Genomic DNA, 144,179 nt, shown 5'->3' on the forward strand with positions numbered 1-144,179 from the left:
GGGACCTGGGTTCTCTGGGTCCTGGGATGTCGTTGAGGTCGGAGGATGGCTAGATGGGTGGTGGTGGTGTCATTGTGTTGGTTGTAGCGTTGATGATGGGTTGGGTTCTCTAGGATGTCGTCTGAGTCAAGGGAGTCGAGGGAGTGACAGATGGTGGAGAGGTGGAAGTGAGAGAGTGAGACTGAAACTGATTCCGGAAACCTAGGTTAGAAATTAATGGTTCAAATTGGATGATAGGTTATCAATCTTGACTGTTGATGTGTTATAAATTAGCACACAAATTAAACCCTCTTGTTGACAATTGTAGTAAAGATGCAAGTAGGGATCGTTCTAGGCCGGGGATTAGGAGGGATTGCTAATCTACTTAAAACTGACTTTAAAACATAAATCTAGGCTTGAAAACACTTAACTAGACTTAAAGAACTCAAAACAAACTAAAAAGACTCAAAACAGCACAAAACAATCAAATAACCTCAAACTAACTCTAGGACTTACTTTGGACGAAAATTGAATTGGTTTTGACTCAAAACACTTAAAAACACAAAATAGGACAGATTCTAACTAATTTGACACAACAAAGTAAAGGGGATTGGGTTTTTGACAAATTTGAAGTAAAAGCAAGTAAATTGCAGAAACAAACTAAGTTTAATACGAAATTAGGTGAATTAAAGGGTGATAAGTTAGCTAGAGGGTCTTTCTCCACACTTGCATACAAATTGATTTCCAGTTGCTTTTTCAATAAACCATGAACCTCAACACCCCAGATTAACCGTGACATCACTAATTAACCCTCAGATTTTCCTTAAGTCATTGAATTGGATGGAAAACGCATCAGCAACCAAATTATTCTTCAATAGTTCCTTACATGAACAACATAATAGAGATACAATCAAAGATCATTAAGTTTTGTGAAAATCATAAGCATTGACAAGGCATTCGTAACTATGACATCATGATACTCATGCCAGGAATTCAACTTAACACGATCGTGACCAGCGACCTTCACTACTTGTGAATATAAGTTTATAACGATTATGTGAAACTCCCTTATATTCTAGCATCAAATTCATGCATGCAAACTAAGTATGCATCCTTAATCAACATACAAGAATAAGTTCTTAATCCAACAGTTAAGTAAATTGCATTCACGATTTATGAAATCACAACTAGAAGTAATCAATTCATATTGCAAATATAATCATACTTTCAAAGTCTCCTCTAGCTAAAACAAGTTTAGCTCTTCATGTTCACAATTAAACAAAGAAAACTTAAATTAAACATTGAAAACAAAGATTGAATACACCTAGGAACGCTCCAACAATCCAATCTTGAATGGCAAGCACGGCTCCAAGGGGTATTCTCTCCTTTTTCCTTGCAAAATTGCGGCACAAGGGTGTTTGGGTATGAAATTGGGTTGTGGTGGATGGATGGTGCGAATTCTGGTGGTAGGGGATGGATAATGGCTGAATGAATGAATGATGAATGGCCTTATTTTGTGCGGTAGATTGTCTAAAATAATGGGAGAAAGGGCAAGGCATTAATTAATTAATTTGGGAAGGTTTTAAGACTCCAAATCCTCCAAGAAAAGGGTAACAAATCACATTCCTAAGAGAGAAAAGGAAGGGAAGTTGTGGCATGGACAGAAAATAGGAAATAGGAAAGGGAAATGTGGTTCCTTGCACGGCAAGGAAGAGAAATGAAAGGGTAGGGTGCGGCATCCCTCTTTGACTGGGATTAGGGCTTCTAGAACTTATATTTAAGTGTCCTAAAGTAATTAGGAACCCCCCTTAACAGCTGGAAATTAAGTAGGAAAAGATTAGGATTGACTAAGTCAAAATAAGGAAGTTTGACTTATGTTTCCTTCTTTGTAGCTGATTCCTTTTCTTCAAAGTCTTGAATTAATTTCTTCCATCTCTTTAGCAGATTCCTAGCCTCCTTTGGTCTTCAATTTCGTCCATTCACCTTGCTTCATTCATGTGCTAACCATTCCAAGCCCAACACTGCTCCAAATTGCTCCAAATTGCTCCAAATTGCACTTTCTTGCTACTTTAGTCAATTGGACCTACAAACACAAGAAAATAGCTTAACATACTAAAATAACTAAGAACTAACTAAGTAAATGCAAGGAATTAAACTAACAAAGTCGCATAAATATGCTCCTATCAACTGTTGATTATAATTAGAAATGGGTCGGTCCAGGGCCTCGTTTTTCTAGGGGCCCGCCCCGTAAATAATAATGGCCCAGCTCGGCCCAACCCGTTTATTCCCAAAAAAAATAGGAACCAACCCGTACCTGCCCCGAACCTACACCACCCACCCTGACCCACGGGTCATGTACCTGTTTACCCACCCTAACTCCAGGTGCTTCTTGCCAAATGATTAATATTTAAAGCAAAAATTAGAAAGCACTTTTAATTCATAACCATCATTCAAATGATCCCTAAATTAGTATGGGTATTGTTTAATAGGATTTGTTGATGTCATTATCCTGTTATATTATATGTAATTCTTAAAGTAATGCTAACATAATTAAATTTTTAAATCAAATTTTATAAATTAAATGAAATAAAAATTAATCACATGGCCAAAGGTCCTCAATCAAACCATTCCCTTGGTCAGAACTGATAGGCCAAATATTTGTCCCAATATTCTTGAACCATATTTCAGACAAAACAAACACATAATGTCATCCTATCTGCCAACACAAATTATTATTATTATTATTATTAGCACCAGATAGACTTGCGTAACGGTGCGCCTACCAAGGCCAAAGCCCCAGGTTGGCGTCACGTGGCCTCACGCCCCTTTGTGGCCTGCCACTGTCCACGTTGGCAAAACTTTGGAAACCGGAGGGAAATAGGATCCTTTCCGGATCCTCATGGTGAGAATTCAATTGATCAATCAATCGTGTTTGTTTATCGTACATCGTATGATTAAAAATTATTTTAAATTAAATATAAATAGTATTCAATAAAAATTAACCGTATAATATACGATAAATAGACACTTGATTGTCACGTCAACACATAATGCAATGAAAAATAAAATCTAGTTGCGGCAATTGCATCGAGACACGTAAAGTTTGCTCCATAAACCTAACGACACGTGGCGTGCTCTGGATCAATGAGGGATGGAAATGGATCGATCCCTTCCATCAAGTTCATCAATCCGGATCTTTGAAATTTAATCTAACATCTAAACTCATTATAACTTTTAAATAAAACTCTTATTTTTAGGGTTGGATCAAATTCTAAGGATTTGGATTAATGAATTTTGTGGACTTGGTGGAGGATCCCTTTTCATGAGGGATTTGTGGTGGTAGGCCGAGCATGTAGAGGAACAGAAGGTGTAGGTACGCGCCCATACAATTCCAACTCAATATCCACCGATTCCCCGCCACGCGGAGAGAATGGAAATGTCACGTGATCATCACGTGCGTTAAGGTGGACCTCAGCGCAGGAGAGAACACCTTAACAACTTCGAAGGAAGTGTTGAAGATATTAAATCCTGTGTTGACGAAAATGCCCCCGGACTACTTTCGTTTTTGATATCAAAGGCTGCGAGTGCGCGATGCGCACATATACTGGTGTGCTGAGACAGGGGGTGCAGGAGGAAAATGAGAGACTGCCAGCTTTGCGGAGTCCGGGCGCGGGTTCAATGCGAGCCGGACCAGGCGAGGTTGTGCTGGGACTGCGACGGGAAGGTTCACGGAGCTAACTTTCTAGTGGCGAAGCACCCGAGGAGCCTCCTTTGCCGCGGATGCCAGTCGCCGACGCCGTGGACAGGGTCGGGTCCCAAGCTCACGCCCACCGTCTCGGTCTGCCAGATTTGCGTTGAACGCCCCGGGAGCAATTTCGAGGGACGCGCGGAGGTTCAAGAAAGCGAAGCAGAGAGTGAGGGCGTTGATGGTGAGGAGGAGGAGGATGACGGTGATGATTGTGACGAGAGTGATGAGGATGAGAACCAGGTGGTTCCGTTGTCGTGTTGTTCGTATTCTGAGGCGGATCCTCCGCGGACGGAAAGTTGTTCGAGCAGTGAAGAAGAGGAGGAGGAGGAATTTTCGGTGTCGAAGCGAATGCGAGAGAAAGCGGATGAGGGTTCTGGCTTGGGATGTGATGAGACGGAGGCGTTCGGTTCGTTAAGAATGTTGAAGCGACGGAGACTGGGCGGGGAGAACCGTTTACAGAGTAAGAGATCAACGGCGATGGGGAGCTCAAAATCCAGAGGCTTGCTAATGGAAACGGAGGCTATCTACGGAGATGATGATCATGATGAGAGCCGTTAGATGTCTAGTACTGTCAGTTTTCTCAGATTATATGTTTGGATGGAGACTTCCAAATTCAAAGAAATTGAGTTGAATTAGTAAGTGATGGAGCTTAAAATGTAAATTAAATGGATTAGTAATGTCTTTCATGGGCATTTTAAAAGTATTTGAACGAGATTTACAGATGACACATTCTGAGTAGCAGTTTACAGATTTTTCTCTCTCGCCAACTTTTGCAATGTTCACAGGGGGCACGCTAATCCTCTCTAATTTATATTTTATTATTTGATTAGTCCCTCGTCCAAACATTATTTAAGTTTTTCTTTACCAAATGGAAAAGGTAACCGTATGTTTCTTGCAATTTTGAATTTAAGAAATCTCACTGATAAATATGTTAGGTTTTACTGTTCAAAATTATGATGATGTAAAAAATTAGGTTGTATGTTACCTATGATTTTGGTGTTCTATTTGGATTTGGATTTTGACTTCTGAGTTGGTTTCTTTGGTGGAGAGATTTTGTTAATTACCTATTTAATTAGGATTTGGATTTACTCCGTATTAGGATCCTTATTGTAACCTTAATCCTATGCACTATAAATAGGACCTTAGGGTTAGTGTATTTCGTGTGGCTCATTCGTGTGGCAATTTGGTGAGAGTCAATTTGTTAGTTAGACAGCAATTTGGGAGAATCTTTTCCGTTTGTTTGAGTTCTCTACTCATTTGCTTTAGGGTTTGTAATTTGTGGGATTTAGGTTGTGAGAGTTTAAACATCTTTTTTAATCTTCGTTTGTTTAGTGAAATTCCTAGCAGTGCTTCGCTCATGGACGTAGGCTTTACGCCGAACCACATAAATCTCGTGTTAGTTTGAGATTTTTTTGTTTTAGCTTTTGCCTACGACTTTGATATTTGGTACTTCGTTATAATTCGCTTCCGTTTGTGCATAAAAGTACAACAAGTGGTATCAGAGCCAGGTTTCGACTTGGGCTTTGCTTGGCAGTCACCATGAAGCCTTCTATGTCATCGGTGAAAGCTGATATTGAAAAGTTCGACGACAATGACTTAGGTATTTGGTAATTGAAGATGCGTGCTTTGTTAGTTCAACAAGGGCTTTTGAAAACGCTAAAGGGTGTGAAGGCTTTGCCGAATTCATGGACTGATGAGGAAAATGAAGACGTTATGGAGCGGGCACTTGGAGCAATTATGCTGACTTTATCTAATGAAGTCTTGCATGAAGTTGGTAACGTCAAATCTGCACCGGAATTGTGGCTCAAATTGGAGAGTTTGTATATGACTAAATCTCTTGCTAAACGGTTGTATTTGAAGAAAAGTTTGCATACTCTTCATATGGATGAAGGTACGTCAATTCATAGGCATGTTGATGAATTCAATAAACTTCTGATGGGTTTGAAAAGTGTGGACGACCAAATTATGGTAGAGAAAGTCTTAGTTTGGAAGATGTTAAAGCCACTTTGAATTCTAAAGAGCTAAATAATAAAGTATCTGACACACAAGATGGAGATTTCGTAGTTCACGGAAGGAATAAGGAAAGGGGCCAACTTGAAAAGAACACGTGTAGCTATTGTTATAAGGAGGGTCATTGGGAAGTAGATTGCCCTAAACTCAAGGGCAAAAAGAAGGCCTTTGATAAGTCTTTTGCTAGTGTTGAGGCAAACATTGGAAAAAATCGTTGTTGTGAACTCCTCTAAAGGTTATGTGAGGAGGTGGAGCTTGGTACTCAAGCTCTTTGGGTGGAGTGCAATTCGCACGTTTTGTTTGTATGTTCAAGCTTTTGCTTGGATTTTGTTTCATATTTATTAGTTTCCGTAATGGAATTTGTTGGAGAAGGCGTTAGAGGAAATTTCAAGTGTGAAGACTTATGGATTTGTTTTTTTTTTTTTTTTTTTTTTTTGAGTTTAGGTGGAGATCGGTTTTGAAAGAATTTGGTGCACGTTTGAGTTTGTATTTTGGTATCCCAAATTTGAAGTTTGTATTTGAAGTTTGCTAATTTCTCGCCGAGGTGGAGATTGTTGGGTTTTACGTCTCAAAATTAGGATGATGCAAAAAATTAGGTTTGTGTTACCTATTTGGTTTTGGTGTCCTATTTGGGTTTGGATTTTGACTTCTGAGTTGGTTTCCTTGGTGGAGAGATTTTGTTAATTACCTATTTAATTTGGATTTGGATTTACTCCCTATTATGATTCTTATTGTAACCTTAGTCATATGCACTATAAATAGGACCTTAGGGTTAGTGTATTTCGTGTGGCTCATTCGTGTGGCAATTTGGTGAGAGTCAATTTCTGAGTTAGAGAGCAATTTGGGAGAATCTTCTCCGTTTGTTTGAGTTCTCTACTCATTTGCTTTAGGGTTTGTAATTTGTGGGATTTGGGTTGTGAGAGTTTAAACACTCTTTTGTAATCTCCGTTTGTTTAGTGAAATTCCTCGTAGTGCTTCACTCTTGGACGTAGGCTTTACGCCGAACCATGTAAATCTCGTGTTAGTTTGAGATTATTTGTTTTAGCTTTTGTCTACAACGTTGATATTTGGTACTTTGTTATAATTCGCTTCCGTTTCTGCATAAAAGTACAACAAAATCATAAATGAAGAAAAATATTGCTAGATTGCAGTGAGTAGTATTGTGCTCAACTCTCATCAATAAGTGAAGAAAAATATCGTTAGATTGTAATTAGTAGTTCTGTGCCCGGATTGTGACAGGGTAAGTTTTGTGACCAAAAAGAAAAACATAAAATCTGAAGATAAAATGGGGAGAGGGGTCCGTCGGGGCTAGGGTTGGAGAGATTTTTTAGTATATGTTTAGAACACGAAACGGTACGTCATAAATATTATACAAGGGAAGAAATTTTTTTTTAAAATTATCTTTCTACTTAATTAATAACACATAGCGTATATACTCGTATTTTGAACGCTTAAAAATCTCTCCTAGGTTGAAGTTACAACGAAAAGAATTAGGCGCGGATTGACAAGTTGAGAGAACAAGTGAGTGGTGGTATGAAAGTATTGTCCTTTTAGTTTGGTGAAGAAATAGAAATGTTACTTTGACTTGATTGGTTTGCTTCCTCATTTGCATCATTTCGTTGAAAATATTATTTTTTATTATTATTTTTGTTGTACGCATAATTTATTGAACAATTATAGAGGTCATATAGAGAGAGGGTGCGGCATAGCTAATCAACTCCTAATAAGAATATAAGATATATTCTCATATCTATAAGAATTTATACAATCACATTCCTATTCTAATAAGACTGCAACAATTTTACATTTTTTAATTGTCAATTTGTCACACCGCCTATCTTGTTATATATTACGCATCATCTGATGAGGCGAGGCAAAGCAAAAGACAACATGGGGACAGAAGAAGAAGATAAGATAAGCTAAGCCAGCATGTTGGACCTTGGTCTACAATTATATTAACATTATTCCAAGGAATTTTTTGTGGTTATAGCAAGCCAAAAATTCTCAAGAAACTGGATAAGATTAATCTTAACATATACGGTTCAGAATAAGTTTAAGAGTAATGTTAGGGAGACTAAATTTGTAGATAAAATTTTGAAAACTAAGGAACATGGAAGTTGATAATTTGTTTATTACTTACACGTTGATAAACGTATTTATTTTTATTGGTAACACATCATTTAGTTTGTAAATTTAATCTTTAAATTAAATCTCCCTAGCATTACCTAAAGTTTAAATATTAATTACTCTTTTACTTTACAATCCAGTTATAATACACGTCATATTTTATATTAGTTGTTACAACGAAAAGATAAGACAACTGCTTATAATTCTAAACACATAGCTAATCACGTAATGAGTGATGTAGAAACATTTTATCGCATCAATCAATACATGCACACTTAGTTAAAAAATACTAAAGAGATTTTCTCAAAAGTTGAACGTTCTCTCATTTTTTTATGCAATTTTCATGCTAACTTACAAAACATTGTTCAAAATAATAAGATAACAAAAAATCAATATAGTCTCACTTTTAACAAAGTCTCGGTAAAATTCCTCAACTTAATAATATCTTGCCGTGCGGTAGGGGTTTTCTTCGTGGTTATTGAGGCCGTCTCATTCTGCCAGCACATGACGCTTCATATGCCTTCCTTGTCAGTCAAACTTAGTAAGTCAATATGTCTACAGTTGATGTAATATTTGTAACTGACACCCCTACCCATTTCCAAAACTTTGGGTCTCGGTTTCGTATTATGCAATACACGATTGACATGGACAGCGTCAAGACTCATGCGACAATCCCTAAATACAAGAAAACAACTTCCATGATATAAGTATACAGCTATCATGATATTCCGGGTTAATGTTACAATATCATAAACAAAAACTTCCCCATGTCTAAGAGATATAGGTATATAGCTATCATGATCTCGTTTTAAGCTTACGTCATGTGCACAAAAATTTGCACAGGTCTCGACATTCCAGTATACTTATTGCCGTGTCGTGTACGTCTTTATCCAAATGCAAACAGATCATTCTGTTTATAAAGTATTTATTATTGAAACACTTGGCTAACCAACAATTTCCTACGATCGATGCTATCCTGCTGATATTGTCATCACAAAGTCGGTTTGAAAAAAGAATGAGTGCGTTACTATGTTGGATTGTTGCACGATGTTTGCATGCCGAGACATTCACTTGTGGGTAAACACTCGCGTCCGGCATATATATCCATCCGGGTTGAAGTAAAAGAACAACATTATGCTAGTCCAGAACAGACTCCACCACACGAAGGAACCCACAGCGAATCAGCACCACATGGACGACTATCCTTAGCATCACTCTTCGGACAAATCCGACACAAGAAAAATGAACGACTTCAAAATGTAATGCAATCACAGGTTGTGGTGAAAAATGAATTGACTTCGAAATGTAATGCAATCGCAGTTTGTGGTAGAAAGTACCTTACCATAGCAAGCAATCAAAATATAAACATCCAAATTTATAAACGGCGTCTAGGATAATTATTAGACACATCTAATAATTAAATTTGTATCATACGAGCAACAAGAAGCACATCCCTCGAAACTAAAAGGAGTATCGAGTCACAAAGCAGTTGAACAAAGTAGGAAAGACGTCGAGAAACCCTAAACCTCATTCACCATACAAATAGCATCTACAATCCTCCCAAAGTTCATACATGAGAAAGAGCTATTGCAGAGGAGAGAAAGCAGACTTGACTCCGGCAGGCTGGACTCAATGTGTCAGCCACTCCCAGTCGACTCAGACATCTACACAAACTGCACAATATAGAACCACGACTTGGTCACATTCCACACAACTAACTCAAAAACGATGCCAGACTATTTCGCATGAAAACTGTGTAAAGATAAAAGAGGCAGGAAATATGCGTTATAAGAAACCCGCTTTATGTCTCTGATGTCTATGCAAATAGAAGCTCTTACTGAAGCAAATTCAAAATTATCCAAAATTGAGATATTCGGCATTAAGTGCAAACCTGTACTTGAGAGGATTCAACTACGACTCAGAATACGGGCTAAGCTTCTGCCACAAGACAAACAACCAATAATAATGTCATGAACATCTAAAGATCTGTATAAAGTTTAGTCCATAAAAATAAAGGACAGAACATCCAAAAAAAATAACAAACACTTCGTAACAAGATTTCTAGCCTGCTGATCTCCACTCTTTTGGAATCCAAGAAAGTAAATGTAAACACACAGAAACTTACTTCTACATGCATACAACGAAAAATCTTAAAATCTACAATGGCATTTCAGCCCTTCCAGAAACTACTTGCAAGACCTTCTTTCAAGCAACCTTACGACATTCTCCTATAACAATCTACCTTGGGGCTAAATACATATAAATATGTGTACATGTTTACATTTATTATTATGTAAACTGTACACTAACATGTCAATAGTGCACCAACTAGTACACAAGAAACATATCCTGGGGCTCATAAACCTAATAGAATAACAACCGAAACTTACAACAAGAGAACAAACTGCTCCTCAGTAACTGAAACCATGTCAAAATTCAAAAAATAAATTCTGCAATTTAAAATGGATGAAAGCATACATGTAAATATGTGTAACAAGATTTAAGTATACTATTTACCGCACGTGTCATTGTCGTAATGCATTGCTTAATCAACTAGTATAGAGTAAACACTTCCATAAATCATTCATAGTTGTCCAATATGGGTACAGGTTATACACATATCCCACGGTAAACAGATTCACCTGAGATTCATGCAGTAGATAATAAAAAGACATCCAAAGTGTTCATCGGGCCAAACATAAGCATTTTGACAAAATGTTCAGTTTGAGGATTTCCTTTTAAAATATATTAGTTGATGACTTGATATGACTGATACAGGGGGTGAGAGAGGAGGTGAGTGATACAGTCAAATCAGTTAAACTTACTGATGAAACAAACTGTCTTGTTATACTTAGAATAAGCGAGCACATGTGTAGAAGCCAATTGATAGTAGCTATCCTCTAAAACAACCAAGGATGAGAAATTTAGATAATTAATTAATCATTTTCTACACACACGAAAAGGTGTGGTTGGGACCTGACAAGTGGTAACTAGACGTGTAGAGAACAGTAAATTTACAAACCAGATTAATGTTTTGTTTTTTTACCATTATTCACGAATCCTGATTAAGTCTTGATCAAACTTGTTTATCTCCTAACTAGCAAGAAGGCAAGATCCGGCAGAAAGAGAATACAAAAGAGGTACCAAACTATGAGCAGCAGATAAGTCAGAACAAGTACTGGCATCTTCTTAGCCTACTGAACGTACTGCTAAACTTGCCATCGATGTTTATAACCTTGCTCTTCATTAAAATTTCAAACAAATTTACTTTTTTTTCCTACAGCATGGGCTTATGCAGCAAAGTGTCTAGGAAACAACCAACTAGAAATAAGAAATATGACCAATGAATTTCCCTAACATGTCATCGATACGAGAAGTTTGTAAAATTTATATCACTTTTGGCATGGAGAACTTATTCCGACATTAGAGAAAGAGGTAGACTTGCTTTTGTTTATATGAAGCATCTGGCACATACTACCAAAGGGAGAACTAACACCACAAGTCATTCTTCCAGAAGAAAGAAAAAAAATATTCTTATAGGTAGGATATTTAATTGAGAAACCTCAACAGGCAAAACCACAAGTGCATGGGGACAGTATATGCTGCCTAGAACCTCTATGCACATACAGAATTTCACAAAGGATTGTTAGAGAAGATTGGAAAGACCAATCAACTCTCACACTAAGAAACATAAATTGGAAGGCTCCATGCTAATCTAATACAACACATCTCGTTTTCGTTCAACAGTTTTTTCACATTCAAAGAACCTCATGATGCTTTCAGAAAACAAGCATGAGTTGCGAACATTGCAAAAAGATCAAACTTTGTTTAATCAACCATGGCTTTGAAAATCCATAACATAACATTCGTAGTTCAAAAATACATCGGAAGCAAATTCAAATTCCGTTTTGCGAAAAGTTAGACGGATACATCAGTAACTGCTAATTAACAAAGTTGCCATTTGGAGCTCTCATTTCAGATATGTGTAATGTGCAACAAATCATACCCAAATATGATATAATCATCAATTAAACAAACTATATTGAAAAGAATCATTAAAAACCGAAACTTGAAGTTCCTACAATTATATCAGAGAAAAAGCCCTAACCTTTCTTATGCACCTCCTTTACCACCGGCACCGGCTTGATCACGGCCTCTTCCTCCTCATTCTCTTTAACCGCAACAACCGCGGCGGAAACAGGAGGACCACCAGCACCGCCGCTATTGTCATCCTCCGGAAACCGGACAACAACAACGGGACAAACGCAATGATGAACACAATAGTCGCTGACGCTCCCAAGCCTACCATCAGTCCCACGCTTGGTGGCGCCGACCCCTCGGCTCCCCATGATCACGGCACTGAGCCCAAGCCTCTCAACCTCCAAGCAGAGCCGCTCCTTCATGTCGTGATCCTTGACGATGTGGATCTTGTACGGAATCTGCGCCTCCTTCAAGGGCTTGGCGAGATCGGCGACCTTGGAGGCGGTGAAGGCGTCGAAGTCGTTCTCGAGTTTCTTCTGCTTGACAGAATCGTTCAGGGCGTGATTGTCGACGAAATCGATGTCGTCGTTGGTGTTGATGGAGAGGTCGACTGAGCCCCAGTCGGCGCCGAAAAGGACGGAGGTGGGACTGACGTGGAGGAGGATGACGGCGTCGCCGGGGCGGATGTAGTGATCGACGGCCCAGCGGACGGCGTGGGCGCTCTCTTCGGAGAGGTCGACGGCAACGCCCAGCTTGCGGCGGGCACCGGCGGTAGGGGTGGGAGTGGCGGCGGAGCCGGCGGAGGAGGAGTGGTGGCGGGGAGAGTTTGGGTGGTGGATTCTGATGTGGGGGAGTTGGGGATCGGACGGGTCTTGGGGCTGAGGAGGCTGCTGAGGGTGATTCATCTGGGTTTTGGAGAGGTTTCGGTTGTGTTGTTTTCTGTTTGGATAGTCGGAAAATTGATGGGAAAGTGAGAGGGATAAAAAGTCTTAAAAGCTTATAGCATTAATGATGATGCTTGCGTATATGCCGAAGTCCAACACAGAATGACATCCGGATGTTCCTCATTTTCTCTCTCCTTTTACATTTTTAACCCTTTTTTTTTTTTTTTTTTTTTATATGAGATTTATTCAATGGGTTTATATTTGGGCCCTTGCTAAATTGTGGCCTAGCCCAATGCTTTGTTTGTGGTCAAATCATTTTACTATTGAACACCAATTTGTAATCCTATATGGTTTTTTTTTTTTTTTTTTTTTTTGTTTTTTTAGGAAACACTCCTACTCATAAGCGTTGTGCTAGAAAGAGATGTGCTATGCTCACCCGGACGCACCTGGGTAATGAGCATGGTTTGTGAATGACCTGGGTAAAAATGTATTGATAACATGTCTCGACAATATTACTAGTATATAGATAGTGTATGTCATTGTAATGTCAACATGATAGAGATACATTGTCAATATGAGTCATGCAAATTATGTGCACAACCTAGATCTGCGGGTGAGCATTTCTAGCGCTCTCTAGAAAACCACATAGAAGTTCTACCTAGAGGCTCTTTTTTTTTTTTTTTTTTTTTTTTTTTTTTTGTTTTTTTGTCAAACGATAAATTTGTTAGATTAAATTTTAGATTAGGGAGCCGACGGAATTCGAACTCATGCCGTAGTAAAAGTGGTGGAGAGGGCCGCTTGCTACGTAGAGGCTCGTTTGATGAAGCGTTTTCGGCCTTCCCATAAGCATTTCTGAACTAATTAACAACAATGGTGCTGATTATTTAGTTAATTAGTGTAAATGGTCTAAAGCCCAATCCCATCTTCCAAGTGTATATCAAGTTGGAATTAAAATAAGACTTAAGATCCCCCCACTTGGGCCGCCACTCATGTAGACAAAACTCTGCAAGGTTTATGTCGAACATGGTTTTTTAACTTTTTACATATACAATTTATTTTGTTTAAACTCCACTACAACAAAATATTTCATCAATATCAGGATTTAGTGATATTTTTCTTCATAAATAACTGGAAATCTCAGCTACCTAGATGACAAGTTTGGTATCTAATTATTATGTATGACTTATTGTGTGCATTAACACAAATTTGCACTTATCAATATGTAATTATTATGATTGATTTATTGTGCGACTTAATACAGATCTCCAAACTATAATAAGAGTCATTGAATCAAATTATCTAACCAAGACGTTATGTAGTATAGTTTGAGAGAGAGAGAGAGAGGCCGCAACTATTAAAATAGGATGCAAACTTTTACACCTAATAAAATTTCCCAAACCTTTATGCTTGACTGCTTTGAGTGCTTGATAATTATGGAACCTTTTTGTCACTGCAAAGCCGATTTTTTTAGGAAACTCGGATAATGACAGTTCCAATCATGATACTAAATTGTGAATGTGAAGTGAATCAAAGAAGTATCACATAAATCTAGCTCATTAATATCTCGGTGCACTTAAAGTCACAGAATATTGTAACCAGGCGTTTATGCATTTTATTGTGTTACATTAGTTATGAATAGTGAGTTCGTGCAATATTCCTTGCATAAATATAATGACACGATAATTTAATAATGACACGATAATTTTCTTGCCACCAATTACTTGGCAACAAAGTAAAACGTAAATAAAAGAAAAGCATTAATTAATTAATGAAAGAACCAAAAATATGAGAGCAGAAAAAGAGGAAGTGGAAGGGAAAAGCTGCACTAGCCCACAATAAATATATATATATATATATATATATATATATATATATGTATGTATGTATGTATGTATATGTATATATATGTAGGCTACTGGCTAGGGTTTAGGTTGATCATGATCAGAGTGCACCCAATGAAAAAGCAGCTGGAAAAAGCTTCCATCCCCATCTGCAGCATGCAGGCATCAGATCCCTACAGACTACCAGTGAGGTCGCCTGGCAGCTGCTGCCTCTTCTTCTTGCATGGTCTGGCCTTGGTCTGCTCCGTATACTCAGCAAATCAGCAGCAGCCACTCAGTAGTATAACATGTCGTTAATTACATACAGCATGCAGCTATATATAGCAGATTACACGTAATCTGATAATTTCCATTTACACTCTTTTCAATTATATTCTGAACTCATAAATTACATGCATATATAGCTTTCTCGATTCGACCTCCATTGGTGATATGTAACATTTTCTCTTATTTCTACGTACCCCACAAGACAAAAGGGTCGGTTATACAAGCTTTATCGATTTAAGCCATTCCTTATACAACTAAGGGAAAGATTAAGCCAGATACAATTTCATTGAATATTGAAGCCGAAATTTGGTAAATAAACAACGGAAAAAAATTAGTTTTTCGAAAGACATGAACAGAACTAATGGGCTCAAACTTATATGAACGTTGTAGCACAAGCTATCATAGAAGCACCATTTCGAACAATATAATGAGAAAAATCGTAATAATTCGTGAATATGATATTTTATTTTCTTATGAGTATATAGAAGAATACTACCTCAGTTTATACTGATACTGATGTCTTAGAAATTGTCCAACATCTAGTTGAAAAACTCGAACAACGTTTGATTGCAGTCACTTATACCTTTTTTTCAACAGATAAACAATGGTCATTACCCTCTTTTGACCAAAAATAAGATATTTATGCACTATATGGGTCACAAGCCTACAACTAAATATCGAATTAATCACAAATATATATATACATCGTTCTTTGCATCTATGTGAATTAGATTTTGAGACCTGCAACCAACCACTCAAACAAAGCTAGTTGGTGTGACTCACTTACATCTACATTAATTTTAGAGCAGTACCAAATTAAATTGCAGCAATTCAAGGGATTAACTAATAACAGATGAAATATAGATCACATGAGAAGTAATGGCAACTTGGATATGGAATTATAAAACAACTATTGAAAATTAACTTTCGAGACAGAGACTTAGATTCTAGCTTTAAACATGCATTAATCCAGCTTCTATCGCATGGAAACTAAATTAATTAATTTAGAGATGATAATATCTATGTCAGTTTAATTAACAACAAAAGGGAAACCAAAAAAGCTGCATCAGCTGGGTTTGTTTCTTTCCCAAATGCATGACAGATCACCAGTAGCATCAAAACCCACCGAAACATACACCTTTTCTTTCTTTTTTTGCTTCTAAAATGAAAGCTTGAGTGACAAATCAACAGGATTATGATGCTGTTGATGATCATGGTAACTGTCAGCTGCCCCAATCCCATAGCCATTGAAAGTTGCAGCAGGACTAATATCAGAAGCTTCTTCTTCTTCTTCCCTTCCTACTGTCTGCAGCTTGGGATATGTGCCTCCTCTTTTAATTTCATCACTTTTTTGATGATCAGCAGCTGGAAAAAACTCATATTCCATGAAAATCCCACCACCAGCTGACCCTCCCTTTCTGTGCACTGCCCTAACCCCTACACCCTACAAATTTACAAAGTCAATAATCCAACCAATCAAGTTGATTAGATGTTCATTGACCAAAAACAATATTATATATTTATCTGTTCATTACAATCTGAAAAAAATATATATATACCCAAAAAACAATAAAACCAAATTAATATATACATATTTGACTTGGACTTTATATGGGTTTTTTTTAATCTCTAGCTGTAAAATTAAATTTTTTCTTGTTCCATACCTGATCATCAACAAGTTTGCTGCGCCCCAGGTACCCGGCGGCTCGACTCACCACTCGGTCACCAAAACTGCCGGTTTCAGGGTTCAATCCGAGAAAATCAGAACCGTTGATTGGTGAAACAGTCGCAGATTTGTCACTCCAGCCGTTCAAAGCCATGTAATCCCCACTAATGAACCTCTTCTTCTGAATCCCCTAAAGAAAGAGACAGAAAAGGGATCAGCAAATCTAAACCTAAAACAAAACGTGGGAAAATAACAAGCTCTTACTAATGTAACAGTACTAATAGTCTTAATAAACAAAGGGAACACAATGGCTTCTAGGATTTCATTTTTTCCACGTTTTCTCGCAAACCAAACAAGTTGGAAGTTGGATATTTCTAAAAATAAAATAGAATATAAAACAAAACAAAACAAAAAAGTAAAGACCTTGAGGCAGTGATCACAGCAATCAGAAGACAAAGATTGTATCTTTGGCATTGAAGAGAGCTCTCTCGAGGTCTCGCACACAGCCCCACTTTGAACCCTCGGATCCGGAGCCCCGACTCCGTACGGACTCGGGTCCAGGTTCGTCACCGGATTATTCCCCCCAGCATAACCAAACCCAGAACCATTCCCAACCCTCTGACCCACCAAACCATAAAAACAAGTTGTACTAGCAGCAGAACCACCACAGCCGTTCATCACCGAGGGTCCATTGAACCTGGATGCACCGTACTGCACCGGAACGCTGTTAAGCGGGTCAGGTAGGATGATGGGGTTTTGGTACTGATGATGATGATGATGAGGAAGAGGAGGAAGATTGAGGACTTGGGGTTGGGGTTGGGGCTGAAGCTGGGGCACTTCGGTCATTTTCTTCCAGTCTTGAAGCCTCAGGCGCTCCAGCTGAGCCACTCCAAGGCCTCGTTGCGGTTGCTTTTTAGTGTTTGAGGAGGCTTTGGTGGAGGATTTCTTGGTGGTTTTGGTGGGTTTGGCGGGCTCGGATTTGGATTCATCGTAGGACCCGAAAAGGGTTTTGGCGGGTTGTTTTGTTGTGTTCCGCTCAGAGGCCATGAGCAGCATTGGCGTCGCCATATTTCTGAAAATGGTGATCAAAGACTGGAACTTTGGAACGGTTAATGGATTTTGGGAGAGAAAAAAGACTTGGTTTTGTGTAAAGATTGGAAATGCAGAGATGCTTAATGTTTTTAGTGAGAGATCTAGAGAGAGAGATAGAGAGAGAAAGATAGAGAGAGAAAGATAGAGGGAGGGAGAGAGAAAATATGAAGTTAAGAGAGAGTGTGTTGTGAGTTTGGCTTTGGATTTTTGGGATTTTAAGGTTGGAGATGGATGTGTTTTTTGATTGAGAGAGAGAATATGAAGTTATGCAGTTTTAGAGAGAGAGAGAGAGAGAGAGAGAGAGAGAGAATAAGTGTGGAACTAATGAGTGTGTGTGGGTGTGAAGTGCCAAAAGGACATGGCTATGTCTTTGTATTGCTCTTTATCTGTGGTTGTGTAATTTGAATCCTAGTGACTTTTACTAGTTCCACCCATCGTTTTTACTAACTCCCACCCCAAAATCTCCTTGCCCTCTCCGAATTCTCTCAAAAAAGGACACTGAAATAGCAAAACCAAGCCTGGACATAACATCTTACCCAACTCCAGATAAAATACAAATCCCAGAAAGGGTCTGTACTTTGCAAAAGCCCACCCAAAGTTCACTCAAGTGCATGTCACGCTCCAATGCGAGATCCAATTGTAATGCACGCTCCCAGAGAACAGGTGGAGGTAGAGCTAAAACAACATAGTACCGGGAGACACGTGGCAAGGGGGGGTTTGAGGATTGGCCAATTTGTAGCTGCAGGCATTGGTCGGAGAGAACCCTAAAGAGCGTCAATTAATTGTCCTGAGGCGGCTTAGCTTCCAAAACAGGCAAGGTTGGTGGCATTGTTGTAAATATGGTCTTCGTTTCCAGACTTGGCAAATATGGAGAGATAATTATTAGGTTCTCAAGTTTTACATATGGTTTATATACGGACTAGGATTTTTTCATTTTCTCTTTTCATTTCCTCCTCTCATATTTTTTTTATTTTATCTTCTTTTTCTATAAAAAAAATTAATATAAGATGTTAACGTATCTTAACCGTGATCATTCAAATAAAAAGATAAGAAAGGTAAGGAAAAAAAATAGAGGAGAAAATTTTACTCCTACGTACACGTGTGTATATTATATTTATTAATAAAAAAAGTGAATATAGGGTCTGATGATCATGGCCTAAGGTGATGGGATTTTGGGGGCTGTAGAGAGCTGTTTGATGTTGATCAGGTGGAGAGATTTTTCAATATAACCGTCACACGAAGTGGTACATCACGTGTCCTTATATAAATGATGGGTTATTTGTGTTAAAAGGTTAATAACTTAAAAATTAAAATTTTTCACCATTTGCATAAAAATATGTAGTGTACCATTTATATTCCTGTCAGAACTAAAAATTTATGGATCAGGTGGTTGTGGTTGAAGTTGAAGGGTGATGAGAGTAACAGTTGAACACACAGTGCAGTAGTAGTAGTTGAACACATGGTCTGTGGAAAAATCATATAGACTAAGATGGAGGTAAGTGAATCTGCCTTGCTATGATATAGGCTTGCAATGATGGCTTTCTCTTTGTAGTACTACATCCTACTCATACATGTTAACATCAGAAAGCTGAGGAAGATAGATCCAAGCTCATCTTTTCAGGGTTAAACCGAATAAATAGTGTGTGAAAATTACACCCCATTTCAAAAGTTTATAGGCCAATAAAAAAGTGACCTCCTTACAACGTTACAAGGGTATACCATATCATTTCTGGAGTAATACCACTGAAATCTCTAGCAGAAACCACTCTAATTTTGGTTTTCGTATCACATGCATATGAAGAAAATATACCCCTTTGAGATGCTTAATTCACACCAATCCCAAGACCCTGAAAAAGTATTTATGGTTCTGGAATACAATTACATGATATAATCAATTCGCGAGTTACAATATACGAATGAATAACGAGGTTAACTATAGGATTCATGTACCACACTTACCCATCATATAGTCTAACAAACAGGGGCGGAGGCACTATATGCCTGGCATAGGCCTAGGCCTACTCTCACTCTTTAAGCCTTCCTAAATATTTAGTATTATATATTTATTTATTTCCTATAAACTTAGTATTATACATCTTTTAGTTTACACAAAACTCTTAAATTATATTCACCAATAGTTAAAACAAGAGGTCTTTTATTCTTTTCACCCAACGACACTAATCCTAAAACTAAATTTAACTCTTATTTTGTAAACAAGTCAATAACTCTTAAAATTAAAATCTGAAGTCTACTTTAGTTTTTCTTTTACATTGCCAACCGAAAGAATAATAAACTTTGAGCTTTTCCTCCTTCCCTTGTTGAATTTCATATATTTTGTCCTCCAAACTTCCAACCCAAAACAATATTAAGGTTTGTAAATCTCTTCTTTCTTTTTTTTTTTTTTTTTTTTTTTTTTTTTGTCGAATTGTCAATCTCTTTGTTCTCCTTAACTTTTTACTAACAATATGGTCTAAAAACATGATCTCTCTAGCATTTGTCATTGACTTGATATTCGAAGGTTAATTTCTTTTAATCCTCTTTATTTTGATTAACTACTCTCTATATTGACTAGATATTAGAAGGAAAAATTTAATTAGCTCACAACTCCAAGCATGTATTATATTTATACCCTCTTGTAAACATTATCTATTTTGTTTTTTTAAACATTTAGTCACTCAATACTATGGTCGATGGTATTCCTCTTTCACTTGGAAGTGAGAGGTCTTAGATTCGAATCTCATGGACGGTGAATTTGATACCAAATTAGGCTGCCAATTATGTGGTTTAGCCGAACTCCTCCTCCCCTTAGTGTAAAAATATCGATGTACTAAAAAAAAGTGAGACCCCTCCTCACATAAAATTCAGGCTCCGCCACTGCTAACACATTCATATAAACCATACAATTGTATTTCAGTACGTCACAATAAATTCTCAAAAATTCCAAATAATCCAATATGAGACTTGAGCAAATAATAAACTAATCAATCCTTTGATGACCCACCAAATCCTCGCCTAGCTATAAGATAGCAATCGACACTTTTAATGCAACTAGTTCATTCAAAACCGCATCCCACTGCCATGATTTCTTCATTGCTATGCACAATCTTAGAACACCACACAGCTTTTGTAACACATATTAAGCATGTTGCTCCGGCATTAGCCATCCATTGTGTTTGTTTGGTCAAGAGCCCCAACCGCGTGACAAGCCGACACGTGTCAATACCATGTGTACATAGGCCTGAGAAAATACGATCCCCGTGTGTATGTAGCAATAGGAAGTACGAACCTCCCCGCCGTCCTAAACCCCCCATGTAACCTCGCGAGCTTCTCACCAATCACGAACTTCCACGTCGGCAGATGGGATTCACTTTCCATTTATGGACTTTTCTCTTCCCTAGATTTAGACCGTATAAAGAGAGAATCGAAACGAGCCCCCTATTTTAATGTTAAGGACTTTCGTTGAGGGATCAACTGCAGCTGGTCCTCCGTCTACGTGGCAGGTGGGGGCCCACTGGGAGATAAATTGGACGATAGAGGAAGGGTTGTACGGAAGGACAGCGCCTTGGGGAAAGGGTAGGGTTTGGGGTAGTTGGCTTGGCTTGTTGGTTGGGAGAAGTATTTGAAACCACACCGTGACGTTTTGTGTTAATTAGAGCATCTTCAAATAAGATATCAAATTTAAAATATCCAATTTTAATTTGATAGTTGACTTGACAATTTGACATACTGTCAATATTTCACTTCCACCCGGGTTGTTATTGGTTTAAAAATAATAAAATAATAGTTAAATGTGCTAGCGTTTAAGGTGAGGTAAGTGGAATGCCCTTGGAAATAGCAAAAATCATATCATATTTGAAGGCAGCTTCAAATTTGACATCTCTTTATCCATGTCAGCTTAGTCTTCTTTTACATGTCAGTTTTGACATCTCGGTTGAAGAAAATAGTATGTCATTTGTTACTGTTATATGCCTATGTGGCATTTTTTTACATCTCCTTTGGAGATGATCTTATATATTGTACATAAAAAGTTTTTTACATTCATTATAGTATTATTGGTATAAGATGTCACGACAGCTGTGTATCTATGCCAGCTAAGTTGTTCTTGTCGGGAAGAGAAATGATTTTTGCAATCATTTGTCATCTCATGTACACTTTTTTCTCGCTGGAGCACATTTTTTGGGGCCAAGGGCAGTTCAAACCAATCGCTCTTGCAATTCGGTGACTTTATGATCTTAGTTGGCCTCGTTGGGTTGGATATTTTATACAATATCTCCACCTTGACGTTTTCTGCTAAAGACACAACTGTATGTGAAAAAAAAAAAATTATATACGTTGCAGCATTATTAGCACAAGACATTACGATAACAGTTGGAGGGAGGGTGAAGTTTGGCTGGGGTTGGCACGTGGGAGGGTTGATTATATTTTGTTAAATTTTGGGTATTAATTATATGTTGTAGTTATCTGTGTTGGTGTTGCTGGGTTTGGACAGGCACGGTGGATTATAGGGTTCTGATGAGAAGATTGTGCCCTGCATAGAATGATTGAGGAGGACCCGGCCAAATTACACTCCTTGGGACCACTTCACACGTGTTTGCTTCACCCTCCTACTACTTCTGCGTTAATTATATAGAAAATAGATCCTCTTCGGATCTCTTCCTTCAAAGCCCGAGAATCAAGTGATCCGGGCTCTTGAAATTTAATCTAATGGTAAAAAAATTATTATAACTTTCAGGGGCTTGAATTTCAAGGGTTGTTGGATCCAATTTCAAGAGCTCAGATCACTTGATCCATAGGCTTTGGAGAAAAAGATCCGGAAATGATTTATTTCCAATTATATGGTTCTTTTGTGGGTTTAACTAGTGTTAATTATATGCGTATCTCGCTCATTATGTTACCTATCATCATAATAACATTTAACGATTAATATTTCGTAATCAAGTTTATGCAACAATATAAATAATAAATAAATAAACTGTAATCCATATACAGAAACTTAAATCTTATTAAGCGCTTCTGGTTAATTAGATTTTGTCGTTAGCTTAAATGGTGAACGACAATGATAAAGTAGGTTAGAATTAAGCTGCGTTAAGAGTTTGAATTCCTTTAATGTTTAAGAAAAAACATTACTCAAACATATCTTTATTAATAAGAAAAGTTGAGGGAGCATTTGGATTTGATACATTTTTGGTTGTTTTTGTGTTAATAAATTTAAGGCATTTATAATACATAGGTGCAATGTTAATTTAGGACTCGAAAGATTTGGGGACCGGAGGGGTCGCCTCCTTAGGTTTCCCTCCGGATTAGCCTTCGTATTAGATAAACGCGAGCAGATTTGTGCGCCCGTAGAAATTGAAGCTTCGAACATAGTTAATTTATAATTCATAACTTGTGTTACAACTTACAACTAGTCCTCCTTTCGCTCTTACAAATAGATAACTGATCGTAGCGTTCTGCATAGTTCGTAAAAATGCCGAATAAAAACAATAGATTGCGATGATGAGCCCTTTAAAAAATTTGTTATACAAATTTAATGGGTGGCCTTGATGTTTCCTAGTGGTTGCCAATCCATATGAAAACCAGAGAGTAGAGTAACTGTTGGTTCTGGCTTTTATGCAACTTGTGTAAGACCTAACCATTTATGCACAAAATACCCTAAAGATCCCACCCTCCATTCCTCCTCCTCCCTGTTACATATTATGGGTAGTGTTATCAATACACGTTTTTTATTTTTCACATATCTCTCTCAATTTTCAATCAGCCACTTAATACTATAGTCTAGTAATATTCCTCTTCATTTGTAAGATAGATGTCTTTAGTTCAATTTTCACCAAAGACGAGTTTGAACCACATTATTGCTTACCCATTGTGTAAGGCTAAGTCCAGCCCTTCCTTTTAGTGTAGATAATATCGTTTGTTAGAAAAAATTTCAGTCGTCGGATCGAATGATTTGAAGAAGATCAATTGACAAAAATTAATAGAAAATATGTAAAAAGTAAAAACAAGTATGTAGATAGCATCATCCCATATTATTTGTACAACCATAAAGGGTATTGCTACCCACACACACATATTTTCACTTCTCACACACTTCTCTCAATTTTTGACCGTCGAATGAAATGAATTGAAAAAAATCAACGATCCAAATTAACAAGAATTATGTAAGATAAAATTAAATGTGTGAATAACACTGTCAAACCATACATTATAGGACCACAGGAGAGGACTCAGAGGAGATATAATTATTTAGATCTCAATCTCTCAACTGAGATTCGGTCTCTTTCCTCTGTGTCTTTCACTTGATTTTACCATATGGCCCTCAACCACCATCTCCAAAGGGGTAACATTGTCATTGTGTATCCCCAGCCGCTGTTTAGGGGCAGTCCTACATACGACAAGCATGGCAGTACATGCAGATTTAGGACGTGTCTTACACTGTGGGATTTGTATGGAGGGACCGGATGAGGCAGCATGCCAAATGCTGGGGTGAATCTGGGCCGTCCATGGAGGACAAATATGTGCAACAAATATTCGGTTTTCTGTGGCATTTATGTACATTTTTGTGTATTTTTTGCATATATGTGCAGATGAAGAAGAGGTCCCTGTCATCTGTTATTTGTGTTGGCAATTGCAAGATTTCTGTACAAAACAAAACACTCTGACTTAAAAGCAAAATATGTCCCTAGCCCTCTAGGTCCCTACAATATTATTATTTATTAAATTAAGCAATATGACTATTTAATTTCTAATTTCAAGATATTTATAGTTTCTGTTTTGACAAAATCTAAATTAACTATTAGTTTTGATTTTGAAATAATGTAATTCCCTATTGCGGTCCGAAAATATGGATGGTTCTCATTTTTTGTTCGAACAGTCTATATATGGTTTAAGAGTAAATTGTAATAATGGTTCTGTAATTTTAATTAAATTGGAGTAATAATCTTTTAACTAAAAATCTTATTTCATTGGTTCCTCAACTCATCAAAACGTATAGCTATGGTCATTTTCGTCAACTTCATCAGAATTTTGTCAAAATGAACTATATTGGAAAGATCATTGCTATAATTGGGTTAAAGTTGAGGGACCATTTCTCTATTTGGGTTAAAGTTGAGGGACCATTTTTCCAGTTGGATTAAAGTTGAAGGACAACTGGTAATAAATTTTTAGTTGAGGAACCATAGCTGTACGTTTTGATGAGGTGAGAGACCAATAATAATGAATTTTTAGTTTAAGAATGTTTTCTAATCATCGTCTTCTTTCTTTCTTTTTGACAAGAGGATATTCTAAACTAATCTAATATACAGAAAGCAAATTCAAATTTGGTGCAAAACTTACATGAAACTGATTCACTACCATGTGACGTCTAAATTCAATAATACATTGTCATGTAAAAAAAAAACATACACATGATGCATTGTTGGAAGGGGATACCATGTGACGGTAAACCCGTAACCCGTTTAATATAAATCATTATTCAAACTTGAGTATAAGGAGACGGACAAGTACATTGCCTAAACCCCAAGGTTTAGTCAAGGGACAAAGAAAAGAGGTAAAATGAAAAACCCTTGGGTTATGCAAGATTCTTTTTCCTTTCTCTCTCCTAATTTGGAAAACTACCAATTTGGGCAGCAAGATTCTTCACTTCTTATCTTCTCTTCTTCTCCTTATGTGGAATACGACCCACAGAAATAAGGGAGGTTTCTGCAGCAATAGACTTTAAGAGAGAAATCATCTGAAAGTAGGAGATGTTTGTTTGCTCCCACAGCTAGCAAATGCGAGTAACGATTTATCTTTTGAGACCAAAATACCAAGAAAAGTTGAATTTCAACAACTCCATTAATGGAAATTAAGATGACAAATTTTTATTTCAAAATGGTGGGATAAACTAATATCTCTTAAGTTCCCTACCTAAGTGTATCCGCGTAGATATACAACATAGTTTATGTACAAAACTCGAGGGTGTATGATGCTCACGCGCTATAAAACTTTACCTATATTTACATATCCAAAGTTGGTTTTGCATAAGCGACACTCTTAGGGAGGTTGAATGACGCACACAACATCCATTTTCCTGGTGCAACAAGGCGTACCCTACGCATTTCTACATCAACTGCCGCTTCTGAGAGCGCAATTCTTATTCTCTGCATTAGTTGGGGAAAAAGAAGGGATGAGGTAAGAGTTAAAACTTGATGAAGGTAAACATTAAGAAATAAACCGAATAACACAAACATGTGAGTATTTGGCACCGTACCTGATGAAAGTCAAACTCCGGATCTTGAGCTTTGGAGAATCCATAAACATGGATCATTGGCAAGGTAAATTCTTCTTCCATTGGTCTATCTACTAATATTCCCCGAAATGCATCTGTTCATAAGGTAATTCACATAGGGAGTGAGAAATAGAGTCTACAGCAATCCAAATTGAACAATTTCAGAAACCAACTGATCTTATCGTCAACTACTCTTTCAAGTACAGTAGAGCAAAAGTGGCCATCAACTAAGGCGTCTCTTACTTCAATAGGTTCTAGAAAAGTGAATCCCTAGATAATCCAACTAGCCCAAAATGTAACCCGATTGCCCAAGAACTAGGTGATCGCTCTATTTAGTAACAAAGAATTAGTTAGTTTTCCCTTCCATCCTTCACGTATCACTATTGCAAGTTGACAAGCGGAAAAAAAAAAAAAAAAAAAAAAAAACTATCACAAAGTATAAACAAGTAACTACACAAACCAATAGTTAAAGGGATGAAAATTAATTGCAATCAATAAGTAAAAAGGGAATAAGTCCAACACACCAAGATACTCCGCAGCATCATTTGGCAAATTCATTACCACTTGAGTTATAGACTTAGCCTTATCACTTGCAAACATAGCACCAATGAACCTCCTTCCATCCATGTTGAAGACCTAGTGAGTGGTAAACAATTAACAGATCCTTAATGAAGCATACCATTTTATTCTTCAAGTCAAACATCCATATAAAAATAAATAAATAAATAAATCAAAGGGAAAATTTGTTGCTAACGTGATCAACCATGCTAGATATGGGGCATAGGAAGGGAATGGCTACTGGAGAGTCTACAAAATAACAATTAAAGAATAGAAAGTTTGAAACAATTTGATGAGTGGGTGCAGTTACTAACTCACAAAATCTGCTATATTCATAAGCTGGTGAATTTGCAATACAATTAACTTATAGATTTGTCCTTTTTCCTTTGATCAACCAGAACTATTCGTACCAGTTCAAAGTCCAAGCTCTGCGAGAATTTTAATCAATATACAAAATAGATTGTGTTTACTAAGATCTGCACCAAATAAGCTAACAAGTATTGCATCACTAATCAAATTAAACTCATCAATATTTGGCCAGTTTTTTGTTAGAATCTACATGCTGCATCTTCTTTTTTTTTTTTTGGGAAAAAAGTTTGCGTTCTATCTCTCATGAATCCTCTCAATCAAAATATGAAAAGAAAAAAAACAACTGTTTTCAGATAGTATCATCATACTGCAATTACATCTTTCATAATCATACCTTAATCTTCCTTTCAAGTTTGTTGATCACACTATTTCTTTCCAGATATTCAATTGCGTTGGGATTCAAATCATTGGCGTATACTCGTTTCACCATCCTTGCCGCAGACATTGCTATTGGGCCAACCCCAGTGAAAACATCACCTGTCAACAGCAAAGAAATATTGACATTATCAAAGGCCCAGGAAGACACCCTCCGGAAAAAAACAAGAAAAAAAAAGAGAAGAAGAAGCAATATAGACATTATCAAAGGCCCAGACAGTATAAAATATCTTTTAAGATGCACAGGACGTGGACATACACACAACATCTTTCCGTGTAAAGCTGTTTACAAGCCTTTGTCTTTCAGTTGCAAGCCTGGAATTCCAATACCTGCACCAAACGAAACATGAGACTGTGATCCTTGCCAGTCATTCATTTTCATAAAATAAACACCAGCTACTACTTAGAACAAAAGAAAGGAGGAAACACTAAGTCATTGAAATAATTTCAGCACAATGATTATGGTTCACATTAATTTCACCTCTGAATCTGAGTTTTTATTTACAACTATGAATAATAATGATCTTCTAGTCAATTTGCATCTATACACTAACACCCAAGCACCCTGAAAAAAAAAAAAAAAAAAAAAAAAAAAAAAACCTGCCCCCAAATCTACAACCAAACCAACTTTGGCGTAGACTAACATCATGATCCCAACTATCTTGTCCCATGTCCATGAACAAGGGCCTAGCAGTGTGAAATAATAAACTCACGAGATAGGGATGAGAATGTTATCAACAAAATATCCGAATATTACACAGTAGCATAATTAGCATAGAACCGATCAGTTTCCCATTAATAAGACAGTCATTCAAAAACTCAATTGGAGTTTTCATTTTCTTGCAAGCTAAGGAATGGAACATACACTGTTGCTAGGTCAACATGAAAGCGCAACCCATTTTCAACTACAGTAGTCACAAGGGAACGATTCCCAGCTAGAACTTCGAGTTGCATCGTTCTGTAGTCATTATGAATGGCATCAATTTTATTGACAACCGTCTGAATCTTTGGTTTATTTTTATCAAGAATCACCTGTAAAAAGGAAGGATTTCTTCCCTGATTAGTGAACATAGTGATTGAGCAGCAAATTAAGAAAATGGAAACTGAAAGATATTAAAAAATTGAGTACCTTTGCTATAAGCTTTTTGTATGGTAAATGTTCATCTCTCAGGTTTAGGTGTGCAATATGCCCGACAGTTTCAAAGGCTGAAGGAACAATCATACCTTCAGGTAGCAAAGCCTCCAATATCTGCCAAAAAAGTTAAACCCACTGATTTTTTTTTGATCTTTCAGCACTATTTGGTGCATCACATATATCCGATGTACACATTCAATCATAAATACATTCCTTAAACAAAGTCTTTTCAAAGTCAATCATGGAATATAAGAGTGTACACAGAAGCTAAGCATGAAACATTCAACTGATGTGCATAAGTTTTTGGACCGAAATTAACCAGTACACGATAAAACTCAGAAAAATCCTTCAAATGAGGAACAAATTAGCTAGTTTTTTCCGGTCAATTAGGTTTTTTAGTTCAACTTGGTGTCAGCGTAAATAAAATTGGGTTACTGCCACAGCAGATGGAAGTAATGTGGAATAAGAAAATAAGGTAGCACAGACTAAATAAACACACCTAAGATATCCTTGGTTGAAATACCTCATTCATCTGCCAGTACTCGTAAAAAACAGTCAGTTTGCATCTCACAAGCTCAAAAGCCGGCCTCATACTTGTCCCGGTATTTTCTTTCATCGCCACCTAAAGGATAGGGCAAGAACATTAGACAATAGAATATGGTGTCATAAGCCAATGTAATATAAGGCCATAAGGGAAATAAGTCATGTAACGCACCAGAATTTACAGAGAAAAATCTTCCATATACAGGAAATTGGATTGAATGTTAATTCCCCTGCCTAGCAGATGCAACAAAATCACAAATATTTGTCCAGGCGTATCATGCATCAGACCTAACCAAAAGATAATTGGGGATCTAAGGGGTCCCTTCCATTTAAATGGCCATGATTCACAGCTCCCTTAAATGGGTCAAGACGACCCTTAAAACGAAAAGTCATACAGACAACAAGAACACCATCTTGCAAGTTCATAAAATAGTGTGTCTTGCAACAATCAAGAGCAACAATTTAACTTAGATTCTTTCAAAAGGTTCCTAACAAGGTAAAGAATTCCCATAAGCTACTGACTCTGCCCGAGGGAATGCTTCACATTTTCGGATCATGAGCCTGTCCCATTACGCAAAGGCAAAGAAACACTCTTTTCTAATACAAAGCCTACCAAAGCTGTAGAATTTCCAATCACATTACAAGAACAAAAACTCACTACCACTCGTAAGTTAGAAACGAAAACTAATAGATATTATTCGAATTCAATATGCAATTGTGAACCAAAACAACACCTTGATTGCCTCAGGCAACTCCTCCACCCCTTTTTTCGCATACCGCTCATCCAATAGCAGCAACCGTGTGGATCCTCTCCATTTCCTCCTGCCCTCAAACTCATCCCCCAACAAACCTTTCAAGTCCTCCCCTTCTCCTTCACCCTCTTCGTCATCCACAACCTCCAGCACCGAAAACTCGCTCTTCCCCCATCTCTTCTTCCCTTCACCGCCTTCAGCTTCCTCATCCCCCCTCTTCTTCCTCTGGTTCGGCCTCGACATCCTCGCAAGGTTTCGGAACTTCACGTACCCCCGCGAATCGAACGTCTTCGCAAGCTTCTCCCTGTACAGCACCGGACTAAAGGGCTCGCCGTCGCCCTCCGCTTTCCCGTACATTCGGCGATTCAACGAGGCAAGGGCATTTTCGTCTTCGAGGTCTCTTCCCTGATTGGCGAGAAGCTCGGCGAGCTCGGCTTCCACCTCGTCGCCGGGGACTCTGCCGATGTTGCGAATGCGAGGCCAGTTCAGCAAGTGGCCCCGGAGTCGGCTCTCGAGGGCGAAACAGTCTTTTGCAGGGACTCGAAGCGCCGCGATGTCGAAAACCCTACTGAAGCTCTCTTCGTTGAACAAATCGTCGTCGTCGTAGTCGTCGTCGGTTTTCGTGAAGGGAGGGTGAGACCGGAGATTTAAGGGGTGGGTGCCCTTGCGCAGGGAGGGTCCGTAGAAGTTCGAGGAATTGTTTGGGTTTGAAATTTGGGTATGGGTTTGAGCGGCGGCGGTGGTGGAGAACATAGAGACGATGAGGAATCTTTTGGGGAGGGAGGGTATTTTGGGGAAGATGAGGAATTTTGAGGGGAGAGTGGAGAGGGGAAGAGAGTGAGGTGGTCTGAGAACGAGCTTGGCCACCATTGTTGCTCACTTGATTCTGTTTTGCCGGGAAATCAGAACCCAACACAGATAAGTGGCAATTGAGGGTTTAAGATATGTGCTACGCACGTGAAGGCTTAACCTAAAAACACGGGATGTACTATTCGTGTTCTTGTTATATTTAAAATTTTTTCAAGCAGATTATTTTCGAATTTATATGTTTAGAGCCTAACGATCAAATAATTTTGGCCTTTAAATTTTGATCATGCGGCCAAAAGCTATTGTAGCTTTCAAATTTTTTTACTAACTTATCTACTTTTGATGGTATGATCAAATTTTAAAGATCAGGATTTGATCTCTAAGCTATGGAGGTATAGGTCCGGAGAGGATTTGCTTCGGAGAAAAGCACACAAACCCATCAATTACATCCATGTTAGTTTAGTTACTTAAATTAAAGAACTGGCACTTTGCATAAGCTATACAATAATACGATTCGTGCACTTGCAAGGTTTAATTCGATTTGGTACAAGTTTTTGGAGAACAATTGAAACAAAAAAATTTATACAAGCTAGAGATTAGTTTATCTCTAATATGATCTTCTTATAAAAACAAATTAAAAAAAAAAATAGCACCAAAATATAAATTAGAACCAAATTAGTGTGATGATTAAATGAACCAATCAACTTTAATTTGTCATTTGCAGTGAATTGTTCGAGTCTCTTGGTAGTAATCCTCCAATGATGAATTTCTTCTTGTCAATCTTGTTTGTTGAACCATGGTGCTGTCCAACACTGGTACACCAAAGAGGCATGCTAAAGAGCGACACCAAGGTGCATAAAATGGCACAAATTTTACCGTAAAATATCAAACCCAACAAACCCATGAGCAGGAAACCCAAACTCGCGATGGATCTGTAACATCCTTTTTTGTACTTGTTCTTCTCAATCCTGGTTACATCTAGGTCTTGTTGTCCTTGCCCTTCTTTTGAAGCATTTGTATTTGCTTCAAACGACTTGTTTTTAGCATAATTAGATCTTGAACTGTTACTAGTCGAAGTTGGTCGAAATTTGCCGGACAAGTACTTCAAATTGGCTTTAAAATTATGCGATGAGCTTGATCGAAGAGATTTGATCTTCTTGGACAAAGACCTGATGCTTGAATTGGATGTTTGCGATAACGAACTTGATGAAGAGTTTACAGAAGATGAAATGAAGACAGAACAGTTAGTTAAAGAAGAAGCAGTGTCAGACATCGCTCTTGGGTCATCTTCCTCGGCGTTGTACTTTGAACTCTCATTTCTTCCAAGTTTATTTCCCTTCTTTCTTTTTTGAATCTTATTGGCCTATCAATAGTGATAAATGTACGTAGGAGTGAGTACAATATCATAGGACATATTAAGATTATAGACTATCACTTTGTGTCTCTCGTTACCTCATAAACTATCACTTTTAATTACGAGATACTTAATCTCGTCATTATTTCATCTATATTACTGATATCATAATGGTATCATGGAGAAATAGTTAACAATTACTGTACAAAGTTGACGGCTAGAGTAAGGTGAAATACATAATAGCATTTCGGAAGAAAAGACGTAATACGGTTGCAAAAGCAAGAAATAGGGTTTGAAAAGAAAAAAAAACTTGTGGAAAGAAACCAAAACTAGAAAACTAACCAAAAAAACCCAACAAAAGAGAGATTGAAGTGAAAATAAACTCACCAAAGATGTCTCGAACAAAATCGCCTTCAAAACACGAGATAAGTTACGTCGGCCTTTGCTTCTCCAATATTGACTGTCACGTTTCTCATCATTTTCTTCATTACCTAGCAATGGTGAAGCCATTGGTGACACCTTCGGGAGCACCACATCTCGCTTTTCTTCCACGCCAACGTATGAATTTTTCTTGGAGATCACTCTCGGCACATCCTCCGACCGATGTCGATTAGGAGTTGAGGTAATTGAACTCTCATGTGTTGTGTTTGCAAAATTCTTTTCAGATTTTCTTTCTTTAATCTTATTGACCTGCCAATGTTTACAGATATGCATGCATGCAATATTAATAACAATGATAACATGAGTAAACAACAAAATAAAAGGTTTACTTGACCTAATCTGGGAGAGACTTTTCCGTGTATCAGGAACATGAGCCGGAACATTATATGTCATTATACAATTAGAAAAAAAGTTTTTTTTCTTTTCAAGTGTCCCTCTAATTGTATAATAACATGTGGTGTTTCACTTTGTGTTCTAGGCACAATAAAAAATCTCTCCTAATTTGGTCACTATTTGAAAAAATAATAATGAGCCAACGCTCCCCTTCTAGAAAATTATGCAAAAAAAGAAATGTTTAAATTTAAAATATCAAGAAGTATTGTTCCAAAAAAAGAGACCAAGAAGTACGATACAGGTTGTTTCTTGAGAACTTTAACGAAAAGCTTCCGGTATTGTTCACTTTAACAAAAAACCACATTTTTACACTAAAAAATCTTCACTTTATCCTTTATTTTGTCCTTATCGTTAAAACTCAAAATTTTTAAGTCTTTTTCATTAATTTTCCTTTGTTTCTTTGGTAATAGAAAAGGGAGGGGAATCGAATTCGAAACATTTTCTAACATGAGATAGAAAGAAATATCACTAAAGGGAATTTCTCTATGGTGCCCCTAATTAATTTTTTTTTCTTTTTAAAAGGGACAAGTTGGTGGCTTCATCACAACAGACCATCATTCTAGGGGGCCAAGAAGGCCCACAGATGCATTTCAGCTTCCCTTAAACACTACCGTGTACCTATTTTAGGGTTTTGTGTGGGAAGAATTAATAATTGAAAAAATTAAATTTCAATACGCAAGTTTGATATAATCACAAAACTGTGGCAAAAACATGCATGACGTTATTAATTAGAGATTTAAAAAGAGAAAGCAACTAACCAATTTTGTTTTGAACAAAACTGCCTTTAAAACTTGATAAAATCCACATCGTGTTTTCTTTTCATTTTGAGTACTACGACATATTTCATCGTCTCCTTCATTATCTGATGTTGCCAGCGACGACACTGGCACCACCTTGGGAAACACCCCACCTTCCCTCTCGCCTACAGCCACATATGTGAAAACATTCCTAGAAGGTCGTCCAGGTTCTGAACCGACCACATCAAACGATCGAAAACATAGGAAGAAATTTGTAGCTTTCTTTTTCTTCTTCTTCGTCTTCACTTGGGTCGTTGTAGAATATCCATTGGCACTTGCTGTGCTAGCGTGACAAAGCGGGCTGTAGTTTTCGCGATGCATGGCTCCGTTGACATGGAATTTTTAGGGGGGCTAGTTTGTGTTTGTCAGCCAAGAAAGCTGGGATTCAAGAATCCGAGAAAACGAGGGTGGGAGGGAACAGTGTGGTGCGCCATTTTGGTGTCAAAAATTAATAACAATCATCTGCATCATGTGTTTGTAGTTAATTTGTATTTGTAACTTGCATGAGATTTTCAATGGTAAGCCATGTTGTACGCCCTTAGTTTGCTCCTTTACGTCAAAATTTATATATAAAAAATTGGATTGCAAAGTGTTCTATTTTTTGACAAATATGGATTTTGTGGTTTTCTGTTTTTAGCTTTCAAATACGAATCAACCAATGTAACCCAACGTGGACTGAGTTGTGCCATTTGTCAACGTCTCAACAATTTCATTCCTTTGTTTGCTAAATTTAATTTGTTTTGTTTTATATCTAAAACAATTTCATTTGGTTGTAACTTCAATGGTAGAGAGTGTTTACCTGAGTTCAATTGTGGGTCTCCTTTCAGAGCATTAGCTCTCCTTTTGGACAAAACGAGAAAAAACCGAATATGTTTTTACTTGGTACAACTTAATTTGGTACCAGATGTAAAACTCATTGAATGTCAATGGACTATTGACCAAGTCACTTGATTATTGAGAAATTTGATATTTAAGTTACTTGATACTCAAGTGATCTTAAGATTCTAAAAGAATAAGAATCGTGGAGTCTTAATATCATGCAACTAATTATGTGAATACATGTCAATGTGGAACACCGATTGATTGGATTATGATTCGGTAAATCTCTCCTTCCTATAATAGAATGGATGGAGAAAAACCCTAATTAATATAAAAAGCTTGTCTCTGTTCTCACAATGATTGTTCTCATACACAATCAAAAGATAAGGAACTTAGTTTAATTAGTTTCTCAATTCTAACATTTATTGTGTTTTTCAGAATATATCATACACAGCTAGTACCCAACTTAGTTTAATTAGTTTTCTAAAAGGATAAGGAACTTCCATTAGTTATTTGTAGACTAATAAAAGCATAAGGACTATATTTGCAGTTAGAAAATAGAAAATTGCTCGTCTAAGTTTCTAACTCACAAATTATTCGACAAAAAAGGGACTTGAATACAACAAATGATTTTGTTTTAACAAACATAAACTTGACTAGTCTTTTTGTTTTTTCAGAAAGAAAAATAATTATTTGATCTTGAGTTTAAGATAGATTGTGTCATTGTGACAAATCTACCAGTCAATTCACAAGAACCGCTGCGCTGGGGTTGAAAATTATCAGAAAACGAATATTTGAGTGAAATATCTGCATGGTAACCCTAGCTAGCTAGTATGATTACACTTAATATTCCGACTGAAGAATTGAAGCTATGTAGCTGGAGTTTGAGACCCTCTTGTCCCACATTGGTCAACAGTATTTTTTCACTAGCTTTTATATAGGCTTATTCATTTTTCTTAGTAATTAGAACTTGGACCATTTGGAAATGGATTGAAAGCTTGGGTCTTATGGTTGTGTGGATTAGGCTTGATGATTATACTATAATATTAATATTAATTAATATTGATTAATCAAGACAAGGGTCTTGGGCCCTGGGGCACTTGGGGCCAAGGAATTAAAATTAATCTGATCAATTAGTTTTAATTTCGAATTAAGTTTTTAATTAAATTAATTAAAAACGTTTTGATTAATAGACACAACTCTTTGGAAAGAGTTGTATAGCTTCAGATACATCCAAAAGGTATTTGAAGAGGTATGAAAAAAACCTATATAACTGGAGTCCTCAATTCCATCAAAAATCATCTTTTCTTCCTCCTTATCTTCCGTACAAACTTTCCAGAGAGTAAACACACAAAGCAATTCGCTAGAGTTCTATAATCCACCTTATCTTCCATACAAACTTTCCAGAGAGTAAACACACAAAGCAATTCGCTAGAGTTCTATAATCCAGTGCGGGTTATAGAATTAGGTAGTTGTATCCTGGTCGAGCAGACGTTGTAGAACCACAAACACACGAGTGGGACGGAAATACTGTTCGAATGACATAGCGTTTGCGCTAGCCTCTACCTTCAATTCATTCAAGTTAGTATCATATTAATTTTTTGTAATTATTGTGTTATTGCATTCTGTATTGCAAGTATTTTTGAATAATAAAGAATAAGTATTTCGGTTCTGTATTTCTATTATTTTATTGTTTCTAAATTGTTCTCCACTGCAAGCCTGCAATGGTGAAGAAGATTAATTGAAAAAGAATAGCTAATGGTGCCCAACGGTAGTCTTGAGAGGGTACAATGTGTTTAAAAGGCAACGAATCTATATCTCCGGAGCCTCCTCAGGCCAACTTGGCCATTCTATCTAACGCTACATTGGCGGTTCTATGAATGTGACAGACTTTTGAAGAAACAAAATTACGGAGGTTACTTTAATATCTTCAACAAGAAAATTAGAACCTGATGAACCTCCTTGCAGATTACCAAGAGCTTGGACAACGTGCAGCGCATCGCCCTCTATTATGACTTGCTGCCATTTCGTTCCCAGGACAAGCAGACTCCATTACGTGCTGCCAGGGCCTCAATCATCTTTAGGGAGGTGACGTGGGATATTTTGTGAGCAAAACTTCCAACATAGCTACCAACTTCATCGCGAAATATATCCCCGACACCCCAGTATTTGTAGTGGCATTGAAAGCCCCAACGACATTGATCTTGATCCATTGCGGAGGGGGATGAAACTAGCGTGAAGGGGACTGGAGTGGCTGCGGTTTGGAAGGTGGCTGCTCTTTTAAAAAGTTCAAGAGATGAAAGCCTACCAAATGGCTCACGAGGGCTGGGTTGTCCACTTTGCCATCCTCTAGGAGGGAATTCCTAGCTAGCCCGCAAAATATCATGAATAAACATAAGAAAATGGGCAAACTGACCTAATGAGAGAGCAGCACCTTGGTGGCTAACTCAGTCGCGGACAGTAGATAGGGCAGCAACTCGGGTGACATGGCTGATGCTAGAAGAGAAAACACTACACATGCAAATGGACACTCGCTAAGCACATGTAGCGCCGACTCCGGAGAGGAGCTATATAGAACACAAAAGTTGTCCATCGCAATACCCTTTTTCCCCAAATTAGAACGGTTTGAAGGATGTCCAAGCAAGCCCGCCAAGTACAAAATTTGATTTTACTTGGTAAGCTGGCCGTCCCGATTAGATTCCAAAAAGAGCCGTCCTCAATATGTGGCCTCGAGGTGGAAAGCCTCTCGTATAATGATCAAGCTACTTTTTATGCACTTTTAACCGAGAAAATACCTTTAGCATCATAGTGCCATATCAAGCTATCCTGTGGAAGTCTACCGCTGAGTGGAATGAGGAGAATCAAGTGAACCTCACTGGACGGAAACAGAGTAGTGACCTAGTCCCGGTTCTAGGAGACCGTGCCTGGAGTTATCAGTGAGGAGACAAACTCGCCATCAAAGCCGACTGGAGGGGGAGAAAATGACCAGAAAAGATGTGGGCGGTCCACCAACCTGCCAACGTGAGCCTCTTTCCAGTATTAGACGAGCTTCCAATATTATTCCTCTCCAGCAAGCTAACGGGCAAGAGCCTAAAGAAGCATCCCAAAGGGAGTTGCGGGGGAAGTATTTGGCTTTAAGTAACCCAGAATCAAGAAACTCAGGGTTAAGTATGAGTCCCTCTCTCTTTTAACGTGGATAATATTATTTGTTAAAAAATATACTCATGCCAAAGCCCACATATGATAATTTGGTTACTATATATTTTTCTAGGGTTATTTTATTGGCATCCCTTATATTGTTTAATACACATTACTAGGGTTATTTTATTGGCATCCTTTATATTGTTTAATACACATTATGTATTAAAATCACCCGACACTTTCTTTTAAATTAAAAATTATCTTAGTACACTTGATTTACTTGCCCAAACTACCTCACACCCTACACCTACTTCGCACATTTTCTGCAAAGAGAACCTGCTCATATCCATCAAAATTGAGATTCGGTAGGTCGTTACCGAGTTTATCAACACCGTGAAATATTTTAGCAGGAAAATGTCAAAACCTTATAACTTTTCAACAGGTATATACCGAAGCTCTGCATATTTTCAGTAGGCACCAACGAGGGGTGGGAAATTTTGCCATAAACCGATTTACCGACTGAACCATACCGATCTGCTCATAATGGTATGGTATAGTTTTGGCATTTTTTCATAATCGGTTGGCATTTTACCAAACCGACAATTAATTGCATGACTTTGGTAATTGATTTTGTATGCCAGTGGTATGCCGTACCTACCAATATATATATATATATATATATATATATTTTTTTTTTTTTCTATTTAGATATTTTAGGTATTTTTTACATGTTTGACTCCTCAATTTTAGGGTTTAGAAAATAAATGACTCCTTAGTTTTAGGGTTTAAAAAATATATGTATATGTATATGATTCATACCATAATAAATATAGAAACTATTGTTAACAAAATTGATAGCATGATGATTACTGATACTATATATACACGTACATATAAATGATTTTGAATGTATATGCGTTGCTTATGTTTAGGATGATGGAGTCTAGCCAATCAACTGCTAGTGCACAACATGGATTAACCCAAAATGAACCACACAATGCAACCGAACAAGCACCCCAATCTGAAAATCAAAATGAGCCCTTGGAATTGGAAGATAGCGAGGAAGAAGTGGAAACCACTGGTTGTACCATTTATCAACCGAACCAACCAATAATTTTGGTTGAACCGATTTTTGGCAACCGCAAGAAGATGGTTGATTAGCGGTAACTGACTTTCGGTAATTATGTATATGTGGCTGACAGGTGGCACAAGGAATTTGACACGGTTGCCAACCAAACCCAGCCCTAGCACCAACCAAAGAGTACGTAACAAAAGCAATGGTGAAAATTTTGGCAGGTATCTACCGAAATGTCTTTCATTTTTCGATAAAGAGCTACTGAAATACGTTTAAATTTTTAGTAGGAACTTACTGAAAATCTGAATTGTGATCTGGGATTCAACAAGCATGATGATTCGTTCAACCTAAATGGCAATATGAAAAAAGTATGAAGTCTTATCTTATGCAGAGGCCTCCAAACAGTCGATTTCATATTTTATTTTCTAATTTTTTTAACGTGTTTGTGCCTTTATTGGTTATGATGTTGTTATGTAATGTAGAGGTCGAAGAGGTTTTAAAGTATGAAAGTTCTATTCACATACTCATTTTTACTTCTCACACACCGTTATCAAATTTTGACCATTAGATGAATGAGTTGAAGAATATCAATAACCACAAATTAATAAGGATATGTGAAAAGTAAAAATATGTATGAATAGCACTATCCTTAAAGTAACGCTTGAAGAAAAAGAATTTTATCAAGTTAAACCCAAATAAACTACATTTTGTTGGGCTCTATATATAGTAGGCTTCCTAACTTCAAACCCCATGATACAATACAAAAACCACTAGAGTCCCATGTTCTCTACCAAATTGCTAACTTTTTTTATAGTAATGTTAAGAAGACTAAATTCTTCAAACTAAATCAAATCAAATGATGTGATTGTAGATAATTTGATTATTAATTAAACATCGATTGAAGTGTTATTTCTTATTGGTGATACGGCATTTGATTTAAAAATTTAATCTTCCTAATATTATTTGTTTTTCCAACTCTTGTTGAGATGGGAAAGATAACTAAAGAAATTTCGAAAAAGTAATGATAGGAAATTAACTTTTTATATCATATTAGAAATTATATAATATTTAAATAAAATTCAATCACAAAATCATATAATTTATAAAATATAATTTAAATAGATGACACTTTTCAAAACATATTCAGTGTTGTTTTTGTATGCAAGAAGCATACAGAAACTTTGCACTTAGGGCAAAGAGCCATATTCTCTCCCTCTCTCTGTCTCTCCCTCTCGTCCCTATCCAATTTCAAAACCCTTTGTTTCTGCAGAGAGAGCGATGCTGGATCCTATGGACCTGCTCCGATCCAATCTCTCCCGGGTTCGGATCCCGGAACCCACCAACCGCATCTACAAGCAGGAATGCTGCATCTCTTTCGACACTCCGGTAACCAATTTCCCTCCAATTTTGCTCTCACTCACTTTATCTACTCCAAGCTCAATACTTTAGAATTTGGTTTCGTTCTTCTGTTGAATTTTCTCGAGCTTTCTCGCCGGCCAAACAGGGGATTAGCATGTTTACTTGTCTTCTGTTTGGCAATGGCGGAGCTAGAAATTTTTTACCAGATGGGCTAGCTTAAAGATTTAAATCTTTATAAACAAAGAAATTTTTTGACAGTATCAGCTAACTTAAGAAAATTTTCACAAGGTGAGCCAAGAATTTTTGTTATTCAAACAAATTCAAACTTGTGCATGTACAAGAAGCGATGAGAAAAAATATGTGAGAAAAAGAGATGATTTCTAAACTGTATTATATAATTAAACCAATAGAATTCAAATCAGTAACTAAATATATGGTGGGCTACATTCGAAAATCAGTAAAAACTACATGTAAAATTTTATTTTCTACCAAAAGCTACCTGGGCTACAGCCCAGGGTAGCCCTTAATGTGGCTCCGGTGCTGTTGGCTGCTGAGGAAGTATAGGAAACAACTAGAAGCTGCTACGACGAATTCAGGATTTGCTCACTATACTAATACTGCCCTTTGTGTTAATTTTTATTTTCCCTTGATTTCTCAATAGCTAGTGTTTTCGAATTTGAGTGTTTCTTCCAAATGCTGCTTTGATTTTTGCTGCACTTCAATGATTTTTATGGCTTATCACTGTGTTTGTTTCGTTTTCTTTTTTCCTTGTATTTTGCTGGTGCAATTTCCACTTTCATAGTTTGGATGCTGGAAAAGTGTACAGAAGGAAAGTGACTCTGGTTATCAAATGACTGAACAATTGGGAGCAATTTACTTACGATACTTGGTTGACATACATGCAAAGTAACTATGAATTACGAGTTCAATATAGTTGGTGAAGTTTTCTGTATGTTCATAAAAGCAAATACCTAAATAACTTAGTATGAAACATATTCGTAGGGTTTCAATTACTTGGTTTCTTATACAATGAATAGTGTTTGGTTTTAGGTTGTTGTGACTGATTTTTTGCCCCTTTTTTTTTTTAAGAAGTTATAAGGGCTAAGAGGCTTCAATTTCCCTTAACATTTAAATGTTGAAAAGTTCTTGGTTGTATCAGGAGTTCGCTTAAATAATTTCATACAATTTGTTTTATTTGTGGGTTTGTTTTCTCTAATGGTTATTCCGTGATGGTTTTCAGAGATCAGAAGGAGGTTTGTTTGTGGACATGAACACATTTCTTGCTTTTGGGAAGGATTGTGTGGGCTGGAACTATGAAAAGACTGGAAATCCAGTTTATTTGCATATAAAGCAAACAAAAGTGTTGGTTCCTGAAGATAGGCCTTTGAAGAAACCCACACTCATGGCTATAGGTAATTTTAATCAAAATGATCTATGCCTTTGCGGTATTGGAAATTACTGAGTTTGGATGATGTATTTTTGCAATCTATGCTATTTAGAGGCACCATTATGCATGTTGGATGACATATCCTGATTTGATAGTAAACGCATGCAGCATATGTATAGTCATCGAACAGTAAGAGTTTTAACAGTTCTCACTGAAAACAAAATGAATGTGTATAATCTTCAAAGGAGAAAAAGGAACCTGATCTCTCTTTGTTAATATCGAAGCAAATAATGTCTGTTGGCGAGGAACACACGCAAATAAGTTGGTATTTGCAAATAAATCTTATTCAAATTTGAAGAACCGCTCGCTTTATCTCTCTATTTCTAGTATGGTAGTGCTGAGTCCTATTTTCCAAACTATATAAGCCAAAATGTTTCTATTAAAACTTTTGAGGTAAATAGACAGGATGCAAATTTTATGGATCTTTCCTTAGTACATACTACTACAATTTGTATCTGTATTATTTGATGTGGTTGGTACAGGCTCATCATGTTTTTAGTGTTAATATTGCTTGCTCTGCAAGACCCAATGGTTATCGTACTGTGTATGCAAGACCCAATGGTTATCGTACTGTGTACTAGTAGTAGATGTTCTGTTGTGGCGAAACAAATTTTAACCTGTGGTATGATTTGTAGGTGTCGATGGGGGATTTGATAACAATGAGGCTGAATATGAAGAAACACACAATATAGTCCTACTGCCTGATTATGTAACTCTTCCATTTCCTTCTGTCGAATTACCAGAGAAGGTGCTCATTCCTTTCTATTTGTTCTAGATCATTATTGATGTGAAATAAATAAGAGAGCAAATAGGGAACAATTATGACTTTTTTCTGCAGGTAAGATTGGCAGTTGATGCCATTTTATTGGCTGAGGGTGCTGAGAGGAAAGAACAACTTGCAGCATGGACAGCCGAGAAGAAGCAAGTTAGTGCTTATGCAACGAATTTTCAACAGATTGACAATGGTATTATTATTCCTTCATCTGGCTGGAAATGTTGCAAGTGTGATAAAAGAGAAAACCTTTGGTTGAATCTAACTGATGGAATGATCCTTTGTGGGAGGAAAAATTGGGATGGAACTGGTGGCAACAACCATGCCATTGAACACTATAAGGAAACAGGCTGTCCTCTTGCTGTAAAGCTGGGGACAATTACAGCTGATCTGGAAGGAGCAGGTAATGCTGCCTTGTGTTGTTAAAATCTCTGCAATTACTTATCGTATTCATCATGTGCTTGTGTTTGTAAGTACATAAAAGTTACGCAATTTTATCTGGTTCATGTTCATGAATGAAAAACATGCTGTTTAGCAGACAAATCCTGGCAAACATGACCTAGTAGTTGATTATTTCAAATGAATGAGTTTGTATTACATGTATTGATTTCTATTGATAACTGACATATTGTGGCAGCTCAGATGTTTTCTCATACCCAGAGGATGATAGTGTATTAGACCCACTTTTAGCGCAACATCTGGCATTTTTTGGCATTGATTTCTCATCATTACTGAAGGTTAGTTTCATCTTTTCTGAAATGTGTTTTGGACCTCCTAATTCTCTATTTTTTTGTTCCAAGCAGGGCTCCTCTATTCTTAACGTATGCTAAAAAATGTTCTTAATATAGAGAGTTTAACTATTATTTTTTTATTAGTTGGATTAAATCTTTATGTGGCATTCTCATATACCAAATGTGAAATGATTCAGTTATTGTCAAATTATATACCAGTGGATTTTCCTTGCAAAGATTGAAATGAAACATGTGGTATTGTATTTTTATACACATATTTGAATAAATTTATTTCCCGTTATGAATGAAAATTTCACTTTTTAGTGTGTTAGGGATATCTTTTAGATATAATTGAAGACAATTATAATGTTCTAGCAGGATAACAAAACTTGTGAAATGTTTGACTGGGTCAACTTTTTAATAATACAATGAGGTATGAAAGATCTAATGTTCATCTTTTAAGAGGAAGAAATCTGTTGCATGCCAGTAATCTAATGGTTTGGATTTTAAATACAGTAATGATATCATAAGTTCTGTAACAACTACAGAAGATTTCTGGACTCTAGCTCTTTGAACAGGTCTTGAAGTTTTCTCTTTTGGTTGCATTTCTGTGTTGCACAGAAGAGTCAGCACTCTCCGAACGGGGGATTGATCAAATATTCCTCTTACCTTTGGTTAAAGCACTCCCTTGCTGGACCATTTGGTTAAAGTGCATGGTCAACCGTGAATGTTCCAATGAAAACCAGATATCTCTGACTTCTGATTTGCTTTTGAAGTTCAGTATTTTGTTTCCCTGAAATTTCTTAACATTCCAAATGTTTTCTTGGAAATTGTGCATTTGGATTGCTGTGCTTTTGGTAATATTATTCTGTCAGTGTTAAATTTGATAGAATAGCTGATACCATTCTTGTTTTCAGACAGAAATGACAACTGCTGAAAGAGAGCTTGACCAGAATACCAATTTTGACTGGAACCGGATTCAAGAAAGTGGACAGGAGGTTGAACCGATATTTGGACCTGGTTACAATGGACTTGTCAATCTTGGAAACAGGTATATTTGGTACCTGTTTAGTATTCTGAAGACATTGTATCTATTGACAATGTCTTGATTTCTCATTTTGTTTTATTGCAGCTGTTATATGGCAGCGACTATGCAAGTTGTGTTTTCAACACACTCTTTCTATTCCGGGCGAGTTTACACTTTATGTTATTTAGTTTCAATGAAAACAAATCAATTTAGAAGAGAAATGTTTCATACCGGTTAATATTTTGTTATTACATTTGATCAGATACTTCAAGAATCAAAGTTTGAAAATGGCTTTTGAGAAAGCACCAGCTGACCCCACTGTAGACCTGAACATGCAGTTGTAAGTAGTTAGCGGATTCTTAGTGTTGATTCTATGTGCATTTCTATTATCTATTGTGGTTAACTATATGTTGCTATTCACGCTAAGAAAGCTAAGCTGTGTTACTTGTTAATGTGAGTCTTGTGTTCGACATTAATTGCTTTGCAATTATTGGTGTAAACACAAGTGTCTGCATGCGTAGGTCTGTTTTTTTATTTTTTATTTTTATTTTTATTTTTATTTTTTATACTTCTGCAAGTAGTTCTTTTCCCTCTTCCTCGGCCTATCATTCTAAGAAAATTAAGTTGAGTCATAAAAAAACTGGTTTAGGAAGGTTTTCTGTGCAAGGTCATTTGTACTTAAGATTTCTGTGTTATATGGCAGAACAAAGCTGGCGCATGGTTTGCTGTCTGGTAAATACTCCGTTCCTGTAACCGAGGTATGTTTGTATTAGCAAAATGGTTTATTTGATTTGACGGTTTCTGTTTGCTTGATGGTGGCTGAGATTTCTTATATGTTGTCCAGGAAAAAGATCGTACAAATGCCATTGCCCCTACAACAAAATTAGTAAGCTTTCTGGATAAGTTTCTGCATTCTAAGTGCCGTACTTATCTATGCTTATTCATTGTTAGTGTTTTGGTATTGCTGTGTAAATTTGAACTCAACATGCTAGTGATTTGTTTCCTGTTCACTTTTATATTGAATCTTGATGAGACTGTTGTATGCATATTTCTCGATACTTTCCCAATACTTACCTCAATTTCTTATACTTTAAAAAATCAATAAAAAGAACATGCTTCCGCCGTTTAATATGCCAGGTTCATTCAGAGATTTCCTTTTGACTTGTTCTGTCTCTCTTTTGTTTTAATTCACCTTCAAATAATATTAGAAACAGGAAGGGATACCTCCTCGTATGTTTAAGGCGGTTATAGCTGCCAGCCATTCTGAATTTTCTTCCATGAGACAACAGGTACATTCACCATCTCTTATGATCTATGACAAAAGATTTGCAATTTTTTACAGAAGTCTGTTTTTTTATCCTTGAAGAAGATGCGTGGTGTTTTTTTAAAATATTTTTATTGTCTTGTTTACTAAAAAATTGAAGTTTAAAACCTCGATTAATATCCACGTGTGAATTTATAATGTAAATGACAAAAGGATGAAGCAAGAAAATGGCAGAGAGAACGTTTCTATATTTCTGTAAATCTCATATCTGAGCAAGAGGTACAAGAATAATGATATTTTTCTGACACAAGATCCTATATCAGCCACTCAACCATTCATCCATTGCGATTATAACACGTGGCCTACACTTGGCATGTGAGAAGAAGCGACTAAGAAACTAGCTGTTAGAAACTAATCCACAACATTTTAATTTTAATGAACAGCTAACAAAGCAGTGAACAATTAAAAGCATATGCAACTGGGAGAACAATATTTGATCCTCTCACATATGACTTTTGCTGTTTAATGTAAATAATTGAAACCAAATTTTGTTTAGGATGCCTTGGAGTTCTTCCTTCATTTTCTTGACCAAGTTGAACGAGTTCATTCTGGAAGACCTGAAGTGGATCCTGCAAGGAGTTTTAAGTTTGGCATTGAAGATCGTATTATGTGTTCGTCTGGGAAAGTTACTTACAATAGAAGGGTTGACTACATTCTCTCATTAAACATCCCACTTCATGCTGCCACTAATAAGGGTGAGTTTCTTCTTGGGCCACTGTTGATGGTCTTGAGTCACTAATCACTATTGATGCTGAAACATGAACCAGAAGCTGATACTCTTGTTTTCTTCTATACTTTGAAAATTCAGAAGAACTTGAAGCCTTTCAGAAATTGAAAGCAGAAAAGATTGCGGAAGGCAAGGAAGTGTAAGTTTATATGGTTTCAAATTCAATATCATGGTGTCGTTTTTGATCTCCTTGCACACTTTGAACTAAGAATGTGAGTTCTTCCAGATCCAGTGATGAGATTGTACGTCCAAGGGTTCCTCTAGAAGCATGCCTTGCAAGCTTTTCATCTCCCGAAGAGATACAGGATTTTTACAGCACTGGTTTGAAGGCCAAGACAACGGCTGTGAAGTAAGCTTTCTGATTGCTGGTGTCAAATTATTTTTAAGTTATGTTATTTTCGTCTGCTAAAGGCTGATTGATGGACAAGAATGCATGTGGAGGACTTGAAGTTATTTGGATAAACAAAATGATGGAGCTGTCCACTAATTTTGGTTAATTCTGTTCCACTACAAGTTAAGATGTTTAGGAAGGAAAATTGGTTAATTCTGTTCCACTACAAGTTAAGATGTTCTTTTATCATGTATTTCCGAACTGTTAACTAAGCATGTCTTGAATAATCTTGATGCCTACTGAAAAATTATATTTTCTTTCTTAAATCTATTTTAATACATTGCAGGAGTGCAGGTCTAACTTCGTTCCCTGATTATCTGGTGTTGCACATGCGAAAGTTTGTAATGGAAGTGGGCTGGGTGCCGAAAAAACTTGGTATTTTCTGCTGGGTTCCTAAATTGTTATGCATTAATACTTCTGGTTTTTTATAGGCTTCTCATTGTTTTCTGTATCCGTCTCTGCAGATGTATATATAGATGTTCCTGATATCATAGATATCAGTCACATGCGCAGCAAGGGACTCCAACCTGGTGAAGAGTTGTTGCCGGAGGGTGGTATGTGTTACAATTTTATTTTCCCAATGTCTTATTGAATATTTTTTGGAGAAATTGTAAAAACTTCTCGATGGTGCCTGCATATGTTTGTGGATGTTCCCTTAAGTGCATTTTACGTGGAATTTTCACTCAAATTGTAGTGCATTTCAGTGGATCTTTGTATTGTCATATCATAATTAAACCTAAGTACTCTCATATTTTGGAAGTCTATGAACTTGCAGCCAAACAAAAGTGTTAAAATCACGTTTTTAGCATGTAATTGCATTATGCTCCTTAGACATGTCCTTTACTAATTGAATTTAGAAAATGTGCAAGCACCACGAGAGTCTCTTTTGCATATTTTGGTCTTTTATGGTATTTGCATACATGCGCTTGGCTAATTTAAAATGATATTTGTGCTTCTCTCTGAATTATGCGTTGACTAGACTATTCAGTTTCAGGGGAAGAGGAGGAACCAAATGAGCCTGTTGCCGACGAGAGTATTGTTTTCCAGCTTGTTTCGATGGGTTTTAATAATTTTCACTGTCAGAAGGCTGCCATTAACACGTCAAATACTGGAGTGGAAGAGGCAATGAATTGGCTACTTTCTCACATGGATGATGCAGGTAATGCAACAAGGTTCTTGCCAGAATGTCTTTCATCTCAGAAAGTAGTCATCTTTCTAGCAAGAGTTAGCTTTTGAGCTGTGAGCTGTTATGTTTAGGGAACAAAATGATACTGATGCACTCTTCCATTTGCAGATATAGATGCTCCCATTTCTCAAGGGGGACACAGTGCGGTTGACCAATCAAAAGTTGATATGTTGATTTCATTTGGTTTTCAAGAAGACACTGCTCGGAAGGCACTGAAAGCATCGGTAAAACTTTTGAGGAGCTCCTTTTTATTTCTAGAATAGGCAGCTGTTTGTGTATTTGTCTAACTACAGAAGATTTTGGTAACCTTTGCTTATCTTTAAATTATGTATATTTGACAGGGTGGTGACATCGAGAAAGCCACGGATTGGATATTCAACAATCCTGATGCTTCTGCTTCATCGGACATGGATGCGACAACATCTGACACTGCACCTACTGCGGTTGATGCTGGACTGCCTGATGGAGCAGGGAGTAAGTATCTTAGACCTCTGATAAATGTATATATGTGATGCATATGTGATACGTGTTAAACAGTAATTACATGAAGACATCCGATGTGTTCAATTTTAGGGTTTTGAGAACTGTTGTCGCTTGGTTCTATGCAGGATATAGACTCATTGGAATTGTAAGCCACATCGGAACATCTACTCAATGTGGTCATTATGTTGCTCACATCTTGAAAGATGGCAGATGGGTTATTTTCAATGACGACAAAGTTGGAGCTTCCGTTAATCCTCCCAAGGACATGGGATACCTTTACTTCTTTGAGAGACTTAGTAGTTAAGTTGAGGGACACCACATTTGTCGACACTGGAAGATGAGACCGGAGATGTTCAAAGGTGTAAAAGAGGCAGTGCAGGAATTTGCTGAAACTGCGTAATTTTGCCAATATGCTGGGGGATGGTGTTTGAATTTGCTACATAGATTCATGCCAATTGCTGAGGTTCCGCATTCGGATTTAGCCAAGTTTCTTTTTTTTTTTTTTTTTTATTTTCTTTCTTTCCCCCTCTTCTAAACATATTGAAGTTCTTGTACTTAAGAAATTTTTTACGAACGGTAACATGTACAAGGACCATCTTGAAGTCCATTCTTATTTTTGTTGGGTCATTAAGTAGTGTTTTTGTTTGGTACACAATTATATTATATATATATATATATATATTAAATGTTTACTACAAGATCTTGAACTTCTTCGCACGTACATCCGCGCCATTATATGAGACTTATCACTTGTGTTGTAATCCTGCACTCTAAATTTACTATGACACTTTATGAAGATTTAAAGTGTTCCAAAATAAGGCTAATGGCACTAGCTAACATTAGCATAAATGGCTCAGTTGGTTAAAGCATTTGCTCAGGCATGCGAGGTCATGTGTTTGAATCTCTTTCTGTAGTTTAGTTAAATTTAACGTAGGTTATCCAATCATTTAAAAAAAATGAAGAACTTTAAGGAAATGTAGGTCTAACATGAAAATAAGTTGATCTTGGATTCATTGTTTTAAACTCAAGTATAACTTAAAGCTTTAGCTTATTATTTAATACTAAAATAGTCAGCTCTACACTTTTTTATTCGTGCAATCACTTTCCTCCTGATATCGCAGCCAACATTCAAATCGCTGACATGCTCCCTTCCCTTGATCTCTGCTTCCTCTTCGCCCTCGTCATAAACCTCATGCAGCCCGACTTCAAGCCAGCCGGCATGTATATTTCCCGAACTTTGGGTGGTATTGGGACCCCCTCGGTCCCAATGTACATCCTTCACTAATTGATATGATACTAAAACTTTATAATGCAATGTGAGGAACTAAAATTCTGTGATGTATTTAAAAGTCACCTAAGACGTAATTAGCCTAAAACAAAATAATAAAACCATCATAAATCAAGTCAAGATTAACCATCGTATCAAGTATCAAGTCATTTTTCAAAAATACATAAATGATGAGATTCACGTGAATTTCAGATTACTTCAAAGCCCTAGCTAAAATCAGAGTGCAATATTAAAAAGTTCACACAAACTTTGATTCGCATGACTCATGAGCGAACAAAATTCCTGCTTGCTACACAGCCTCCTCGTCTAATAATTATTAATAACGTTTTTCTCACAGAAGTTGGGTAACGTTTAAGTCATTGGGAATGTCATGATACATATTTAAGATATTGCTGCAAAAACTATCCCTCTCATCTTCTGTGCAACAATTGGCATAGGTAGTGGTGGCCGGACTTGAGGAAGGTGTTGATAGCAGCGAACCAAAACTACACATATTTTGAAAGCTTTGATTATTAACGTTATCAGAAATGCACGCCGGCTGGTAATCTTGTCCTGGAATATTATGGCTAATGATTGACTCGTAGTAAGAGTCATACGAGCCCACCTGGTTTGTTATTATAGGAACAAAACTACTCTGATCGGCTCCATTTGTAGAACAAGGGTGGCCAAAATCAGTGATAAGGGGTTGGTTTAGAAATGGGACAATATTTGGGAGCTGGCTTGATTGAAATTGGTTTTGATCATTGTTTTGTAAAAGGGAAAGTGGGTTTTGTTGAGCATGATTCTTTGAAGGAAATTCAGGATACGATGATTGCGGTCTGCGTTGGCTTGATAACAAAGTAGCGGTTAAGTTGAGGAGCTCTGGATCCATTATAGGTCCAATACTGAGCAGATTCGGAATATTAAGCTGCAAATTATCTGACGATGAGTTACAAAGGGTTGATGAGAGAAGGGAGGTGAGTTCAAGAAGATCGAGACGAGGAGTATGAGTGACAGGATCAATCCCCATTTTTAATAGCCTCTTTCTGATATGTGTGTTCCAATAGTTCTTGATCTCATTATCTGTTCTTCCTGGCAAGCGAGAAGCAATGGTAGACCACCTAGATAGAAAGAGATCATCTTAATTAGCTTATAGTAAAGTACTGAAATGAAAAATTGGCATTGACTTGTACACTACTTTTGTCCACTCTTCAATCAAGACTTATCTAAATATGGCTTAGCTTAAATTGACAGTGTGATGACATAAAATGTCCTAAGCTCCCTTCTTGATACATAGCGACAAACCTAATCTTTATAAATTAAAAGATTTATGCAGTAGACAAAAGTTCTTTTTTTTTTTTTTTTTAATTTTAAATTTATTATTATTAAGGGGTGGGGGAGGATTCGAAACGATTACAATAATTTAGGAAAATGGGAAGTTTTGACTCAGGATGCATGAGTGGAAACCCGGAACCCTTTCCATTAGGATATGAGACCACATGCCAACAAAAGTTCAAAATTGTTTTGGATAAAAATCAGTTAAAAGAAATTTTTTTTTTTCAATGGACTGAAACAAAACATGAAACCTAGAACTTTGTCCACTCGGATATGAGACCACACGCATGAGTAGAATGTTTTTGATAAAATGGAAAACTAAAACATGAACAACAAAATTTTAGTAAGATATTTTCTAGTGTATATGTACGTACTTGTTTCCCAAAACACTGTGTAACTGTATTATGGTCTCTTCTTCTTCCAATGAGAACCTCCCTCTCTTAATATCAGGTCTTAAATAGTTTGCCCACCGAAGGCGACAACTCTTTCCACACCTTTTCAGTCCTATACACAAAACAATAAATGACCAGGAAACGTCACAAACTTAGTGAATTATTTGTACTTAATTCAATTATATATAATTAAACATGGAACAATCCACCATGAAAGAAAATTTAAGACGTGATGATTACTAATTTGTAATAAAACTAACCTGCATTCTTGGGGACGGTTCGCCATCTCCCATGCCCGTGTTTCTGAATGTAATGAACGAGTTTATGATCTTCCTCCGGAGTCCATGGACCCTTTTTCAATCCATTCGTCTCACAACAAGGAATTTTCCCCATAATATTAGTTGGTCAAGAAAAAGTTAATCTATGTTTGGAAGAGAGAGAGAGAGGAGAAGCAAAAGAGCAGAAATGTTGCTGTAGGGGAAGTGTTAAGGTGTATATAAATATACAATAAGGGAGCAAAGCAAGCGAAGCAAATTGGGAAGTCAATGGGGTTCGGTACCACCCTAGCTTGTTCACCATTCCAACGAGACGTGTCCTGTTAGAAGGACAAGTATATGTTATATAATCACCTCTCTTAATCAATGAGGCCACGTAAGCTGCATGCAAGATTATGCTGCCTAATATTACGTTCCTAAATATTAACAAAAAAAGAAGAAGAAAGTACTATACTACTAGGGTGTATGTGACATCCCACATCGCCTAGGGGAGTGATCCTTAAATGTATATTCCCATCTCTACCTAGCACGAGGCCTTTTGGGAGCTCACTGGCTTCGGGTTCCATAGGAACTCCGAAGTTAAGCGAGAAGGGGGCTAGAGCAATCCCATGATGGGTGACCCACTGAGAAGTTGCTCGTGAGTTCCCAAAAACAAAACCGTGAGGGAATGGTAAGCCCAAAGCGGACAATATCGTGCTACGGTGGTGGAGCGGGCCCGGGAAGTGGTCTCGCCCGGGCCGGGATGTGACAAATTGGTATCAGAGCCAATCCCTGGTCGGAAATGTGCCGACGAGGACGTCGGGCCCCTAAGGGGGGTGGATTGTAACATCCCACATCGCCCAGGGGAGTGATCCTTAAATGTATATTCCCATCCTTACCTAGCACGAGGCCTTTTGGGAGCTCACTGGCTTCGGATTCCGTTGGAACTCCGAAGTTAAGCGAGAAGGGGGCTAGAGCAATCCCAAGATGGGTGACCCACTGGGAAGTTGCTCGTGAGTTCCCAAAAACAAAACCGTGAGGGAATGGTAAGCCCAAAGCGGACAATATCGTGCTACGGTGGTGGAGCGGGCCCGGGAAGTGGTCCATCCCGGGCCGGGATGTGACAGTGTACGTATTGATAAACTTTGTAACTCAAGCATGGTCCATCACCAATATCATTGATATTGTTTCAAATTTATTACCTATTATTAAGTGTTGAGTTTTATCACAAAGCCATCTAAGGGATGGAAACTCCCATATATTAATTGAAGAATATTTTATCATAATGTGTGATCTATTCTCCAACACGTATGAAATTGTTCTCAAATAACTAAATGACTACTTCACATAAGATTGTTATAAAGAGCATTTTTGGTTGTTTACAAACACGAGTTACTTAGGGTACGTGGGTCGGGTAAAATTGATAAATAGAGAACTTATTCCTTCGAATATGGAGTGGCAAAAGCTCGATCACCAATATTAGTTCATTTTTTTATTTTTTTTAAGCAACGATATATTGATATTTCAAACATTTGGTGTGCAGAAAATAATTCCTTGAAGAAATGAAAAAAAATGAAGAATCAAGATGGAATCGAGAATCAAGATTCAAGATTCGAAGATGTAGAATGGAAGCAGTAGATACCAAGATTGATCAATCACCGAGCGATTAGCTTTTTTGGTGAAGATATTATGAAGCAAATTGAGGTTCTACCATAAATCAATTGACAATGTGAGGAGTAGCACAACCTCTTACAAGTCTTTGCATGATTTGGTCGCTCCCCGACGTGGGACTTAATCCTCACATTCTCACAAATTTGTTCACCGTAAATTATTTTGGTTCTTTCGAAAAAACTGTCAATTTCCTAGTTAAATAATCACATGACTTAAAATAGCAACTGGAACTACAAATATAATAGAAATATATTCAACATCTAACTGTCCATGCTCGCACAATAAAGCATGTCAATATTATTCAACCTCGAGGTACTTTGACCAGCTGGATTTTATCCAAATTAAAGTCGTTAACAGTCTGCGTGTGACACATTAAGATCCTTTTCCCTTGTAATGTCTATTATCACAATTAGTAGCTGTCACCAAAATCATGTCACCACGTTATCCCCCACCGACGAAATCGTAGACTGCTACAGAGAACATTACATCTTATATAGCCAGATTCCAGGCAGTACCAGTTTCACGCATGCATGCATGCATGCATGCATGTATGTCTCCCAGCCTTCAAGCCTATCAGCTGCAATTTGTTATTTCTTCATTATGTTTGGCCTCGTTTGGTACGAAGAATTAGATTACAATGGATACATCACTGTTTATAAGTTATTTTAAAGAAAGAAATTGAAAAATATGGCTAATTTAGAAGTAGAAGATAGATTACTAAAAAGCTTTAACGTTTTCAGCCAAGCCAAACTTGGCTCCGCCCTTCCATTTGATTGTCTGCAAGTATTGTTTGGAAGATTTTATGTCTTATCAAAAGATATCATCGTATATTTCATACTATAAAATGTATTTACGTTAATGGGATGAATTTGATTGGGGTTATTTAACTTTAATCCTTGAAAAAGATTAAAATTTAATAAAAATATGGTATTAGATTACATATCCATTATAGTTCCTTTATGTGTCCTTAATTCAGATTAATTAATGTGTAATTTATTCAATGTCTAAAATTATTAATATACACATTTTAATTTATTTTTTTGTCCAAAAAAAGTTTTTTTTATTTTAAATTTATTAATTTTATCTAACAATCTTTAAACTTGAAAGACTCAATTAATGTAAATGTTACTACCCAAATGTATGTACCAAAATATTTGTTCCGTAATGTATTATATTAAATTAATGTACCTAAATGTTAGTACCGAAATGTATATACCGAAATGTACGCACTGAAATATATGTACCAAAATGTATGCACTGAAATGTTAGTACCAAAATATATTATACTAAATTAATGAGCCGAAATGAAATATAATACATTAAAATTAGGAAGAGAAAGAAAAAAAATTAAAACAAAAAAAAATATAATTAATAAATGAGGTGATTAATGTATCAAGGGACTAAAATTAGATTTTGATCTTACTCATAATATTAGTCTAAAAGTCATCTTTACTAAGGATTAGAATGAAGTTTCCTAAATTTTTCTTGAATGTACATTTTAAATTAATAATCTAATTAACAATGAAAGAGAAATTATTGTTTTTGTTTACACAGATAAATGTAACACTTTTTTCACTCCTTATATATATTATTCATTCATAATTTCTTGCAATTAAATAACAAAATGAGACATATACAGAACAATATATCAAAAAGTTAAAAACTGATCAGAAAGAAAATTCTGCATGTGAAAATGGAATGACAAGTAGCATGTATACATAGCATTGTCATTGTACAGTGAAGTTTGGAGAAGTTTGAAAGCACGTCAATAAAAATATATAATAAAAGGTGAAGATGGAGAGATCTCTGTATGCGGTCAAGGATTCTTGTCACCCTTGTTCAAAACTGAACATAAACTTCTTACATATTTCTTTGACAAACATAAACATCTTCTACATCCATATCGCAATTTACTCCTCACATTTAGCTTGCATAAAGAGAACTATACGGCTCAAGATTTGAGTACTTACAAGTTATACACACCTAGTAGATAGCTACAGTGTGAAAAATGATAACTATGAAAGTTAAATTAACTAGTGAGGCAGTGTGTAGTGTACAATTACTAAACAATTATTTTCATATATATATATATATATATATATTTCGAGTTTATTGCATACATTTCATATTTATATTGATGAGAAGATAATCCGAACTCAAATACAATGAAACAGACACTTTATCGACCTAACTCAAATCACAGCATAAAAATAATCTTTAACCAAAAGAACAGTAACTCACCAGTTGATGATTATGTAATTAGGAATCAATCAATTTATTCTGAAGATATCAATGGGCCCGGTATAATTATTTCAGTCAACCATTGGGTCATCATATTCTGAACCTTTCACCTCATGGAACTCATAACCACTAATGCAATTAGGTCATCATATTGAGCATCCAATCAAACGAAAGTTGGTTCGTTAAAACCCCATTTGATGGTTTGATCTTTTGGGTCAGATCAAGAAGCAGGCGACAACTGGTTGTGATTTATTCATCTTCTTGATTTTAGTGAGGACTAAATAGTTCCTGTTTTGTAAACTAAATAACATAAAAATTAATGATTGAATTATTATTTAAACGTTAATAAATATGTTCATTTTCTATTGATGACACATAATTTAGTATTATTTAAACGTTAATAAATATGTTCATTTTCTATTGATGACACATAATTTGGTTTACAAATTTAATATATAAATTTAATCTCCATATCATTACTCTTTATAGAACTATCAATTTGGTCTTTTATATTTTGAAGTCATCTTTGTTTACTCTCCAAAAACTCTATTCCTCCTAGGGACTCGTGATGCATGTATAAAAGGATTAACCTTAACAAGATAATCTAATTCAATATATCTACATGCATTTTCCACACTTTGTCTTGCTCGACCTAGCTCGCTGCCTCTTTTAAATATTCTATTCAGAAAACGAAAGACGAATGCTTCTAGCTCCTAATATTACGATCTACAAAAGCAAAGACTTTGGACCAAGTTGGCTTTAATGGCTGGCAGCTAGCTAGCCTAACTTAGCAGACCCTTGAGGAGTATCAATCTTGTTAACATCTCGTAGCATGAATGCATGGTGACCAGACCAAGAGGTCTTCGTTCTAAAAATCCAAGGCGTCTTTTGGTGCATCTTTTGTTTCATTTGTAGGATTGTTGGTGATGCTTAAACTCACCAAATCGATAAACATATTGATGTTCTTTTTACGCAATAAAGATTTACATACAACTATAAATATCATTTATATTAAAGAATATTTTGCGGATGTGTTAATTTTATGTGTTCAAATATTTTATTATATAAAGTTATTACTGAATGGTGTTTCAAGGACCATAGAATCGTGGATTGTGTGTGGTCGGTCTCCTTTTGGATAGATACTTGTGACAGTTACCTAATCCGAAAGTTTTGGATCGAGAGAGAGCGATTAGTGGGTTAACGTTGGTCGAATTTGTCTTCATCTGAATGATCAGAATTGAGAGCTTTGCTACTTGAGATTACTGGAGCTACCGTTGCCCATGCGCGTTGCCATGCAAACGAGACTGCTCATCGTTTTGTCCGTTATGCCCTCTCCTCCCACTGTGTGCGCGCCTTGTTTAAAGAGTCACTAGATATCATTCTTGATGTTTTGTTCACTGATGGCAGCATGTAATTGTGCTGGAATCTTTTCTCAGCTTTTTGTATTTACTACTGCTTAAACATTTTACGATGAATATATATATAATGGAAGATTATATTCACACAACTCAAATTACTTTTTCAACATTTTTTTCATTTTTTAATATTTTCTATCAAGTGTTAGTGGTGTGTAGAAAATATTAAAAAATAACAAAGTATAACAAAAGTAATTTGTAGTGTGTAAATATAATTTCTGTATAATATATATATATATATATATATATATATATGTAGTGTGTAAATATAATTTATGTATAATATATATATATATATATATATATATATATATCGCAGCCTTCTAAAAAAAAAAGAAAGAAGAATTGAGGTTTCACGTAAAATCAAGAGTGGTGTGCTATTTATACATTTATTTATTTATTTATTTTTAACTTTCATATATATTTTACTAATTTATGTCATTTAATTCTCTTCAATTTATTTGATCTAACGATAAAAAAAACTGAGAAGGGTGTGTGGAACAAGTAGGTTTGTGAATAACACCACCCTAATTGACAATACATCTTAGCACATGCAAAGTTTATTCTTTGTTGGATGTGGAAATCATACTCTCAACATCCCCACTCATTGTGGAGAATTTTAAATCTAACATGTGGACAACACAATACGTGGAGCACGTGATATGTAGACATTGAGCTTCATACTTAGAACAATTTGGTTGTAATACCATGAAAAAATTAAGATTCTACTATAAAAATAATTTGCTCTATCAAAAGTAATCTAGCTACTTATACACACACATAAAGTTTAATTTATTTCAGCATAAGATTTATACACTCATGTGCCATTTAAAGTAGACTCCACAATTTGAGTTGACATATAACAAATTGTATACTCCACAATTTGAGATGACATATAACAAATTGTCTCTGGTATCGTGATCTCAAATACTATAAATTAATTAATAACCTAGTCTTACATATTAAGTGGCTTTTACCCTAAACGACAAGAGTATTGTCAAACATTACTTTATACAGCAACTAAGATATGCACAACTTCCATTGGCTCTTAACTTCTTATTTTTTTTGTAGAATAGGACAAGTACACCTAAGATCTGTATCTCCTTTTGGCCACTCATTGTTATGGAACTCCCTAGAAACTACATTTCAATATTTTTTTTTTTGAAAAATAACTAGAAATAGGATAATTTTTTAATCTTGAGAAAAAAATAAAACATTTCAAAGAACCTCAACTTTTTATCTAGAAATTTCAACCTTCATTTCTCATTTTGGAGAGAGAGAAACAGACTCCCAACTCCAGTTCGAAGAACCCTAGCTAACCCACCCATCTTCTTCATCCAAGAGCTCTCTCTCTAACCCACCCATCTTCTTCATCCAAACTCTCTCTCTCTTTCTCTCTACATTTCGAATATACACAAGATCTCTCTCTCTCTCTCTCTCTCTCTCTCTCTCTCTCTCTAACCCACCCATCTTCTTCGATTTTTACCTTTTCATTTGTAGGTTTTGTGAACTGGGTTTGCTTAAGTTTGCTTTTTGATTGATGAATTTTTGGAGTTTAAGTGATTGGTTTGGTGTTTCTTGGAGGAGACCAAAATCCTTCATTTTTTTATTTTTGATTTTTTATCATTTCTCTGATTTATATGTGGGTTTTCATTTCTTCTGTCTTCTCCCTTCTTCTGCTCCCTCTCTCGATCCAAATTTACAAGCACTAAAATAGGGTTTGGCTTTTGTTGGAATTAAATGAAAAAACATATTAATGAGGAGGTACTTTGGGTCCCTGCTCTTCGATGCCGACTCGAGCAGCAACACAACCATGCAAGCCATGACCACTAGAGCAGCTTCAATCGAGGAGCAACTAGCTTAAATGAATGAAGTGATCGCAAAACTCACACAGACTGTGGAAGAGAAAGACTTGCAAATCGCCACACTTGTCAACCAACTAGAGGCGTAACACGACGTGAAAATTGACCCAATAGTTGATCCACTAAAAAGTGAAGTCGACGAAGAAGAGAAGCTGGAGCCAGACTAAGCAGCGGCACTCATGAGATCTCTCTCTATCTAGCAGTTGCAAAAGATGATCGCCAGCACCATCAAGGCGCAGTACGAAGGGAGCTCACATACCTCCGTGCTGTACTCCAAGCCATACTCCAAGAAAATTGACGCCCTGAAGATGTCGAGGGGTTATCAACCACCAAAGTTCATGCAGTTTAATGGAAAGGGAAAAGAAGCACGTCACCCATTTCGTCGAAACTTGCAACAACGCGTGGACTAAAGGAGACTACCTAGCAAAACAGTTTGTCTGCTCTCTGAATCGGAATGCGTTCGACTGGTATACAGACCTAGAGCTTGAGTTTATTAAGCTGGGAGCAATTGGAGTGGGAGTTCTTGAACCACTTCTACAGCACCCACCGCACTGTAAGTATGCTGGAGCTAACAAGTACGAAGCAATGGAAGGAGGAGCCAGTTGTTGACTACATCAACCGGTGGCACACTCTAAACCTTGACTGCAAAGACAGACTCTCAGAGATCTCCTCGATCGAGATGTGCGTCCAAGGCATGCAGTGGGGATTACACTACATCATTCAAGGCATCAAACCGCGGACCTTCAAAGAGTTAGCCATCCGCGCCCATGACATGGAGTTGAGCATCGCCCATCATGAAAAAAAAAAGCCAATCACCGACTTCAAGAAGGATAAACTGTTTGCTCCGAATGTGGATAATCATGGGAAGAAGCCTGCCAAGGAAGCTTTTACCATCAACACTACCCCTACCAAGACCTCCTATACACCCGTCAAAATCTCATCTAAGAACAAAACAAAGGAGATAAAGAGAGGTGAGCCTTCTCACACCCAAGATAAGTACAAAAACACCTTGATGGAGCTGGAGCAGAAGACATACCATTTTTCGGACTCTGACATGGTTGCAATGCTAGATGACCTGTTAGAGAAAAATGTGATCGAGCTGCCTGAATGCAAGTGTCTCGAAGAGATGAATTGCATTAACAATCCCAGGTACTGCAAGTACCATTGTATCGTAAGTCATCCCGTTAGTGCTTCATCCTCAAAGAGCTCACCATGAAGCTGGCACGCGAATTGAACTTGACTTAGAAGACAATGCTGCAACGCACACTACTGCGATCATGTTTGGATCATTTGATCCCATTCCTCTCCAAATGATGCATGACCACTCCCGTCAATGCTCAAGCCACACGACACCTTCTGCACAACCATCGTTGGGGGCAAGTGACCAAAATGCACTTACCGACGATGAATAAGGATGGATATTGGTAACCTACAAAAAACAAGGAAACCAAAACCACAAGTCACACAACCAAAGGTGGAACAAGGAGGAAATCACAGCCGCCACAACAACAGGAAGCCCAAAGGAAACGTAAGAGTTGCTAATCCAACATACAGTAGGGAACCTATGGAGCAAGAGCCACACATTCCTGTCTCCTTGCACAAGTATTTCCTGAAGAACTTTTTCCAACAGTGCACTACTGTCGCCTGTCACATGGTTAAAGTAGAGATGGAAAAGCCCTCAAAAGGTAAAGCTATCGCAACTGAGGAAGAAAAGACCCTCACGCCCAAAGAAGGTCTACCAACACACTTTAGCATCGAGGAAGCACTATGATTACCAAAGAAGATGCAAAGAGCACTAGCAGTGGTCTTGGCAAGTCCTGACAACCACGAAGTGCAAGAAAGTAAGGACGAAGGCTTGAAACTTCAACCATATGAGTATGCCACGTGTTGTGCTACCTAGGACGCAATCCACTTCACCGACGAAGAATTGCTGCTAGGATCCAAGCCTCACAACCGTCATCTCTTTGTCTCTGGGTACGTAAAAGAGCATAAAGTCAACTGCATGCTTGTGAATGGTGGATTGGCCATAAACATCATGCCAAAGTCAACAATGACCACAATCGGTATCAAGGTGGATGAACTATCCCTAAGCCGTCTATTAATCCAAGGTTTTAATTAAGAAGGACAAAGAGCAATGGGCATGATCCGAGTGGAGATAACCATTGCTGAACTTAAATCAAGCACAATATTTTACATGATTGATGCAAGAACTTCCTACAACTTGCACTTAGGAAGACATTGGATCCATGAGAATGGAGTAGTGCCATCTACCCTCCACCAATGCTTAAAATTCTACTGAGGAGGAGTGAAGGTGATCCAAGGCGATACCCAGCCATTCACTGAAGCCGAATCACACTTCACAGACACCAAGTTCTACATGGAGGAAAAAATGGTGCCCGAAACTCTTCCAAAAGAGATTAAATCCACGGGCAAAACAACATCTAAAAAATATGAGTGGCAAGCTATGCCCAAAAAGCAAGAAGGAGAAGCCATGCCATCTTCAAGCAAAAATGATGATGAGCCTGCTAAACCTGCAACAACCAAAAGGAGTAGGACACCCTCAAAAGAATCGAACACACCCATTTTCCGATACATCCTGATGTCGAGAAGAAAGAATGGTCAATCCCCGTTCAAAACTGGAGCAAGCAAAACTGACACACAGTGACACAATGATGATGTAAAGTTGCTCAAGACGAATGCAGTTTTGCCTCTAACACAGCTAGGCAATGCTAAGGTTGCAAGACCACCATAAGGCTTCATAAAAGCTCTGCCAAAGGAGGTGGAACCAAGCTTTCTTCCAACCAAAAGGACCAAAGAAGGTTTTGATCCAAAAACCTATAAAATCATGTTGAAGGCTAGGTGCGACTTCGTTTCCTCTTCAAATCTTGGAAAGAAGGTTGCAAACATCGTTAACAATAAAGACCGTGACCTTACCAAGACTCAAAAAAGTTAAATGAGCATGGTTATGGAGTTGACAACAACAAAGCTTGACTTGGCTTCACACCAAATGCACCCATGAAGATTTAAAGCAAAACGAAAAATGCTAGTGCTCAACATATCAGCGTGACCATTGAATAAGATCAAGAGGAGCCTAAACTCGCCCCTCAGACGTCAGTCTTTGATAAGATGAATTGTTCAAAACCTAGTATTTTGGCACTTAATCGCATTAATGGTCAAGATCGAACCTCCTTCTTTAAGAGGCTTAATACGCTAACATCCCAAAGCTCTGTTTTCGAAAGGTTGTCAAAACCTAAGAAACAAAGCAACACGGCTAGCTCTCCTTCACGACGGTTAGTTTTGGAAAGACTTGAAGACAATAAGAAACCTTCTAGAAAGAGGGAGACAATGCTAAAGAAAGAAAAGCTCGACGGGCTAGCAAAAAAAGGCGATGTTCGAAGCACGATTCCTTCAAGGATGAAGCGTCAAGCAATCTTGAAGGTTAACACAAATGGATCACTAAAAGTAAAAAGGTGCACCATCATCTACACTCGACAATCTTCATGTCAACAAGCTCAAGAGAACAACACTGAAGATGAGGTCCAAGATGTCTTCCACATCATGATCTAAGAAAACAAAGAAGATGAAATCCCCGAAGAAGATGTCATTGCTGCGCCACAACAGCTCGAAGATGGGGGTCAAGCCACGGTTGATGATCTCAAAGAACTCAACTTAGGCACAAGCGAGGAACCAAAACCTATCTTCGTAAGTGCACTACTAAGTGCGAATGAGATAGAGGAGTATTACCAACTGTTATTAAAGTACAAAGACGTCTTTACTTAGACCTACAAAGAAATGCCCAACCTTGACCCTATCATCATTGTGCATCATCTTGCAGTCAAGCCAGGAATGCGATCAATAAAGCAAACTTAAAGACATTATTGATCCGAGCTCATCCCACAAATTGAGACCGAGATTGACAAGCTAATCGAAGCAGGCTTCATTCGAGAGGTGCAATACCCCAAGTGGATTTCCAACATCACATCGTCCTTAAGAAATTTGGACAAATACATGTTTGCATAGACTTCCGGGACCTCAACGATGCTTACCCGAAGGATGACTTCCCCTTGCCAATCATCGAAATCATGGTGGACGCAACCACTGACCACGAGGCACTGTCATTCATGGACATCTCTTCTGGATACAATCAAATTCATATGGCTCTCGAAGACGAGGAACTAACAGCCTTTTGTACTCTTAAAAGGTATCTACTGCTACAAGGTGATGCCCTTTGGTTTGAAGAACGTTGGAGCTACATATCAACGCATAATGCAAAAAATCTTCAATGACATGTAACACAAAAAACGTACAATGTTACGTAGACGATGTGGTGGTCAAGACAAAGAAAAGATCAGATCACTTGAAGGATTTATGAATAGTGTTCGAAGGGCTACGAAAATACAACCTCAAGATGAACCCATTAAAGTTTGCATTTGGCGTCACCTCTGGAAAGTTCTTCGGCTTCATTGTCAAGCATTGTGGCATTGAAGTGAACCAATCAAAGATCAAGGCCATTCAAAGCATGCCTGAGCCAAGAAACCTGCATTAGCTAAAAAGTCTACAAGGATGGCTAGCCTTCATCAAGTGTTTCATCTCCAACCTTTCAGGGCGCTGTCAATCGTTCAGCTGACTCATGAAGAATGATGTTTCGTTCGTATGGGACGAAGCATGCCACAATGCTTTTGAAAGCATAAAAAAATATTTATCAAATCCACCTGTCCTGGGGGCACCTGTGCCTTGGAAGCCGCTCATATTGTATATCGCCACTCAGGAAAGTTCAGTTGGAGCACTCTTGGCACAAGAAGATGAATCCTAGAAAGAATTAGCGCTTTACTACCTCAGTTGAACTCTCACCGGTGTTGAGTTGAAATACTCCTCAATATAAAAAGATGCGTCTTGCCTTGGTGTTTGCCATTTAGAAGCTCAAGCATTACATGCATACGTACATCATCCACCTGGTTGCTAAAGCTGACCTGGTCAAATGCGTTATGTCCAAACTAGTCTTGACAGGGCGACTCGCTAAATGGACGTTGCTTCTTAATCAATATGAGATCATCTACAACCCAACTAAAGTCGTCAAAGGACAAGCGCTAGCAGACTTCCTTGCCGATCACCCAATCCCAGCTAATTGGAAAATCTCAGATGACTTGCCTGATGAGAAGGTGTTCTACATTGACATCTTCCTGACATGGACGATGTTCTTCGATGGATTCGCATGAGCAGACGGAGCAGGGGCATGAGTAGTATTCATGTCACCAAAAAGGCAAATACTACCTTATTCCTTCCAACTAAGCGAACTATGCTCCAATAACGTCACTGAGTACCAAGCACTGATTATCGGGCTCTAAATGATGATCAACATGGAAATCACATCCCTTGAGGTTTATGGCGACTTTAAGCTTATAATCAATTAACTTTTAACTGAATATGAGGTGAGGAAAGATGATCTCGTCCCATACTTCCAGTTGGCAATCAACTACTACAAAAGTTTGAGGCCGTGACACTAGAACATGTGCCAAGAAAAGAAAATCAAATGGCAGATGCTCTTGCCAACCTAGCCTCGAGTATAACACTAGGAGAAGACGAAGCTGCAGACATGCTAGTTTGCCAAAGATGGGTGATCCCGCTTGTCACTGAAATGCCACTAGATGATGCAAACATCATCTCAGTACTTCCGGTCGACGCTAAAGAGTGAAGACGGCTGTTGATCGTTTACTTGGAGCATGAAAGGTTTCCAGATGATCCTAGACATCGCTTTGAAATATGTCAACGAGAACCTCGCTTCCTCTACTACAAAGGAACACTCTACCGACACTCTTTTGAAGGAGTGCTCCTGAGATGCCTAGGTAAGGAAGAAGCCAATCAAGCCATGGAAAAAGCATACTCAGGTGTGTATGGGGCGCATCAGTCTGGACCAAAGCTACATTTCCAGCTCAAAAGAATGGGTTACTACTGGCCAAGCATGGTGACGGATTGCTTGGAACATGGCAAAAGGTACCAAGCCTGCCAATTCCATACCAACTTCATACATCAACCGCCTGAACCATTACACCATACAGTTGCTTCATGGTCGTTCAATGCATGGTGATTGAATGTCATAAGACCGATTGTACTAAAGTCATTTGCAGGAGAAGCTTACATTCTAGTTGCAATAGATTACTTCTCCAAGTGGGCTGAAGTTATACCCTTAAGGGAAGTCAAGAAGGAAACTGTCATCCGTTTCATCAAGAAGCATATCATCCACCGATATGGTGTGCCTCGGTGCATTATCACTGGCAACGAAAAATAGTTCTCCAACCGACACATGGATAAACTTTGCGAGAAATACAAGTTTAAGCAGCACAAGTCTTCTATGTATCATGGTCCGGCCAACGGTCATGCAGAAACATTCAACAAAACATTGTGCAACCTCTTAAAAAAGGTAATCGGTTGAACAAAGAGAGACTGGCTCGAAAGAATAAGCGAAGCACTTTGGGCATATAGGATGACACATAGGACTCCTACCTAAGCTACGCCTTATTCTCTCGTATATGGCGTGGAAGCTGTTCTATCGCTCGAAAGTCAAATCCTCTCACTAAGGATGGCTATACAAGAAGGCTTGACTGATGAAGATAATGCAAAGTTGCGTCTTCAAGAGCTGGAAGCGCTGGATGAAAGAAGGCTCGAAGCTCAGGAACACTTGGAGTGTTATCAAACAAGATTCTCCAAGGCTTTCAATAAGAAATTTCGCCCTCATTTTTTTTCAAGTGGGGGATCTCATCTTTGCATTGCGTAGGCCTATCATCACAACTTACAAAACAAAAAGCAAGTTCACATCAAAATGAGATGGACCTTATGTAATATAAGAAGTCTACACCAACGACGCCTACTTAATCATGGCGAAAGACTGCTTGAAGATCGGCCCCATCAATGGCAGATTCTTGAAGCCTTACTACCCCTAAAACAAATACAAGATGCTCCTGCCCCGTAAGAGCATAAACTGTGTACGGCAAAATCATCATCAAAATCACCATTAAGAATGTCAAAAGCAATCCATCGTTCATCTGAACTACTTTATAACTTGATCTCTTCTTTTAAAGGGTATGTAGGTAGTTCGAACATTCAACTTTGGGTTAAGTCACATCAAAATAAAAAAAATAAGGATTTTATTAAAGTCAATTTCATTACCAAAAAAAAAAAAAAAAAATACAAGTTTTCTTTGCATTGAAATTAAATTACAGCTTATTGAAAAAAATAATAATAAAAAATTACAGGTTGTGTGTATATATATATAAATTTGGAATTGCTTCGGCCCAGCATAGTTCACACCATCAACAAGTCCACCAGCAATAAGCCTAACTCCTGTGGCCTATCCTCACTTAACTTCAAGCTGGTCCAAATCCTCTCCCAATGCTTCCTCATCTCCAGCTGTCTCTCTCATTCTTCTCAGTTCACTGTCTACCTCAAACTCATCTCTACCACCAAGGTTCCAAGATCAGACGCCATGAATCGAAGCAGTTACGATGGTGACGCTAGTCTCCTTCGTCCTCACTCCACCCAAACCTCACCTGCTACACATGGTGCGCACACCCTGAGCAAGTGGATATCTAAGCTAGTCGCACAACCTCGTCTTCAGACATAAATTGTGGTTGTCTACTGCCGTTTCTTCCAGAGGGCTTCGGGATATCGTTGAGTCTTTGTTTGTTTACACAGTGGAGGAACTACAGAGGGCTAATTGGAAGAACATCCGACTGCAGATTTGAAACTGCCAAAGTAAGGAAGCAAAAGCAAAGGAGATTTCTTACAGGAGAATAGCGGCACTGCAATTGCTCTTCTCTCTTCCTCAGCTGCCAAATCCACCACCATCGCTTCCCACCTTCGAAGCTTCTTCGTCGACTCAACTTCTCCGCCAAGGACAAGTCGAAGTTCCACTTTAAGGGTTTCCGCAAAGAGTTGCTGTCTTCGCCCCCTACCTCATTCTTCTTCAACATCTCCCAATGCCCTCTTTGGTCTATCTGTTGAAGTTTTGGTGCCACGATTAGAGAGGCTCACTCCACAATGTTACCAAAGTACTACGTGAGCTTGAAATTTTGATTAGATGCCAACTCTAGATGGCAGAGTTTTAGACCTCTTCTTCATCACAGATTGCTTGGGTTTTTTACAGCAGATGTCACGCATCTTGAATAGGCTTTTACTCAAGGTCTAGAGCAGCTTCATCAGTCTTTGGTTGACACCATTGCTTTTGGGCCAGTCATCAACGATAGATAGTGCAACGGGTGTGCAATGGCTGTGCAATGCTTGTGCAGTTGCTGTACTTCGGAGGTTGAAGACCTCATAGAGCTTGTTGATGTTGGATATGAGGTTGGCGCTGACATGCTTCTTTTTGTTGATGGTTTTCATGACGACGCTCTGGCTAGTGAGGACGTTGCGGGTGTGGTAAACTTTGGTGAAATGATGTAGGATTCATGCTTTCCATCTTCAAGCTCGGTTATTGGACTTAAAGGTTGTGACTTGGATTGGTGTCATTGCTCGGCTTGAGGTTGTGACTTGGGTTAGTGTTGCTTCGTTGCGTCTTAGATGCCTGGGGACTGCCTTCCGCTACTGTTAGTTGAGACAAGGGAGTAGGCTGCGATAATTGGACTCACGGATGATGCTCTTAGCTCTTTGGCCTTCCTTCGTTCATTAACCTTCTCGCGACCGTGCACTATCTTTTAGTTATCCTCTGCGATGCTGTCAACTCTTTGGCCTCCCGTTGCTCTAGCTTTTGTGCATCTTTCCTCTAGCTTCTGTGCATCCTGCTATTACTAAGGGCAAGAATAACTTCAGTGATTGTTGTCAAACGACTAGCGGTTCGTGAAGCTAGACGCCTTGCACCACCTCGAGCTTGTCATTTTAGCCACCATGATTATAATCAGCGAAGAGCTTCAGTGGCCGTTGTCAAACGACTAGCCGGTCGTGAAGCTCGACGCCTTACACTCTGCCTCATGCTCCAGCTGCTTCTGCACCTTCTTCATGGTTATTGCCTTTGAATGTGATTAACAAAACCAAAGTTTGCCAACTTACATATACTTGGCTCCTTGCTTCGTGCCTAGCCTCTCGTTGCTCCAAGCTCTTCTGCATTTCTCCCTGCACCATGTGGGGGATATATAGAAAAGAAAGGGAAGGTGTTGGCCGACCAAAAAAAGAAGGAAAAAAAAAATATATATATATATATATATATATATATATATATATATATATATATATCCTTGCTCCGTGTCTAGCCTCTCGTTGCTCCAAGCTCATCTGTATTTCTCCCTGCACCATGTGGGGGATATATAGAAAAGAAAGGGAAGGTGTTGGCCGACCAAAAAAAGAAATATATATATATATATATATATAAAGGTTTAAGGAATGGTGCACGACACCATGTGAATGGTTCTAGGTGGGATTAAGCTGCAGGACAAAGGCACATGTTCAAAAGTGACCCATCTACACATTTGATGTGAGTTCCCTATGCCAATTCAAAGGTGGAGCTCACATTTTTCTAAAGAGGAATGTTATCTTATGCAAATTCAAGCACCCACCAAGGAACACAACCGTGCTATCGTCAAGCCACTTACAATTTCATGCTACTATTAGCAAGTCAAGAAGGGAAAAGAAAAGGGAGTTTTAACGAAAAGCCCGCGGTACTGTTCAGTTTAACGAAAAATCACATTTTTACACTAAAAAGTCAAACCTAAAACTATTCACTTTACCATTTATTTTGTCCTTATCGTTAAAATTTAAAGTTTTCAAACCTTTGTCATTAGTTTTCCTAAAAAAGTAGAATAATTGAAAAGTAGAAAGTAAGGGGAGGATGGTGCATCAAGCACCATCTAAAAAAAAAAAAAAAAAAAAAAAAAAAGAAGTACCATATCTTATTGAAATATATGCTCTATGGTATTTAGCACAATACACTGAATGAAATAAAGCCTATCTATTGACATCTTTGAGAAGTTACAAATATGTACAACAACAACAACCGATAAAAAAAAAAGAAAAAGAGAGAGCCTTCACAAAGGTTGTTCACGTGAAGCCTCAACAAAAAGTGCCTTTGGAATACAGCTACAAACCTTTGATGGTCACTTTGAATCTGACCTTCAGATTCCTACAGCTGATCAAGTTTTCTCTTTATGCTCATTGAATAATTATTTGCAAGTATGTGCAACTCTCTATTCTCGCGATTGAGATGTTTGATCTCTCGTCTAAGGTTTGCCACCTCGGCCATCAATGATTTAACTTGGCGAGTTCGAGCAAGTAGTCGTTGACCTATATTGGACACAGAGCCCGCACACTGAACACTTTGGACACAAAGCCTGCACACTGAACACTGAGAGCTAGGGAGTCTCGAACGGCCAACTCATCAGACCGTCTTGAAAGAAGCCTATTATCTCTAAGAGTGAGGAGGTTCTTAGCTGCTATTGTGGTCGTTATTTCATCCCTCATCACAGAGTCTACAACTGTGAGAGGGCCATTAGAAGATAAGAAGGACGGGCGCCATATATTATCCAGAGGCGGCTCGTTTGCATCACTCCTGAGACTCAAATCTAAGCAAATGTTAGATGGGTAAGCCATTTTCAGAAATGATGAAAGAAAAAGGTTGGATAGAGTAAAATCTCAGACATACAGCAAAGACAATTTTCATAAGCGGGCAATCTACAAAGTGTGCATTTTGAATACAACCGATACCTCTATAAAAGGAGAAGCAACACAGCCATCTGTTCAAAAAATCAAAAAGACGCCACTTTTCGAATTTCCAAAGCTAGATTTTCCTGCATAAATCCGTCAACACTTTTCAAACTCAATCTCAGCTTTTTGGATATTATGTGCAACTTTGTTAAATATCTCTAACAAAGTTGAAAACGCGTGAATTTTACTATTCCAACTACAACATTATTGTCGACAAGTATGGGTAACAAGGCCACGTCCGCACCATTACCTGCTAGTGGGAAATCCCTATATATTTCAACCTTCATCCTCTATGACAAGGCACACATCCAAAATGCCTGACTCTTCTTCCTCGCCAAGAATGCATCTGCAACCAAACCCCTCAACATACTCAGTTTTCTTCCTCCCTGAAAATACCTCTTCAACCAAGTCACACCAAAGCAAAAATATCTCATATCATCAGGGTAAAAAACAAGAGTATCTCATAGCAGGCTGTATCGCTGTCATTTTCTTTATCCTTGTTCTTCCCTGCAAGACAAGGATAAAGAGAGCAATTAGCCGGCACTTGGAATCAACCTTCCGATTTGGAACCGACTGCCTGTAACCCTTTCCCTAATTGCATACATAACATTACTCTCAAGTACTCATCTTCAACTGTTGATGTACTTCTAAAGAAGATACCACATCTGCCTGGAGAACAGATAAGGCAAGTGAAAATGATACATCGAAGCATGTGGATACAAGCGCAAAAAAAACATGTGCTAATTTATCCGTTATTTCTTCAAAAGAAAACGTATCTCATATCATCAGGGTTGAAAGCAAAGGTATCTCATATCATGCTTTTTCCCTGTCTTTTCATTTTCCTTTGCTCTTATATCCAAGACAAGGAGAAAGAAAACAATCAGTCGGAACCTGAAATCAAACTTCCGATCTGGAACTGATTGCTCGGAACCTTTGCCTGGTTGCTTATCTAGCATTGCTCTCGACTGCTTGTCTTCAACTGTTGACATGTCTCTAATTTCCTCAGTGAATACTTCAGGACAGTTGATATGATGTTAGCTCTTTACATTGAAGTTGCCAAACATGGATGAGTCGCTGAGAAGTCATGTTCTGAAGGACCATTTAAATGCAAAGGTTGCGCACCACTTCTGCTATATAAGAGATTGAAACAGAATGATCAATGATGAGCTGGAACATGTCACTATAACATAATGCCTTTCCCTGCAGAATCGCATAATCCAGATGGAGGAGTCTAAGTCAAATCCAAGCTCGACATCGTTGCTTTAATAGAAGAGCTCGAGAAACCTCGACGACCCTTGAAAGGAATCACAAGTCCGAATCAAGATCAAATGTCTACTACCCTTGAATCAAATTTATCTCCAGATAATAGGATAAATTCAAACCTTTGAAGGAAGTCTGGCAGAAGAAAAAAAAAAAAAAAAAAAAAAAAAAGCTTTCCAGCCCAATTCAAGATGAAGCCTGTGGAAAATCAATTTTTGGAGGAATCCAGAAAACTGTCCAGCCCAGTTCAAGATGAAGCCTGTAGAAAATCAACCTTTGTAGGAATCCAGAAAACCCTTAAGCCCTGTTCAAGATTAAGCATGTCGAAAATCAACAATTAGAGGAAACCAGAAAATCTTCTAGCCAAATTCAAGATCAAGCCCTGAAGGCTCTTGAAGAAATTTCTAGCCCAAATCAAGATCAAGCCTCGATGACCCTTGGATCGACATCTACATTAAGGGACTTCAAAACACATCTTCTACACGTGACAAGAACAAGTATACGATGCACCTTGAAGTGGGGGCATTTGTAGACATTGAAATTTCAGTGAAAAAAATGTTGATCAATGCATTAAAATTTCAACATTCACGTGTCACATAAATTTTACACATGTCGTGTGACTCAACAAAAAAATAATAAAAAATCAGAAGGGTCATCAAATAGGACACGTGTCAACACCTGACAGAAATGATTTATTTCATCTGAATATTATATTCAAAATTAAGCCCTAAAAAATTCTATAAATACAAGGCCATTTCCTCCATTTCAAGAACCAATTCACATATGCATTTCTCTACTCCCAAATTGGAAGAGAATTCCCCAAATCCTTGAAGCTATAAAACTCTCAAACTTTCAAGTATCCAACCTCCCAAATTCCCAAGAATCTCGAAGGATCAAGAAAGCTTTCTTTGTTCTTTGTCAAATCCTTGAAGAAATCCACACAACTGTTCATCAAGATCAAGCACCGAAGGCCTTGAAGATCCGTTCATCCTAGTTTATGAAGATCAAGCCCAACGACCCCTTGAAGAAATCCACACAACTGTTTATCAAGATCAAGCCCCGAAGGTCCTAGAAGATCCGTTCATCCTCGTTCATCCTAAGATCAAGCCCCGACGACCATTTGGATCAACAACCCATCCACAAATCTACACCTTACGAAGATAAAATCAGAGGATCAAATTGTAACCCCAAAATTAATACAAAATATTATTTTGTACATGTGTTCTTGTCTCATTCATCGCATGAATATTCATGTTTACAATAATTCAAATTCTCAGATTGAGATTCTGATCTTCTAGACACAGATTGCTCTGGTAAAATGACTACAAATGGAGCATTTGATAATTTGGATGCCAGAACATGACATGAGCCTTGATTTCTGGAACTAGATATTGGAGTCTTGTATGGAAATATATCTTCATCATGTATTACATGTCGAGAAATAATGAATTTGTGAGATGGTATGTGATAACACACTACTCCCTTGTAACCTATAACATATCCAACAAATACACACAAGGAAGCTCTTGGTTGTAACTTGTTTTCTGTATAAGGTCTAATATATGGATACACTGCAGTACCAAAGACTTTTAGACCCTGCAATTGTGGTTTACATCCAAATAGTTGTTGATAGTATGACTACATTCCTAAAACCTTACATGGCATTCTATTTATGAGGAAAACAGAATGAGCACATGCATGAAACCATAGCTCTTGAGGCAATGTTATTGCAGTTTTCACAATGTGTCTGTGCTAACATATTGCTGTTTTCACAATTCCATTTTGCTGAGGGGTATATGGACATGATACCATATGTACAATGCCTTTATTTTTGAGAAATTCATCAAATCTGTGACTAACATATTCTCCCCACCATCTGTTTGCAGGCATTTAATACTAGTACCAAACGAAGTAAGAACAAGATTATAAAATTTATGAAAAACATCAAAAACTTATGATTTATTGATCAATGGGTATATCCATACATAACTGGTAAAATCATCAACAAAACTCACATAGTATTTGTAACCCTCTATGAACTTTGTAGGTGAAGGACCCCAAAGATCATAATGAATCTTTTGAAAAGGAAAAACAAAAGGCTCTTTCCTATCTACAAATGGTAATCTTGACATTTTTCTAGAAATACAAGCTGAACACAAATGTTGTTTATCATCAACAAAACTAACTATATCATAATTCTTCAACATTACAAATAGTACTTCATTGCTATGATGACCACACCTTTGATGCCATAATATAGACTTCACTTTTTGACCAAGCAACCCCATAGACTCATTTGCTGAAGACACTAGACCCTTTGTAAGTAGCTTTGTTGGTATCTGAAACAACTCACAATCATTACTCATTCCTTGGTAGATTACAACCTTGGTTAATTTGTCCTGCACACAAAAATTTGTATCATCACAGATGAACCAACAATAATTGTCTTTACACAATTGTTTTACTGATAGTAAACTAATAACAATGGTTAGAACATGTAAAACACTTCTCAAAACTAAAGAGTTTGATACAGTGCACAATTTTGCAGAACCAATATGTGTAATTGGCAAACCTTCACCATTGCCAATAATGATTTTATCATTGCCTTCATAAGGTGTGACATTTTGTAGTGAATGTACATCAGTTATCATGTGATAAGATGCTCTAGTATCTATTATCCAAGAATCATTGGGAAGATGAGACTGTGATGCTTAAAATGGTTGTAGTGCTTGAAAAGACTGTGGAGCTTGAGCTTGTATAACACTTAAGGAAGGAGCAAGTGCAGAGCCTTGATATGCAAAATTGTTTCTATGATGACAGTCTAAAGCACTATGACCTATTTTTCCACAAATTTGACACTCTAGTACATGTCCCATAGAACTAGTATTAGTTGACCTCTTCCAGCAATTTGGTGTTGTGTGTCCCCTCTTTGAACATATTTGATACTCAGGTACAATGTTTGTCCTTGCTTATGTATTTCCAGCCCAAGTCTGCCACGATCCAGTTGCTGTCTGTTGCCAAAAGTCTGACCTCTCCCATTTGGTGGCTTGTAGGTTCCATTCCCATTTGACTTTGGCCCATAATATTATCTAGATCCAGTATTCGAACTCCAAGCATTAGAGTTTGGAAATTGCCTTGGTGGACCAGCATGCCCAACAAAGCCATAGTTGTTTGAAAAATTTGGTATTGATGATTTAGGAAATGGTGGAGCATCTATGTATTAATTTCCCAAGTATGAAGAATAACCCTATTGTGGAAATGGCATAGGAGGATATGCTTGGGGAGCAACATTTGAAATAGCAGAATATGGGCCTTGCTGTGGATAAGGCATAAATGACACCCCAAAGCTTGGAATACCATTTTGAACTCTTGTAATTGTACCACTAATAGAGAATGGTATACCATCATAACAACTTGAAGATCCCTGAAACATACCAGAGTCTTGTGACATACCAAAACCCTATGACAATGATGAACCAACAGATCCTTGCATATACAAACCAGAGAAATTGTTTAACAGACTATTAGCCATAGACTTATTCTCTCTTTCTGCACAGAGCAACTGTTCCCTAAACTCTCTTAAGGAAATCGAAGTATCCTTTGTAAGTATGACACTCCTTATGGTTGAATACTCCATTGGTAAACCAGACAAAGCAGCAACAACAAAGTCATTGCCTAACACAAATTCTCTAGCAGCAAGCAACTGTTCTTTAATATTCTTGAGCCTAGACATATATTGGTCAATTGAATTAGCCCATTTTTGTATAGTTTGAAATTCTTTCTTAAGTGTGTTCACTTTTGCTTTAGAAATGGAAGCATATCTATCTTGTGGACTAGTACATGCCTCATGTGCAGTTTTACATCCTAGAACATGCTTTCTAGATTCATCAGATAAGGTTGCAATAAGCAAACTTAACAATGCCAAATTAGTTGACTCCCATTCAAGATAAGCATTTGTAATTTCACTTGTAACTCCATGCTCAGTGTGTATAACAAACTTTGGTGGACAAATAGCAGTGCCATCAAAGTGATCAAACAATTTATATCATTTTATAACAGACTTGAATTGAAAAACCCACTTAGAAAAGTTCTTATCAGTCAACTTTATGGTTAACATTCCCAACAACCCTTCTATTTTCACTGATGATGATGATGCCATCTTTATACAACTAGAAAAACTCAAACTATCAAGAAATATTCAGAAACAACTTCGTGCCAACGAATCTTCAGAAAGAGCAGAAAATCACAGAAATGGCTTCTTGGCTTCAACCAAATAACTACAAGAACTTCAAGATTATCAATCAATGGCTTCGTGCCCACAAATCTTTAACTACTAAAGGCTTCGTGCCTCAAACTTTAACTATTGAATGATACACAAAAATCATAGACTACACTACAAGATTTACTTTATCATAGCACAACCAGAAACCCAGAAACCAGAATTCCATATAGCACAGAGAAATACTTGAGAAACGGATGAATCGAGAAACATAAGAGCCATATCACCTGATCGAAGCTTTAATTCTCCAAAAAATAGATCTCAAATCTTCAAATGCCAACTGCCAACCACCAATTGCCCACCGCCATTGATGCAGATCGTAGCTTTCAAACTCCAAGAAGAGATCCCAGAAGCCAATCAGAGAGCCCTAAAAACCAACGAACCACAGCAAAATCGCTGGCTCGATAACATATTAACAGATGAAAAAAATAAAAAGATGAAGGACGAAGAAGAGATCAAGATTGAAGCTTTAGAGAGAGAACTTTAGCAGTAGAGAAAGAGAAGAAGAAGAATAAACTGTTGAGCTTTCAATTCATTGAGAGAGAGATTACACACAGCTATATATAGCAGCAAACCCAAGGCTTATTAGCCGTTACAACCAACTAACAAACTGACTCCTAACAAACTTCAGCCAATCCAACAGCTTTTAGCTGACATGGACAATGTTCAATACAATTGTGACATTTGTACATTAATATTCCTTCACTTATCACTTAAATCGTAATCGTAGTAGGCCTACATCTCTTATACTTAATATGGTTACCATACACTTGTCATAACTATAAGGCAGGTTTGCTTGTGGAGAATTTATACTAATAGTTTAATTGCCATTTTGTTGTAGGCTTTGACTCACCAACTTAATTTTTATTTGGTGTATCGACTTCGTACCTGAACATGTATTATGAAATTTCTGCTATGATGTATTCATAATTCAGCTCCAACTAACCTCTATCGTGCGGATATCATTTCTGATTAGTTTCTACGTACCGTGAATGGATTAAGTATTGAACACTACTATTATTTGTTTTATAATAGATCATAAGAGATCTATGCATTTGTGGTCGACGTTTGGTTTAAGTGACAGTGCATGCAAATCTTCAACTAGGAACTTTCTGGATGTCTTAGGTCCGTGAAGATTCTCTCTGGATCCTCTTTGTGAGGATCCCAAAAATCATTTAATCGTGTTCGTTCATCGTAAATCGTGTGATCAGAAATTATTTTAAACTTTTTATTTAAAATTGAATACAAATAGTACCTGACGAAAACTGACCGCACAATTTACGATGAATGAACATAATTAAAAGACCCTTGAATCCGAAGAGGATCCTCATTCATCTTAGGTGGCTCGTTTATATATGACTAGAAGGACACGTCTGTTACATAAGAGTGATTTGATTTGAACTAATTAATTATAAGAATTAACATGAACTGGGTTGGCCTGGGTTAGATTGGTTCTATTTAGATGAAGTCTACCTGTTTTAGGAGGGTAAGGATAAGACAAGGGCAAGGGTAATGAAATTGTTCTTACTGCTTTTGTGCAAGTCCACTTGTTTGGAAGAGGGAGGACAAGGGAAAATGCAATACCATTCACACACACACACACACACATATATATATATATATATATTTTTTTTCTTTATGTTTTCTTGGCCTTTTCCTCCATGTATATATGCCGTTATTTCTCAATAAAGTCTATTTCCAATAAACTATTTCAAATACAAGGGAAAAAAGCATAGCATTACAACAAACTTAATTAATTTTAACCTAGAGGGTAAAATCAGTGTAGCTCGGTCTATCTTCTCTTGGAGTGTATGGAACTTCCTCATCTTCCGTAGATAACATTCTTCTCATGACACAATTTTTCACTTCTTAAAAAATGTTTTGAATTAGGTTACTCATTGTTGAGACATTGGGACATGATCTCCTGATCCTTCTCCTCCTACCTTTCTTGCTTATTTAACTCTCTTTCTCTCACCTTTGCTTCATCTCTGGCCATGTCTTGCTCATATGTTAACCTATCTCGTTTCTTATTTAGTGCATGTTGGCAAGTCTTCGTCAACTAATTTTGAATAATCATTATTCAAAAAACTAGCTCCATATTGCATCTTTTTTTAGCCGCCTTCTTAATTACGTACGAATAGGCCTCAAGGTTTCTTCAGTTTGTGTGACCGATTCAATGAGGTCTTCAATGGTGACTCTTTAGTAGTTGATTCGTGCAATGGAGTCCCATTCAACTTAACTTATGAACCACTAGGCAAAAATTTGTACTTCGGAGTATGCTTCACAATGTTCCAACATTCTGCCTTGTGAATAATTTCTTGTTATCAAGGTTGAACCAAATTTGTGCTTGTAGTTACTGAAAAAAATTGTGAAACAATATAAAAATTTACAAAACAAAAGTCAAAATAATGACATATTAATTACATTTTAATTTATTAATAATAAAATAATGTTACCACATTGGCTAGATTATTGACACTTCAATAAATTCCTTCCGCTTTTGCAAGGGCTTCTCGTCAAGCTTTATGCATATGCCTATACCTACTCGACATAGATTGCTCATTCTGGGATGTGCCTTGCACCTACTCGACAAATTGTGCATAATCTTATTCTACATTTGTTGCACCATCATCTCATTTTCCATGATCGGGTCATGAGTAACAAGCACCCAAGCCTGAAGCAAAGCAACGTCTTCCCCATTTGACCAATTTGACTTCTCATTCATTTTTCTTGGTAACAAAAGGATTTGGGATGAAAAAAGAAAAGACAAGACATGTAGTTAAAAAAAATATTGAGTTGTGGAGTGGAGAATGAGCAATATAGTTGGGTATTTATAGAAAAACAATTAAATATTTTTATTTTGGGATCTTTTGGGATTTTTAGTAATTTTTGTTTATTTTTTATTGTAGGAATAATCATGACCATTGATTGTCAAAATTATCACCGTCGGATACCCATGATTTCGCCACATGACAGCTGCAATAAAAAGTGCAATCTTTTTTAACGTTAAAATCCAACGGTCCAAATGAAGGGATAGTTGGAAATCCAACAGTTTGCAACACTTTTCAGGCATGGGGCCTTTTCGGCTGCAAATGGGCGCGGGGTCTACCAATTTTTGCTGACATCCACACTGGTGTCAATCACTACAAAGGATCTGCCAATTTTTGCAAACATCCACGCCGGCCTCAATCACTCCAAGGACACAAGCCCAGGCTTCAGTTGCAAAGGCATCCCAATGGGCTGCTTCCAATTGCCTTTTCTTTTTGGATGTTGGAGGAGTTTTTTTGGGACCAAGGGCAAGTCAACCCAATTGCCCTATCAATTAGGGAATGGGGGGAATTGCTCTTGGGCACCTCCTTTTGAATAGTCTAAAATAAGCCTACTATTAGAATATAATTAACTAATTCGGAATCGTTTACTTGATTATAGCATGTAATATAAGAATGTAATTTCATTTATAATTACCGTATGATTCCTACCTCAATAGTGATTAATATACCCCCATATATATTGTAATATTTTTCACTCATTAATACAATGAGTCATAATTTTACAAAGTATATGTTTTCCTTGGGTCTTAGGGTTTATCTCCTTTTTCACGTTCCTTTGCCGTCTACAATTCAAGAATTTCCTCTCTCAATGGCGTCATCTTCTTCCTCTCTCCTTGACCACAACTAGGCATTCTTCTTTAAACTTTCTACCGCCAATTATATTGTTTGGGTTCGTCAACTCAAAGCCTTTCATGTGATCATGATCTCTGAAAATAAGTAGATGGTTCATCTACCTCCTCCCCTCCCTTCGTCTGCCCCCTCCCCCTCTTCTTTCCACCTACCATTGCCAATCCCAAATTCATCAAGGATCCTCTCTCCCCTCCTAAAGTTCCTAATCTTGAGTATCTCAGTTGATATCAACAAGACCAACTGGTGATTAGCTATCCCATGAGTATAATTTTTGAGTGTTACTTTATCTTATTGTTGGTTGTGCTACGTCTCATGCTTTATGGGATTGTCTTCAAATAGTCTAATCTTTTGTTGAGCATGTATTCATAAATCAACAATTTCTCCTCTTCCCGAATGCGACTGATAAAAGCTTAATTGATTAATATTTTTTATTATTTTCCTCACATTTGTTGCTTGGTTTTTTTTTTTTTTTTTGAGTCATTTACTTTGTTTTTGTATTTCGTAGGTCAATTGGTGCAAAAGGACATAAAGGAAGAATTTTTGAATAAATTGGATGCAATTCATGTCAAGTGCGGGAATATGGTTGTGCAGATACATCAAATAGAACAATTTGTTGAGAACAACTTACGATGAATCAAGAGGATGGCTAATTGTGAACAGAAGGGGGCTGAAATTCCACATCTTGCAAAAGGCTGCTCTTTATTCCATTCAACTTTGTTCAAGACATTAGTTCTTCATCAAGTATCAAGCATATCTTCATCTTCACCAACATCACTTTTTGCCGTGACTTGTCATCATCTCATCCCTATGCTTGTATCACTTTGTATTTTGCTTATGTTGTTGAACAATTTTCTTTTGTATTTTTTCCCCTAGTTTAGCTAAACCTATCATCCTAAGGTTAGGATGCAAAACTTGATTTAGTTTCTCAATTTCAATACAAACTTGATGCAGTTTCCATATTTGTATTCTTGAATCTCTGAAGTGTTTTATCATTTATTATTTATGGTTTGATGCTTAGATACTATATTACATAGATAGAATTGTATTTAATTGTGTTGAGTGACCATCTTACCTTACATATAAGCCCTTATTTAGGAATTACGTATGCATATAAGCTAGGCCTAGACTTATGATGTCAGTTTATCGTTTCCAAAGAGTTTAATGGACTGTTGTATGTTAATTTGGACCCTAACCATAGGCTAGTGGGCTAGTAGCATATGAAAATACTTGACTCTCACCAGGACCATTGGGAGAAATCATATCCAAAGGAAACAATTGCATGTTGAGTTAGACCAAGACCTTTATGTAGGTACACTTCAAGAACCAAAGTTAAAATTGTATGAACGGTGCATTGATTTGAGAAGCGTATGGTTGAGTGTGGATTTTGAAACCTTAGGCTCACCATATCGATACAGTACAACCCTAATTTGTTAAAATTACTTATTCGTTGTCGTGTTTTATTTCTTTCTTTTACTATTTTTCTCCATTGGATTTTCTTACCAAATCGCGATCCTTATTTTATTGTTTTAGTGTTTAGTTGATTCAAGAACATAAAATAAAAAGAGTCATGGTTTGCATGCTTAAGTTGTCAGTTATTATTTTTGCTTAAATTAATCTCATATTTGTCGGATCGATCTTTGCTTTTCATTATACTATCCTATTTAATTTGTGTACTGGCAAGGTTTAAATTTGTTATTTGTTAACAATCTAAATTTTCACCAATATCACTTTTTGCTGTGCCTTATAATCATCATCGCTCCATATGCTTTTATTACTTGGTTTTTGTTTATGTTGTTGAATAATTTTCTTTTGTATATTTTTTTTCATGTCTAACAAAACTTATCATCCTAAGGTTAGGATGAAACACTTGATTTAGTTTCTTAATTTCAATGCTATCTTTATGCAATTTTCATATTTGTGTTCTTGAATCTCCACACATGATTTATCATTTATTATTTATGGTTTGATGCTTAGATACCATTATTCTGTAGATATAATTGTATTTGTTTGTTTTGAGTGAGCATTTTACGTTACATATAAGCACAACTATTTGGGGATTACATATGCATATGAGCTAGACCTAGACTTATGGTGTGTAAATTTATCGTTTCCAAAGAACTTAACGAACTGTTGTATATTAAATTGGACCTTGACCATAGACTAATAGCATATGAAAATACTTGACTCTCACCAGAACCATCGAGTGAAATCATATTTAAAGGAAACAATTACATATGGAGTTGGAACTACACTTCAAAGAACCGAATTTAGAATTGTATGAACCTTAAGCTCACCATATCCATAGAGTACAGCAGTTACTAGTTGTCGTGTTTTATTTTTTTTTTCTTTTACTAATTTTCTTTTTTGGTTGGCTTTTCTTATTAGCTTATCTTCAAACAAATCGTGATCCTTATTTTAGTTAAGTTGAGTCAAGAAAATAAAATAAAAAAAGTCATTGTTTGCATGCTTGTTAGTTATTATTTTTGCTTAAATTAATCTCGTCTTTGTGGGATCGATCCTTGCTTATAACTATACTATCCTATTTAATTCGTGTAACTCCAGATCATCTTCCTTCTATTCTTCAATGCCTTCACCTTATTAATCATTAGAAAGTAACAATTAGTGATACTATTAGTAATTCTACCTTTGACATCTTTCTTGCCTCTAAATCGTTGAATATAACAATAGCCAACTAAAAACATCCCAACAATTACAGCAAAGGCAGATGCCGGTATCATTCCTATCTTCCACTTTTCGCCTTTCTCTTCTTCATAGATTATTCGAGATGGAATAACATACGTAGTTAAACACCGGACAATTTATGCATATAATTGAAAAGGGGACCTTTAAATTCCTAAAGAACAAAGTGGACATAATTCGTACCTAGATCTGAAGCAGATATCTTCATGTATGCATACATCCTGATCACCACCCATCATTTGTTTAAGGTTTTTTAGCCAAAATGGTCCCTGAGATTTGCATAACACATCACTTTGGTCACTGAGATTGAAAATCAGTAGAAATGGTCCCTGAGATTGTCCACCATCCATTATTTTTGTTCTTCCGTTAAAATCTCCATTAAGTGTCCCGGAGCTTTTGGCTTGAAGTTTGGGCAATTTTCAAAGCTTTGTAACTCAATCGTTTCTTAACCAAATTCAACCCATAATATATCAAAATGAAGATAGGAAAGTGTAGAACAAGATTATACTATTTTAAAGCCCAATAGTTGCAGAAGATATCTGAAAAATAGCCTGAAATGTGACAAGTCCGCGGGAAAACTGGAAACTGGGTAAAATTTAAGCGTTCATAACTTCTTCAATACTGAACGAAATTGAGTGATTCAAAAAATAAAATCATACTTCTCAATGAGACGAAGAGAATGGCACCTTTCTAGATGGATAATTTTTCGTCGTTTGGCCGGAACACGGCTCGAAAGTGGCTAACTCGAGACCAAGACAGCCACTTTCGAGCCGTTTTTTGTGGCCAAACCACTGCGATTTTTCCATTTAAAAAGGTACCATTCTCTTTGTCTCATCTAGAATATGATTTTTATTTTTGAATCACTCGATTTTGTTGAGTATTGAAGAAGTTATGAACGTTTAAATTTTACCTAGTTTCCGATAAGTTTTCAAGTTTTCCCGCGAACCATTCACCTTTCAGGCTATTTTCTGGCTATCTCCGGCAACTATTGGGCTTCCAAATAGGTATAATCTTGTTCTACACTTTCCTATCTTCATTTTGATATATTATGGGTTGAATTTGGCTAAGAAATGATTGAGTTACGAAGCTTTGTAAATTGCCCAAACTTTCGGCCAAGAACTCCGGAACACTTAACGGAGTTTTTAACGAACTGACCAAAATAATGGATGGTGAACAATTTCAGGGACCAAAGTGATGTGTTATGCAAAACTCAATGACCATTTTGGCTAAAAAGCCTTTGCTTAATATCGACAAGGTCGCCAAACCAGATAGCGCAACCGCTGCCTCCTCATCTAACATCTATGTATGCATAAGCAAAACATGAACAATTCGATAAGCATTTAGCCTTGCATTCAACGAGATTCCTGCTTTTATTTATCCAATTCTGTGTAATATCCAGCTTAACCACATATACTTAGCAAATCCATCATTCATGCAGCTCAACGACTTTCTCCTCATGCAACCTTTTGAAAAATCTTTCAAGTTCCAATTCTCCAGCGACGCAGGAACGAACCTCTCCAAATATTGACAAATTGGCGATAAATTAAGAACACAGTTGTCGTTGCTACCACAGTGGACATAACCCTCACAAAAGTCTCTTGGAAATGCTGCGTAGAGTGTCGAATTCTAATATGCCTATGATTAAATCCACTCCTGGCGAAACAACGTAGTTTGGTTCATCATCGTCATCTGCCCAAGTAAGGACAAGTTCATCGTGTGAATTGTCATGTATCCTCCTCTCTGTTGACAAAAGCGAAGTTTTTCCACTGAACAAAAGGCTGTTCCATGGACTGCTTCTCAAGTACTCATTAGACCATTTTCCACATGACAGGCTCAAAATGGTTGAGCAGCTCCGTCTCCCATATAAAGTCTCCCAGAGAAGGGTCGTCTGGACTCTTCCATGCTGTTAAATGCCAGTTAAGTCCGGTCCTCATGTCCCACCTGAGATTCATTCCCGGAAGCAAGGTATCAAAAGGGTAGTCAAAGCTTTGTAACAAGTAGTTTTCTGAGTCGGTATCTTTCTCATCCCTCAGGACAAGGTTGCGATTGTCCAACAACTGCAGGACAGGGCTCTGGCTTTAGGCTTGTTTCGACGAATTTGCAGACCAGACAACTGTTTGGTTTTTTTCGAGAATGACAAGATGACCTGTGGTGTTGACTATCCAACTGCCTCCGATGGAGCCATCGATTGGAGACTACCTATTTACAAGAATATTAAAAGGGGAAAGACTTTGAATTGAAGGCAGTTGGCTTAGCTGTCCGGGATCAGACATTTTTGGTGCTTATCAAGATTTAGGAGCACATATTTTTGTTGCCTATCAGACATTTTTTTTTTGCTAAATGTGTATGTGTCGTAAATTCTATTGATACTTTAATCTTACAGTTACAGATATATACACATCATGTGATTAATAATCATTGGCCGATAAACTTGACTGCACCTAGTAGCATTTTAAGCGCAGTTAATCGCAATGTAAAACGACTATTTGAGTGAGAAGTTAAAAACTTTGATGTAATGGTCTTCAAATTGCAAAAAGGGATGTGGACTAAACAAAGCATTGAGGATGAACTGTCTTGGTTTTGGTCAAGGTTTGCTCTAAATAACCACGAGTCACAATTAATGACTTTCAAGATGCCGTCCTCGTGGGCATGTCCTTCACATAAATAAATCATAAAAAATCCGTGAGATGAACTTTAGGGGTGGGCACGATGCAATTCCACCCTCAAATGAAATTGGAATTATAAAATATCAACGGTTCGATTCGGTTCAGTGCGGTTGTTTTAAATTTATTACAAAAATATCAAGACGCCGCCCTCATCGTGTGCATGTTCTTCACTCCTTGAAGCATAATACAACTACTCCCTCGCATCTTCAGTTTTTGTTTTTTCTTCTTCGACAAGTTGCCAGAGCGTCTTCTCCTTCTCTATCTTTTCTTTTTTCAAACGTCATCAGCTTTAGATTTGTGACGCAATCCTTCTAAACATTATAAACAATATAGCCTTCCACTAACATCCTCGCCATCTCTAAGTCCTTAGAGTGACCAACAGTGCCCCCAACAGGAGTAACCGTATCTTCCTATTATTCATTTAGAGAGATTAAAATTCATTAATGAAACTCATAAATTACCTACGAGTACCACCCACCGGTGGGAATTAACACCAGATAAAGAAAACCCTAACCAAAATCACAACACTTACATAGTGATAAAGATTGGTGCCTGTCAAGCCAATAACTCCTGCATCAAGAATATTGTCAAAAATTAGGCATACAACTAGAAAAGAGAGTTAAACCACCAATAATCATACATGTGTGTATATGAAGCCAAATCAAAAAGCAGTCAGCCATAATAATTTAGATCACTTTATTCACCTCTATAGAGATCTCCGGAACTGATCTTCGTACTCCACCTGCAACAACAGTAGAGATTAGAAAACAGTTACTAAGAGGTTTGGCTGAGTCTTCATTGACCAGGTAGCACTGATCCAAAATTACCACATCTACAAAGATCAAGCCCAAATTAGGAAAACTGTATTCAATACCGACCTTCTCGATCCCAAACCTTGAGCATAGCCCACCTTCATGCTGCCCAATCTTCATCAAGATATGCTGCTTACAGCCGTTCATAATTTCTATCGCCTGAAATCAAATGGTACAAGTCCAATAAATATGGTGCAAAAATTCTCACGAAATAGACAATAATCGTACAAGGGAAGGTGGAACGTTAGTTCTTCCTAGCAGTTCAAGAAGACGCCTGGCCCTGACAATACGATCTCGGTCCTTGATCTCTGTGGTTGTTGAGACTTTCATGGAACGGTTACACTAACCCACAATTGAAACACAAGAAGTTGACATGTGCATCAAACAACAGGCATAACTTCAAATAAACAACTGATCAATTAAGGGTAGGTTTCACAACCACGAGTTTATAGAATTAATCATGACATACCACATTCAATTCGCATGAAATGCTGTTCTCCTGTAAAACGATTTCACCATAGGCCAAGCATCTTGCACCTTTTTGCTGAACACACAATTCAAAAGCATTTGTTCTATTGAATAACTATAACAAAATGAATTATTAGAAAGCATGAGAACAGGGAATTGTTCTCACAGAAAATTTAACAACAAAAGTAACTACGGGACATAAAGGGACGTAAACAAAGCTGCAAGAGTTGTGTCAAATGTGGTGGTTATGAACCTCATTGAACAAGTTTGCATCAGTACTATTTCATAGTCATAACTAAAAAATTTATTCAAAAAAGGATTCTTCAATTTAATAAAAAATAAAGAAAAAAGAAAAAGATGAATATGGATGAGATGAGCGCAACCCTGTCTTCACCATAGTATTCAGTGAAAGAGGCCCACATGCTACTTTCTGCAAGACACTTCTCGACAGTATCGTTTGATTCCTTACATTCAATCTTCAGTCTCTGCAAGATCAACACCATGGGGAAAGATGCCTTCCACCATTGTCCTCAGCATCTCCAATCCATCAGATGTATCCACAGCAGTGAGCGTGGAAGTACACGCCTAGTCATTCATTAACAGGCAATTTATGTTCACCTCCACCAGAAGGTGGGAAAACCAGAGAGAGAAATGGAAAACATAATCATTAAAATGATAAAGGGACAATAACACTTACGTTATGGAAAAGTTTACACCGCGTCAACTTGCCCATTTCCTGCATCCAAATTATATTGCAAAATATTAGAGAAACAACAAGCAAAATGGGACAGGTAACAGAATGTGAAGCCACAAATATTTTGCCAGTGGAAAGATCAACAAACATGATTAAATAAATTTATGCATGCACCTTCATGGAGCGCCTGGAAAGTTCTTCCCATTTCAATCTTACCTTCTGCACAAAATGTGTGAGATTAAAACCACCTAAAATAAGAACTTCAAATTTCATATATCCACCATTATACATAAATTTGGGTCTGACTGAACATCAAGTAGCAAACATAAGACCCAAATAAAGGCTCATAGTCCTCTTACAAATTATCCTCAGATGTTGTTTAGCTAAAATTAAAAGGTCAGAATCACAGAATCAGAGTGTCCAAAAATTAGATCATACAAGTTTAATAACTTAGATTTGTTCAACACGTATTGATAGACAAAAAAATGTTATGAAACTTATTCAATACCCACCTTCTCAATTTTAAAATTTTGGCTCAAATCATGAAATCCAATGTTAACATGTTAACATGTTGCATGCTTCCATCGACTATCTCTAATATCGGAAATCAAATTGTCATGCACTAAAAAGAATCAGATAATTGTTACAAAATGGTTAAAAATAAAAAATGCAATCCAAATTCGCTCTTTTTTTTATTTTTTTATTTATGTACATAAAAAGAAAATATTTGGAGATTTCAAGTACAAGGCGGCATACAAAACATTTCATAAAGCTTGCAAATACTTTGAAAATCTTTACCAGTGATGGGTCAACAGTAGTATATGCCAAGAGTTTAAGAATTTGACAAGCCTTGTTAGTAATATGTGGGTCCCCACTGGTTGTTGAAACTGTCATGGAACGAGGGACCTGACGATAATTTACTTTCCAATTTATGCCTTGACCTTCCAAAGACGATTTCAATTTATTGTCATATCCGTCTAGCCTTTTTGCTGCTGTTTGGGCCCAAAATGTTATTGGGCCAAGCATAGGTTCAGCCCAAAGATTTTCCAAGTGTATTATGTGGGCTGTCTGGCAGTTTCGGACCGTTCAGCAAAGGTGGTCGAGTCATATCGCAAGAAGGAATAGTCGGATGAGCAGAGGGGTCAAAGAAGTCCTAGTACGATAAGGGGTCCCAATGCAATATGGATTCTCGACCAGCATTGAATATGGCCCCAAAAAGAGGTGAGTTCAAAGTCCTAATAGGAGTAAGATTGGTCGAGGTAGAGTTGGAACAGAACAAGAAGTCCTAATCCAAATATGGTTTTAACTCGATCTCAAGGAGAATTTGTTGCTATAAATACAAGACATCATGCAACAATCAAGAGCTCGAATTCAACATACAATTGCTCTGCGCAAACGTCTCAAACAACTTGAGATTTTTCATTTTTCTTTTTCCACCAACACATCTTCAGTTTGGATAAACAACACTGTGAAGGCAACCGGCGAACATCTTCAGTTTGGATAAACATCACTGTTGTCGTAGAATCGATCGACCAGGGAGCACCTTCAGTTTGGATAAACATCATTACGTTAAGGCCGACTGGTTACCTATCCAAGTCTCGGTCGAGAAGGGTTTCCGAATCCTTATTGGTAGAGGTCATCTTATTAGTCTTCTCGGTGAAGTAAAGTGTTACGAGTTACGATATTCGGCACATTGAACACCAAGTGATTTTATGATTGGATACTCACAAGTGAGTTTTAGAGTTCGGCATTGTGACGGCCGAACCACATTCACCATCAAGACATACATTTCCTTTGAGTACTTGTGCCCATATAGTCTGGTGTCGATTCGACATGCTTATACTCTCACGAATATAATCACTGTGACCAAATCCGGCGCCGATGATTCGTGAACTTCGCAAAACTAGCAGCCTTGTCTTCAGGCTCGAGAATCCAAAGGCCAAGACTTGTTCCTTCCTCGGCCGCAGTCGTAAGATCAAGAAGTCAGCAACGCGCTTAACGCAACATCAACAAATTTTACTCCTCGGTCGAGCTTGGCTGACGAGTTGGCACGTCCCGCATCAACTGAATGACGTAGTTAGCTTATTAGTTACTCAACATGCGCACCACGTAGGTTTTGTAATTTTTAGAGTCAACAGCTGCACAAAACAAAGAAAGCTCATAGGTTGGGCAAGTGTTAGCCTAAATAATTAGAATAGTAACAAGGGCAACAAGCTTTTGTAGAAAATTAAACCAAACTGTAGTAACACAATGAATTACAAGACAAGGCATAGTAAAATATATATGCATATCTAGTCAGTAACTTAAGGTTAATGTCAAACCCATACCTGCACATGTAACACAATTTTTTTTTAACGCAAAAAATCCGTTTTTTTAAATCAAAATTGAGACCCAAGCATTAAACGCTACAATTACAATATTTAATAGATAGTTACAATTGTCACAAGCCACAACTAAATAGTGTGCTTTCCTTCCATATGATCTCATACTCATATACCTAAGATTTGAAAATTAAAAATAATAAAAAAAAAAAAGCACAAGAGAGGAAGGTACCAAACTTCGGAAGGATGGGCAAGGTCTTATACCATTCCACTGCGCAAAACAAACAAAATACAATACAATGGAGATAAAGTGAGATAGTCAAAGCAAACAGAATACAGGGCGCGTTTACTAATCCATAATCAAATTGAGAGCAATTGAATTGAGGATGAATTGGATTGAGGAGGATAGGGGCATTTTAGTAATGACATTAGTTTTCGTTCCATATAAGTTGTTTACTAATTGTCATGAATCGGAATGAAAACTAATGTCATTACTAAAATGCCCCTATTCTAAATAATCTATATTATATGCTAATCTTTTTTATCTTTAATAAAAAAAAATATTTTATTTTTAATTTCTGTGAGAAAGGCTTTTTAAGTCATTTTAAATCCAATTTGATCAATCCTCTTCGTTCTCTGATCTGCTGACAAAATGCCTCCTCCTCACCCTCTCACTCACACTCGACCGTGACTACCCTCCCTGAGACTCCGACCATTCTTTGCTCTCCCTCCCTACCTCACCATCAAGGATTCAAGGTAAGCCTTCTATGTAAATTTTTATTTTTGGTTGATTTGATTATGCTCTGCCCTGACCTTCCCTATGCGGCTTTGCGTAATGATTCAAGCTAATATGTTGTTGAATGGTTGATCTTTCAAGTGTTTTAAGGATGCCCAATTGTAATCTTTATCCTCTATAAATTCTAAAGAGAGTCTGAATTTGTAGTCTTTGGAATTAGAATCGGTAGCCGAGCCCCAAATCGAAAGAGTTCGACACGGCAATGCATGGGGCGCAAAGAGGCGGCGGCGGAGGAGCACAGAGTTGTTGGAGAAGATGACGGAGGACAACGAGAAGATGGAAGGGAGTGCTGAAGGTGAAGGGTGCTTTGAGAAGAAAATTTTGATTCCGGATGAAGCCTTCTCCCTGGAATCCAAATACTACCTCTGCGTAAGTAATCCAATTCCGTCAATATCAAGAATTGAACTCCTGATTTTACATGGGTCCCGCAACACTGGCATTCCGGTTGAATTGGTAAACAGAGAAATAATCATGAATGGGGAATAACTCCCATTCCACCATTTCCTTTCCCCATATGTAAGCACGCCAACAATGTAGATAAATTGAGAAAATCAAAACATAAAGATGTGAATTTGTCGTTAGCCTAACCCCTAGGCCATCAACTATGTACAACAGTACAAGGAGAAGATATGATCATACAATTGGTTTCTTCCACGAATTCCTTCGTATATGTGCCCGTTCGCTTGAAGGCTTACCGTATCCGCTCATGCAATCTTCGATTGGATCGTCGTCTGTTGTGGTGAGTAGGGCAAAGAAACCGCAGAATCTGGTCCCAGGGAGTAGGTTTGTGATGGTTTTTTGAGAAATGTTTGATTTTCGATGGCGGTGACGAGTAGATGATCTTTGAGGTTGCTTAAACGGGTTCTCAAACTAGCCACCCCATGGCTGAGGCCGTTAAGCTGGGTTTGGAGGCGCTCGCGGTGAGCATCCATGGGTGCGCCTATAACAGATGGGGAAGTTTTTCTGCTCCACCCCGACATCACCTCTCGACGATTTCAAACATTAGACCGGTCGATCGATCGGTCACAAAGAATGTAAGGGATGATCGTCGAAGAATTTTAATGGACTCTACAATTGCATGGATTTCGGAAAATTTATATAGATTTTTATTATAAATTTTGTTTGTATCCAATTTTACACCATCGGTTCTAGTAATCGAGACCGTTGAATGAGTAGAGTTCTAGACCGTTGGATGAGATGCGATAAGGTGTTACAATTGGAATGGAATAATTTAAGTGGGGTTTATGGTATGTTATTATCAGTATAAATCCTATGAGATTATTCCAAAAGTTTAATGTTTGATGAAGAGTTGAAATGAATGAGGACTTCTCTGTTTAATCTCTTTATGCAGGTCTGCTTGGGATATACCACATCAGGAGAAGCCACAAGTGAAGAGTCATGCATGGTAATGACTGCCATCAGCATAGCATCAAATCTGTTTGGATTAGGTCACGGCATGATAATTCAATATTATTATGCATGGCACTTGCATTGGACCATCAATTTGGATTGCCACCAAATAATGGTAGGCATTGATTGGTTTTAATGCAATTGCATGCATTATATCCACTAGAGTTGCATTATCACATCTTTAAAACTCCAAAATGATTTAATTTCATGCATGATCACATCCCAAAAAAGTGGGAGTGCCTCCATGCGAGATCATTCAATATTCATAGGAATATTCTGCATGCGGGATACTCACGGCAAGCAGTTTTACAACACGCAATCAAGCGTACTAGCATTATAAGTATCAGAGTATTAGCAACATTAAAGGTCCCTCCAAATCAACATACAAATATGTCATGTTTAAACTCTTGCTCTATGCGAAACCTCTCAAACATCTTAAGATCTTTTTATTTTACACTTTTTCCGCCAACACACCTTTAGTTTAGATAAACAACACTGCTTCAAAATCGACTGGTTATCTATCCAAGTCTCGATCAACAAGGAGTCTCTGAATCCTTTTTGGAAGAGGTCATCTTATCAGCCTTCTCGGCGAGGTGAGTGTTGAGCAAAAATTGTACATAATATGTAAACAAATAATTCACTCGACACAATTTCACCCTCGTTCATTTTTTTTTAAGAGGGTTTTATTAATTTAAATTCGACCCATTCTAGGCTACGCGCCTATTAATTACAACCCTTCTTTTGGGAAATGAATACCCTTTGATTCTAATATGAAGAAATTGTAACTTGGGGATTTGGGTGTTTATTTGATTTTGTGACTGCATCTAGGTAAAGCCCTAGATTGCCTACGTACCCTCGTTGAGGGATCAAGTCACTCATAGTTCCTTATGTATTTGTTGAGATTTGATGTCTTGTGCAGTTCCAACTCATGTAGGCAAGGAGCATTTAATGCCTTGTGCAGTTTTAGCTCATGCGGGCGAGAACTTTAAGCCATTGGAGCATTTAATGCCTTTTGATACTTAATACGGCTTCGTGCCTTTTGAAGCGGCTTCAGACCTTTTGATACTTGATACGGCTTCATGCCTTTTGAATTTTGTCACGGAGTACCACCAATCTTTGTGTTCTGAGATGGTTCGCATCACAATATTTGAGGTGATGCATGTCTACCAATTTGATGCCGACATTATCTTCATAATGTTGATATTGTCTTTATGTTTCTTTTTCGTCTTGGAATGCACCATCCCCTTGCCATTTAATACTTGGTCAAGATTCAAATTCATGGGGCTACTCACTTATAGAGCCCATATAAATTTGGATGGGGAGCTATGACTTTTCTAGAATGCCATGTGAGTGACCTTCCTGCAGATTGCCATGTGAGTGACTTTCCTACCCACAAGAAAAGAAGACCACATCGATATATTTTAATCGTACTTTTGTCTTTTTTGTATTTTTATGCTGGAACTCTTCTTCTCTTCCCTTGCAGCTTCCTTCTCCAGTGTGTTTCCTGGGAATTCAATCCTTTCTGAAATAAGACTTTTGAAAGCATGAAAGCCGGCCCTTCGTTTTCTCATTGCCAAAAAAAATAAAAAAAATAAAAAAAAGACTTGTTTTTCTTGTCTTTTCTTTTGAGTTTTTTTAAACTACCCAGTGGAGGTAATAGAGTCATTCCCTTTTTTTCTCTTTCTTCTTCTCGGTTTTGGAACCTTTGTCACTTCGTCTCCATGCCTGCTCTCTTTCTTTTTGTCATTGACTTTTATATCTTGCACAACAGATTGCAGAATCAACGAGTCTTTGTTTTCATATTTTTTAATGAAAACATAAAAGCAGGTGGCGGAGCACCATGCCTTTTCGGGCTTTTTATAGTCAGACTTTCTTTGAGAAGGAACCACATGATTTTCCGTTGGAGAGATGTGGCATTTTGAAGATGTCACGTGAGCTTTTTTATTTGATTTGGGCAGTTGTCAGCAAGCCCTTTTTCTTTCTTTGTGAATTTGGACTCTTCCAAGTCCCGTAGGACTTGACGTGGGAATAAACATTTATTTATTTCCCTCCTGCAGTAACCTTTTTTTTCCTTTTGGTGGGATTCATGCCACACTGAGTGAAAAGACATGTAAACACCCTTTTGGTTGGTTGAAGAGCTTCCGAGGTCTTTTGGATTCTTTTTGAGAGTCTTAACTCTTATTTCAAATTAGCAGTATATCGAAGACTTATTAAGGGAAGACAATAACTTATATATTCATCTGTCGTTGCTTGTTCATCCCTGAGAGAGGAAGGATGACACACCACTTATTTGCCGCTGCTTGCTAGTCTCTCTCCATCTTGACTTTCGACGAAAGTGGACAGACAGCATGCCGAATTCTTTCTCCTTCACGACGAGGTATACATCCCAATTTGTTTTGCTCTTCATGATGTGCTATTTGCACACTTGCACTTCCTTTCTTCATGGTCTTTGTGAAAGCTCCAGAGACTCCGATGAAATTCTTATAAGAAAACTGCAGCAGCATGTCTTCAATTTTTGAAACAGCAACATGTCTTGACACTTGGAGCAACAATCAACACGTGAAATAGACACCAGTGGTCTTTGTTCTCGATACTAATTTCTTGAGAAAGAGCCGGCCTGAAGTTTGGCATTTCTTGTGAAGGGATTTTATTTCGTTCCGTCTTCTCCAGCAACTTATGGAGTCAGGGCTAGGTTGTGGAGATTCTGAATGCGAAGATACCGCTGCTGCCCCGTTCAAAACCATCCCTTGCGTCGTTGGCCAATTTGACTACTGTAGGCGAGTGATGCTAGGTTAGTTTGTTGCCCTTGTGGCTGGGCTTTTGACGTCGGCATTGATTGACGGTTTGTGCCGCGGGATTCTAGTCCATGGTTGCTAGTATCGTCGCTCTCTTTAGATTCCGTCACATAAGGCTTTATCGTCGACCGTTGCTTTTGGCTTTGGTTTCATACGGATTCTGGGGAAGGTCAACGACAGCTTTCTTTGCCGTAGGGTTCCATGCTTGCTGCTGGTTTCCATTCCTTTTGTCACTTTACTGAAATTCTTCTTCTTCCCTTTTAGACGAGGCGGCGGTTAGCTAGGCAGAGAGGAAAATTTGCGGCTGTCTGGATTTTGAGGAAGTCGGCGGCTGCTGCTGCCTCGTTCGACCTCATTTCTTGCGTCATTGGCGAGTTTCGACACCATTGCTAGGCATAGTAGACCGGCATCGCTCGGTTCCTTTTTTTTCCTCTGGGAGTTTTGCTTTAGCGTGTTTGGTGATCTCCGGAAGAGGTTGAGAAATTTGGCGAAAGGGTTTGGGCTTTGCTTCTCTGGAGTTCCACCTCGATTTTGCGCCGTGGAATGGGAGAGGATGAAGAAGCAAAGTGCTTCTCCTTCTATAAAGTAAAGAAACAATGAAATACAAAGAAAAGATTAACCCAGAAAAAATAAAATAAAATGGATTTATACCTGTTGATGAGTCTTTGCCTTTCCTTTTTGTTGTCCACCCCTCCTCTGTATTCTTTTGTTCCTCTTCCCGTTTGTTCTTTCTTCGTACCCCACAATTTCTGCAGCGTTTCTGTATCTCTTCTTCGTTGCTATCTTTTCTCTCAATTTCTCCAGAGTCTCTCTTCTACTTTTTGTATCTTCTTGCCTTCTTACTGTAACTGATGCCTATTTATAGGCGTCATAGGAAGTCTCTGGAGCTTTTACGTGGGGAAGATAGAGGCCATATATTTCGCCATTTTCTCTTAACCTCTCCCACTAACTGTGTAACTTTCCACGTCTTGCAGAGAAGAATAGGAAATCTCGCTCCACGTTACTTTCCCCCTTTTGTAGGAAGAAAAACGTGTCTTCTTTTCTTTTCTTTTTATTTTTGGTTCCTGCTTCTTCTCTCTGTCGCCTTGGATTTCCAAGTCTAAGCAAGACTTCACGTGGGCAATACTTTTCTTTTGAGAAGTTTGTTTGATGCAAACTTCTTTTTTTTTTTTTCTATTTTTTTATTTATTTATTTTTTAAGTAGTTTATCTCATGCTAGGTGACTATCAGAGAAGGGAATTCAAATTCCCCCATTCTGGTGGTTTTCGATAAATAGCATCCTACCAAACCCTTTTTGAATTTCTTTTGATCAGTTCTTTCGCACAAGCTTGTCCCGTACCATTCTTTACTGTTCGTTATTTTTTTAAGAGAAGAACAGAACGGTCAATAAGGCCTTATACTTATTCGTTTTGTTTGGATTTGAATGAATATTCCACAACTTCATTTTTTTGTATTCTTGATTTGTTGCAGGTGTCTTTTGGTGGTGACTCTTTGCTTTGGATATGTCTTCGTACAAAACGGTGTGATTTTTTTATCCCTTTGGTTTTGATATGCAGCTTTATTCATCTTTTCTTTTCTTTTTTTTCCAACACATGCATCCAAATTCATGCAAAAAACTAGTGATCAGTCCTTTCCCGGACGCGGTTCTGTGGATTCTCTTTTTAACATGACAAATCAAATCCGTCCAAGATGGGAGACCGGGGGTATATTTCTCAGTATATAGCTTTACCATTATTCAAGCATTGGATGTTGCTTTTAACTTTTGATCAAATACAGCTGCTGTGCAGCACCTGTGAGCAAATATAGTTTTTGATATTTGGACTTGGCTTCTTCGTAAGCCAGCATGCATGACAATTATTTTTACTGAAAATATGACCTTAACTCCTCAAAATCAATTTCTTTCATATAAAACCTGACATAATTTTTTTACTTGAATAAAACCCAATGACTAGATTCCACATAAGCAAATTCATTATTTATGTTTGACTTTACACATTTAAAATTTTTTGAATGCCTAAAATACCCATTTTTGCATGTTTAATGTGCACAATTAAACATATGTAGATTTTAAGGATGATTAATGATTTTACAAAAAAAAAAAAAAAAAAAAAAAAGGTACTAATATTCTAAATGCATTGCATGTTATATGAGAATTCAAGATTTCCACGTTTTGTAATTAATTTGGTTGATTCATGTTTCTCTCACTCCATAAAACTTGCTTCTAATTTGATATAGGAATTAATTTGGCAAGTTTTCTTAATCTTAACAACATTTTTCAATTTAAATATATATATTTTAGTGAAATAGTCTATCTTTTAAAATATTTATCAATAAAATAATGTACCTATTGTTCAAATTTTAGGATAAAAATTTACTAGTTCTTATTTAACAATAATGTATCCACAATGTTATTTTTGTATGAATATAATTTACCTACTTTTTGATTTATATGAAACTAATTTACCTACTGTGACAATAATGTATCTACAATACTACATAAAAGATTTACCTTTTTTAACAACAATAGTGTATCTACAATTTTGTTTTTGTATGAATATAATTTACCTACAATTGAACTTTTCAAAAAATGTATCTTCTATTTTATGTTTTACTATCGTATGTATGTTTATGTGTTCACAAAATAATTTATCTAAAGTTATATAGTTAAGAGATATTGTAATGCATTATATTAATCCATTATTAGATTGGTAAAAGAAATTGTTAAAAACATTAGCCATAATGGTTGGCTAATAATGGTTGTACGAGAACAGTTATAGAAAGTTGTGGCATAAATTGTAAATAACTTATATTAATAGGTTACTTGTTTTCTTATGTGGCAATTTATTTAAATTTTGGATTTTTATTGGATGTTGATTCATAGATGGGTTTTTATCCGAGATATATGAGTTGTATGGGCCTATATCTAAACAACCCTTTTAATGCATCATATTTTTTGAAGTTCACATAGCGTCGATTTAATAAAACTTGCGTTGAATTAAAAGATTATAACGTCGGTTAAAATCGACATTAAGTTTAACCCAAATTTCCCGTGCATAACAAGTGGGAAATTTCACGCCTAATATTTCAAGAGTTTCATCCATTTTCCGCCTAATGTTTGGGAAATTTTGCATCCTATATCCATCCATTTCCTGCCTAATATTTAACCCAAAGAAAAAAAATAACCAGCATTTTTTTTTCTTTTTTTGTGTTATCTCTTATAACATTTTAACTTGAATAAAATATGTAATAAAAAACATAAATATAATTTTATTATTAAATATCATCACATACTAATTGAAACATAGTCTAATTAACACTTAAAATATATAAAATAATTAATATATTTATTCTAAGTCATCAAAACGATAAGATTCACTAACACTTAGAGTTTATTTATACTTTCATTAAGTATAGCATAAGATTCACTAGTGTAAATATTTTAAATTGAAGATCGAATTCATTCATTGTATTCATATAGGGTCAAGGAGTGTAGCTGTAAAAAAATCATCAAAATCGGAGTTAAAAATAACCGTTAAATTGTGATTTTTCGTTCATAACTATTGAAAAAATTTGTCCCGTTACTTGATCTCTGAATTTTTGTTTTGTGCAATTTTTGGCGTATGCGATCTCGAAGTATATACAAACATGTTTGACAGTTGGATCATTTAAACTAGTTTCATAGAATGCGTATCCCATCAAAACAATAGATTCACTAACACTTATGAGTTTATTTATACTTTCATTAAGTATAACATAAGATTTTGTGGTATCCACTAGTGTAAATATTTTAAATTGAAGATCGAGTTCGTTCATTGTATTCATATAAGGTCAAGGAGTGTAGCTGTAAAAAATCATCAAAAACGGAGTTAAAACAACCGTTAAATCATGATTTTTCATTTATAATTGTTGAAAAGTTTTGTCCCATTACTTGATTTCTGAATTTTTGTTTTTTGTGATTTTTGGCGTATGTGATCTCTAGGCGTATGTGATCTCAAAGCATAGACAAACAAGTTTGATAGTTGAATCGTTGAAATTAGTTTCGTAGAATTCGTACGCATTCTATGAAACTAATTTCAACGATCCAACCGTCAAACTTGTTTATATATGCTTCAAGATCGCATACGCCTAAAATCGCAAAAAACAAACATTCAAAGATCAAGTAATGGGAAAAAACTTTTCGATGGTTATAAACGAAAAATTACGATTTAACGGTTATTTTAACTCCGATTTTGATGATTTTTTACAGCTACACTCCTTGACCCTATATGAATACAATGAATCAATTCGATCTTCAATTTAAAATATTTACACTAGTGGATACCACAAAATCTTATGTTATACTTGATGAAAGTATAAATAAACTTTTAAGTGTTAGTGAATATATCGTTTTGATGGGATACGCATCTTATGAAACTAATTTCAACAATCTAACCATCAAATTTGTTTATATATGCTTCGAGATCACATACGCCAAAAATTGCAAAAACAAACATTCAGAGATCAAGTAACGAGACAACTTTTCGACGGTTATAAACGAAAAATCAGGATTTGACGGTTATTTTAACTCCGATTTTGATGATTTTTTATAGCTACACTCCTTGACCCTATATGAATTTGATCTTCAATTAAAATATTTACACTAGTGAATACCACAAAATCTTATATTATACTTAATGAACGTATAAATAAACTCTAAGTGTTAGTGAATCTATCGTTTTGATGGGATACGCATCCTATGAAAACTGTCAAACTTGTTTATATATGCTTCGAGATCACATACGCCAAAAATTGCAAAAAATAAACATTCAGAGATCAAGTAACGAGACAAAACTTTCAATGGTTATAAACGAAAAATCACGATTTAACGGTTATTTTAACTCTGATTTTGATGATTTTTTACAGCTGCACTCCTTGATCCTATATCAATTTAAAATATTTATAGAAGTGGATACCACAAAATCTTATGTCATGATGATCTATGAAAATTGAGGATTTTGTAAAATGAATAACATGCAAGCTTTGAGTTCCATTGGCAAGGTTTAAACTTTTGAGAAAGACTTCACAACCTTGATTAAAAAAATAAATAAATAAAAAAAAAAAAAAAACTCTTTCATTTTGCATATCCTTGCACATTTAACATTTTGTAATAGAGTAGTAGTGTATGGATGTTTGTTTATTAGGCTCTTATTTTCGAGTGTAGATGTAGTACTTAAAACGACAAATGTGTTTTAATGTTTTGAAATAATATTTATGTGGCAATGTGTGACATGTACAAATTTAAGAAGAAAAAAATATTTTTCTTAATGGGTCATAACGGGCACCTGTTAAGGATCTGTTAAGATAATGGGTGAGAGATGACACGACTCGTTAAGATAACATGTGTTACATGAAAACGATAAACATGACCTATTTGCCAGGCCTAGTTGCGTGCCACCTCATAAACTCATCCTTAAGAAAGATGCAAGAGAGGAAGAAGAAAACACTGGGGATAACATATAAAGACCATCAATCTGTCGCTTACAACTGAGATTGGGTTTCAAAATATTAAAAAAATAAAATCTATGTCTCTCAGAACTGACGCAAGCTTTAAAATATTTAAAAACAATAATTAGTGTCGGATAGAAGCGACACCAATACTTTATGTCACTTAAAAGCAACACTATTTTTTTAAAGCGACACCATTATTTAAAAATTATTAAAATGTATGTCGGTTATAAGCGACATTAAATTTTTACGTCAGTTAAAAGCGACATAGACAGTTTATGACGCTTACAAGCGACAGTAAATCCGACATCATGTTGAGTAGGTGTCGCAAATGTCTTGTCCACCATATATTATATTAAAGCGACATCACCTAGTGACACAATAAGTCCATTTTGTAGTAGTGAATGCTTGTGCTTGTAGTGTCTATAAATGTGGGTGTAACACAATAAATAAATTAAAATATAAATAAATAAAAAATATTGTCATCTGATCCGCTAAACTTGTCCCACTATGCATATTAGTGGACGCATGAGACATAGCATTTTTTCAACAAGTAAACACTATGTTGAGTTTTTTCCAACAACCTTGAAGACATTGACTACTTCTTGGGAGATCTCCAAGCTTCTCGCAAAACTCTTCCCTAATTCTACTACACTTTTCTCGCAACTCCATCTCATTACCCGTAAGCTAGTCATGAGTAATGTGAACCCAGCACTGACACAAAGTAACATTTCGATGATCTTCCACGTAGCCATTTTTTCCACAAAAAAAATATATATATATGAATGCTTTGGTTGAAAGTGTTGAAAATATTGAAATGTGGTGTAAGGTGGAAGATGATGGTTAGGTATTTATAGAAAAAAATAATACAATTTTTAATATTTTTTGTCTTTTTAAACAATTTTTTATTAATTTTTATTAACTTAATTAATCTGGACCGTTGGATTTGAAAAAGATTCAAATCCAACAGCCCAGATGTTGACACATGGGCCAACAATCATAATTCAGACCCTTTTTTTTCGTCTTTTTTGGAACGAAAATCGTCGACCGTTGATCATATCAACTAGCCATTAGGTTTGAAATTCAATTTTTTTTTTTTCCGTTGGAAATCCAATGGTCCAGAAAACTAGCCATTGGAAATCCAACGGTCCATAACGAGTCACGTGGCCACTCACGGGTGCAAATTGGTGTGCTGCGAAGGTGGGCCCCACTATGGTCCAGAAAACTAGCCGTTGGAAATCCAACGGTCCATAACGAGCCACGTGGCCACTCACGGGTGTAAATTGGTGTGCTGCAAAGGTGGGCCCCATTGCCTTTTTTTGTCAGGGACGCGCCCCACTCGCGCATGTTTCACACATGCCTGACACAAAAAAAATTTCAGTACGCTTTGAAGTCATGCTGATGCAAGCCTGACGTCAGATGCCCCATCCTATAGCTCATCACATCTTAGGCTGCATGCCAACCTATTCAACTGGGCTGGAACAAAAAAATGGGAGGCTAGCCTATTTGTGTGATGTGAGCCGGCCTACCCATATGGGGTGGACTTGCTCTGAGGGGATATGGAGTAATTTAAGGAATGGAGGAAGTGGTAGATGGTTTAGACAATGATGCAAGAAAAGGAAAGCTGTCTTGACATCAGACCTATGAAAACGTATTTGTGTGACCCGAAAGAAAATTTGGATGTGGGATGAGCATATGTGGCATAAGCGGGACTTTCAAAAACACGCATGTGGTGGTAGGAAGGTGACTTTTTGTAGAGGAGAACTCAAAACGAGGAGAAATTTTTCTTGTGCTCGTAACATAAGTGGTACACCACATGTGTTAATATATAAGTGGTGGGAAGTTATATTTTTTATGTTATTAATTTTTTAATACTAGAATCTCATAATTTGTATAGAGACATGTGATGTACCATCTCGTGTTCCAAGCACATTGAAAAATTTCTCGAAATTTGTGGAGCAAGGGTTTTTAGTAAGACGGTATAGTGGTTATTTCTCTTCACTTGTAAGTGAGATGTCTTTTTTTTTTTTTTTTTTTGAACAAACGATATTATCTACACTAAGGGGGAGGGGTGGGATTAGCCTCACGATGGGCTAACAATGATGTGGTTCAAATTCGCCTTTGGCGAGAATCGAACCTAAGACCTCTCACTTACAAATGAAGAGGAATATCACTATACCGTAGTACTAAATGGCAAGTAAGAGGTTTTGTGTCTTATATTTGATTCTCACCAAAGGCGAATTCGAACCACATTATTGCTAGCCCATTATGTGGCTTAGTCCACTCCCTAGCCCCTTTAGTGTATATAATTTCGTTTGTTAAAAAAAAAAAAAAAAGTGTAGGGATATGATTTATAACCATCCCCCTAAAATTTAAGAGCTATATTGGATTGAAAACGGAGGGTTGTAGCTACCTCAAAAAGATGCCAATGTTTTCTTTTTACCACACCATTTTGTTGTAGTGTGTAGACACAAGTACATTGGTAAATGAAACCATGGGCAAAGAAATCCCGCATACAAAAAAAATTTCACCCATTATCGACTTGTATTTGCTGGACTTCTGTTTGAAATTTTGTTTCAACACAAGTAAAAAAAAAAATCTTGCAAAGGTCTTTTGCGTTTCATGTTTATGGTGCATAAAAAAAACCCAAGTAAAACCAGAAAAGTCATCAACGATGGATAAAAAATAATAAACCCCAGCAAAAAAGAGATGTTTTTTAGGACATCACAATAAAAAGGGAAAAAAGGACTCCACGTTGAAATAGAACTAGTAACAAAACTTGGCCAGTTTGTTTCACCAACTGACAAACTTCACATCGCCCTCCATCTTCGTTTGTTCATGTACTTAACAAGGATGGTTTACCTTGTCCTCCTAGTTCATGTTAATTTAGGTTGCAGTATATGGGGCGACACTTGAACTCGGTTCTTGTGTCTTTCCTTATCCCCTTGGTTGTTTGTTTGTGATGTTCTGTTTGTTAGCCTTCTGATAGGCTTTCGGTGTATCCTTCTAACTTTTGCTAGCTTGTTATATATTGCCTGCTTTCCAAAAAAAAAAAAAAAAAAAAAAAAAAAAAAATCAATTTGAAAAAAGTGCGAGCAAGTAGTTGAAGATGGCAGAAGAAAGGTGGCCTAGGTGTCGGTGCCAAAGTTTGGGTGAGGTTATGAGGAGATGACAGGCAGGTTTTTCGGGAATGGCCAGTGGCAAAATGGTGAATAACTTAAAATCGAAACCTAATTCATATCCAACATAAGTAGTGCAATTCATAGACCAACTTTAAGGCTTAATAATAATAGTGGGTCTAGAATGAGAGTCTTGATAGGTGCGTATTACGTGGGGTTAGCCTTTGGTATTTTTTAAATTCATTTCTGCCTTGTGTGTCAACTTTATATTCTCAATTCTGTCGGTTTGTGAATTTTGTTTCCGACGATCTTGCTAATTATGAGTATCATGCATCGGATGAACTGATATGGACTACTCAAGTTTCTATAGAAATTTGGGTTAAAGTCATTCGATATTTATGTAATGGATTGAGACAACATATTTAAGTCAGCCAAAACTATAAGAAGAGAATTAGAAATTGGATCCAATCCCGTAAAAAATAAGCACACTGTTTTAGCTCATTAAACTGTGTGCATGGATGAATTGTGAGCTTTCTTGCACAACTTAATTTAAAAAGTAAAAATGAAGAATGCTAGCAACCTTCTCTTCTTTTATTTATTAATTTTTTTTTTTTGAACAAAAGCAACCTTCTCTTGCGACTTTATCTTTGTACCATTTTGGCTTTACTTCCCATTCCGTTGTTTGATGATCAGAATCGTCCACGTTTTAGACATCATTTAACGATCATCTATGTAAAAATAACTAAATTCGAAATCGTTTAGTCATCTAATTATTATCTAATATGTTGATAACGAATCATGTATCTCATTTAAACAATAAAATTTTGTCAACGTTAATCGAACAACTAAACAACTTTGATTTGACTGATTTTTTGCAAAATGGATCTTTAAATTATGATCGAGGAAGTGAGTTTTGATCATCAAATAACATTACAAATTAGTAAGAGAGCTAAAAAGGTAAACCAAGAAGGCTCAAACGAGAATGTTGTTGTCATTCCCCCTACAAAAATAGTTGAAAATATGGGACCAAATATTAAGTTTTGGCTAAAGCGGACTAATAGTCTATGTGATGATAGGGTATCAGAAGATAACTTCGTGGTAAAAAAGTATGGATTCAAACCCTTGAGGTGAAGACCGTTTGCAAATTTAACTCAAAAATGAAATTCTCATTAATTCTCTATTAGATGCAGGAATAAAATTGTCCAGCCCAACTCTTTCTTTTGTTTACCTTCTTCTCTCTTCGTCTTTCATTACTCTCTAATTATAGCTTCACCTCCTCCTCCCTCTCTCTTCAACCATTTTTAAGAGAATTTGAACCAGTATAGCAATTATGTCCTTCCCCATTGTTGCAACAACTGCCCTATCCATTAAAGTTAAATTGATGATAGCTGAGGTGCTGAGATTGATAGATTGGTCTATTTCTTCGAATGAGGATCCTTTTTGTGAGGATCTTGGGGATCCTCCAATCACATTCGTTTATGTATATCGTGCGGTCAGTTTTCGTCAAATATTGTTTATATTTAATTTTTAATAAAAAGATTTACAATGATTTATAACCGTACAATATACGATAAACGGATGTGATTGAAGGATCCGAGAGGATCCATTCTATTTCTTCCAATTTCTTCAATCTCTTATCGAGGCGTGATGAGACCTATAGCTTGCCAATGAATAAAAAACAGTGTAGAAATTGAACTTTTGGGTTTGCCGAAGATGGTGCCATGTGAATCGGTCTTGAGAATGTGCGAGAAGGGTGGGTCATTGGGAGAAAAGACATGGTAATGACCTTGAAGGCCGATTTGTTGACGGTGGATTTGAGAAGAGAGAAAGTTGGCTTTGAGAAAGATCTGCATAGAGAGGTAGGGGCTGGACTTTTTTATTCGGACATCGAACCAAAATTTAACGGCAATCTCAGTTTAGGATCAAATTTGCTAAGAGTTTTTACAACAAGAGTTTAAACCTAATTTTTCTAACGCGGAGGCTATCTTCCGAATGGAGTAGGATTTTCTCTACTCCAAATTTCCTCCCCTCCTCTCTCACCTTCTCCTTTGTCTTTCTCTCTCTATAAGAGCACTTCCACTGTGTAAAGGTTCCCCTTGGCAATAGGCAATTCAAACCCCTCAAGTGAATAGTAACTACCTTTAATGAATAGTAATTGCCTTTTGCATCTCCACCCCTAACTAAATAGCCATGGTAATAGGTAATAAAATATTAGTATTTTTTATTTTATAAAATAATAAAAAATAATTTTATTTTTAATTTCAGATGAGATTTTTAACCGATCTTGTAACGTCATGTGTCATTATCCGAAAGTACAATTTTTGAGGATAAATTTTGATAAGATTTTTAACCAATTCCGTCGCGCAACATATCCTTCCATGTTTAAAATTGTTGAAAATGTTGAATGTGGTGTAAGGTGGGAGAAAATGGTAAGGTATTTATAGAAGAAAAAAAATTATAATTTTTGAAAATTTTTCGAATTTTTATTTGTCTTTAATTTTTTATTTTTTCCTAAAGTCTTGTCGGTGACGCGGCCCCTAAACGCGCGTGTTATGCACGCACCTGACGTAAAAAAAATTATAACGTGGCTGACGTGAGCCTTGCATCACTCCCTCTCAGGCGTTCGGGCTTTGGACTTGTGCCTGATCTCTCCCACGGGCTCCCCCCTCAACCCAATGCCAAAATGGGACGGTGCCACTTTGTCAGGGGATTGGATTGCAAATGGAGCCGGTTAACCGGGCAAAAAAGCATGTTGAAAGTGCTCTAAAAAAGTCAACACAAGATGTTGACGTGTCCTAATCGTGAGCGTTCAAATAAGAGGAGATTGGACGGGACGAAAATGAGAGATAAGAGTATCAGGATACTTTCTAAATACATTATCACCACATTAACTATTAGCCCCTAACATTGGAATTAGCTTAATTGACATAAAATCAAATATCCTAATTCAAATTTGGTGGTGTTTTGGAATACTAACAAACAAGAAAAGCACGTGGATATTGACTCTGCAAAAGAGGAGCGTTTCACTGGCCTATAACTTTAATCCTTTAAGAAGATTGAAATTTAAAATAAATCTGTTGTTATATTACATATTGAATATAATCTTTTGATGTGTCCTTAATTCAAAATAATTAATGTGCATTTTATTTAATGTCTCCCATTAAATATTTAAATTTATGCGTGTACAAATTTTAATTTATTTTTTGACCAAAAAAGAGTTTTTTGATTTATTAATTTTATTTAACATTCTTCAAACTTGAAAGACTCAATTAATGTACCTAAATGTTAGTACCGAAATGTATTATATTGAACTAATATATTTAAATGTTAGTATCGAAATGTATGCACCAAAATGTATAAATTAAATTAATGTACCTAAATGTGTGTACCGAAATGTATGCACCGAAATGTATTATATTGAATTAATGTACCTAAATGTTTGTATCGAAATGTATGTACCGAAATGTGTGTACCTAAATGTATGCACCGAAATGTATTATAAAGAATTTAATGTACTTAAATGAAGAAGACAAAGTACATCGAAATATATTATATAACAAAAATTAATTTATCTAAATGTTTACAACAAAATATATTATGAAAAATGAAATGAAAATGAAAATTATAATGAAATAAAATTAATACATTAAAAATTAGGAAGAAAAGGAGAAATAATTAAAAAAATCAAAATATAATTAATAAATGAGGTTATTAATGTATCAAGAGACTAAAATTAAATTTAAATCTTAGTCATGATTTTAATCTAAAAATCATCTAAAAATCAAAACATGAGCTTTGCACATTGTTTTCTTCACCTATTACCACCACCGATTTCCACTTCCCTTATACTGGTGGCCGTGCCTTGACCCCTCCTCCTATTTGCTTCCTCTATATATACATGCATAAATAAATTCAAGGAAAACACCAATTCAGATTTTTCATTTCATACTCTCCCCTCTCAAACTTTCACCACTTTCACCGATCAAGATCTTTGATCATTGCAAAATCAGTAACAAAAAAAATAAATCAGAAAAAATGAGTGTAGCGTGCAGGACTTGGGTTGTGGCAGCCAGTATAGGAGCAGTGGAAGCACTCAAAGACCAAGGAATATGCAGGTGGAATGGGGTTCTGAGATCAGTCCACCAACATGCCAAGAACAACATCAGATCCTATTCCCAAGCCAAGAAACTGATCTCCGACTCATCTTACTCGGCGATTTCTATAACGATGCAGAGATCACAGGAGGAGAAGTTGAGAAAAGTCATAGAATTGAACTGCTGGGGTCCTAATACCCTAAGATTTTAGATCGTAATTATGTAATTTAGATTTTAGATTATGAGTATGGATCATGTCATCCTTTTTTCCATGAGAATTAAATGACATAATTTCATTGCTCATTGGGCAAACATGGCGTTGTCAAATTTTGGTATCATTGTTTAAACCCTAAACTTATTTAACTAGTCTACCCTCATTATTTGTTCATGGACAGGACCTACGAAGTGTCTTCTGGTAGATCCATATCATAAAAGCAGTCTTAACATGGATTTGATCAATTTTAAGAGGTCATCCATTTTCAGATTAAGTTTTGCTGCAATTGCAATCAACATACAGATGAGATAGATGTGATCCCTTTTTTTTAATCGAAGGATGTGATCCTTTTGGCTGGTAAATATATATCAAACTAGTGTAAGTGAAAGGTTGAGGTTTCATCACAAAACTAATTAGTAATATGGAGAGTAACTCAATTATTTATAAGTAGGTCTGGCATTTTCTAATGCGACCCGTAACCCAACACGAAACTAACATGTTTCAAGTCGGCATGTTAACGAATCGGGTTGTTATCGGGTAATCTAATGAGCACCTGTTAAGATAATGAGTCAGTTTAGGTATATACGCAAGTAACCCGTTACACGATAAGAAAATATTAATTTAATAAATTTTAAACCAATGAAAAAACATACTATAAAATATATTTATGTGGCAATGTGGTATGTGAAAATTCTAGAAAATATATTTTTCTTAAAAGACATTTGATCTGGATGCTTGATTTTTTAATTTCTTAAAGAATGTGACCCATCAACACGTTAGTGTTTGGCTAATATTCTGCATATTTAGTCGAGGGCAAATAGTCAATTTAATAAGTTGTACATGAAATGTGGTCCCATTTGTCGTGATATTTTATGTTCTCACGAGAAATTTGATATCAAATTATTATTTGCTCCAAGTCCAACATTTCGTGAAATATATTCAAATTCGAGAACTTTGTTTCTTTGGGGAAAAAACAATAGAGGAATGCACATGGCATTGAGGAGAACAACTTTTGCCTTTTCCTTTGGGCCTGATCCAAAAAAACAAGCATCAGCACGCGGTTTTGATACCGTCTTACCACAGGTTTATGCCCCAAACCTTATTCTCGTCAACACTCCCAACAATTTTCCTAAACTGGTGCCACTGTCTTGAATCTCACCCTTTTACCATATCAGCTGACCAAATATATATATATATATATATAAAACCTTTTACCCACAATTATAATTCAAGAAAACCCCAAAATCTCATTTCATACTCTAACAAAAAGAATCACAAAAAATAAGGAAAAAAAAAAATGAGTGCAGCCTGCCGAGCTTGGGTGGTGGCAGCAAGCATTGGAGCAGTGGAGGCACTGAAAGACCAAGGAGTCTGCAGGTGGAATGGGGTTCTGAGATCGGTCCACCAGCATGCCAAGTACAACATCAGATCCTATTCCCAAGCCAAAAACCTGTCCGACTCATCGTCTTCTGCAATTTCTATGTCGATGCAGAGATCACAGGAGGAGAAGGTGAAAAAAGTCATGGAGTTGGTTTGTTGGGGTCCCAATACTGTTAGAATTTAGCAGTTAATTGGGTATTTTTTTCGATTTAGGTTTATGGTTACGTATCTGTCATCCTTTTTTCATGAATTACATTGCTTAATTTCATGATTTACCCGTTGAATCTTTTTTCACTACGTTTTCTCTTATTTACCATGTTTGTTAATGCAATATTTTTTTTTTTTTTAATATTTGCGGAATTAAATATTTTTTGAAAGTGAGAACAAAGTAACTTGGCCCTAAAGTTAACTTGTGGATGAGTCAAATACTTTAAATGCTGCCTCCCTAAATATAGATATTTTGCGATATATTGGTTTGTTTTTTCTGTTTTGCTTTGTATGACTTTTTTAATTAGCATCCCACGTAACATAGAATACAATTTATATTGAAGTTTAATGTTAAATGATGTATACCTTATATACAATGACAATTTTGACCTCATAAGGTTAAAAAGCCATAAAAAGGAGTGTGATTGGAGATCAAATTTTCTTTACTTCTCCCAATATTTTGGGTTAGGAGCTCAGTTAGGAAGCTCATTGGAGATGCTCTTGGGGCATAGAAAATACAAATTTGAGATGCAAAAACTATATGATTAATTACACTAACACCTCCGATGATAATTTTTTTTCTTTTCATTACTAGGGTTTAGAAAGAGGATTTGGGGATTGCCTACTCCCAATGGACCAAAAATTGAGCCCAAAAAAAAAAAAAAAAAAAAAAAAAAAAAAAAAGCCCAGCAAATTGAGTTATCCTTTAGAGCAACTCCAGCGTTGGAGCCCTCCCCCAGGCAATACACTATTCAATCCACCTAATGAACAGTAAATAGCCTTGGCAATAGAATTTGCATCTCCACCATTACACTTCAATAGCCCTGGTAATAGGCAATAAAATATTAGTATTTTTTTTTATTTATAAAATAATACAAAATAATTTTAATTGTAATATCGGATAAGATTTTTAATCGTTCTCGTTGCACCTCATGTCATTATCCGAAGTATTATTAAATAATACAAAATAATTTTATTTGTAATTTCGGATAAGATTTTTAATCGTTGTCGTTACGCCACTTGTCATAAAATCCGAAAAGACAATTATTGGAGATGGATTTCCGATAAATTTTTTAATCCTACTCGTTATGCCACGTGTCATTATCTGAAAATACAATTATTGGTGATGGATTTCTGATAAGATTATTAACCAATCACGTCGCGCCACATGTCATAATTTGTTCACAATCTTTGAGGATAGATTTCCATCAGATTTTTAATGAATGACGGCATGCCACGTGTCATAATCTGTTCACAATCTTTGAAGATAGATTTCCATTAGATTTGTAACGAATGACGACATGCCACGTGGCATTATGTACAACCTAATCCTTTCTGAATCCTCTATATAATCTACCATCCATCCTCACAAATCTCACACCAATTTTCTCAAGATCTCTATCATTATTCATAGTTTCTGCTTCCTTATTCACAAAAATTTGTATCATTATTCATAGTTTCTGTTTCTTTCTTACAAAAATCTGTATCATTTTTTTTGAATTTTTTACAATTTTTTACAATTTTTATTTAATTAATTAATCTCTGCCGTTGGATATAAAAAAATTTGAATTCCAACACTCCAGATTGTGCCACGTGTCACAACGGTAACTTTTCTTAATTTTAAAACTACTTTTTCTTTTATTTTTTTATTTATAAAGCATTTTAATATCCACCGTTGATCTCAGATCGAACGGTGGGTATTAAATAAGATTTTTTTATTTTTTTTTATCGTTGAGATCGAACGGTCCAAATTAAGTAACCGTTGAGATCTAACGGACCGTGGGAAGCCACGTGGCTTCCCAACGGTAACTGACAAAGTTTTTTTTTTTTTTTTTTTTTTTTTTTCTGATTTTGTGTCAGCGACGCGCCCCCACGCGCGAGTGGGGTGCACGCGCCTTACACAAAAAAAAATTAATATTGCCTGACGCCAGGCTGACGGCAGCGCTGACGTCACATGGCCCTCAGGCTCTCGGGCTGGCAATTCCCCACGGGCTCGGAGCTCGAGCCTCCACCTTCAGTTGCGCTAGCCCACGCTGGAGCCCTCCCACCGACCCTCGGGCCCTTGTTCTCTCCACAGTCCCCCGAGCACCAGCCAATGCTGGGCTTGCTCTTAGGGCGGCAGAAGAAAACCATAGACTAGAAGTTGGGTGTCAAAATTTTTTAACTGAGGAAGAAGAAAGCGATGGCCGTAAGTCTTCTTTGAAAAATCTAATTATTATTTTGAAAATAATATTTTATTAAAAAATATACGACGATCGATTCGATCATGGTCCATTTCTATCACACTTTGGGAATTGGATTTGGTTCATTAGGGCTTTTTGTTTAGAAGAAATGAGAAGTTTGGACTGATTTTAAAGAGATTACTCATCACTGCAAACATTGTCGGTGCGAATTTGTCCACTCTTGTGAATTAAGCTACTTCACTAACTTTGTACAATGTTTTTTTCACGCCATCGACGCTGATGTGTCACCCACATATAAGGGACTAATTTTTTCTTAATTATTATTGCTAACCTCGATTTTCTTTGTGTAAAATTATAAATAGAGATCGTTTTTGGTTTGTTCAAAGTTTGAATGGATGGTGGTGATGGAGAAAGGAGGAGATGGGGTGGGAGGGGAAGAAGAAGATGAACAACTTCTTTTTTTAACAAAATATTATTATTGAAGTAATAATTAAAGTTTTCTTAATTTGTTTTTGTCCACATGGTCTTCTTCTTGTCATTTTTTAAGTGTTAAATGATTTATAATTTTTTTTTTATATAATTATAAATTTTTTCTTTTTTAGTTTCAAGTAATTAATAAGGGTAAATTAGTAAATTTATATGTGAAATTTTGACTGAAGGAGTTATATGAAAGGGAATTAAAACTTGAGGGGGTGTTTGTGTGATGTCTCAAACGTAAGGGGGTCTTGTGAAAACTCGATAAACTTCAAGGGGTGTTAGCGTAATTAACCCAAAAACTATATTTACATCCCAATTTACATTTCCGCCAAATGTAAATGAAAGTTCTTCTCTAATAGGAGAGATTAAATTTAAGATCTCATTTCCTCTTAATCAATGAATATCGTACTTACTTAATTTTAAAAAGTTCAACTTATTGTGGTGAATATTGCTAATTTTTGGGTCACTTTCTGATTTTTTTTTTTTTTTTTTTTGAACAACACTTTCTGATGTTAACATGCATTTTGTACGTCTCTAGATTTTACCACGAAATTTCCGCTACTCTTGGATTTGATGTTTGGGTTGGAGATTATGATTAAATTATAATTAAGTCCAGGTTAAAACCCTCAAAAGGTACTAGAATATATAAGAAATGTGTTAACAGTTGATTAATTGTCAATGTAATAAACAAGAAGCACAAGAAATGTTATTGTGTTACGTGTTTAGCTATCAACCGTTGAAGGAAGTAGGTCTCACAACCCACAAACGGCTGACGGCTTCTCACACATGCACACAAGGGAGTATTATTGAGACCAGAAATGAGTGATGTTGCTATCATAAGCTTTGTAGGGCTGGTCGCTACGCAAACCCGTCCCATGGTTAATTATATGGTAACTTTGGATGCGGTTCTTATTTATTAATATTCTTTGATTGAAATCTTGTTGGTTTTCGAGTTTTGATTGAAATTTCTGAAATTAATGTAATAATACATTTCTATGTAGGCTATTATAATTTTTAAATTAAAATTTGATATTTGTAGTTATTTATATTAATGAGATTTTAAATAAAATCCATAATTTGTTGAAAATATTAAAAGAAATTATACTTAAATAAAACCCATGATTTGTCATTACTTATATTAATGACATTTTACATACAAAAAATTGGTAATTTTTATATGATGCATTTTACATACAAAAAGTTAGTACATTTTATACAAAAAAAGGTGATACGTTTTATACAATGGGTACATTTTACATATAGCAAAGTGGTAACTTTTTAAAGACAAATGGGTACATTATTAATAAATTATGGGTACAAATAAAAGGTCAAAAAAATATGAGTACAAATAAAAGTTTGAAAATATGGACACAAAAAGAAATTAATATATGGGTACAAACTAAAGCTGAATAGAAAATTGACACAATTTTAAAAAAGTGTTGCAAATTAAAATGGGTACAAACTAAAAATAAAAATATATGATACAAAATTTAGTCATAAATATAAATATATCAAATTTAATGTTTCTAACACTAAATGAATAATTTAGAAGAAAAAAATTTAATTATCTTGATATGTAAAATATGTAATTATTGAAATAATTAATGATGTTTATTAAAACCAAGGGACCTTAATTAAAATTTGAAAAGGAATAAGGTTTCAATCAATGGAGTTAAAAAAAGAGGGATGAGAACTTAATTTCTCCTTAATTATATCCCAACCTAGAGAGATTTTTCAGTGTGACCGGTGCACGGATTAGTACATCACGTATCACTATGCAAATGGTGGGATATGTGTGCTAAAAAGTTAATAACTTGAAAAATAAAATTTCTCACCATTCCTATTAAAACACGTGGTATACCACTTTTGTATCTTCAACCTTGGCGTTGTTTCTCCAGAAACCCGGTTGAACCGCCCTTAATTTGTATCTTCAATATATCTCAAATCCAGGTCCCCACAACCACCCTAACTAGCCTTACAACTCATGTAAATCCATCTACACATCTCTCTTTACACCAAACAAACGTACACTAACTCCCAACTAAAACACATATACCAGAAATTAAGCTAGCCTTGCAACTCAAACATACAAAAATAGAGACGAAAAATATAATCACGAGTGCAACAACAAGGGCTTGGATAGTGGCAGCAAGCATTGGTGCAGTTGCCAGTTGAGGCACTCAAAGACCAAGTGTAAACATTGGTTTAAATGTTCAAATGTAGAGGAACCAAGGATAAGTGTAAACTTTGGAATCTAATGCCACTTAATTCACATTTCACTAGAATTTATTTTCAACTGCAAACGAAATCTAAGTATACATGTGAATAACAATTTCCACTTGCATTGCTTGTTTTTTATTGAAAAATAACATGATATATCAACTTTTTACAGACTATGTTACATGATGTGAAATCATGTGGAACCCATGCAAGATTCATTTTATGTAAAAGAGCGAGTGTAATGGTTGGGAAATTAGTTAGTATGCGCATTATTACTCTTTAAAAAAAAAAAAAATTTGATTGATGCGTTGTATGATCGAATTTCCTTGAGAATTTTAGAAGGAATCATGACCAATGAGTTCTATTGAGTGATTGAAAGTATCACTATCTAATGTTTCTTTTTCTTTTGGAACTAATTGTTCTCAAGTAGTACATTTTATTATATATAATATCTATCTAATGACTACTTAGTATTACAGTCTAGTAGTATTCATCTGCACTTGTAAGTGAGAGATCTTAGGTTCGATTCTCGCCAAATGCGAACTTGAACCACATTACTTCTAACTCATTGAATATAATATCGTTTATTAAAAAAAAATCTATCTACCAGAAAAAAGAAGAAAATAATGTCACATATTATCTTTGTTTATTAAAGTGCCAAATGAAAACACTTTTAATCTTATTGTTGATTGAAAACTAAATATAAGTCAAAATTAAGTTAAGGGTTACACAAGAGGTATCATGGTGGAGGCGAAATTTGTTTCGTGACATGTCAATCAACTATACTATCGGATGATAGGTTGACAAATCTAATTGTAACTGGATGCCAGTCACCCTTTTGGTTTAATGTTTTGATAAAAACCTTAGGATCTAGGATGAAAACCTTATAAAGCTAGAATTATCATCTCTGCATCCTTATAAATTTTATTAAAGAGAAATGGTTTTCGTATACTGTTGGTTATTTATGTCCTTAAAGATAAATCTATAGAAGAATGTTAGAGTTTGAATTATTGTATGTATTCTTCTTTCAAGGAGGCAATATAAATACAAATTACATAGTTGACTATGGTTACAAGGAATCCCTAACAACAAGGAAATCTCTGACTCTAGCTAACACTCCATCTCAAGTTGGTGCATACATATCTCTAAAACTCAACTTGTTGACTGAGTAATGAAAAACCTTTACGAACACCTCATATGTTAACACATCTGCTAACTGTTCCTCTGATCTTACATACGGAATATTGACAAGCTTGATGTCCAACTTCTTCTTAATAAAATGTTTATCCACTTCAACATGTTTCGTACGATCATGTTGAACTAAATTATTGGCAATCTCCATAGCCGCTTGATTATCATGATAGAGTTATATTGGACCCTTTTTTATAACTAATTTCCATGATCACAATCTGAAGACACAAAAGCTTACAAATACCATGAGCCATCCCTCTGAACTTAGATTCTGCAGAACACCGAATCACCACATATTGCTTCTTGTGACGTCACGTAACCAAATGTCTACCAACAAAAGTAAAATACCCGGATGTCGAACACCTACCAATTATGTTACAAGACAAATTGGCATCATTGTACTCGGACCTCCAAATGCCCATTCTTCTGAAAAATTAAATCTCCTTCAGGCGAAGATATCATGTAGCTCAAAGTCATCACCACAACTGCCATATGATCCTCACTAAAGCATGCATAAAGTAAATTACAATACTTACAACATATGCAATGTCAAAATGAGTAAGAGACAAAGAAACAACCGACCAACCAACCTTAATATCTCTTTTTACCTATTGGAACTTGGTTGAGATTAGGGGTGGTTCGGTATGGGATACCACACCGAAACTAGTATCCCGAATCCCAAACCAAAATTTTTCGGGATGGGAATTTGAAGACCAATCCCAAACCAAATTTTCGGGAATCCCAAATTTCGGGAATCTCGAAATATTTTCGGGATTTTGGGACAAATCGGGAATCCCAAATTGAAATATGAAATTACGAATTGTTCTTCAAATATATAATTCAAGAACACATTCATGAACTAGGAATTTCATTTCAGTCACACTACCATTTAATTGAACACTGGCATGCCTGACTGTTTTTATCATAGTCAAAATTCAAATTAATTAAACCCTTTTTGCAATATGTTGAGAGACAAAAGAATCAAGCCTTCTAAAATCATCAGCCATGGCAGCAATAATAATAAAATCCACATGAATATCAAACAAAACATGAAAAATATGCAAGGTGTAGAGCATTCCAGGTTGCAGAGCATGAATTAGAAACTACTAGCATCAATTATAAAAGAATAATATATATATAATAATTAATATTATATATTTTCGGTTCGGTATAGGATTCCCGAAATATCGAGAAGCCAATCCCGAATCCCATACCGAAATTTTGGGATCGGTTCGGGATAGCATCCCGAAAATTTCGGGAATTTCGGTTTGGGAAATTTTTGGTTTGGGATCGGGATTTTTTCGGTTCGGTTCGGGATTTTTGGGAATTTTTTCCACCCCTAGTTGAGATATATAGTTAGATGATGATTCTGAATGATGGGAGTTTTTGCAAACTTGCATGCTAATATACCAGTTTCGGAGAGCAAGTCCAGCACACACTTACATTGGGACAAACCCTTTGACCAGGCTAAGTGGGAGAGGTCTCGTGGGCCACTGGATGTCAGTGAGGCGTGATGAGTGAGAATCTGTTAGAGGCTAAGAGTCAGAGCTTCCATGAAATTTTCACAAAGAAGAGGATCAAGATTCAGAAGAACAAAGGTGGGTGGCGCAACACAATGGAATTGCCTAGCAAGGTTTAAAGGTACAAAAATGATATTGTTTATGGGTAATATAAAAAAGGGTAAGGTACAAAAAACTACCTCAATTATTGGTCTCACGACACTTTCATACCTCATCTTTTTAAAATGACAATGTCATACATCATCTTACGAATTTGTGCCAATATCATACCTCCGTTAGTTTTTCTGTTAATTTCTCAGTTAAATGCTAACGTGGCTTGATTCGGGACCCACTTTCAATTAAAAAATTAATAAAATAATATTAAAAACTAAAAAAAATCATTTAATATTTTTAAAATATTAAAATAATAAAGAAAAGTTAAAAAAAAAACCAAACAAAACTTCCCCTCTGTGCGCCCTCTCTCTTCTCCCCCATCTTCATCTCCCTTCCTCTTCTTCCTACCTGCTGCAACCCAGAAAAAAGAAAGGAAAAAAAAAAAAAAAAAAAAACTTTGTCCCTCCTCATCCCCCCCCCAGCACCCTCTCTTTTCTCCCTCCATCTTCATTTTCTTTCCTCTTCTTCCCCCTATCTGCTGCAACCCAGAAAAAAAAAAAAAAAAAAAAAAAAAAAAAACTCTCCCCCCCCCCACGCACCCTCTCTCTTCTCCCCATCTTCATATCTTTTCCTCTTCTTCCTACCTGCTGCAACCCAGAAGAAAAAAAAAGAAAAGAAAAGGAGAAAAAAAAAAAAAAAACCAATTGTCTTCCCCCGCACCCAACCTCGCACCCATCCTCTTCCCTTCTCTACACACCCCACTTCTTAAATCCACACCCATTCCCCCCATTTTCTCCATGCCCAGGTTCTCCACCCGTGGAATCGGCCTAGCGAACGGGTTTTTTTGTTTGGGGGGGGGGGGGGTACGAACTGGGTTGGGGTTTTTTTTTTTTTTTTTTTTTCTTCTTCTTCTTCCTCCTCCTTCTTTCGCAGGGGGGTGTGGTGGGGGTTGATGGGTTTAAATTTTTTTTTTGTTTGGTTGAAGATTGAGCAGGGAAGAAGATGAAGATGGGGGGGGGGGGGGGGGGGAAGAGAAAAGGGGGGAGGGGGTGGAAGGGACGAAAAGTTTTGTTTTTTTAATTTTTATTTATTATTTTAATATTTAAAAATATTAAATGATTTTTTTTAGTTTTTTTTAATATTTTTTTAATTTTTTAATAGAAAGTGGGGTCTGGATCAAGCCACGTCAGTATATAACTGACAAATTAACGGCAGACTAACAGGAGGTATAACATTGGCACAAATTCGTAAGATAAGGTATGACATTGTTAATTTTAAAAGATGAGGTATGAAAAGAAAACTAATTCGTAAGTCGTGACACCAATAGTTGATGTAGTTTTTTGTACTTTACCCTATAAAAAAAGGAAAACTAATGAGAAATGCTTGAAAACTTGGGTTTTAATGATAAGGACAAAATAAAGGGGAAAGTGAATAGTACCAGAATTGACTTTTTAGTGTAAAAATATGATTTTTCGTTAAAGTGAACAGTATCAGAGCTTTTCGTTAAAGTTCCCATATAAAAAACGACGTCATTATGAGTTATATAAAAAAATGATGTTGATTTTTATATATGCTATTTTGGTTCGGTTCGGTTTGGTTCAATTTCCGAACAATGAAAACCGAAATTGAACCAACTATTTTTGTTCGGTTTGTTTTCACATATTATTCAAAATAAGTGAAGAATTCGAAGATGTCTTACCAATATTACTAGAAATTGCAGTTGGTTGACGATCTGAATTTCGTTTGATGAGATCCCTGCTATGATCCCACCATTCAGGATAACCCACAATCTCATAGCGGTGGGATTTGGAATGACCATGTTGACATTGATTGCATGCTCGATTTGAAAGAGTACTGCTGAAGTTGTCCGTTGAGCTAGCAGCAGGAGCTTCTGATCGGTCTGGTGGTGGTTGGTTTTAAGCAGCCAATGACATAGGGTTTCGACTAAGTGGGTTTTTTCTCGTTAGCCATGGTGACAAACTTTCGAAGGAGTTCGATTGGGGTTCGTGGGCTTCGGAAGCGACCTGAAGTTGGTTCAGCGTTTGATGTTAAGCAGCAGTCTCTCAATAGGTTCCCTAGAATCCGGTTCCAGGGTTTTAGTTCGGTAGGAGTCGTTCGATTCGGCAAGATTCGTTTGGTAAAAGCCGGCTGACAAACCACTTTTTCTTGGGTGTGGCCACAACTATGAGCGACGACAATGGATGTTCTTCTTTCTTTTTTTTTTTTTTTTTTGATTTCTTAGCTAGGCCCGATATCAACTTAGGGGTGTAATCAAACTTGGATTTGAGAAGATTTTAAAAGGCTTTATATTCATAGTTTAGTCAATTAAATGATTTTAAAGGATTTTAGAATCCATTCAAATTTAGGTATAGTCAATTAATTTAAGAAACCTAATAAAGAAAGAAATTCTCAATTCAGTCGATTACAATATTACACTCCTATTCTGACACACTCAATATTGGATTTGGGTCATGATGCAGGTTTTGATGAGGTCTTAGAATACCATTTTTTCCCCCTGTGAAGGGCAAGGAAAAGGATAAACATCCTTATGTCCCATTCAGCCATAATTGGTTAGCCAACAACTTTATACACACAAGAAACGTCATTATTCACCTAATCAATTCCTAACCTCCACACTAAATGCTTTACTCACCGACAACCTTAGCCAACTAATCTTGTAAATGCAATAAACAAATCCACACCTAATTTCTCCCATTCTCAATTGCCCGACAAAAATAAAAAACGCACCTAATTTTCATACCAATCATTAAGTACCCATACCCACCTCAACTGAATTCATTAATAATTCCTATTACCTTTTTTCTTAAGAAAATATTTTTGTTTACCACACTTAAGTGATAGTGATACTCATTACCCTATTTATCATTGTTATATGAGTTTACATTTCGAGACTTATATAGTAAATAGGCACAAATCTTAAGATGCAAACTTATTATATAATGATAAATATGATGATGAGCATACCACCACTTAGGATCGTGAAAAAAAATGCACCCTTCACTTGGGTTAATTCCTTCAAGTTGATAGGACCCAAAAGGTTTGCCCGTTATTGTGGGAACTTGTACTAGCATTTAGTTCAAACAACGATTCATGCTTGGTTATTCAAAAATGAGGAGGAATTTTTCTTCAAAACACTTTATGATCGATTTACAGAAATTCATGTTAATGATTAGAACTGTTAATATTGTAAGTCATTATGTAAAGATCATCTGTACAAAATTCAATTACAATAAAGACCATTTGGTCAATTAAATGTAACAAATAGATCTACGGTTCCTAATACTTTTACCTGCATTCTCTCTTTTGGTCTATATACATTCCAGTAAATTCATACGCTCCATTCGCTCATATGTTTTATATATATAGAATTCAATGATTAAACGATATCATATTTTATTGATTTTTTTACCAAAATAACTTTACAGAGTGACTTGTAAAATGAAGTATTTTAACCATAAGTACAAAATTCTACAAAACAGCTCCTTGTCGTTTGAGCAGCTTCGTTAGTTCGAGCACAAAATTTTACTATTTATTTGAAATTGTGAGTTTACTTTGCTTGCTGCTAGTAATAAGTAAATTAAGAAAAAGTTTGATATAACTCTATTGTTTTTTAATACATTCAATTTTATCTACACTAAGTGATGAGAGAATAGGTTAAACCTCACAATAGTTTAGCTATACTAATTTGGTTCGAATTCACCTTTTACGAGAATCCAACTTATGACCTCTCACTCATAGAAGAAGAGAAATATCATGAAATCGTAATACTAAATGATTTGATATCACTTATCTTCAAGTCACATAAACAAAAAACATTTTTTGCTTTGACCTTGAAGGTGATTCGCTAGCCATTTATGAGGCGTAGTCTACCATTCTAATCCGAGAATTTAGGACGTACTTAATATATCCTTAGCCTGAGGTAATTGAATCTCTCACCCACTTATATTTTATAAGTCTAATCATCAAAATATCTTATTTAGTTACAAACAAATGCTACAAAACATAAAATTTTCTTAGATTCTAGCTCAACTTAACAAGGGTGGGAACCTTTGACACATTATCTTTGGAAATTGATGCCCAAAAAATAAACTAAAGGACGCGTCCCATCCGTGATGGAAATGACACTGCATGTATTTATCAAAGGATAATGCTTGTGTCCATGCGGGGACTTAAATATCTTTCACTTACAATTATCAACAATATAATCAAATTATTTATTCTCTTTATCATCATCTATATGTCATAAATAAAAAAAATTATTCAATTTAGAGATATGCATACAAATATATGGACTTCATATGAAGATGTTACGTGTTATCAAAATTTTTAATTAATTTACACGTATGAATGACTAATCAATCTCTAAATTATTTAATTTTTGACAAATATAATTTTTAAATAATAATAAAAAAATGAACGATTTCAATTCCGATTATAGTGCTCGAAACTAAAAATTCGTTATCTGTAATTCGGTGACAAATAAATCCCTACATAACAGGACACAAACAATATTCTTTACGAAAAGCTCACTCACAAACTCAATATCTTTCCCTCGTCGTCGTCACCGCCGATTTATCCTTTTAAGCACGGCAGGCGCAACTTGCAAAGCCACCAAAATATCATCGCGGACATATAGAACCGACACGTGGCTGATCCGGACGTCTATCCGACACGTATCTTCATTGCAAGAAAACGACGCCAAAGGTTGCGAATAAAAAAATTACACGCGGCGGGTGCAGGTGAATTCGCGGAGTTGAGTGGCAGGTGATCATTTCCTCCCATCCGATTTATGTTTCACACCCTGGCAAACTTCCACTCCAAAAATCACAGATGGACTGAGAGAGAGAGAGAGAGAGAGAGATGAGCTCCCGACGATTCTAGGTAGAGAAATTTCTAAACCGACACACGAAAACACGCGAATTCAATCACCGAGCTTCTGATTGCATGCCACGTGTCCGATTCCGGTGAAGAAAGAATGGCCATCGTCGACAGCCACCACCACCACCGGCACAAGTCGCACTCCGACACGAAGCTCTTCACCCTCTGCCCGTTCTGGCAGTCGGGGGGCCAAACGTCGTCGTCTTCCTCTTCCACGCAGAAGCTCCACGGCAATGGATTCAAATCCAAGCCCAAAACGGTATCGTCCGTCGCGAGATCCCTTCTCCCTCCTCGTCGTCGACTCCGACTCGACCCTGCCAACAAACTCTACTTCCCTTGTACGTCATCGTTTCTCATTTAAACGCCCTCGCTGCTTTTTCTAAAAGCACTTATTACTGTAGCTGACGGATTATGTATTTGTGGGTTTAATTTTGTAGATGAAACTGGGAAACAGGTGAAAAGTGCGATCCGATTGAAGAACAGAAGCAGGTCACATGTAGCTTTTAAGGTATTTTCTAATTCCTCTCTGACATCAACCTTAAGAGTTATGTTGTTATAATTACTTGTATTTTAAGCAAAAATTTAGAAGGCATTTATTTATTTATTTCTTTTGTGGGTTATGTTGCAATTATTTATTTAATTGTTAATTTTTTTTTTCTCTGTGATTATTTTTTATTTAGCTTCATTGACTCTTTAAATTGGTTTTGTATTTGCTGGTTTAGTTTCAAACTACTGCGCCGAAAAGTTGCTATATGCGTCCTCCGGGAGGAATACTTGCTCCGGGAGAAAGCTTAATTGCGACCGGTAATGCCCTTGCACTTGCTTTGTTGCTACAAATAACAAATCTTTATGATTTGGTTGTTCCATTGGTGGATAATTTACTTACTTTTGATAAAAACTAGTATATGCCCGCACATTGTGTGTGAATGCTTTTTGCAGATGGCGCTTTACCACAGTTGCGGAAAACATTTAGGCCTATACACCTTGGTGCGGATTTGATCCCCACCAACTTCCCTTCCCAACAATTAATTTCTAACCTACTAACATCATCGCTCAACACCAAAAAAAAAAAAAAGAAAAAATCTTTGTACTTGATCATTGTTATAAATTTTTTTATTGACTTTGGATTTGATGATGGACAGTGTTTAGGTTTGTGGAGCAACCCGAGAACAATGAGAAACATTTGGATCAGAAGACCAAGGTTAAGTTCAAGATTATGAGTCTCAAGGTGAATGCAGGGATTGACTATGTGCCTGAGCTGGTAATATAGTGCTCTTTCGCCGACTTAATGTTCATGGTCATAGCGCATTTTGTATTTTATGCATACATTGCCGGGATATTTGAGTGCTTTTTTCCAGTTGTTCGTATTATGATCTTACTTTATATTGAGCTCTTGTGGAATTTGATTTTGTTGCTCGCTTGCATTGTGTTTTTCGGTCGGAAATTAGTACTGTCAATTTTAGTGTTTTGTTGCTTTTATGATCTTACATTTGATGACAACCCTTCAGAGACATCCGATAGAATTGGGTCATGCAATTGATAACCTTAGTTTTGTTATCTGACCTTTTCTTTTCATCCAGTTTGACGAACAAAAGGATCAAGTGACAGTCGAGCAAATTTTGCGTGTTGTATTTTTGGATGCAGAGCACCCTAGTCCTGTAAGTTGAATGTGACTTACTTAATGGTACTTGTGTTTGTATCTCTTAGAAAATACCTTTCTTTCCAGTATTTGACATTGTGGTTTACAGGCTCTGGAAAAACTGAACAGACAGTTGGCTGAAGCTGAGGCTGCACTTGAAGTGCGTAAGAAGCCGCCTCCAGTGGACTCAGGCCCTCGGGATGTTGGGGAAGGCCTTGTAATAGATGAATGGGTATGAGTTTTACCAAACATCTGATCCGTAGTACAATGGGCTAAATTTTTAGTCTTATGTGCTTATGCATAACATTTGGGTTTGTTCTGTTTTTTCAGAAGGAGCGGAGGGAGAAATACTTGGCTCGGCAACAGGTTGAAGCAGTAGATTCAGTGTAAACTGTGATAACCTTTTTCTGTAAGTGCTTTTGGATTGGAAGGGAGGTTCTCATATTGTAATGTTGTATTCTTTTTGCTCATCGGTCTTCCGATAAGTGGTAGGGAGGTTCTCATATTGTGAGGAAGTAGTTGGTACTCCGAACTAGTGTGGAAGTAGACGGCTCTGGGTTGAGCTGCCCTCTTGTAGATAATAAGTTTTGTTTTAGGTTGAAAATAAGTGAACGACTCTATAGTAATCAGCGTGCTTGTACTTGTATATTTTCAATGTTGAGGTGCCCTAGTGTTCTTGGAAGTTTGGTATTATCGTAGTAAGAACTTTCGTTCTTTGATAAGGTGATATTTTAAACTATCCTAATCTACATGGAGGAGGATTCGAACTTCGGTGCTTGTAAGAAATGGGTTTGAACGTTTAGCATGTAAACCGTCCAGCATCATCTTTCAAACGGGTTAATTGTGATTCAAAGAATTAAATTCGAAATGTGAAAATAATAGTTATAATCCTGAATGCAAATTTCTCTCCCATATTCTAAATGTCAAATCCCAACAACCAAGGAAAAACACAAACTGAAAAAAGAAAAAGAAATCAGTAACCCTACAATGAACACATCCTGTACATAATCGTCCACCAATACCGGCCGGCCGTCCGGCCAGCAGAAACGTATAGCCGTATCAATTGTCCGGCAGCTGAAAGTCCTGCAAACCAAAAATTTGATGGGAAGGGTTCTGAACAAAGAGGGCCATGCCACATTTGGCTGGATTGTAACCGTCCCACAAGGAGAAGTTTATGGTTCCAGAAATGGTCTTCTTTGGAGCAATGTCTTTAACAGTGCAGAGCTTTTCAAGTCGTCGGACGACGAAGTCATTGGACAGGACACGTCCTTGGTTCTCTCCCTTGGGGCAGTCGGTAATCAGGCCGTTCTCGTACAGCGCCACCATCACATTGGCACCGTAGTTGTCCACCTTCGACCTCAATGATCCTGTTAGGGATACTTGCAAGGATGCCTGTGATGGCCTTTGGAATGTTGCCTGTTCATCCACAACAAAACCAAGTTGCTAGTATTTATCCTTCACTATTTTGCGAACGGCTATTAGCCAAGTGTGACTAGCCACAACAGATAAAATTACTCTAACCAAAATCCTTCTCATGGTAACATTTTTTAATGTCCAAATCTTTGTTAGATTTACGAATAATTAAATGGTTTCTTGTTTAAATACATAGTTCAAATTCAGAGTCTAATAACATAACATCTCAAATATGACGTTACATGTATTATGAGCTAGTTCAAATTCAAAATGTAACATAAACATAACATTACATGTGTCATAAAATATAGGCTTTGATATACGAATGTTTAACATACATCAGGCTTTAGCTTTCGACAAAAGTAGACACTTTGAAAGTGATCCACCATTTGTAAAAGCGTCAAAAGTTAACATTGCTTTTAGGTGTACCAGAAAGTATACATGTGATGTAATATTTTCCCTAAACTATTTCCAAAGATGAAGGTACCTTTGAGTATATCAATGATTAGGGTGACAATCATTGAATGTAAGTACTTGCAAAGATAATTGTTTTAAATAGCGTTTTATGCATAAACTTAAAGAATATCGTTGCATAAAAAGTTAGGGGTTTAATTTCTCTTTTTTAATATCACTTTTATAAAAAATTAAAAAATTAAAAAATTAAAAAATTATTAACAATTGGTAGGTGCTTAAAGTCTTTCTCTTCAAACTAATGTATTCTGCATTCAAATATTCAATCTTCTCATAATCTAAATTAGCAGAGAACATATACTTTGTGTGCGTGAACAATTTCTCTTAATAAGTGTATATTTTATTTTAATATTATATAATTACTGTTTTGTCCTTCTTATGGAAATATTGTGTATCAAAAGTGATGGTAAAATTGGAAAAATATGATTGTCATTATCTAAAAAAAAATGGTAAAATAGAAAAAACAAGGATGTGATTGTCATTTTGTCAAAAGGTACAAAATTACTATTTTACCCTTCTTTTTGTCATGTGTATAAAAAACAAAATAAGAAAACAAAGGAGAAAAAAAGTTGATAAGAAGGGTTTTCTTAATAATAATATAGATTAATATAGAATATCGTTTATATTAAAATATATCAAAATAATATTGAGGACAGATGAGAAATGCTAACCTGGAACGCCGGTGCAGGATATCTAGGTGCATCCTTGATAGACGTTATCAAAGCACTCTCATCGTTGCCAACACATTGGGCCCTACCTTGAAGCACAATCTGGGGGGTGAACATGGTGTCCAGACCCAAGGCCTCAACATAGGCCTTCTGCCGTACAGTCCACTGGCTGGAACCATAAGGGTCCTTCCAGCCCATGTAGTCCCAGTAGTCCACGTGGAAGGCCAGCGCAACCACAGGAGGCAGGTCCGTCCCATCAAAATCCCCCCTCCCAAGCCTCGACACCAGCAGCTCCGCGACAGGCGAGGTGGTGCAGCCCTGCGACGAGAACAGCTCCACCAGAACCGGTCCGCTCCGCTGCTGCTCCTCTGCCGAAACATGCGCGGTCGCCCCGGCCGCGTGCGTTTCGTGGGACGTGCCCGAGCCCCCTTTTGATCCAAAGCAGGAGAGGAGACCACGTGCCATAATGTTATTTATGTCGTGTCTCGTCTCCTAATTGGTGATAGCAACGGTGGTGGTGGCAGCAAGACGCTGGTCGATAATTTAGCACAAGAAAAAGGGAGACAGAATAAAAGAAATTAATAAATGTAGATGTTTTGTGTGGGAATGTCGAGAGGGAATGGAAGCAAAATTTTGGTATTGGGGGATGAAATGCGAGGGAGAGATGTGTAATATTATGGGGGAGAGGAGTTGGGTGGATGGTTGGGAGGGAAAGGTGGCGAAGATATTCTATTTAATTTGTTATTGGAAGAACAGCATATTGGGGGATGAGCAATGGGACAGGTGGTGTTGTGTGATATGCCTGGGGGGTGTTGAATGAAACGTTACGTCGAGAAATTTTTATGTGATTTAAAATACTTGTCAGGTTGTATATCTGTTTACTTGTTATTTGACGTGAGATTACAATAACGAGGCGGTGTTTCATATACACTGAAAAAAAATTCGTTTGGGACAAAGGGTATGTGGTTGACGCGTTGTTTGTCAGGTTGGGTTGAATGTCAAGAAAACAAACAGTTCCACCAGCGACATATGAGGTGGGACTGGGAGGGGGAAGAGATTTGAGCTTGTGAGATGGAAATCTTGACTATAAACAAATTAGGAAAGCTGTCGTTTTAGCGTGAGGTTTAGATGGAAGTTGCACAACCTTCTGGCTACGTTGTTTTTTTTTTTTTTTTTTGGGTTACCTTTTTAATTGGGTTTAATTAATAGAATGCATGATCTAATCCAGCTGGTGTTTTGAACAACGTAACAAATTTTAAGACCATGTAATGATTGGTCATCAAGTCGTTTTAGTGTTAGTCTAACAGCATCTCTAACGAGAGGTTGATTTCTGGAACTGAAAAAGTTTTAGCTTCCACTTTATATCTTAATTTTGATAACAAAAATGGGTATGTAAAGTGTGTTTTTTGCTACATTGAGGGGACCTCGCTGCAAAATGTAAAACAGTGTATAGCTTAACATCTCCGGTCATATGTTGTATTTACACTATTTTCTCTAACCATTGGTGAACTACAATTAGAAAGACTGACAAAAGCTCAGAACTAGAGATGCTTTAAGCAGATAAGGTGAGTGAAAGTGTAGGTTAGAATGCATTTTTAATAGTGTTTCGAGTACTGAATACTCTATATTTTTTAACCATAAATTTTTTGGTCAAAACACAAAAACTAAAATCTAACCTAAGGGTTAAAAAATCTAAAATATTATATACTACGAAGCTTCATAAAAGTTTGCAGGTTAAAACCTAGAAATCGGTTTAGGTTGCAACCAAAAAAATAACACTCGGTGAGCAAAAGTAGTTGAAAATATAACAAATTTAGATTTGTTTGAGATCTTTTAGAACAGGCTGAACTATAATTTGTAGCCAGGAATTTTGCAAGTAGTGGACATGTGGTTAAAGAAATATAAAAAAATGATGGAGATGCAGGAGATCAAACCCTGTACCTCTCGCATGCAAAGCGAGCGCTCTCTCATTTGAGCTACATCCCCACTTGAGCATTCAAAACTCTGTCATGTGTTTATTATTTTAAAACATCCAAATCAGAGCCAACTTCAAAGGGATTAGACCTTAAATAAATACATAATAGTTTTTTGACAAAAAAAAATAAACATAATAAATTGGTCCATGGATATGGGTGAACCAAATAAAATTGAGCAAGGGCCTAATCCAACAACTTCCGTGATCCAAAATGGTTCATGACTTAAGGCGGGGCCTTGATTCTGAAGATGAAAGGCCGAGCTAGTTCTCATTTTCTAGCCCTAGTTAGGTTAACATTAACATATATAAAGGAAACTCGTATTGATTACGATTCAAAAATACAAAAATTCACAGCGTCTGAAAACTAACAAAATTTCACATGATTTCTATTATGTGGTTTCACTTCTAATCATATCGAGATTTCTTATGATAAAACTCTTTCAACTGCCGTGTTGATGTTGTAGCTCTACCAGTTGGTTTAGACAAGTGGGTTTTCCCCAGCCAAAGAGAGAATCAAATGAGTGGGATGTTCAATAATTTAGGTTTCATTACTTATATTTTATTCAGTCAAAACACAAATAATCTCTCCATGAATTTTGGAAATCTGTAAAACTGTTCCATTCTATTGTGTGCATAGTGGTCACTATATATGATGATTGGTGACAAGATAAATGTAGAAGATAATTCTTTAATAACAAACTAACCTAAATTCGTAGATCATCGTGCGGTATGATTTATATGACGTTGGAAAAAAGAATTCACAAAAAGATTTGGATTTCAAATCATTTTTCATCTTTTTATACTGACCAGAAAAAGAAAAATAAACAGTTTAGAAATTAGCTTGCACAAAGAAATGCACCATCCAACTGCAACCACTTGATCTTTCCAGTTTCTTCAAATCTCTGGAATGCTTGAATATTGGCCCCTCAATGCATTTCATATTGTTCCGAACCATGGCCGTAACTGGACAAACATAACCATGCAATCATATATAGCAAGTGGACCACATTTCCAAAACCCAATTATCAAGCCACCTGCCAAATTTGATGGTAACCAAGAACTGATTGAAATTTTTTCTACCTCCCAAACACTTCACAAAAGATTTTTCTATGTAACCGGTTGTTCTCTCTACATATTTCTCATATCACATGACCTAATCATGTGATAAGAGACAAAAAAAAAATGTATATACCTCAGTTACACTTAAGATTTTTCTCGCCAATAAGCTCATCCACGTCAAAACAGAATTGTAGTTACTAATTTGGCACATTGCACAGCACATGCTGGTGTGCTGGCCACAAAGGAAAAATATCCACATATTACGTGGCTGAGTGAGTAGCACTAGCTATATATCCCCTTGGTTCCGAGCTCGATATAAGCTGCACCACTAAGTATAACTACTTAGTTCAACAAATTTGCATCACAACTCTTTTCCAACAAAGTTTTTGCTTGTAAATTTCCGATCTCCATCTTGTTAATAACCATGCTGGAGGGTAAAGCAGTCATGGTTGAGACTGACATGCTTCAAACCATGCAGCAGAAGGCACTTGACTTGACTTCCAAAGTCCTTGATTTATTTGATGTCACTGAAGCCACTGAGATAGGCCGCTTCATTAAAAAGGTAATCACTTAGGAGTTAGAACCGCTTGATACTATATTTATTTCAGTTTTTAGATTTTAGATTTTAGTTTTCAAAAAAATTGAAATTTGAAAACAAAAATCAAGACAATGTTTGAAAACTTAGAAAAGTAGCTTTTGTGGCTTTCAAAATAAAGGTGAGGTCTTCATATTACATGATTATCAAAGGTGAAAACTAAAAACGAAATGATTATCAAATGGCCACGTATTAGCTGCTCATATTACATTTGTTCACTTCAAAATTTATTTGACGAGTGCTGCTGGCTTGCTCAATTATCAACAATATGACATGAATTATGTTGACAATTTTTATAAACTTATAATTTTTTTTTGTTTCTGCAGGAGTTTGACAGGACATATGGACCTGGATGGTAGTGCATTGTAGGAGCAGATTTTGGCTCATTTGTTACACATTGCCATGGCTGTTTCATCTATTTTTGCGTGGGCAACCTTGCAGTTTTGATGTTCAGGGGAGCTGCAGGTCCAGAAGCTGAGGCAAAGCAACCGTGTGCAGCGGCCTTGGAGGCAATACAAGCAGGAAGTTCTTATTCTCTTCATCACTTTGTGCTTTGAGTGTGTACCCTGCCTTTGTAGTATTGTAGGCTAGGTATTAGGACTGAAGAAGAAATTCTAGGGTTCGAATTTTAGATTCAACAATCCAGCTAGCTGTTTATATACATTTTCGTCATGTTTCAAAGGACTGCTATGCATTCGTTTAATGGTTGCTGATAAGCTTAGGACTGCTAGAGTTAGGGCTTATCCCTAGCTAAGTAATTTTCTGTTTGGTTATGTTACAACCGTTTAGGTGCTTATGTTAGCAGTCCCTCATCGGTGGGGATAAAGAAAAGCAATGATTTTAAGTAGGATTACCCCACTCTAACTAATATCGAGGTTTTTTTGTAGTAAAACTCCACACTTAATGGATTGGGCATGTGGTAAATTTGGGAACATTATCGGTGTCGTTAGAGTGGGCCCTCCGGGTCCGTCGATAGCAAAAATTTCAACATGGTATCAGAGCCCACAGTTACGGGCCCGTACAAGCTAAAGGCTTGTCACCAGGAAGTGTGGGCTCAGAAACAAGCTTGGACTCTTAAAATAGAGCTGACATTTGAGTTCTTAAGACTCACTTCTTGAAAAGATTGAAAACAAGTCTGGACTTTATTGGAGCCGACCTCTGAGTTTCAATTGCCGATGTGTGGATCTCCATGTGTGAACCACTAAATGGGATTACACGTGAGGGGGCGTGTTAGCGGTCCCACATTGGTGGGGGTAAAGAAAAGCAATGACTTTAAATAGGATTACCCTACTCTAACTAATACCGAGGCCTTTTGTGGTAAAACCCCACACCTAACGGATTGGGCAGATGGTAAAATTGAGAACAATATTGATGTTGTTAAAGTAGGGCCTTCCAAACTCGTCGATCCAAAAAATTTCAACAGTTTATTCTCACCCAAAGCGACTTGTGATATACATCAGATAGTTAAATTAAAGAATTTAAGTTCCAAGAAAAGGAAATGGAATTACATTATCCATCTGAAATGATAGCACATAAAGAAGTAACACATTGGAATAATTCCCTGGCAACAACCAATAACATGTACCAAGCAACTAATTTGATTATTTACAATTACCACAAAATCGACACAGGACCGACAAATGATAATTTGTAGTAAATTAAACCAAGTTCATTTGATTTTCTTATCAGTTTATCTTTGTAAGTAGTAAGTTCTGTAAATCTTTAGGCCTCGTTTGATGTACAAAATTAGATTGGACAGCTCAAGTGATTCATTTTATGTTGAAAGGAAAAAGTTAGTACCAACTTCAAAATATTAAAATTTTAAAGCCTACAATAGCGTTTTAAAAAGAGCTGGAATTTTTTAAGCCATTGATCAATAACAATTGTGGAGAAACGCTATCGTGCAATGCTATTAATTACATATTGTGTCGTAGTGAAGTTAGCATTAACTTGTCTAAGCTAAAAATAAAAGAATGATTAGTCATGACACTACAAGAAAATAGGATATAACAACACTACCAGCACAATGTGCATTTTTCCTTCTTGTCGAAAACATGCTTTGACAACGTATCTAGAATATGGTAATTTTAATTTATATATCCATAATTTTGTTAACTATATTTACTCTTTTAGGTTCTTTTCGGTTTTTTTAGATATATAATTAGATAACAATTTCTTGTTTTGGAGAAGACTAATCTTTTTGGAGTTTTGACCGCAGAGTTTTAGAAAGAATGAATGATTTCTTACATTGAGATTAGTTTCATGAAACTGGTTGTTTGCATTACTCATATATTTAGAATCACGAAGTGATTGTGGAAGCACGAGCTGGATGACTGTTGGTTCATTCGTGAATAGTGGTATGTCTAAATGATCTGTATTTTGCCTGTTGATTTTGCACGTGGAGTAAATATTATTGGTACGACGACACTATGGATGAATGGTATCTTGTCAATTTAATGTTGAACTTGCATGCAAAATGATCATTGGCATCACTACGGCACTGTAGATGAATAGTACTGTGTCGGATTACTGTTTGAATTTATGTCTTGGATGAATAGTGGTCACCAAAAATTAATTTTAACTTCTGCTTAGTTTACTCGTTGGGGTCTTGACAATCTGTCCCTCTGAACTTCTACTCTTCTTTTACTGGTTTGGTTTTAACTGTAATGGCCGGCTTCTGGGAGAAAACATCTGAAGAGTCTAAAGACAAATCATCTTTATTTTTAGAACCTAACTGACTATTTGGTGTAGCTGGTGAGCTAAATTTGTAAGTTCAGAAGCTGACTTTCCTTTTGAGGAAGATGATTTTGACCTTCCTTGGAGGGAAGAGGAAAGGGAAATCTCTGAGAGTAACTATGTTGGAGGAACCATAAATTACTTAAGGGAACTCTTTGAGGACCTAGTCGAGGATTCATTATTGATTGAATTTGTCCAATCACTTGACTAAAATGACCCTAAACACTTCTTCATCATGACTGACATAATATCCCTTATTTTAAAGATCCATGACACCTTGTATTTAGCCATGAAGTGTAAAAGTAGAGGGAATCTTTCACCGCATTTGTCTTTCTTGTAGTGAGACTGGAATGGGAGTCCTAGACACAATCCACAAGTTATTATTTTTAATAATAGAACATTTTATGGGAACGCAAGTAACGTCACCTCTAGAATACATGATCTACCTAGTAATTTAATATGCCCAACCTTAAGTGATTTCAGGTGGAAAAAAAAAATGTTTTTATGTCTAGAATAATGCTTACGAAAGATAGTAATCAACCATTTTGGAAAGAAAAATTTATCAATGGATTATCAAACCTATTTGCCCACGAAATTAGACAAGTATTTGTTAATGAAGATGTTATCATCTCATAATATCCTTACTTATGGAAACATTATTATTAGGGTAAATTACATATAATTACCTTAACTATTGGGTCATTAACAGTTTCATACCTCATATTTAAAAAGTTTCAATGTTATACCTCATCTACGTATTTGTTACAATTTCATACCTTTCATCAGTTGTCTATTAATTCATCTGTTAAAATGCTGACGTGGCAAGTGATGGGACCCATTTTCTTTTAAAACCCCCCCACCCCGTGCCATCTCTTCCTCCCTCCCATGGTGCTCCTCCCCCTCCCCTTCCCCCTCCCCATGTTCATCTTCCTTCTCATCTTCCTGCATTGGGGTCGGGGAAGAAGCGATTTGGGTTTTTTTTTTTTTTTTTTTTTTTTTAATCTTTCTTTCTGGGTTGGCTTTGGTTGGGGGGGAGATGAACTGGGGGTTTTGAATGGGGGGAATGGGTGTGGATTTAAGGAGTGGGGTGTGTAGAGAAGGGAAGAGGGTGGGTGCAGAGCAGGAGGTGGAGGATGGGTGCGCAATGGGTTTAGGGAAGACATGAGGGGGAAGAAAGGGGTGGGTTGCAGGGAAGGTGGGGTCGGGGAAGATGAAGATGGGTTTTTTTTTCTTTTTTTCTTTCTTTTTTTGGGTTGTAGGTTGGGCTCAGGTCGGGGGAGAAGGAAGTGGGGGGCCAGGGGGTACAGATGGTGGGGTTGTTTTGGCGGGGGGCGACGGATGGATGATGGGGTTGTTTTGGCGGAGGGAGACGGATGGAAGGAAGGTTTTGTTGGGGGGGATAGACGGACGGACGGACGGACGGACAGAAGGTTTTGTTGGGGGGGGATGAACAGACGGACAAAAGGTTTGTTGGGGGGATGGACAGAAGGAAGATTTTTTTTGGGGGGGGGGGGGGGGTGGGGAGGGAGGGACAGAAGGAAAGTTTTGTGGGGGGAACAGGGGAAGATCTAAGGGGATGGGGTTTCCCTGGGGGGGGAGGGGTGGTGGGATCTGGGTTTGGTTTGGTTGGGTTTTTTTATTTTTTAAATTTTTTTAATATGTAGTTAATATTTATAATATTTAATTAATTTTTCTAATACAAAGTGGACCCCGCCTCATGCCACGTCAGCATTTAACAGAGGAATTGACAGACAACTGATGGAAGGTATGCTATTGCAACAAATTCGAAGATAAGGTATGACATTGAAACTTTTTAAAGATGAAATATGAAACTGTTAATAACCCAATAGTTGAGGTAGTTTTATATAATTTACCCTTATTATTATTATTATTATTATCCAAAAAGAAGGACTAAAACTATGTATTGATATGAAAATAACTATACAAGTCAACAAATATAAATTAAAAAAAATTGCTACATATGAGTTAGGAGCATTTTGTGAACAATAAGGTCTACCCCCTTTGCTCCCTCTAGTAGAAAATGCCCCACTAAAAACTCAAGTAAAAGATACTATAAATTCAAAAACGAAAGGAAATTGTTATTGGCACTCCAAATTCCTCATTCTACACTCCAAACTTTCTATATTTAGAAACAAAAATACTCTTGTGAGGAGTGTAGAATGAGATTTTTGAATTGCCAATAACACTTCCCAAACAAAAATAGGAATTTTGATACTAGCTAGTAAATTTTATGAGAAAAGTAAATCTAAAAAGCTGGTCTAAAAAAAACCAGTTAATAATACCTATTCTAAAAATCAAAGTAAAGATAAATGTTACAAATGTGGTGTATATATATATATATATATATATATATATGGTCATTATGGAAATAAATGCATTAACCAGCTAAAAATCTCTAAAGAAAAGAAAACAGATCTAATTACGATTCTAGAATTAGAATCCCACTCCATAGTCAAATCCTTCAAGCAACTCTGAATCCCCAAACATAAACATTGGATGCAGAGATAGTTGTTGTATAACAATTTTTGTTTAAAACAAACAGGAAGAAATTAATTAGTAAAATTGATGATTCAAAATTAAAATCTCAATACTTCAAAAAATTAAGAAATTAGTAAGTATTATAACTGTAATGTATTTTAACAATTTGAACTGTCTATCTTTTAGAACATCATTCATAGATCATCCTTGCAAAAAATTAGACAAATCCAAAACCATTAAGACATTCATTTGTAATGAAGAAATTTGACAAATACAGTTGTACAAAAAAAACCCTAAACCTTTAATCTAATGGTCATATGGTTTAAAATTTTGAGTGATTTTTGGTAGACATAATCTTTGAGGAAGACTAAAAAATAGATGGTTCAGCTCGTTGAAATACATTACGAAGTGGGCCCCACAAAAACTAGTGTAAAAAATTATGTAAAAAAAAAAAATGGTGTCACAAACTTGTTCCCTGTACGTATCATATACACGTTGTGGAACCCTACCCAAAATGACAACGTCCAAACAGGTTTGTGGAACCCTACTTAAAATGAGAAAGTTCAAATTAATAGGTTTGTGGAAAAAGGCATCCACAACGTTCTTAAGTCGTTGTAAGCGGATGTTTTCGACAACCTTTTCTGAACGTTGCCAAAAATAAACTTTAATAAGATATGTACCACAACGTCTGGTAAATGTTGTTAAAAGTTCCAAACTGTTCACAACATCAAGATATATAACATCCTGATGCGCGTTGTCGAAGGTCTTTCACAACGTTCATTGCCTGTTGTCAAATTATGTTTTTCTTGTAGTGTGAAGGAAACTTATCGCTTATGATCCTACTTTCCCTCGTGATGACTGATCCATCTCCACCTTAACTTCATAATTTGAAAGTTGGCATCCGTTTCTTCTTACATGCATGCATTGAATTTAGTGAGAAATTCAATTGAAACCAACCCTATACACGTATGCCAAAATGAAGGGCCTTAGTAGTGTTTAAGCGAGCGGCAGCACTAGTTAACTATAAGTGTGCATGCTAGAGGGAAACTAAAACTAATGATGTGCACCTGGTCTACAGTAATAGCTAGAGACTGAAGAAAATTTATATGCTAATAGAGATTTTAATAATTCTACTTATTATTACTGCCCCTTACATTCTCATAATTGTACTTACTTAATTATTACCCAAGACACCATTAATATCATGGCCTTCCTTTGTTCTATTTATACAAAATTGAGACATTATTGTTGGGACTTAAAAAGACTTCACTATTTTGGAGATGTTTATCTCACAAACAAGAATGCAATGCAGCGGAATTGATAGGCAAGAGAAAGAAAGAATACTCAAAGTATTACATAAGATTTTTTATTCACTCACAAACTTAGTACAAGAGGAAACACTCAAACACTCTTAGAAGCTTTGTTTGCTTCTTCTCACTTGGCACTTGGCATTCTCACTTCTCACTACTTGCTTTCTTGGCTGTTACATCACATAGCTTACCACCTCACCTATTTATAGGCAAGGTTTGCCAACTTTGGCATTGCTAGAACTTTCTAGCTAATGCTTAACAACCACACATTTTTACAATATTCTAGATCTTTCAACAAAAAGCCTTAGATATTTATGCATGCATTCTACCAACTTGAACTTTGCTAGAACTCTCTAGCATGTGCATGGATCTTTCTTTGTGTATGGACCGGATCAATTGTCTTGGGCCAAAACAAGATTACAATTCAACAATTATAACATAACCAAACTTCACAACGCACACAGCCTTTGACTGATCTCTATAATCAATCAAAAAAATCATCTTGATCATTTGGCTTTGGAGACGTCAGCAAGGCCGTATACAATCTGAGCCTGTCCTCTCCCAATGAAGAACACCTTGACACAGGTCTCCTAGGCCTTATAAAGGACAACGAAGTCAGCGTTAAACGGTGCTTGTACCTCCTCCAAGCCAACTGAATCGCCACAGCAGCCCAAGTCCTCCAACCAGGCGAGTAGTACCTTGCACTTCTCTTAACCTTTTCGTTCACGAATGTGTAACGGAAATGTTGTGTCACGTATTTCACATCCTCAGCTTCAAGGCTAAATGCCTCTGTGGTTTCAAGAGTGACTAATGTGGAGGAAGATGGTGGTAGTCTTTCTATAAAGGGCCTTCTGAGACACCATGACAAAAGCTCATCGCCGCTGAAGTTGCCAGGGCCTAACATGCAGCAACTTTTCACACCATCTCTGAGAACTTGGCTGCTTTGAAGGTGACCCCTTACTACAAACAGCATTCTTTGAACTGGATCTCCTTCTCTAGTTATCTGTATGAAGCACATAAAGGTTACTGCTGAAATTTGAATTGCGTAAAGAAAAGGCAGGACTAACCATTTTATTCTATGTACTAATGCTACCACATTTTACTTTGAAAGTTATCATTCAATGAGCGTGTAATAGAGTTAAACTAGAATCGAAGGTCTCTTGCTAGAATCAAACGTCTCTTGCTGTGAGTGTGGCCTAAGTTGCACATAAAACTATAAGGTCCACGAGTATGATCACAGTTCTTTTTAACCAACAATTATCATCTATGGAATTTGAACTTAGAACCTCCAATCCAACAAAATAAAGAATGAGTTTTGCTAGATAAATTGTCATATGCCACAGGCACATTTATATTAAAGAATAGTCATATTGGTAACTCACAGTTTCTCCTTTCGGGAATATAAGAGACTTCACGCGGTCACAAATATTCTCAAGAACCAGATCATCCATATGTTGGAACAATGGCACCTGAAACAAGTTTCAAAAACTACGGAATTATCTCTATATATTCTGTTGATATTATAAAAAAATAACTACCATGCATGCACCCATGTAGTAATGTTTGTACATAGAGGTGCTCAACTTTAGTTATATGGAGGCTGGCGCTAACCATTATTTGACTTAAGTCAATCTAGATTAGCAGTGGGTACAGAAACGTACCTGTCTCACTAAGTCCAAGCAAAGATGGTATTTGATGTCCCTCCTGAGGCCCTCAGGGAGATTTCTGATCATCTCACATTCATCTACGCCACGCATGGCGGCCCATCTCTGACGCTCGTAGTTTCGCACCCGCTGTCTAAACCCCTGAGGCAACTGCCTCTTCCTCATCCACCACTCTATGTTTCTCATCTTCAGTTGCATGGCTTGTTTCTTGGATGTTGTGGCATGCAAAAACACCTGTGCGTACATATTATGTTATCAAAATATGAATAAAGACTCTTGACAAGACGATATCATGTCTAAATGTGTCCTAGTTCATAGTTCGACAACGATAAATCCTAAAAATCTTGCAAAGTTCTTTACCTTTATGTTTCCTATCAACATGGTGACCAAAAGCAGCCCACTGGTTAGAACAATGATGTTGAAAACAACCTCTAACCACTCGGTTGAGCTTTCCAAGTTTCCAAAGGTGCTGCACATAATTAAATATAATTCAATCATTTAACACTTAACACAAAGGTTAATAAAGATAAAAAAAACCAATAAAAATAACTAAGAAAGGTTGGGAACTAAGGAGGTGAAAATGAATAGTGCCTGAGAGTCATTAGGCCCCAAAAGATGGGGAAAAGGATCTTCTCCAATCGGCTATCATTTGTGACCAGCTGAACAGTCCATGAATAAGCTCCATAATCGTAATGATCGGCACTGTCTAAGCACGTCGACCGTGCTTTTCTGTTCTCCGCCCAGGCTAGTCTCGCTGCTTCTCTTAGAGTGTTTGTCGCTCCATAGTAAATAGAGTCCTCGCAAGCTAATATTCTGAGGCCACAACCACTTGTTTCTCTGCATTGCTCTTTCAAGCATTTCTCTGCCCTTTGGATTCCTAACAAGTACCAACATGCTCCTGCAGCCTGCAAATTAACATCAGATTATAGACATAGAGAAATATAATTAAACATGTTTAAGTCAAGTGTGTCCCGTGTACCATCCTAAACTTAATTAAGTCTCTAAACTATAAACGCTAAACAATGGTACTTAATTTGGATGACTATAAAAACAAATTATGTTTAGAGTTTTGAAGAGGATGTCTTTGGAAACAGTATTTGCTCAGAAAATATAATTAGAGACCTTAAACTTTCTTAATCTATATTTGAAGTGAATTTCTCTCATGTTTATATTTAATTTTATTCATTACTTTTGTTTGATTATACAATATGATGAATATGATGATGATCAGAAATAAAAGGTTTTTAAGATGAGAGCAAACGTATTTGATTATTATTTTGCTAGTTGTAAAAATCGGATATAAAATTTGAAGAACGAGTGGGTGAGACAATGCTTAAAAAGGTCCAACTTTTTGCCCTCATTCAGAAATTTTTTATTGTGATAGGAACAAAGGTAGTACATTACGTGTTTTTATGTAAGTGGTAGAAAATTTTATGTTTTAATTTATTAAGTTTTTAACACACATATTCCACTATTTGCATAATAACACATGATGTATTATCTCATGTGCTGATCATACTAAAAAATCTCTTGACGTTGAGAACGATTTCCAATCACATGCATCACGGTTTTGGACAAATTCTTCTTGTTTTCAATTCATGATTAATCATTCATGCCTTGGGTACATTTTGTTAAGCCTCTTGATCTTATCTTTCTCTGTATTGTGGGGTTGAAGTGGACTACTTTTCACCCACCGAAAACCCTAGACGTATGGCCTACCTGCATGGATCGAAAATCCAACATATTTTTACATTAAAAAGAGAATGTTATAGACCTTGTATTTTGTTTTGTCAGATATATATTGTGGGCTCAATATTATTTTTTGCGAAAGAGAAATTCTTCAAACTGCCACCTAATATTAGCAAATTACTCATATTACAATACCTTATTTATTATAATTATAACTTATGTTCATGAAATATAAACTATATCACCTATTATTTTTGTAAGACATTATGCGACTGTCACACTCAAATTGATTTCCAGGATTGCAAACTCTCCCTTATTTTAGTATGTTATATTAATAAACTGTCAATATTAAAACCTCTAAGCATTAGTTTACCTAATTAAAAATATCTAACAATATAACATATCAAATCATATGAATAAATTACCATCTTAAATTATAGTTAGACTCCCTATATATACAAAACAAACTATCGAGTGTGAGAGAGACGGTGGGATTTATGGAAGATGAATACTTACATGGGCAGCGACAAAATATGCAATCAAGTTGAGGGCTATCCCCCACCAAACAGTTCCAAAAATGTAGCCAGAGAGATTTTGCATCCGACGCAGTAGGCAGACAGAGTGATAGATCTTTGGGAGATATTGGAAGAAAAACATCAAGAACACTGTCATCACTACGGTCACCGATCCTCTCTCCAATAGCGAAGGAATTACCACCCACAATATTATCTGAAATACAAATTAGCTAAAACACTTCGTTTCAAGGGGTACTTTGATTCAGGTCCAAAAAATTTGAGTTGTTGCTGAATTTAGTCCAGTTCCTTAATTTTAATTTATGCATATTCGCTCAAAATTTTAATTTGAATATATAAATATAAAAATCTAACCAATTTTATGTAAAATAGTTACAATAAAATTGATATGTCATCATATATGATACCTATACTAACAGATTGATAAAATACATTTAAATTGTGATATAAATATCTATGAAAATAAATAAAAATTAATCTACCTATCATCCATGAAAATAGTTTTTCAAAAATTCCATTTTCCATAGATTTATAAATCCATACTAGTATATAGGTTGATATATATATATATATATATATATATATATATATATATATATATATATATATATATATAATCTACAATGTCGACTAGTTAACACATGTCATAGAGGTAGTAAAAATGAGATGTGAATTAGGAGCAGGAAAAAGGAGAAACAATATTTAATTCTTATATTTAATCTTAAAATTGGGTAACAGATAAACCTATAAATAAGGGATGACATTTATCACAATTTAACAAAAGGATATTATATAAAAAAAAGTTGATGTGGATAACCAGTAAATGAACCTAACCCAACAAAGCGGACCAAACTCAATAATAACTCACAAATTGAACTTATATCAAGTTTACTCTAGTTTCAATATAAAAAAAAAATGAGAAAATTAGAATTAGATGCCTCATTTTAGACTTTTATAGACTAAACATTTATGCTTTTTGAGTTTTTTTATTAAGCTTTTGAAACATTTGATTAAGATACTTAGACTTGAACTACTTCAGATTAATTGAAATTAATTTACATTTAAATATATGCTATATATTTTAAATAATTTCAATATATTTAAGTTTAAAAATTTAAACTTTTCAAATCTAAATGTACACCCATGCCAAATGGTAACGTACCAACATTAAATGAAAACATACCAACGTCAAACGAAAACATACCCACCCCAAATTAAAACGTACCCAATTATAAACTATATTAAAATGAATATTCATCTTTTTGGAATGTTTAAAAATATGTTTGATTCATACACAATGCTCTAGATAGTCTTGTTTTTTGGTAGATAAGTCTCTGGAACAACTTTTAGTTGATCGGAGATAAATCCTTATTATTGTAGATAATGCTAAATAATAACGATAAATCATATAATTTTGAATTAACAAAAAGGCTATTGTCCGTTGATTAATGACTCTTTCTATAAAAAAATTAAAAAATTAATTAAAGTAATTTAAACTTTTACATTGTTAACGACTCTTTCTATAAAAAAATAATTAATGAAGGTAATTCCTCATTATTAGGACAAAAGTAATAAAACTTATGTTTTGAAAACAAACGTACCAAAAATTCAAATGTACCAAAAACTAAATGTACCAAAAATTCAAATGTACCAAGAAGCCAAATGGACCAAAAATTCAAATGTACCAAGTAACTAAATGTACCATTATAATCAAATGTATTGATATAACCAAATGTACCTAACAACGAGTTTTGTTATGTTCTATTTAATTTACTAAAATAAATATTTTAATAAAAAATAAAAAAAATCTTAAATCATCATAATAAGAGATGCATAAAAATAGAAGGAAAAAAAGGAATGCTAACTTGAATAGACTTCTAATGAAATAAAATTAAAGTACTAAAATTGTGGGGAAAATGTTTAATCAAATTTGCAAAAGGAATAGATGTTTAATCTATAACATTTAAAAACGAGGCGTTTATATCAAAGCGTCCCTAAAAAAATGTCTCCTTTTTGTAAGAGCAGCATGGCAAATTTGGTCTACATAAAATGTTTTATTAGTATTGGAAAATGAACATATTCGTTGATTTTTTTCAAAATAAATAATTTTTAATACGAGTCACATTCTACACTAAAAATGAGGTGGGAGAGTTAGTGCCTTGATGAGAAAAGTTCTAACCACTAAGGCAATCCACTACTTGTCAAAAAAAAATTTAATTAAAAATTTAATTAATAATTAAAAATTAAAAAAAATAAGAAAATAAATTAATGATTAAATGCCATAATCATACCTTTTAAAAAAAATCATAACAAATAAAGAAAAACAGGGACCCTATATTTCTTAAGCAAACCAAATGCTTTAGACAAGAATTTTTCCATCACGCCCTCATTCATTTTTTCACCGCGTATTACTCACAAGAAAACTAAAAGGAGGGTGTATATAGCACCACATGTTAGGATTTAAATAAGAAGATATTGGGGCTCAAAATTATAGTGCAAAGAAAAACAAACTGTTTTATGTATATGTTTTACGTTGTCTTTACTCTATACCCTTTTGAGTGTTGCTAACTTGTTATCCACACACATTTTTTTACCTTTCACACACCCTTTGTTAATTTCTGTCATTTGATTATTTTTAATTTATTCAATCCGATGGTCGAACATTGAAAGGTGTACGCGGAAAGTAAAAATGGGTGTGTGGATAACACCATCCTATCTTTTTTCTGGATACGTAGAGATTACATAGCTCACATGTTACAACCTCTCCTCTCTGCAAAATACGTATGCAGTGTGCTGTATGCATAAAGACAGCAAACCTTAAACAAACGGACCGCATATCTTTGATAATGATATGGAGAGAACCCACGACAATTATCACAATAAGGACAGCAAACGGAAAAAAAATAAAAATAAGGACAAAAGATAATGATGATGATTAATAAACATAGTAATGATGATTAATAAACGATTACCTTTAATAATCCACCACAAAAAATTTGAACAAACTAAGGGATGAGAAGTGAATTAAGCTTCATAATAGGCAAACAATAATATAGTTCAAATTTGATTTTGGCGAGAATCGAACATAAAACTTTTCACTTATAAGTGAAGAAGAATACAATCAGAACGTAGTACTAATTCACAATATTAATTATATTTAGACATGCTAAATTCACACAACTCCACTTAAGCTCACACACTCACTGTCATGGAGATAAGTTTTACCGTCATGTGGGACCATCAATATTAGTCATACATGCGGAAGTAACTATGTTGTAATAGCATCAACTAAAATTAATTAGTGAATTCTGACCTGGGGTAGTGGGATAATAACAAAGAGGTCAAACAGAAACCCCTTCTTCGACTTCAAGTACTTGAGAGCCACAGACCTTGGACTAGTGTCGCGCAGCCCATTGGCTCCTCCACCATCCCCACCAACCATGGCCGTGAAGGAGTAGCGTTTGGCCATCTTCAGCTGCAACCACATGTTCCACAAGTGCAACACGTCCGTCATGCAGCGGAGCACCGTCACCGTGATGGCGAACCACCCGTCCACCAACAGGCACATACAGCTCTGGCTAATGGATAAGGCATAGAAGAAGAGAGGGTCTATGATGAGCCCCGTTGCACACACAAGGAGGAAAACCCTGTTCCATTCTTGAACCCATTTCGCTCTCGGGTCGAGAACTTGGCCGAGTGACCAACCGGGCCTCCTCCTCTGGCGCGATGAACACATGTTGTTATACAAGCAGTTCTCAAAATTTCCTCCATGAGATGTACTACTTCCATCACTCTCTTCGTCGTCTTCTTGTACCTCGTGGTCTTCGTGATCTTCAGTTTCAGATTCATCGTCGGAGATGTAGTTATGCATGCGTGAAGAAGTCTGAGAAATTTCTTGCTCACTAGGCATGGTTATGAGTAATGGGATGGGAGGAATTAAGGTACGAGTTCTGATGAGCAGCTTTGAAATGATATGTGTTCGCGTAAAGGACAACAATAATTGGAGAGATGGGAAGGAAACAGTGAATTAGGCAGGGGGAAGAGAGGGTGATGACACATTTGATTGTGAACTTACCAGATTGCCCTCCGGTTAAATCCACTCTGGAATTTTTGGTTACTGAGTTGTACAGGGTGATGTATACTTGTTTGACAGTTCACCAATTACCCCAAACCATATATGCATCAAGTCGGACCCGACACTGTCATTGATGTTGCTTTACAAAATTCGAGTTGAGCCAAAATTTCAAGAATTCCAAGCATCCAAATGGGGATATTTCCTCAATTTCTTGAAGACCTACAAGCACAAGTTGCAGACATCACAATTATATTCTCACTAAATAAGGAAAAATGCTAGGTGCTTATACCTTTGTTTGGGTCTTCTTTGTTTCGATAATTGGGTGAATTAGTGATTGTATTTGTTAATTTTATTTCCAATTTCAATTGAGTAAACCTGACTCGCTCATTCATTTTCTTTCATAGATTAGTGTAATTCATGGTTTTTTTTTTTTTTTTTTTTTTTCAATAGATAAAAACAAACTTCAATATGAGCTAATTTTTTTGCCCTCCATTGGAGATGAGTTTTTTTTTTTTTTTTATCAAAAAGACTATATCCCACCATTTGGCATTCTATTGTAGATGACCTTAGTCTCCTTGGTCACTTGAAATGCAAAAAGGGAAAGAAAAAAAAAAAAAAAAAGACACATGGGAGCTAAGAGGATGAGAAGTGTTGTATGTAAGTATCACTCCATGAGCAGCTAAGAGTATTTAAGGAGATGTTTACTTACTAAGAATGAGCATAAAAAGAAAGAAAATCCTTCCAATTCATGACTTCCCCATTAAAAAGAAATATATGGGTCATATATACCTCAAAATTATTAATTCAATACCCTCAAAACAAAGAATGAGTTCAACTAGGTGAAATTAGTTGAAATGGATGAGCCCATATTTGTGATAAGAATTGAAATGCTCAAGACTGGGTCACATGGACGAATTTAATTAACATTATCCTGCCCAAAATGAATTGCAACATGTTTTAGAAATATTTTATTTTTTAAACTAAGGAAGTATCTCATTACACATAAATGGCAGACTAAATAAAAAAAAATCTTTAACGTTAAATATAGTTGATTCGTTATATAAAATCTCATCACGTATGGACTGCTTTACGTGATTTGCTAGTGTATATTGTGGTACATGAAATGGATTTTGTTACTTATGAATGTAAATTAGTTAAAAGTGGTATCATTTTAGCCATATGAAAGTAAGGATTATAGATTCTCCTATATGAAAAACAATTGTGTATAATTAAAGTGATTTAATATGTATTTATTATTCAAAAACTCCTATTCATCAAATTGAGAGGAGTAGTCATCTTTCCTAACGATGGGTGGGTAATTAATTAGAGCTTTTTAAGGAAATTAATCCTCTTATATATCATAGGGTAAGGATGGGGAGATTAAATTTGTAGACCAAATTTTGCAAACTAAATGATATATAAGTTGATGATTAGATTATTACTTTAATTACTGATTAATGTACTTATTCTCATTGGACACATCATTTAGTTTACAAATTTAGTCTACCTAGCATTACTCTATATCATATGAAAATGTACGTACTCATCTATTGTGTCACTAACGTAACATGCGTGTAACGTGCAAAAGATCGAGAGAAAAACCTATTTCTCGACACTAAAGGTTCGCCTACATAATGATCTATACACTTATTATATCTTTGTTGATTTGAAGATTAATTATCAAATGTGTTTACTGAATTTCCTTTCGTGCATGTTATTGGGAAAATCATAAAGTTTTAGGCCGGTTTCAGTTTATGTATTGGTTGAATCATGGATTCCTGCAAGCCTTGGTTTTGTTTTGATCAGTTGAGTGAATCAATTTATTTTCTCTCGTTTGTTTTCTGTTTTGGTCGTGGGGGTATATATGTCTCACACACAACTCGTTGGAAAGAGATGAACAT

The 144,179-nt window shown here is 36.4% G+C and overlaps 11 protein-coding genes across 12 annotated transcripts; 4 read left to right on the forward strand and 7 right to left on the reverse strand.

Moving 5' to 3' along the window:
- The first annotated feature begins 3,597 nt into the window (after positions 1-3,597).
- Positions 3,598-4,396, forward strand: LOC137714782 (B-box zinc finger protein 23-like). Its single transcript, XM_068453922.1, has one exon. It carries the CDS (start codon positions 3,617-3,619, stop codon positions 4,283-4,285), a length of 669 nt encoding a protein of 222 aa, XP_068310023.1. The 5' UTR covers positions 3,598-3,616; the 3' UTR covers positions 4,286-4,396.
- Positions 4,397-9,218: 4,822 nt separating this feature from the next.
- LOC137715094 (universal stress protein PHOS32-like) lies at positions 9,219-12,885 on the reverse strand. Its single transcript, XM_068454318.1, has 3 exons — positions 11,973-12,885; positions 9,756-9,802; positions 9,219-9,537 (listed from the first exon to the last, which is right to left on the reverse strand). The coding sequence occupies exons 1-2, from the start codon at positions 12,748-12,750 to the stop codon at positions 9,795-9,797; spliced, it is 786 nt and encodes a 261-aa protein (XP_068310419.1). The 5' UTR covers positions 12,751-12,885; the 3' UTR covers positions 9,219-9,537; positions 9,756-9,794.
- Positions 12,886-15,996: 3,111 nt separating this feature from the next.
- LOC137714522 (protein SPOROCYTELESS-like) lies at positions 15,997-17,571 on the reverse strand. Its single transcript, XM_068453718.1, has 3 exons — positions 16,927-17,571; positions 16,502-16,693; positions 15,997-16,281 (listed from the first exon to the last, which is right to left on the reverse strand). The coding sequence occupies exons 1-3, from the start codon at positions 17,569-17,571 to the stop codon at positions 15,997-15,999; spliced, it is 1,122 nt and encodes a 373-aa protein (XP_068309819.1).
- Positions 17,572-25,432: 7,861 nt separating this feature from the next.
- LOC137715674 (tRNA (guanine(37)-N1)-methyltransferase 1) lies at positions 25,433-30,536 on the reverse strand. The gene is made up of 9 exons (XM_068455008.1): positions 29,576-30,536; positions 28,822-28,920; positions 28,293-28,412; positions 28,029-28,195; positions 27,423-27,493; positions 27,123-27,265; positions 26,386-26,497; positions 25,844-25,956; positions 25,433-25,733 (listed from the first exon to the last, which is right to left on the reverse strand). The coding sequence occupies exons 1-9, from the start codon at positions 30,461-30,463 to the stop codon at positions 25,590-25,592; spliced, it is 1,857 nt and encodes a 618-aa protein (XP_068311109.1). The 5' UTR covers positions 30,464-30,536; the 3' UTR covers positions 25,433-25,589.
- A 394-nt stretch (positions 30,537-30,930) lies between these two features.
- Positions 30,931-33,811, reverse strand: LOC137714702 (uncharacterized). The gene is made up of 3 exons (XM_068453845.1): positions 33,347-33,811; positions 32,142-32,444; positions 30,931-31,763 (listed from the first exon to the last, which is right to left on the reverse strand). The coding sequence occupies exons 1-3, from the start codon at positions 33,704-33,706 to the stop codon at positions 31,107-31,109; spliced, it is 1,320 nt and encodes a 439-aa protein (XP_068309946.1). The 5' UTR covers positions 33,707-33,811; the 3' UTR covers positions 30,931-31,106.
- Positions 33,812-39,577: 5,766 nt separating this feature from the next.
- LOC137715227 (ubiquitin carboxyl-terminal hydrolase 14-like) lies at positions 39,578-48,381 on the forward strand. Of its 2 annotated transcripts, none has more exons than XM_068454473.1 (20): positions 39,578-39,806; positions 41,020-41,191; positions 41,862-41,974; positions 42,065-42,401; positions 42,641-42,735; positions 43,647-43,780; positions 43,862-43,918; positions 44,019-44,096; positions 44,460-44,514; positions 44,601-44,642; positions 44,965-45,045; positions 45,577-45,775; positions 45,889-45,946; positions 46,034-46,156; positions 46,485-46,573; positions 46,663-46,752; positions 47,187-47,357; positions 47,493-47,608; positions 47,726-47,858; positions 47,993-48,381. In XM_068454473.1, the coding sequence occupies exons 1-20, from the start codon at positions 39,699-39,701 to the stop codon at positions 48,169-48,171; spliced, it is 2,430 nt and encodes an 809-aa protein (XP_068310574.1). In that variant the 5' UTR covers positions 39,578-39,698; the 3' UTR covers positions 48,172-48,381. The 2 variants fall into 2 exon arrangements, with proteins under 2 accessions (XP_068310574.1, XP_068310576.1); XM_068454475.1 differs by having other exon boundaries at positions 47,193-47,357.
- An 854-nt stretch (positions 48,382-49,235) lies between these two features.
- On the reverse strand, positions 49,236-51,419 carry LOC137716193 (transcription factor MYB41-like). The gene is made up of 3 exons (XM_068455604.1): positions 51,122-51,419; positions 50,844-50,973; positions 49,236-50,255 (listed from the first exon to the last, which is right to left on the reverse strand). Exons 1-3 carry the CDS (start codon positions 51,252-51,254, stop codon positions 49,487-49,489), a joined length of 1,032 nt encoding a protein of 343 aa, XP_068311705.1. The 5' UTR covers positions 51,255-51,419; the 3' UTR covers positions 49,236-49,486.
- A 54,028-nt stretch (positions 51,420-105,447) lies between these two features.
- LOC137714523 (uncharacterized) lies at positions 105,448-105,779 on the forward strand. The gene has a single exon (XM_068453719.1). It carries the CDS (start codon positions 105,510-105,512, stop codon positions 105,777-105,779), a length of 270 nt encoding a protein of 89 aa, XP_068309820.1. The 5' UTR covers positions 105,448-105,509.
- A 14,118-nt stretch (positions 105,780-119,897) lies between these two features.
- Positions 119,898-122,273, forward strand: LOC137715218 (vesicle-associated protein 4-1-like). Its single transcript, XM_068454464.1, has 7 exons — positions 119,898-120,290; positions 120,390-120,460; positions 120,675-120,756; positions 121,095-121,213; positions 121,533-121,610; positions 121,701-121,823; positions 121,922-122,273. Exons 1-7 carry the CDS (start codon positions 120,050-120,052, stop codon positions 121,979-121,981), a joined length of 774 nt encoding a protein of 257 aa, XP_068310565.1. The 5' UTR covers positions 119,898-120,049; the 3' UTR covers positions 121,982-122,273.
- A 179-nt stretch (positions 122,274-122,452) lies between these two features.
- LOC137715217 (uncharacterized) lies at positions 122,453-124,818 on the reverse strand. The gene is made up of 2 exons (XM_068454462.1): positions 124,147-124,818; positions 122,453-123,007 (listed from the first exon to the last, which is right to left on the reverse strand). The coding sequence occupies exons 1-2, from the start codon at positions 124,606-124,608 to the stop codon at positions 122,651-122,653; spliced, it is 819 nt and encodes a 272-aa protein (XP_068310563.1). The 5' UTR covers positions 124,609-124,818; the 3' UTR covers positions 122,453-122,650.
- Positions 124,819-134,355: 9,537 nt separating this feature from the next.
- On the reverse strand, positions 134,356-142,170 carry LOC137716127 (cyclic nucleotide-gated ion channel 4-like). The gene is made up of 7 exons (XM_068455526.1): positions 141,517-142,170; positions 138,187-138,399; positions 136,573-136,886; positions 136,342-136,450; positions 135,979-136,215; positions 135,700-135,786; positions 134,356-135,320 (listed from the first exon to the last, which is right to left on the reverse strand). The coding sequence occupies exons 1-7, from the start codon at positions 142,111-142,113 to the stop codon at positions 134,802-134,804; spliced, it is 2,076 nt and encodes a 691-aa protein (XP_068311627.1). The 5' UTR covers positions 142,114-142,170; the 3' UTR covers positions 134,356-134,801.
- Between the last annotated feature and the right edge of the window lie 2,009 nt (positions 142,171-144,179).

Source organism: Pyrus communis, chromosome 14 (genome assembly GCF_963583255.1).
Source record: "Pyrus communis chromosome 14, drPyrComm1.1, whole genome shotgun sequence".
Taxonomy (NCBI): Eukaryota; Viridiplantae; Streptophyta; class Magnoliopsida; order Rosales; family Rosaceae; genus Pyrus; species Pyrus communis.

Coding starts and splice junctions, on each gene's coding strand:
- LOC137714782 (XM_068453922.1), top strand. CDS start 3,617: ATGAGAGACTGCCAGCTTTGCGGAGTCCGGGCGCGGGTTCAATGCGAG.
- LOC137715094 (XM_068454318.1), bottom strand. CDS start 12,750: ATGAATCACCCTCAGCAGCCTCCTCAGCCCCAAGACCCGTCCGATCCC.
- LOC137714522 (XM_068453718.1), bottom strand. CDS start 17,571: ATGGCGACGCCAATGCTGCTCATGGCCTCTGAGCGGAACACAACAAAA. Junction 16,694..16,926: donor GCTGTGATCACTGCCTCAAG/GTCTTTACTTTT, acceptor CTCTTTCTTTAG/GGGATTCAGAAGAAGAGGTT. Junction 16,282..16,501: donor GCAAACTTGTTGATGATCAG/GTATGGAACAAG, acceptor GTAAATTTGTAG/GGTGTAGGGGTTAGGGCAGT.
- LOC137715674 (XM_068455008.1), bottom strand. CDS start 30,463: ATGGTGGCCAAGCTCGTTCTCAGACCACCTCACTCTCTTCCCCTCTCC. Junction 27,266..27,422: donor TACACGGAAAGATGTTGTGT/GTATGTCCACGT, acceptor TGCTGTTGACAG/GTGATGTTTTCACTGGGGTT. Junction 26,498..27,122: donor AACTTGAAAGGAAGATTAAG/GTATGATTATGA, acceptor ACCACTCACTAG/GTCTTCAACATGGATGGAAG.
- LOC137714702 (XM_068453845.1), bottom strand. CDS start 33,706: ATGCATCGCGAAAACTACAGCCCGCTTTGTCACGCTAGCACAGCAAGT. Junction 32,445..33,346: donor TTTTGTTCAAAACAAAATTG/GTTAGTTGCTTT, acceptor AAACATTGGCAG/GTCAATAAGATTAAAGAAAG. Junction 31,764..32,141: donor TTTTGTTCGAGACATCTTTG/GTGAGTTTATTT, acceptor CACTATTGATAG/GCCAATAAGATTCAAAAAAG.
- LOC137715227 (XM_068454473.1), top strand. CDS start 39,699: ATGCTGGATCCTATGGACCTGCTCCGATCCAATCTCTCCCGGGTTCGG. Junction 39,807..41,019: donor GCATCTCTTTCGACACTCCG/GTAACCAATTTC, acceptor GATGGTTTTCAG/AGATCAGAAGGAGGTTTGTT. Junction 47,358..47,492: donor TTCTCACATGGATGATGCAG/GTAATGCAACAA, acceptor TTCCATTTGCAG/ATATAGATGCTCCCATTTCT.
- LOC137716193 (XM_068455604.1), bottom strand. CDS start 51,254: ATGGGGAAAATTCCTTGTTGTGAGACGAATGGATTGAAAAAGGGTCCA. Junction 50,974..51,121: donor AACCGTCCCCAAGAATGCAG/GTTAGTTTTATT, acceptor TTTTGTGTATAG/GACTGAAAAGGTGTGGAAAG. Junction 50,256..50,843: donor CACAGTGTTTTGGGAAACAA/GTACGTACATAT, acceptor CTTTCTATCTAG/GTGGTCTACCATTGCTTCTC.
- LOC137714523 (XM_068453719.1), top strand. CDS start 105,510: ATGAGTGTAGCGTGCAGGACTTGGGTTGTGGCAGCCAGTATAGGAGCA.
- LOC137715218 (XM_068454464.1), top strand. CDS start 120,050: ATGGCCATCGTCGACAGCCACCACCACCACCGGCACAAGTCGCACTCC. Junction 120,757..121,094: donor AGAAAGCTTAATTGCGACCG/GTAATGCCCTTG, acceptor GATGATGGACAG/TGTTTAGGTTTGTGGAGCAA. Junction 121,214..121,532: donor TTGACTATGTGCCTGAGCTG/GTAATATAGTGC, acceptor CTTTTCATCCAG/TTTGACGAACAAAAGGATCA.
- LOC137715217 (XM_068454462.1), bottom strand. CDS start 124,608: ATGGCACGTGGTCTCCTCTCCTGCTTTGGATCAAAAGGGGGCTCGGGC. Junction 123,008..124,146: donor ATCCTGCACCGGCGTTCCAG/GTTAGCATTTCT, acceptor GTGGATGAACAG/GCAACATTCCAAAGGCCATC.
- LOC137716127 (XM_068455526.1), bottom strand. CDS start 142,113: ATGCCTAGTGAGCAAGAAATTTCTCAGACTTCTTCACGCATGCATAAC. Junction 136,451..136,572: donor TGGGGCCTAATGACTCTCAG/GCACTATTCATT, acceptor AATTATGTGCAG/CACCTTTGGAAACTTGGAAA. Junction 135,787..135,978: donor GCTTGGACTTAGTGAGACAG/GTACGTTTCTGT, acceptor AACTTGTTTCAG/GTGCCATTGTTCCAACATAT.